The 144,179-nt window shown below is 36.3% G+C and overlaps 1 protein-coding gene across 3 annotated transcripts; it reads right to left on the reverse strand.

The window, feature by feature from the left end:
• Positions 1–13,335: 13,335 nt before the first annotated feature.
• ARHGEF26 (Rho guanine nucleotide exchange factor 26) lies at positions 13,336–57,440 on the reverse strand. 3 transcript variants are annotated; one of them, XM_039357955.1, is made up of 15 exons: positions 57,081–57,435; positions 53,425–54,526; positions 50,891–50,930; positions 47,872–48,017; positions 41,550–41,606; positions 36,035–36,195; positions 31,908–32,060; positions 31,113–31,242; positions 29,377–29,451; positions 24,290–24,379; positions 23,806–23,960; positions 20,222–20,431; positions 16,820–16,887; positions 15,639–15,743; positions 13,560–13,702 (listed from the first exon to the last, which is right to left on the reverse strand). In XM_039357955.1, exons 2-15 carry the CDS (start codon positions 54,475–54,477, stop codon positions 13,560–13,562), a joined length of 2,586 nt encoding a protein of 861 aa, XP_039213889.1. In that variant the 5' UTR covers positions 54,478–54,526; positions 57,081–57,435. The 3 variants fall into 3 exon arrangements, with proteins under 3 accessions (XP_039213890.1, XP_039213889.1, XP_039213891.1); XM_039357956.1 differs by lacking the exon at positions 57,081–57,435 and having other exon boundaries at positions 13,336–13,702; positions 53,425–54,477; XM_039357957.1 differs by lacking the exons at positions 13,560–13,702; positions 15,639–15,743; positions 16,820–16,887 and adding an exon at positions 19,860–20,028 and having other exon boundaries at positions 57,081–57,440.
• Positions 57,441–144,179: the final 86,739 nt, after the last annotated feature.

A 144,179-nucleotide genomic window follows, 5' to 3' on the forward strand; every position in this document is an offset into this window, starting at 1 on the left:
ATCGGTGCCTCCGTTGTTGGTGGTAGTGTCTTCCGTCCAGATCACCATCTGTGGTTCGGTAGGGGGTGTGGACTACTGGATCAGCAGATGTCCCCGGGGTTGCAGGTTCCACTTCCCCCTCGGTGTCTCTCCCTTTGTGGCTCCAGGAGCTGAGGCGGCCGTAGGGCTCAGGAATCTCCTCTCCTAGGGAGCTGAGAGTTCTCTTCATCAGGTCAATAGCTTTCTCTAGGATCCAGTCTGAGTACAGTGCCCAGCTTTCTCCCTCTTCACTTGCGTGCAGGGATTTCTCCATCTCCTGCTTTCATTCTGGTTGCTTGGCCCTCCATCTCAGGGTCACCTTTCTTGATTCCTTTCCCCACTCACTTTTCTTTCCAATGCCCATTGACCAGCGAGGCTTCTGGTCCCGTGTCTCCACCACTTCTTCTCCTGAGGAATCTGACCTCTTGGATCCCAACATCTGGCAAGGTTCCAGTTGGGGCAACTCTCTTTCCAGGGAGTTTTCCCCTTTTCTTGCTTCATTGTCTGACATGGTAAATTTTTGCAAAATGCCCCAGCAAGGGACTCCCTTCCAGGTGGATTAATTTTGTAAGTCCTGTCTAATATAAGGACCCACCCCACTTTGCATCTTAAGAAGACAGAACTCTTGGAATAATTTTTTCAACAGGCATCCTTTATAAAGAGAAAATGGTTGCAGGCGTTTTAGACAGGACTTGGGATCCAAGCTCTCCCATTCAAGGTTTTAAGGGGTTCCCCAGTAGCCCCGCCCAATCACCCCTTTCTTCCAGCGACAGTCTCAGGCATTAAACTCCCACCCCATTTTCCTTACTGCCGGCTGGATGGAGACTTCAAAGAAAACTACATGAAAGGTAATAGCCCCATTGTTATGGTTAGTTCTTTTGGCAATACACACATCCAGTTCCTTTGAAGTGTACCGAAGGAAGTGAGGGCCATAAAGCCTCTTTGTTCACCCCCTTCCCTTCATCGTATGACAGAATCCATAGAAGGCAGAAATGGGTTTTTTTTATAATTGATAACTAGAGATCAAATATAATTGGATTCTGACAATTGCTTTAATTCATTGAGGCTTGTGAGCATTTGTTTATGCACAGCTCTCTTGAGGTCCTGTCACAGCATTTCAATTGGGTTGAGGTCTGTACTTTGACTGGGCCATTGCAACACCTTAATTCTGTTGTAGATTTGCTGGTGTGCTTGGTATCACTGTCCTGTTGCATGACCTAATGTTGGCCAAGCTTTAGCCGTAACACAGATGGCCTCACATTTGACTCTAGAATACTTTGGTATGCAGAGTAGTTCATGGTTGATTCAATGACTGCAAGGTGCCCAGGTTCTGTGCTGCAAAACAAGCCCAAATCATGAACTGTCCACAACCGTGCTTGATGGTTGGTATGAGATGTTTGTGCTGATATGCTGTGTTTGATTTTCACCAAACGTGGCTCTGTGCATTGTGGTTAAATATCTCCATTTTGGTCTTGTTTGCCCAAAGGAGAGTGTTCAAGAAGTCTTGTGATTTGTTCAGATGCAACTTTGCAAACCTAAGCTATGCTACCATGTTCTTTTTAGAGACAAAAGGTTTTCTCCTAGAAACCCTTCCAAACAAACCATACTTGCTCAATCTCTTTTTCTAATTGTACTGTCATGAATTTTAACATGTAACATGCTAAAATTGAGGCCTGTAGAGTCTGAGATGTAACTCTTGGATTTTTTGCAATTTCTCTGAGCATTGCATGGTCTTTTTTTAACTTCAAAAGTTTTATTAGTTTATAATATACAATATAATGAAAATACAAAACTAAATAGCAGAAAAGGTAGGGAAGGGAAATGGAGTAGCGAAGTAAGCTAAGGGAGAAAAAAAGGCATTGACTTCTGACTTCCTTTGGTGCAGTAAAGTAGAATATCTACAGTCAGGTCCAGAAATATTGGGACATCGACACAATTCAAAAATCTTTGTCTCTATACACCACCACAATGGAGTTGGAATGAAACAAACACAATGTGCTTTAACTGCAGACTGTCAGCTTTAATTTGAGGATATGTACATCCAACTCAGGTGAACGTGGTAGGACTTACAGCAGTTTGCATATGTGCCTCCCACGTGTTAAGGGACCAAAGGTAATGGGACAGAATAATAATCATAAATCAAACTTTCCCTTCTTAATACTAGGTTGCAAATCCTTTGCAGTCAATCACAGCCTGAAGTCTGGAATGCATAGACATCACCAGACGCTGGGTTTCATCCCTGGTGATGCTCTGCCAGGCCTCTACTGCAACTGTCTTCAGTTCCTGCTTGTTCTTGGGGCATTTTCCCTTCAGTTTTGTCTTCAGCAAGTGAAATGCATGCTCAATGGGATTCAGGTCAGGTGATTGACTTGGCCATTGCATAACATTCCACTTCTGTCCCTTCACAAACTCTTTGGTTGCTTTTGCAGTATGTTTTGGGTCATTGTCCATCTGCACTGTGAAGCGCCGTCCAATGAGTTCTGCAGCATTTGGCTGAATGTGAGCAGATAATATTGCCCAAAACACTTCAGAATTCATCCTGCTGCTTTTGTCAGCAGTCACATCATCAATAAATACAAGAGAACCAGTTCCATTGGCAGCCATACATGCCCACGCCATGACACTACCACCACCATGCTTCACTGATGAGGTGGTATGCTTAGGATCATGAGCAGTTCCTTTCCTTCTCCATACTCTTCTCTTCCCATCACTCTGGTACAAGTTGATCTTGGTCTCATCTGTCCATAGGATCTTGTTCCAGAACTGTGAAGGCTTTGTTAGATGTTGTTTGGCAAACTCTAATCTGGCCTTCCTGTTTTTGAAGCTCACCAATGGTTTACATCTTGTGATGAACCCTCTGTATTCTCTCTGGTGAAGTCTTCTCTTGATTGTTGACTTTGACACACATACACCTATCTCCTGGAGAGTGTTTGTAAGGACCCACCCCACTTTGCATCTTAAGAAGACAGAACTCTTGGAATAATTCTTCCAACAGGAATCCTTTATTAAGAGAAGTGGTTGCAGGCATGCTAGACAGGACTTGGGGTTCAAGCTCTCCCATTCAAGGTTTTAAGGGGTTCCCCAGTAGTCCCACCCAATCAAACCCCCTTCCAGTGATAGTTTCAAGTATCACAATTCCACCCCTTTTCTTCTTTCTTCCGTCTGGATGGAGACTTCAGATAACTACATGAAAGGCAATTACCCTTCTTTGATATGCTAACGCTTAGAGGTCACAATAAACACACATTCATCATTCAGCCCTTTGAAGTGTACTGAAGGAAGTGAGGGCCATAAAGCCCCTTTGCTATCCCCCTTCTCTCCCTCTTATGGCAGAATCCAGAGAAGGCAGAATTGGGAGTTTCTATATTTGATAATTAAAGATGAAATATAATTGGATTCTGACATCCGGCCCCTCTTAAAAATAAGAGAGATCCACCTGAAAGAAAACACAAGTAAAAAATTTAGTCAGGCTTGTTAGGATACTCTGTGTGAAACTTCTTCAATAGCTTCGGGGCTCTGACATGACGTTTATGAACCCACTCATTTTGTGAGGCAGGGAGGTGTTTCCAGGCAACTAGGTACTGAGTTGTTCCATGATATCTCCTAGAGTCAAGGATCTCTTTTATTTCGAAGTGTTGTTCACCCTCCACCATGATTGGAGGTGGTGGGGGGGGATTTTTGGCCGTAGAGGTGACTGATGCTCTCTTTTCAGCAGGCTGCAATGAAAAATTGGGTGTATTTGCCTGAGATTTTTGGGTAATTCTAATTCTACTGTTACTGGATTTATGATTCTTTTAATTGGAAAAGGTCCTATATATTTTGGTCCAAGTTTTTTACAGGGCTGTAGGGATTTTAGGTATTTTGTAGATAAGTACACCATTTCTCCTATAATGAATGGTGTAGGCTCAACCCTTTTTTTATCGGCTTGTGCTTTGTATGCCTGCCTAGCTTCATCTAGTGATTTTCTGACTATTGGCCAGGTGTTTTGTAGGTTTTCCATCCATTCTTTCAGTGAAGGGATCGTTGGTTCGTTTTGGGGTTAACTCTGGCATAGGGTTGAAACTTTGACCGTTGGCTATTTGAAAAGGAGTGTAGCCTGTGCTGGAGTGGACTGCATTATTGTAGGCGACTTCTGCAAAAGGAAGTAAGTCCGTCCAATCACTCTGTTGGAAATTTAAAAAACATCTCAAATATTGCTCAAGTACCGAATGGCAGCGTTCTGTTTGTCCATCTGTCTGAGGGTGATGGCTAGATGTCAGTCCCTGAGGTCCCTAAGAGGGATAAAAATTCCTTCCAAAATGCAGACGTAAATTGCACTCCCCTATCAGAGATGATGCGTTGGGGTGCCCCGTGCAATCTGTAAATGTGCTGGATGAAAAGTTTTGCTAAGGCCTTTGCAGTGGGAATCTTTTGGCAAGGGATAAAGTGCACCTGTTTGGAAAATAGGTCCGTGACTGTCCAGATAACAGTATTCCCATTGCTTTCTGGCAATTCCACTATAAAATCCATGGCTATTTCCCTCCAGGGAGCTGAGGGACTTGCCACTGGTTGTAATAGCCCTGGCGACTTCCCTTGCAACCTCTTTGCCGATGCACAGGTTGGGCAGCTGGCAACATAACTTTCTATGTCCTTTTTTTATTGATGGCCACCAAAATTGCCGTTTAATTAAGTGTAAAGTTTTTACAAATCCAAAATGCCCTGCTGATTTTGTGTCATGGCAAAGGTGCATGAAAGTTACTCTTTGAGTTGTTGGTATATATAAATTTTCCCCTACCCAAGGCAACCGTCTCTCATGGTGCACACATGTTTGTTTTTCTGGAACCATTCATCTGTTTCCAAACTTTTTCTGAATTCAATCCCAGTTTGGCTGTCCAGTTGTGGTTTTATTTTGGCTTGGGTTCTTGTGGTTACTGGCGCTGCCAGTTGTGATTCTGCCATTATTGTTCTAGAGTCTGTGGTTCGTGCGCTGTTATATTGGGGCATGCGAGATAGTGCATCTGCCAGGAAGTTCTTTCTTCCTGGTAAATGTTTGAGCTTAAATTGGAATTGGTGAAAATGCTGGGACCAGCGGGCTTGTTTGGGATTGATTTTCCTGGAAGTTTTCAGGGCTTCTAAATTTTTGTGATCAGTCCATACCTGGAAGGGGATTTTGTTGCCTTCCAGGAACTGTCGCCACGTGAGTAATGCCCAACGTATCCCATAAGCCTCCTTCTCCCATACGGGCCCGCGCTGTTCTGTTTCCGTGAGTTTCTTAGATGTATATGCACAGGGTTGCAATACTGCATCATCATTTTCTTGTAATAGCACAGCCCCCACTGCCACATCACTTGCATCTGCCTGTATTATGAAGGGCTTGTCCATATCGGGGTGCCTTAGTACTGGTTCGGCAGAAAAAAGTCTCTTTAGTCTCTCAAACGCTGCTTGGCACTCCATTGTCCATGTTAGTGGCTGGCTAGGTTTTACTGAGGATGCTCCCTTCATTTTTAGTAAGTTAGTGAGGGGCAAGGCTATCTGGGCAAATGAGGGGATGAATTGGCGGTAAAACTTTGCAAAGCCCAGGAAACTTTGTAGTTGCTTTCTTGTGCGGGGTGGTGCCCATTCTAATACTGCTCTGACCTTCTCTGGGTCCATTTCAATGCCCTGTGGGGATATGCGATAGCCTAGGTAGTCTATCCTTTCCTGGTGGAATTCGCATTTTGAGAGTTTGGCATATAGGTGAGCTGCTCGCAGCTTCTTTAAAACCGCTCTGACAAGTTTGACGTGTTCTTCTTTTGTTTCGGTAAAGATAAGAATGTCGTCCAAGTAAACAAGGACCCCCTTAAACAGGTGCTCCCTTAGAACGTCATTGATTAATTGCATAAAGACTGCAGGGCCCCCTTGTAATCCAAATGGCAAGACTTTTAATTGATAGCACCCCATGGGGCAGTTAAATGCAGTCTTCCATTCGTCCCCTTCCTTGATTCTCACGCGATAGTAAGCTTCCTTAAGTCTAGTTTTAAGAAAAATTTTTTTTTTTTTTTTTTGTTTTTTTCCCTTTCGATAGTGTGACAGCATGTCTTTCATGAGGGGCAGCGGGTATAGGTTGCTTTCACTGATTGTGTTCAGGGCCCTATAATCCACGCATAAACGTAAAGAGCCATCCTTCGTCTCTCTAAAAAGGACCGGGGCAGCCACTTTAGGCTTAGCTGGTTCAATGAAACCTCTCTCCAGGTTTTTTTTAATAAATCTTTCCATTTCCTCCTTCTCCTTTGGGCTCATGGAGTATAATCTGGGTTTCGGGAGTTTTGCCCCAGGCTTGAATTCAATGGTACAGTCTGTGGGTCGGTGGGGGGGAAGTTCATTCGCCCTCTCCTCACTGAAGACTTCAGCAAGGTCCCTATATTCCTCTGGTATTTCGGTTAATCTTTTTTCCTCTCCTATGGATGCTTTTTCTATTCTTGATTCTGGTAGCCTCTCTTGGGGTTTTAAGTCCATAGGGTCCCCCTTCGGGAATTTGATTTCTGTCGTCCTCCACTTTACCCAGGGGTTCCATTTTTTCAACCAGTCCATCCCTAGAATCATTGGGCATTCCATACCTGGGGTCACCACAAACGTTAAGTCCTCTTCATGGTTGCCCAGGGAGAGGTGTATTGGCAGAGTGGCTAGGGTAGCTGGCACCCCCCCTGCTATGGATCCATCTATCTGGCCAAATGAGATTGGTTGTTCCAGTCTCCTGGATGGGATGCCCAGATTCCCCACTAGTGTTGGGCTAATGAGGCAGCGGGTGCAGCCAGAGTCTATTAAGGCTTTCACCTTCACAGCTTCGGGCATGGGGGGGGATTAATATAGTCACTGTTTTGAAGATGGGTGTGATGCGTCCACTTACCAGGGGTTCGCCTTCCGAGCTGTCATCTGAGGCATCCACCGTCCCTGTGGTGTAGGCTGGAGTTCTTTCCCCTTGGTGAGCAGAGGTGGGGTTTTCTGCAATTTCCATCATTTTCATGGCTGTTTCTTTTGGCTTCGCTGAATACCCTCTGGGTTTGTTGATTGGGGATCTGTCTGGGTTGTGCTGGGGGGCCTTTGAGCGGCATTCTACAGCTCGATGCCCTTCTCTTCCGCACTTGAAACACCCCATCTGCTTCTTGGCTGTATCCGATGATTTCACCGGTTGGTGTGTCAGCTCAGGCGGTGGGCGGCTCCATTGTTTTCCTCGGCGATGCCTCTTCAATATGTCGATCTCTGCTTCCTCTGCCAAGACGTACCATTCCTCAAGTCGATGTGGGTCTCCTCGGGGAAGGCAAGCATCATATAGATCATAGTTTAGTCCGTCTTTGAAACGGCCAAGGAGGATGTCTTCTGGCCAATTCAGTTTGCTGGCAATGGCTCGGAATTCTTGTGTATACTCAGCCACTGGGCGTTTGCCCTGCCTCATCATTGTTATTCTTTCACGGGCTTTGCGATCAGCCAGGGGGTCTTCAAATCGTCTTCTCAACGAGGACATGAAACGGTTGAAGTTACTGAGTTCTGGGGCATTGGAGTCATGCAGGTTCACCACCCAATCTGCAGCTGGTCCATCCAGGGCAGATTGCACGATCCGGATGCGGGCTTTGTCGCTGGGGATGTCCTGCCCATATTCCTCCATGTAGCTGAGGACTTGGGTTAGGAAAAACCCCAAGCGTGTTGGCTCCCCTTTGAATTTCACCTCCAACGGTGGACGTCTTGGAATGGATCGGTGCCTCCATTGTGGGTGGTAGTGTCTTCCGTCCAGATTTCCATCTTGGGTCCGGTAGGGGGTGGGAGCTCCTGGATCAGTAAATGTCCCTGGGGTTGCAGGTTCCACGTCCCCCTCGGTGTCTCTCCCTTTGTGGCTCCAGGAACTGGGGCGGGCGTAGGGCTCAGGAATCTCCTCTCCTAGGGAGCTGAGAGTTCTCGTTCATCAGGTCAATAGCTCTCTCTAGGATCCAGTCTGAGTACGGCATACAGCGTCCTCCCTCTTCACTTGCGTGCAGGGATTTCTCCATCTCCTGCTTCCATTCTGGTTGCTTGGTTCCCCGTCTCAGGGTCACTTTTCTTGATTCCTTTCCCACTCGCTTTTCTTTCCAACGCCCATCGACCAGCGAGGCTTGTGGTCCTGTGTCTCCACCACTTCTTCTTCTGAGAAATCTGGCCTCTCGGATCCCAACATCTGGCACGGTTCCAACTGGGTCAGCGGCTCTCCTTCCAGGGAGTTTTCTCCCTCTCTTGCTTCGTTGTCTGACATGGTAAATTTTTGCAAAATCCCCCGGCAAGGGTCTACCTTCCAGGTGGATTAATTTTGCAAGTCCTGTCTAATGTAAGGACCCACCCCACTTTGCATCTTAAGAAGACAGAACTCTTGGAATAGTTCTTCCAACAGGAATCCTTTATTAAGAGAAAATGGTTGCAGGCATGCTAGACAGGACTTGGGGTTCAAGCTCTCCCATTCAAGGTTTTAAGGGTTCCCCAGTAGTCCCACCCAATCAACCCCCCTTCCAGTGATAGTTTCAAGTATCACAATTCCATCCCCTTTCTTCTTCCGTCTGGATGGAGACTTCAGATAACTACATGAAAGGCAATTACTCTTCTTTGATATGTTAAAGCTTAGAGGCCACAATAAACACACATTCAGTCCTTTGAAGTGTGCTGAAGGAAGTGAGGGCCATAAAGCCCCTTTGCTCTCCCCCTTTTCTCCCTCTTATGGCAGAATCCAGAGAAGGCAGAATTGGGAGTTTCTATGTTTGATAATTAAAGATGAAATATAATTGGATTCTGACATCTTGTTCATGGAAATTCAATTAGTTATGGTACAGGTGCCATAATTCAGATGACCAGTAGATGGCAGTGAAGAGTTAAGCACATTCTCTTTCTTTCTCTACCCCATTTGCTACCATCTAATGCAGAGGTCCCCAACCTTTTGGGTACCAGGGACTGGTTCTGTGGAGAAAAGTTTTTCTGCGGACCAGAGAGTGTGTGGGTTTGTGTGCTGCCTGCATCCTGCAGATGGGGCTTTGCTTGTTTGTGCGGACCAGTTGCTGGTATGCTGCGGCCTGGTACAGGTCCACGGACCGGGGGCTGGGTACCCCTGATCTAATGGCCACCTGAACTTTTCTAGGTTGTACCCCAAATATTTAGTCATACTTATAGTTCACTGAAATTTAAGCCTTGCACTGTAGTATCTGTTTTTGGTATATGGACCAGCTTTTCCTTACATATTTATTGCATACTATTTAGTTCAAAACAGTATTAGATGTTATGCTGTTGGATCAAAACTTACCAAATAAATCTTTTTAATAACTGTTAAATTACCATTTTTTTAATTCAACATGGTCCATGCTTTGATTTTTTTTTTTCTTTCTGTTTTTATTTCCCTGGTAGTCTGCTTTCAAAACAGAGCAAGTGATGTAGATAGAGGAAAGCTACTAATAAATACTATTTAGAACTCAAGTATGAAAAACCGTTTAGTGCATCATACCATATGTTTTTTAATAATATATATAATTTTAATTAAGAATTTTAGCTATAATAGTAAAAATACAAATTAAGCTTAGAGAATGAGGATGGAAACAAAAAATAAAAAGTGCAGGGAAAAAAGAAGAAATATATATATACATATATATATACATATACATACATATATATATATAGGTCTTTGGTTGTTCGGGTTTTCTCCCGCGTAAAATTGGAAGTGTCTTGGCAACGTTTCGACGAAGTCACATTCGTCATCTTCAGGCTGGTGTTTTTAGCTTCTTGCTTTGAGCAGCAATGTGTGGTTTTAGCTGTTTCTTCCTTTTAACTGCCAGTGAGGGTATGAACTGATTGGATGGGAGCTTGGCTGTGTTCTGATTGGGTGGAGGTGTGTTCTGAATGGTTAGGGGCTTGGCTGTGCTCTGATTGGCTGGGGGAGTGTTCTGTTTGGTTGTGCTCAGGTTAGTCTGAGTTGCAGAGGGGTTTAAGATTTTGGGTTAGGGAGTCGTTTGTCAATAAGGGCAGGTTTCCAAATGGCTGGTAGGCGGGAGGTATCATCTCGCTTGTTCATGCTGTGTGGGCGTTTTTCTATCTCGATGGCTTCTCTGATTATTCTGTTATTAAAATGTTCACTTTTGGCAATGGTTCTGGTATTTTTAAAGTCAATTTCATGTCCTGTGGCTTTAAGGTGTTGGACCAGGGAAGATGTTGGTTCCTCTTTTTTGACTGAGTTCTTATGTTCTTCAATGCGTGCACTTATTCTTCTGTTGGTTTGTCCGATGTATGTGGTGGGACAAGTGGTGCATGGGATTTCGTATACTCCTTGATTTTCTAATTCAATTTTATCTTTGGGGTTTCTAAGGATGGTGGATATTTTTCTGTTTGTGCAGAATGCTGTTTTGATGTTGTGTTTATGGAGGATCTTACTGATTCTGTCTGTGGTGCCTTTTATGTATGGGAGGAGGGCTTTGCCGTTTTCTTGTTCTTTGTCTTGGATTTTGGTGGGGGTTTCTTTTTGGATTAGGTTTGTAATCTTATTTCTATGGAATCCATTGGATGTTAGTACATTGGTGAGAGTGTGTAGTTCGGGTTTTAGGTGTTGTTCGTCAGCTAAGCGTTTTGTTCTGGAGATGAGTGTCTTGGCTACAGAGTTGATCTGTGCTGGGTGGTGGTGTGAGAGAGCGTGCAGATAGCGGTTTGTGTGTGTTTTCTTCTGGTAGATGGTGTGTCCTAGGGAGCCATTGGATTTCTTGTAGACTAAGACATCCAGGAAGGGAAGTTGGTTGTTAGCTTCTGTTTCATGGTGAACTGTATTTTGGGGTGTAGGCTGTTGAGGTGTGTGAGGAAGTTGTCCAGTTTTTCTTTCCCATGTGGCCAGATTATGAAGGTGTCGTCTACGTATCTGAGCCAGAGTTTGGGTTTGTGATCCGATTTTTCTAGAGCTTGGGTTTCAAAGTGTTCCATGTAGAGGTTGGCAATGACAGGTGAGAGGGGTGATCCCATGGGTGCTCCTTCTGTTTGTTTGTATTTTTGTCCATTATAGATGAAGTATGTGTTGGATAGGCAGTGGTTGGTCAGATCTAAGATGTGTTTGGGGGGGTTATATTTGTTTTGAATAGCTGTCAAGGCTTCTTTGATAGGCACTTGGGTGAAGAGGGATATGACATCGAAGCTCACTAGTAGGTCGCTGGGCTGTAAGCTTTGTTTCTTTATGATCATAAGCGAGATGATACCTCCCGCCTACCAGCCATTTGGAAACCTGCCCTTATTGACAAACGACTCCCTAACCCCAAAATCTTAAACCCCTCTGCAACTCAGACTAACCTGAGCACAACCAAACAGAACACTCCCCCAGCCAATCAGAGCACAGCCAAGCCCCTAACCATTCAGAACACACCTCCACCCAATCAGAACACAGCCAAGCTCCCATCCAATCAGTTCATACCCCCACTGGCAGTTAAAAGGAAGAAACAGCTAAAACCACACATTGCTGCTCAAAGCAAGAAGCTAAAAACACCAGCCTGAAGATGACGAATGTGACTTCGTCGAAACGTTGCCAAGACACTTCCAATTTTACGCGGGAGAAAACCCGAACAACCAAAGACCTATATACAAATACCCGCGAAAACCTCAGAAAACATATATATATATACATATACATATATACATACATACATACATACATACATACATACATACATACATACATACATATATATATATATATATATATAGTTACTTCCAACCTTTATCACAAGAAAAAAACAAATGTAATATCATCTGTAAGATTAAGCAGATTATCTCTTCATTCCATTCCTTATTTCTAAGCAAATCCATAAAACGCCAACTTTTCAATCCTGGTGCTAGTAAAAAAAATCTACAGAGAATTGCCAGTTGATTGCATTTTTTAAAAAAAGTCTTATCTTAACCTTGATCAAGTAAACCTACTTCATATTCCTTTCTTTTAATTCTACCAGTCTTTATCTTTCATTCAATTAATTATGGTTGTAGGATTTGATTTCATTTCTTCTTTTTCTATGTCAGGATTTCTTCAAGCAATTAACAACCTTCTTTTATAGATCGAATTAGAAAACATTGTCCAGTCATTCCTTTGGTTTATCCTTTGTACTGCCTTTTTCATTTTTAAAACTTCAGCCAGTTTCATTTGTATTTCCAAATCATTCTCTTAACCTGTCCTCTATAGATCGACATATCTATCATTCTTTAATTAACTTCTTTTAGACATTGCCTATCTGTAGAAACAGACATCATTACTGACACTGTTGTTATTGTAGTTACTAACATCTGGCTACATTCTTCCAAGATCTTTAATATTTCCAATGTTGTGTTTTGCATTATTTTATAAGTCTCAGTACTAACATCAGGCTTGTATTTTTTTGTTTTTGCTTAAAATCTTTAGTTCCTTGTACTGTCCAATTTCTAAAATCATCACCTACTCTTTGTTATCACAAGAAATTTTCATGAAAGCCAAGTTTATTTCCCATAAGTTGTTTATTTTTTATAGTTAATTCCAAAGTAAAAATAAATATTCCAAAATGATCTGTCCTTAATCCATTTATAACTTTCTTAGACTAAAATCTTTAGTTTTTTGCCGTTTATTTCAAGTTTTTAAGTCTTTAAGCTTGTAATTAAGAACTGTAATTTAAGAATATAAATTCGCCCAATGAAGACTTTTCAATCTTGTTCCAAACATCTCTAATAGATTTAAGATGGCTAATAGGCAATCTGCAAATGTAATTAGAAAGTGAGGTTTTGAACTTAAGTGTCCTTTAAAAGGCTCCATCATAGTCCCGAGCAAGATGGATGATTACATTGTTTCCTGGCACTCAAACTCGCAAAGACTGCTGTCTTGAAGTCTCATAAGGAACACGTGTGGGCAATTTTCTATCTTCTCCTTATCTGGAGACTGGATAGTGGAACCAATCTACTTACTGTTCCTTGGTCTTTGCCATGGTTGTAGTCTCTGTGTCTTCATTCATCGTATTTCCCCAATTAATCCAGGTATCACAGTATATGCTATGAAATCAATTATGTTTCAGTTCAACTGAAATCATTTGGAAGAGTGATAGTCAATGTTCATGGGTCTCAACAGCCTTTCTACCTCAAAATATACAAATAGCTCAATCATGTGCACCACAGCAATTGCACACATAATAGAAGCCTGTTTCAATTCAAAATGTTGACTGTGGGAGTAAAGGAATGAAAATGGTTTATTAAATTAAAATAGAAGGTGAAATGAATGGACTACAGAACTAACTTTTGGAACAAAGGTATAGTAGATATAAGATACAGTAATATCTTGTAAATACTGTAAATAGGAATGCTATCAACATATGCTATCAATAAATCAACATTTATTTTTATAAGATTTTTAAAAACAAAGTTTATTGTGTAGAAATTGATTCAGAAGAACCCTTATTTGCCTTGAATTAGGTTAATTTCTTCCATTCTTAAAAATCTATCTTCATATAATCTGTTCTGCTACCAACATAAAATGGAGGGGACCAAAATGCCATTGACTTTAGTGCAAATTCTAGAATACATGTATACATTAGTTTTTATACATTAGTTTCCAGGCCTAGCAAACGTCCCATTCTTTCCATATTTTTGTCAATTGTGGCTTGACATGTGATCTCCTTGGCACATTCCATTGGAAACCAACCTCTTTCTCCATCACGCAATCGCTCTCCTTCATACCAACCTGCGATGAAATGCAAAAGGGATTAAACACATTAAAAGGCACCATAAGGATAAAGAAACCTGTCAGAGCCCATTTAATGGAGCTCTACTGAGTTTAACATTCCATTTAATATATGCAACTGGGTTCTCAAAGATTATTAATTTAATAAATCTTTGTATATTATTATATCCTCCTGTAATTAAGGATACTCACTGATGTACTAAAATAGGATAAGGAGCTTGCACTCCTTGAGCCCCAAAACTAGCTACTATGCATTTACAAGTTCTGCTGCATCAGCTCTACTTTACCTGCACTATATATATTTTTTCTTCAAGGGAAAGACAATAGAAAAATAAATGTAGCATAATCGCCAGGAGCTATAACAATGTCTTTACCTCTCACTATCTGTCTAGTTAATGTCTTCCTTTGGAGAAAAGAGACAGAACTTTTTTTTGTATCAGTGAATAAGAGAAGCAATGGCTTTGCATTCCCAAGCAGAGAGAAATTTAATGGACATGCTGATATCATTATGATAAACCTGATCGCCCTTGGACTCTTTTATCAAAGACTTAAAACTTCTTTGGCCTCTGGACTTAAATTAAAAAAGCTCCAAATACTATATTTTGTCTTACACTGGTTCATCAGCTTCTACAGAATGAAACCAGATAAGCACTGATAAATGCCATAGCAGTGACATAGCAATGCAATTCTTGAACAAGTGCAAAAGAATGAGGCATAAAAGAAGGCCCTAGACAACAGAGACTACTGTGTTAAGTGCAGCAGTGACAGCCAGGGCAGGGCATTGGAGCAACTGGCAGTCATGGATAGGCGGGTGACCAAAACGTAGTTGTAAATATTTTCAACGTTTTTAACATTTAATTATTCAATATGGTTGTTTTATGCTGTTGTAAGCCACCTAGAGTTACTTAACAGTGAAATGGACTGCATATAAATTTAATTAAAAAATAAATGTGAGTGAATCCAGGGGTGCTCATTTTGATCATGTGAGCACAGAAGTATTACAATGGCCAGAACTTTGAGGACCAATTGTCCTCTGTCATAACTTGTAATGATCACTGAACAGACATTAAAGCAAGATCCACCTGTATTATTTTAGCTACTATCTAAAGGATAACTATTAATTAACACAGTTGTGAAATACAGAAAGTGTTCTGTTATTAACTTTCTGAACAGCAATGCATACAGCCTTACCAAAAGCACACATTCCAAATACTATTGGTCCCAAAAGTATTGGGGGGAAAGAACATTTATTTTCTTTCATGTACTATCAATGAAAGTAAGCATTAATTTGAATTTGCAAAGGTTAACGTTCTTTAAGATTAATCATTAAACCTTCAGTATACTTTGCATTCCCTTTTTGTGGTTACTTAGAAACATCCAATATATTTCTGCGGCTTTCTGTCAGGTGACTTTTCTGGGCACCCCACCAAGCCTGGTTAGGTAAAATTACATGGTCAGGTAAAATTACATGGTCAGATACTTTCATGACATTTTTATAGAAAGTACTGCAGATTTTACTGAAAGCGTAAGTAAAAGATTAAGTGTGGTATTATGTTAATACTCATATTGCTTACAAAAATGATTTTCAGAAAGCCCTTCAGAAAGATGTTTTCAAATTAAATGTTTCTATTTGAGCAAATTTATATGTACTTTTATTCCATCTATGGCTTTCCCACATACTTGGAAAAAATGCCCAAAGAAGGTATTTATGCTGAGATAATCCACATTTTACTTATGCAGTAGAATGAAACAGGAATCTAAATAATCACAGATTAATATCTTAAACAAGTAAAACTCATTCTTACATATTAAATTTCAATAAAGATATCCTAACTCTATAAGAATAAATGACAGAGAGTAACATTATCATTTTCTATAGCATAAATGCTCAAGAGCTTTGCATTTAAAAGGGCTTTACAGCCACTAAGCAACTTACCATCTTGGACTTTTTGATCAACAAGAACTACATCAGCAGCCTGGAGGGATAATTCATCAGGCTGCTTGGCAGTGTAAGACCTGATAACTTCTACCTGAGTCAATGCTGATGGAGAAAGAACATTATTTATTGAGTCATAATGTATGGTAAATTTCAAAAGCTCAGGAATTCACTTTAAAGATGAAGCAATTATAAACATATTCAGTATAACTTAAATTCTTCTGCATGCAGTTTCCAAACTCTTCAAATGAGAAATTCTTGATCTTTTCTGCAAATACAGGAGAATCAGACAGCATACAGAAAGAAGCAAGATCAAAAATGTTCATGTAAATCAGTGGTTCTTAACCTTTTTGAACGAATCGCCCCCTTGAGCCAATGAGGAAGTTGTCATCGCCCCCCTCCCCCAACATAACCTCTCAATCACAACATAGGAAATAATTCTTCAATTTATGCAAACACTTTTTTTATTTTCTTTAAAATTGTCATCAGGACATATCGATGCAAATAATTTATTTCCAGTTTTTTTCCCATATCTCCCATATTCTGGCCAATAGCGCACCACTGTATGGGTAGAGGCTGCTGCGCAATGCGCATGAAGATGCGCATTCACATATGTACGGCATTCTGTACTGAAGCTAGCTGGAGGAACATTTGAAAACACAATTCAATCCACTAATAGCAAGTGATCTGATGTTTTTGTACGACAGATATACAGCCATTCACTGTACGAAAAAGTCTCAAAAGTGTCCCCAAAACTTCTCGCTCCATCGCCCCCATATCCCCCCTTTTGTTCTTTTGCCCCCGCATCGCCCCTTTTCGTTCCATCACCCCCCTGAAAAATGAAATCACCCCCTGGGGGGCAATATCGCCCAGGTTAAAAACCACTGATGTAAATCATTAACTATCAATTACATCCAAAGCTATAGACCAGTAGGGGGCATCCTTGAAATGTTCTTAAGTCTTATTCAATCTCTCATGAAAACTAAACAGAAAAAAAAAAAAAACTAAAAGGAAATCAAATACTTATAATAGAGTCTCTGCTGCCAACTTATTATTCAAAGTAGACAGATAAATATGGGCTGGGTGAAGAAAGCACCAGAAACCTAGTTAGGTTTAATTTTTATCAATGGTCACTGAAGTTCACATTGCAACTCTAAGTAATTTTCTCATTCCTTCCTTACTTGTCCTGTCCTTGGTTCTTCTATCATTGCTTTGTCCAAGTGCAGTAATCCAGCGGGCTCTCTCATTCCTAAAGAAGGGGGGAAACATCATCAATATTTAATTATCTCCCTCTTTTTCATTGCACGGATATATTTATATTACACATATTTTAAAAGATTGTCTAGTGTCCAGGCTTTCTTTTTAAAGTGACATGGGAGAAAACAGATTATTTAGACCTGTATTAACTAGAATTTAAAACATTGCACTGATAAGACTAGGACAGAAGAGGGTGGTCCTCCTAACCTTTATGGATCTCTCTTTGACTTTTAATACCATAAATATCTTTATGAACTGTCCAGGAGACTTGGGAATGGACAGCTCACATTGTCTACTTCTTCTGGTCCTTAAGTGGCTAGTATTAGTTGGCAGGGACAGGAGAAGTTAAACTCTCAGATGCTCTGGGAGGTAATTCATTAGTATGTAGTGAAGTTACTATCTCTGTGCTGATGTTACCTACATTCAACTTTAACCCAGGCCAAAGAAGTGACTCAGTAGAGGTGATTAAGATCTGCATTGGGAGAAGGTGTAGGTTGCTGTCTAGGGAGACAGAATGGCTGCAGATCTGAAAGCCTTTTAAATCTGGAGGTGACGATTAACTAAATTTGCATGCCACATGACACTTGATTCTGGGTGGCACAAAACAATCAACAAAGAAGTTTCAATGAAATCAATAAATGGTAAAGATTAAAAGATGTGAAGCTCAATGAAGTGGGAGTCTCTTCTTCCTCACCAAAGGCCTTGATAGAGGGCCAAGTGTTCATAGCTCTCCTAAATAACAGCACGGTAGGGGCCATCCATATCTCTGGGGTGGGAGGATCTCGTTTTAGAAGGTAGGTGCTGCTACAGAGAAGATGCCTTTCCAGAGCCCCAATACATGACTTGGCTTTAATTGAAGGAACCTGAGTACCCCACCTGTGGGATCAAATTAGGCAGGCAGATGTTATGGTAGATAGGCGGTTCTTTAAGTAACCTGCAGGTAACAACCAGCATCTTGTATCCCACCAGGAAGCAAACCAGTAATTAGTGTAGTAAGGTGAAGATGTTCTCATGGCGCTTCAGGAAGCATGTCTTTCCCTATTGCAATGTCTGATTTCTGGAATAACATCTCTTCAGAGACACAGATAGTTCCCACCCTGTTGATGTTCCAGGAGCTACTGAAGACCTAAGTTATTCTCCCTGGTTCTATGATGGAATAAATTGACCAATGTAATCTCCCTTAAATATCTTCACTACAACCTTTTTAAAATTATGCTTTGGTATTAAACAAAGCAACATTTTCTATGTAAAAAGACATTGTTATTTATTCACAACACACTGCTAATGCAGTAAGAAAATATATCCCAGGGAGTTATAGTTGCTCGCTAACCCCAAAAAAATGTGATTATGTTTTGTAGGTGGTTGGTTTGTAATACAGGCAGGACATTTCCTAAAACAAAAGGGGCCTCCATGGATCAGCTCAGAAAAATAAAATCACTTGAGTTTCAGTACATGAAGAAAAAACTATGATATATTAAACAGTGATTTTAATAAAGGAAATTGAATTAAGCCTGATTGAAAAAATATAATAAAAATATCTGTATGCATCACTATTTATTAAGTTTTAAGACACCAGAAAATAGGTAACTACACTTATGCTAATGATTTTTGTCATATCATTTGAAATACAGCACAGACTTCTAAGCAATATTAGAACAAAACCTCATTTCTTCCAATGAAGAAGTCATGATAATTAGATTTTAAAAGGCTGAACTGTGATAGAAAAGATTTAGTTATGCCAATTTTGAAATTAGCTGAATTCACATGGGCCATTCTGGCATGTTAATCTAATAACATTCCAATATTAATCAGCTAGATCTAAAGCCATCCTATAAGAATGTATGTCTCTCTGTGTGTGTATCTGTATCTCACAATGCAATGCTTCATGGTTCATTTTAATTTTTGAGATGGAAGAAATGTCCTAACACTACTGGGCAAAAATGTACTGACTTTTATGCACAAACACGCTCTTTTGCTTTATGGATTCCAGAAACAGATTTAGACTTTAGTTTTCAGAAACCTACTCTGATGCCAAGGGCATTCCACAAAATGGATTTTTTTTTTTTATGGAATCAGAACCGTTAAAAACAAAATGCTTCTTGTTGTTGCTGTCTCAGGATGAATAGTCTTTCAATGTAGTCTAGCCAAACAAGGCAGAGCAGCTTCTTTTATTATCTCCCATTTCCAGGCTATATAGAATTCAACAAGATAGTTTCCATAGCTTTACTGCAGTCTGGAGTTAATATCTGAATTATAATGCTTATTTCTTAGGAAATAAATATGTATGAAAAGAATGCAATGTTTAAGCTGAACCTTTTAGAGAAACAACAAAATCTGAAAATATAAAGAGATTTTATATGACTTTTTTAACAAATAATGATTATAATAAATATAATAAAGGAACAAATAGCACTGTGATCCCTTTACAATATATATACAGTATATACTTTTTTCTTAGGCAAAATTAGCAAAGACTCTTGGCATCTCAAAGTCTCAAATCAAAAATATGTTGCAATCATGACAATATAAAAAAGATGTGGAGACTCTAGAAAGAGTGCAGAGAAGAGCAAAAGAGACAATTATGGGCCTGGATACAATACATGTGTTTATATCAATCGCCATGATATAAAAAAGATGTGGAGTCTCTAGAAAATGCAGAGAAAAATAACAAAAAAGATCAGGGGGCTGCTGGAGACTAAAGCATATGAAGAATGGTTGCAGGAATTGGGAACACATGGTTTGATAAAAAGAAGGACTAGGGGTGATGTGATAGCAGTGTTCCAGTATCTACGGGGCTGCCACAAAAAAGAGGAGGTCAATCTATTCTTCAAAACATCTGAAGGCAAAACAAGAAGCAATGGATGGAAACTAGCAAGAAAAGAACCAATCTAGAACTAAGGAGAAATTTCCTGACAGTTAGAACGATTAATCAGTGGAACAACTTGCCTCCAGAGGTTTCTCCAACACTGGAAGCTTTTAAAAAGAGATTGGACAACCATTTGTCTGCAATGGTACAGGGTTTCCAGCCTGAGCAGAAGTTTGCATTAGAAGACCTCCATGGTTCCTTCCAACTCTGTTATTCTGTCCATTCTAATTAACTTGATAATATGTATTGCCTCAAAAATCTGTAATCCTATGATAGTTATTAACAAAAAAATAAGCAAATTGATAATTTAAGAGTATGTTATTATTATGTATTTGCACAATAAAGGTGAACAGAAGCAGAAAAATATATTTCTACACAATGGATGGAAAAGTCTTGTTCTAGAATCCCAGATTTGAAAAGCAAATAGAAGAAATTTACTTACTGAGTGACATTTACTTACTGAGTTTCAGTTCCCAAAAGCAGTTCAATCTTCTCTCCTGCATGGTTACTTAGGACAGTTAATCTGAAGAGGTGATTGGCAGCACTCTGCCGAGAGTAAAGCATTGGTGTGCTGCTTTTTACTGGAGAGGAATTCTGCTCATCGTGGTCACACTGCTCAACTAGTAACTGATCCCTTAAAGAGTAATCTGTAACATTGTAGCTCTCGTCACTGTCAATACAAGGAGCCAAAAGAGACAAGAGTCAAAGGGAGTTTAGATTCAGATCAATGCTAAACATGTCAGGTGTTCAACAAACGTCTACAGAACAGTCCATGGTGCCTAATTTTTCAGACATTTTCAGCTGCTCAGCAAATGAAGAAATACAAGAAAGAAAACATTCATGAAGGATCTAATCATCAAGATAACAAGATAATACTGAGTCCTCTAGAAAAAGTCTATTCCATATTTAAACTTATGCATTCTTGTATTTAATTTAAACATTCCTAATTTTGTGCTGTTTGGGGTCACCATGACTGTGATCTTGCCCTTCTGCCCTTTAGATCCCCCCCTTCCTTTCCCTTGGGGTGACGTGTGGATGGATTCTGGCAGTGGTGAATTCATCCTTGAAGGAGGGGTTTGTTCGTCCACATCTTAAAGAGGTATTGATCTGCCTACTCCTCAAGAAGCCAACTTTTTTTTGGCAGAACTCAGAAAGAGAACCTTTTCTATTGAGTAAATAAATAAATAGGCTTTTTACAGCAGAAAACATTATTAATGAAAAATTACCAATCACACGGGAATACAAATTTGATGAAGAATATGCATAACTTCCACAATGCCTGAATGAATGCCCGTAGGAAATAAACTAATTTAGTCATTCAGTTTGGATTCAATCTCAATCCTTACTGAAAAAAAGAAGTGTATAACAGAGTGTGTGTAATGTTTAGCTGATTTTGAAACATTAAACACATAATTCTCCCCAACTTTCAACATTAGTAAATATATTACATTAGTTCCATCACCGTCTACAGGATCCAACTGAAAATTCATACAGATAATTTTTTTATATAAACAATTGATATTCTGGAGTTTGTAAAGCAATTATTTTTGAATGCACTAGAATGAGAGAGCTTAATTTGTTTACAATGTATAATGAGTCTTTACGAGTAATGCCAATTCCTTCACATCTCAATAAACAATGTATTGCTGGAGAAGATGGTTAGCAGATGTATGAAAATGGAAATGCAATCAGGCTGGCTTTATACAGAAAAATGTAGAGATAGAAAAATTAGGGATCTGCTTGCTAGTAAACTATTGCTTTAGTTTCCACGTAAAATTTGCTAGCATGCCAAGAAATGCAGCCAATGTTATTTCCCATACAAATATATATATATTTCTTTTTTTCCTCCCTTTTCTGTTAGAAAGTTTTTTCTCAATTAAATGCAAACAATTGCAAAGGTTTTAATACATATTAGCATCACTATTTTTTGTTGATTTTAATACTCTGCAAAGGTCTGCAACTTTAAAGAAACTCAAGCAGTAATCTAATTACAAACAGGTGTTATTGTTTTGAATATTTTTCTGCTATGTGTAGCACAAGTTCCATTTTATCCAGAAACTGTGCACAGGTTAACATTCCAAAGAGCTTTTGACCTTTGGCTGGCTTCATATTTAAGAAGTCCAGCTGCATTCCACTCCAGCATTATCTCAAGAGCTGACAAACCATTGGATGGAGAAAGAATTTCAGTGATATCCTAAGGGGACTGTATATATCATGTAAGAATATATAATAACCACAGAATTAAAAAAAAAATAGGCAGGTCTTCTTAAAATGTGATAATACTACTCTGACAATTTTCTGTGTTTCTGTTAATGAAGCTTCAGAGTATTCTGATTTGTTGTAAAAATAATTCAACAAGTCAAAAAGAGAAACATTTAATTGTATATAAGAGAGGAAAATACATTGGAATTAATCAAATCACATATGCTATACTGTATTTTAAGGCAGTACAGCCTAACAACAATACAGTATTCACTGAAGAATAAGAAGAAGTTCTTCAAAGTTATTTCGTAAAGCACGGAAGGTTTTAATACAGAAGCAGAAAAAAAAAGCAACATATTCATCTAGTTTTAGAAGACAAGGATCCCACTTGGCCTCCATGTGCTTCAAATCTGGTGGAGGTGTACAAAACATGCTAATTTGATCAAAGAACATTCTGGAAAATTTCAGATCATACCTAATCTTTTTGGACCATGCTATTCTAGGATTGTTTCTGGAAGACATTTTTTCAGAACTGAAAACAGGTTAAGTGCCCACGATACAGAGTTCTGGACAACATAGACTTGTTTCAGGGCTGGACCATAATGAAATAATTCAAACCAGAGGATTTAAAACTGAAAATTGTCCCTGGAATGATATACTTCAGAAGGAACAGATTATTCCAGAAATCCCTGGAATAATCTGTTCTAGAAATCATGAATTTTGGACTATCCTAGAAGGAACATCAAGAGACAAATGCAATAACGATAGAAAAACCTCTCATTCACTGCTGCTCAAGGGCTCTCACAGGCTGAACAGCTCCCACAATATGCTGGGCAAATTCTGCAATGTGAGCTGAACTAGTCAGAATTAAGTACCTTTCACTGCTTCCAAAGTTTTCTAGAGAATCTGGGGGAAGTCATATTTAAGTGATTATTATCATGAAGTAGTGATTTTCAAGTATTTGTAAAATTATAAATTACTCAATCCTTTCGGAACTATTTCACAACTCTACTTCTCAACCCAACAGGATAAGTTGGTCACAACTTATTCTTAGGAAGCACTCAAATAAAGTGTAACAATCCATATGATTTTGTCTAATACGAAAAAAATAAGTATATAAAATTAGCTACTTATAGCTGTTTGGACTTGAAAAAGTCTCATTACTTGGATGCTTTCAGCATGCTTGATGATTAGAAAAGTTCCAGATAATTCATTTAATGACCTAGCTGGAATGTAAAGCATTCGGAAAGTCTTCTTATAATATACAAGCAATTTTAAGCCAATGTATAATGTCATTCTTAACTACAAGATCATTTTGTAACGTATTTTTCTTTTTCTCAATTCTGAATGTCATCATCAATCCATAAGATTCCAGGTTCAGTATCTCATATTGTTCCTTAACAGAATCTCAAATGAAGAGCTGAGCATAAACTCTGGGAAAAATGACCAGCCTAATAAACATGAATATCAGCATGTACAATAATCAGATGAAACTTCTTCTCCCTTTATAGTCTTCGTTTTCAAAAAACTAGTTACCATGATTTTTTAAAAAAAATGGCAGAAAAAACAATATTCCATAATCAGAACTGATTTTTCCATGTATGAATGAGAGTAATCTAAGCAGACCTTTTTTTAAAAAAACACCTGTTAACATGACAAATAAATATTTATTCATCATACTCTCACAAAAAGGCAATTGATTAAAAATCAACTGAATTGTCAAAAGTTTAAATAAGAGAAACAGAAAGTAATAATATGTTTCTTTTTAAAACAGAATAAAAAAAAACCAGGCATAATTCTACCATTTCACTCTAAAAAAAATGTGTCCAGTATGGTTCCTACCTTTTCTTTTTTGTGATAATAAGGACATCATTAAAGAGGAAGAAGTATACTTGTTGCTTGGAAGTCCTTTTAGAAAAAATCCCAGTATCTTCAACAAATGCTGCCAATTCACCCCGTTTCACTAACCATCGTGAAGAAGAAACTAGTGGAAAGGGCTACAACGTAAGAAAACTGCAATTTAATCTTTTCTCTAGATTTTCCGAACAGACATTTTAACAATAAATGGTGTTCTTTCTATAGTTCTGAATGCCAGGGGGAAAAAAAAGAACTGGCATTCACTAACCAAAAATATGAACTGTGCTTTAATCTTTACGCATTATTGCTTTCAGGAAATACTCTTGTTATTTTCCAAAACATCAACTGAATAATCCCTATTTCATCATAAGAAAAATAAACACAGCTTATTCTCACTCAGAAAATTCAGCATTAAAACTAAGCAAAAGTTAGAAGTCTGCATAAAAATGCATGGAAGGAAATTTCCTACCTTGATTTTAAATTCCAACTGGGAGTTGATGGTATACATCATTTCTGTCCTTTCCATTTTTCGAGCACCTTCATTGCACAGACGAACCAACTGGGAAAAAAAAATCTATTTCACCTAACACATTTGCACTCAGTATTAAAAGTTTACTTTTTTCTGTACAAAGTCCCATCTTTCTGAGGTACATAACAAGAAGGAATCAGAAAAAGATTTTTAATGTACAGCTACCTTTGAATGTACTAACCTTTTCTACAAACAATGTAAGAATGCTACATCCATTTTTTGTTTTAAAAAAAGGGCACTGTTTACATTTCCTTAGTATTCCAACTCATAAAGACATGATTTCTTGGTTTTGAGTTTTCTTGACAGCCCCCTTCTAATATACAGGCACATATCCAAGGACACAGTAGCTGACTGCTATACCTTCTTATAGCCACTCATGTCCTAGTTATTTCCCCCCTTGAACACCTGTGATGTATTCAGACATTTTAGAAGCTACAGCTGCAATTCCCTAGGCAGTTATGGATGTATTTGATTGACTTCTCTTCTTAGGGAACTGATTGATTACCTGTCAGTTTCCAGGTATGAATCAAGGACGCTACTGCTGGTTGTCAATCTCACAGCCCTATGTTGCCCTACATCTGCTCTCTCCCATATTCACCTATTCATTCAATCAAACTGAATAGGATCAACTCCCTCCAGATCCTGTCCCTTCATGATTGCCATCCAATCAATTCCGCTGTCACAGAGGTTTTTCTGGGCCTGACCTCCTGGGCCTTAGCTGTTAAGGACCATTTTTTCCATCTAGCATAAGAGGAGAGAGTGCTTTTAATGGTAGTGAGGTTATGAGCCACATGATGGTTACTTTGCTGATTTTATTTTTTTATTTTGATTGTTTCTTTGATGTATGGTTTGCATTGTACTTTTTTTTCTCTATTGTTAGACTGCTAATTTATGTTCAGTCCTCCCACAAATGATTATTTATTTACAAGGCATGTATGGTAGCCCATAGATTTCTGGGTGGTTCATAGAAACAACAAGAAAAACATAAGCAGACAACAACACCAGCCTTGAAAACAGCCAGGGCCCCAAATCAGACATCTCAGTATTTCTTCATACATTGATATTTAATATGACCAGGTTGCACCCTCATTCTTAAAGTCCTTCTGGAATTCTGATCTCCTCTTGACTAAGTGACTAAAAGCTGAGATACTCAAATCTATAGACTTTCAACTGTAAAATGGCAATAACATTTTTGTATTACTACTGACCTACTTTTAAAAATTAATGTAAGACTTGTTATTTTCCTTACTACCAATGCAGGATTTCAGTGCCAAAGAACTGAAAAGTTTTTAAAGCTTTCCCTTTGTTCTTTTTTCTTCCTATTGCAAACATCAACTTCAAGAATTATAATAACACAAAATGCTGATTCTATTTATTTCCAATCTGTATCATTAAATCCATTCCCCAAATATATCATTAATGAAAAGGAACACCAGAGGGTGCTTGAAAAAAAGTTTTTTCTAATTGCCACTAAGGTAAAACTACTGTACCAATAGCAGCCTTACCCAACTTTCTGGAGGATACTTTTGGGAAAGTCTCTTATATTTCCAAAAAACTTTGGACCTCCCTCCCAAAAAAAAAGAGAAACAGAAAAAAAAACCATATTCTTTCTGAGAAAAAATTCATCTGGAGTTCCTTAGATACAATGCAGCTACATTTCAATTTCTATTTCTAGCTATTCTATGTGTAGGAGGCATATTAAAGTATTTTCTTTTTTCAGTAGCAATGAATTTCAGTGCAAATAATGAGTAATTTGGAAAAAAATGAAGATAAAGGCATTTTTTAAATACCCATGAGGCATATTTTTTCTGGAAAGTATTTGTTAGCAAGCCATTAGAAGCACTTTTTATGAACCAAAGATAAAATCAGACTTATCAATTGATAATTTAGTGACTTCCATATAGAGTAACAGTACCAATCAAGAGAATGCTATTTTGACTTCTTTCGTGATGTGAACAGTATGTAAAATGCACCACTTTTTTTAGAACTGTTACAATGCTGATTACATTATATAACATGCAATATCAGCATGGAGAAATAAATCATCAATAATCATTCTTGAATGAACAGTTTTTATATTGTTCCCCTTTCTATTTCTATATATTTTATGAAAAATGTCAACACTGTTATTATCAGGAATAATTTGCAACAAAAATTACTGGGTCTTACGGAGAATATAATTTTTACTTCTAATAAACTGAGTTTTATTAAGAGTTCTTAATGCAACTCAGGTCCTGTGATGTGTATGGATGTTATTCTCTCTACTTAGCATGGGTGAAAGTTAGCACTGCATCCCTATATAGTTTTACACCGTATCTATAATATTTAGTGTTCATTGAAAGCAGTATCACTAAATGTCAATTTTCTTGCCAGTGATAAACATGTCTGGCAAATTGCCAGGTTTAGGAAGAAAAGCTTGTCTTATTTGCTTGGAGATTTGGAGGAGATTCATTCTCCATTTTTAGCCAGAAACCAATTTTATTTCCTTTTTTTTTTTTTCAAAGATTCTCAATGATTGCTGATTGCAATGGAGAGGAACTACTTGTGCTTAATTACAGAAATCCAAGCTAGGACATTTCAATTGCCTTTGACAAAAGAGGGGGAGTTCTTTCTTTTACACATTAGGCTGCAAAAATTAGCAACTGAAAATATAAAGCCCACCATCTCCAATGGCAATCAACCTATCAACAGTGCCATTTTTCTCTTCCTTCCTTCAACATTCTATGGACCTCTAGAGCAGGGCTTTTCAGCCTTTTCACCCATTGTACCACTTTTAGGATATGGCAACATACGAGCACCACCAGTCGCCTAGCATGGTGTCAAAAACTTGATGACCCCCCCCAAAAGGAAAAAAGTGATAAAGTACAGGTAGTCGTCGACTTACAACAGTTCGCTTAGTGACTGTTCGAAGTTACAATGGCACTGAAAAAAGTGCCCCCCAAGCCATAGCCGAGCAAGACACTGCCTGCCCACCTGATGGTGCTCTTCCTCCTGTCCAAGGTTTTCATTGTTCTGAGCATTTCTGTTGAGGATTGGCAGCGGGGGTGGGGTGGGGTTTTTTGGGTTTTTATTCCACCCATCTGCTGGGTGGTTGCAGCAGATTTTAGTCACTTCACATGACCCTGGGACACTGTGACCAACATAAATATGAATCAGTTGCCAAGCATCTGAATGTAAATCACAAGATCCTGGAAATGCTGCAACATTCCAGCTGATCGGCGCTTCTTCTGGGCTCAGCAGAAGCACTAGGATTAGTACTGCTTTCCAGCTGATTGGTGCTTCTTCAGGCTTAGCAGAAGCACCAGGATCAGCGCCAAGCTCCAGCTGGAGCCTGGCGCTGATCCTGGGCTTCCACTGAGCCCTGACAGCCCTGCAGCTCCAGCCATCTCTCACTCAGGCTTGTGTGATGCTGCCACCGGTTCAGCTCATTCCCCTCCCCCGCTACCACTTTTCTAGAATAGTCGCGTACCAGGTGCCAATGTACCACAGGTGGTACCCATACCATTGGTTGAAAAGCCCTGCTCTAGAAATACAGACAGCTCAGAGAGTGCTAAGCTAAATGAAGAATTGGCCCCATATTTAGCTTGCAACAAAATTCTGCTACAAATATGTGGTAGATGACAGATAGTTAATCCTAAATTCCAGCTCATATAATCAGTACATAATTTTAGGATGTTCCTTAAAGGAAATTGAGAATCAATACGTATAAGAGACTTCTTGTTAAATGTGTTCTAAGTGTGAACTTAGTTTAATAAATATTAATACATTCTGACACTATTTTATCTGCATCAGATTATTCTGATGATCAGCCAACATATATTTATAAAGATTTGACAAACATAAAACCGAGTGCTAAATAAATTATAGAAAATGGCATACTGTATTCAATAGTTTGCAGCTGACCAATCTTGGATGACTCATGGGCTATTGAGCCAAATTCAGACACTTAAGCTGCATATATTTTAGCTCACACCACAGAGAAAATTAAATTCAGAGTGCAGAACATTTTTAAAAAATGTTTAAAGCTGCTGTAATGGAGAAAACAACTGCAAAAGAGACAATATATTTGATGCTAGTATAAATGCACAGAAGCTACTATGCAACTGCATTAAGTAGAATCAGTATCTCTGATAATGAGGATCAATGTAGTTACAATAGGGGAAGTTGAATAAGGACAAGGAGATCCATGTTTAAATGATACTTCAGTAATAAAGGTCACCTTTTAACTTCTGCTGGTTTTTATGTCTCAGCCCAATTTATCACAGAAGGTCGTAAGATGTAATAGAACACTAGGATGGGAAACACCTATATCACTTATAACTTATGGAAATAAAGCTGACTATACTATAACTAAAACAACATAATTTATTTTGCTAAGCCAGTAGGTTAATTAATAGTCTGGGAAGTTCTTCCTTCTTCTTACTATCATCATTTTCCTAGAGACAATGAATAATTTTGCTGAATCAAACTTTTACCCCCCAAAAGGCAGATTTGCCCAGTGAATTTCTGATATAAGTAGTCCTTAACTTACAATCATTCATTTAGTGACTGTTAGAAATTACTATAGTACTAAAAAAAAGGACTTACGACTGGTTTCAACACTTACAAGCATTGCAACATCCCCACAATCACATGATCAAAATTTGGACACTTGGCAACTGGCATATATTTTGGACGGCTGCAGTGTCCCAGAGTCATCTGCAGTGTCCCGAAGTCATCTGATCACCTTTTGCGACCTTCTGACAAGCAAACTCAATGGCGAATCCGGATTCACTTAATAACCATTTTATTAACTTGACAACTGCAGTAATTTCCCTTAACAACTGTGGCAAGAAAGGTTGTAAAAATTGGGTGAAACTTACTTAGCATCTGTCTTGCCTAACAATGGACATCCGGGGCTCAACTATGGTTGTAACAATATTTAGTAGATTTTGAAGAAATTATATACGGAATTCTGACTTCTAAACATGCACAAAATAATTTCAGCAATAAACACATAGTATTCCGTACAGAGAATCTAAACATACCTTGCTTACTGCTTTTAAAGCCCTTTTGCAAACTTCGTATTTTGGCAAATCTTTCTGTGTTTTCTGGCAAATTGTCTGAAATAAAAAATTCGTCAATTTAGAGATGTGTATTTTTTTTTAATTAGTGAGAGGGGAATGTATAGGATACTTGTATCTGCAAATCTCTATCATGAATTTTATGCAAATGTTTACATTCTGATGAATCAAAATATTCTATCTTCTAGACCACCAAAACATCTTGCTCTGAAATGTTTTTTCTCCCAGGAAATATCTAAATTTCACTTTTAATATTTAATATAATGAGTAGGTAACCCCATCTTTCATTTTTTTTTAAGTACAAATGTCTCTGTCTGCCTACCTCTCCAGTTCAATTTTAACAAGGTATTAAAAAATCTGCACACTGAATATTCAGATAGTTAGATCCAGAACAAGATGTAAATTAACATTTTCTCTTTTTAAGGAACATAATAAAAATGGTCTGACCATTAAATCAACATTTTATCAACTTACTTTTAAGAGCAAGCTATGAAAACAAAAGAAAACAAAGCAAACATCTCACACTGATATATTTCTAATCTAATGACAAGGGAGTTAAGAGTTTTTTTGTGAGAAGCCAAAATGCTATAAAACTGTTCCTGGTAATATGTTGTTTTTAGAGCCTTAATAGGATAAAAAGAGGCATTACTGTTAAATTGCAGGCCAAAAGACAGCAATTATGTACTAATACATAATTTAGCATACCAAGTTATGGTAGCAGAAGATTCAAAACTCTTACTGACAAAGCTCATTGGGTGGTCCTGACCACTCATTCTCACCACTGAAATTCTATTGTGTTTTATTTATAAATATAGCTTTTTATTAATTGTTTTGTGATTGTTAAATTAAGCTATAATAAGTTATCTGTACAGTACAAAATCTGAACACAACTTTTATTTATTTAATTTGTATCCCACCTTTGTTTTGACAAATGGCTCAAGGTGGCAAACTTATCCAACACATTTTCTTCCTATTTTCCCCACAACAACTGGTTGGGCTGAAAGAGAATGACTCAGCTGGCTTTCATGACTAAGGCTGGATTAGAACTCATGGTCTCCCTGTTTATAGTTTGGTGCTTTAACTACTAGACCAAACTGGCTAATTTAGATAGCACTCCCCCTTGACTTTTTATTATTATAGTTTTTAACTGTTTCAATTGGTTTTAATGATTGAATTTTATTATTGTCAGATTTAATTGTACATGCCACTCTGAGTCATATGCAAGTGAGAAGGTCAGGCATATAAACCAAATAAATATTAAAAGGTACTGTGGCATTGTGACAATTGGTTTAAGTATGATCACCTTATGTTTTAGCCCATAAAGCTTTAAAAAATAGTTTTCCACATTCTTAAGCCTAAAATTCTTCTTTTATAAGAATTGTTGCAGCACTGCAAAATATAATCTTCTGAAATTAAAACAGCAGTGTCCAGCATGAAAGGACAAGGGGTGAAATGGTACTTTATATAGAGTCTTATAATCCCACAGGAGCCACTCTAGCAGAATGTTTACTTGTCCGCAAAAACATTTCCCAATTCTAAATTACTGGATCAATTCTAAATTGCTGAAATTATGACAATTCAGCAGTTTATATGATGGATAAGCAACTAAATGGTTACATAATTATAAATTATGACAGCAGAATTACATATATAAACACAATCATAAACAGAACAGATAATTAAAAATCAGCTCCTCTTACATCCATCAGCAGTGGAAGCCGGGTAACCCTTTGCATTGGGAGAATGAGGAAGGATATCATTGGTAAATTCCTACACTCTTCTTGAGATTCAATCCGCAATAATACTTCCTTGAAGGATGGATTGGTAGCTCTGTCCAAAATAGCAACAATTTTATAAATAACATTGTTTTTGTCTGAAAAAAATTGTTTGCCAATAGCTTTCTTGAAAACATAAAAACTAATACCAACAATCACACCTCATAAATTCATAAGACTGTCCCACAAATCTTCTATTAAGATGTGGTAGTATCCAGGCTAGTTATAAAACTGTTGCCTATGGTTTTTCAACTCAAAGAAACTGCTGATTAGTTATCACAGAGGCTCTTTCACCTGTAAAAACACAATTATTATGAAGCTACAACTATATGTTATCTATACAAGGTTATCTCACAAGAAATCTAATTTTTTTCTAGAATAGGTCCAGTGCTAATGAGAAAATCTTTTCAGTAAGATTTTTAATAGAAAATTAACCAAATCATTTTAGTAACAATTGTGATTGAAACAATGTTTTTAGTTTTACCTATAATTATATTCATACTTCAGCCATTATGCCTGTAGATAAAGGACAATTTAGAAATATGTTGAAATAAATTAACCTTGGGGGAATCGCTTAACCAAAATCAAAATCTCACTTTACTGTATTCCACAATTACGTAGTATAGCTGAAATATTTATTTTTCAAAAAACAAAATTATACATAATTCACAACATCATTTTCTCCAAACAATTCTAGTAATAGTAGTTCTTATTACTTACAACAGTTTCTGAAGTGTCCGCTGTTGATAGACTTCATTAGTGCAATATTTTATATAAGGGTCAAAAGTTGATGTAGTATGCTTTTCTACAATATCACTAATATCATCAATGAAGATGTTGCTCTGATGCCTTTCTTCAAGCTCTGTGAAGAACCTGAAATGAACAGAATATTTTTGAAGAACACATTAATCATAATTTGTTATCTAAGGGCAAAAGATCCTTAACTGGCTTTCTACCCAAACAATTGCAAGTATGCCTGTCCTTACATACTTTGTGCAACTATTCACAAGAGTAGAACCTTGATCTAACTTTCTGAAAAACATTTAACACTCTTTTTTTCCTTACTAGCAGGAAAAAATAACTTTGAGATTTGTCTCTCTGGATGGAAAGGAATAATAAATTGACTACAGCGAAGACTGCATTCAAAAGATAAGTGAATATATTTTACAGGCTACTCAACAAACAACTGGAAAAAACTGAATGGAAACATATTTGTTTTAGAAAAATGAATGTTTGAATTAAATTAGGTTCTTTTATTCCTCATTTAAAACACATGAGGCTGAAATGGTGACCAGCTACATAAAGTAGTAGCTCCTAAATGTTTTATTCTCTACAATGCCATATGGATGGTGATTACTTTCGCTCGCCAACAAGACAAATGCTTTATCTTTGTACCTACAGTGGATATTAAAAGTCTACACACTACATGCTAGGTTTTAGCGATGTAAAAACATCAGACCCGGTTAAATCACTTCAAAAATTTTTCCTCTTTTATTTCATTTATTACATTTATTTGCTCCCCATCTCATTTCTAAGCAGCTTTAATGTAACATATAAGCTGTACAATTTACTAATCAACTGAAACTTTTATTAGTCCTCAATAACTAAAATATTATTTCACCTTGGTTGCCAGATAAAGCTAGACACATACTTATTCTTGAACATATCCACATTCAATGAACTATGTCTACATTGTGTTATTATATTAACAAGTAAATTTCTAAACAGGCTTTTTCAAAAACTTGATTTTTATTTCTAGTATGAGCCAGACAGACAGCAATATAAAGATGGATAAAATATGAGAAGAAACTGTTGTTTTGGATTAAATATGTTTCATTCTAATTCAGAAGTAAACTTTTGACCGATAACCAAACATATTTAGTAGAAATGAATGTATAGTCTATCTCTAATTTACTAAAGATTCCCACAACTTTTAACTGGATGAAACAGTGCATTGAACCAAAACACCTCAAATGGACTAACTTACAGAATGCATCCAAACTCCAAAACTCATGATTCCCATAAAACTGAAAGTTGACAAATTTTATAAAACATCTTTATCTTAATGTCATAAAAATTTCTTGTTGTCAACTATTAATCTTTGACTGCTATACAGATTACATGGGTAACATTCAAGACAGATACAATTCTAAGTACCTCCCTGAATTTTTAAGAACTTTTCCAGTGAAGGCAATATATTAGAAGCTCTGTCATTGTTAAAGACATGAGGAATCTGGTAAGGAAATATCTCTGAAACAATGCCCCAACTGACACAATTACATTAACTTAATAAACCTATTTCTACGGTAGTTAAGAGTTGCTTCGTGAAAGCAAGGAAGGTGCTGCATACATAAATATAATAGTTGTCGTAAATTTACACTTATTCTTAACCTGAAGACCTATGCAAGCATAGTAAGGGAATATCTTCAAGCAGATCTGTACAGCTCTCTGCTAGAGACAATCTGGCTTTGGTTTCTCATACTGCTTGATGTATTTGGAATTGGGAAAACAAGTTATGAATGAAAAGAAACTGAATGCATTGCAGAAACAAGAGTGCCAGTCTCAAAATACAAACATGTTAACCCCTTAATATTATGCTAAGAAAATCTGTTTCACAGAAAGACTACCACATAATCAAAGTACTAAATAGCTATAAATACATTAATAAAAAGGTCTTCCTGTGTGTGGGAAAAGATGTCCATGGACACACCACTGCATATTTCCATTCAGTGGCTTAAATGTTTTATAATTACATCCCTATGTGACATATCTTATGCAGAAATAAACTGCAATATCTCAAAGGGGCTTTTTTCAAAAGGCAAATGGACTGTTTTTTTTCCTTTGAGGAAGAAGACATTTCACTTCTCATCTAAGAAGCTTCACTGGTTTTTGCAGGATGGTAGGGGAGATGGAAGGGAGAATGATATCCTACAGACACCCCACCAGATATATGAAAAAGTTTGTATGTGCTGGCTGAAACACCTATTGATTTATTTATTAACAAATCAGTTACTTATGAAAGTTTTATGGATGTTAAAGATTTGAACATGTCCCTGTTACAGCAAAAAAGAAAGTAACTTCTGTACTTAGATAGTTTAATAGAAAACAACAGGTTGATAAAGCACAATGATGTAACTGTTCTAGATGACAAAAACATCAAATGTATGAGTTTTCAGCCAAGAGGAAGCAAACAGTGGTATAAGTGACTCAGAGTTCTTGGATTAGGCAATGCCCAAGGTTATACTGTTGCTCTATGATAATTTTCTTATGTAAGAGGATTTCTTTCTTAAGTTCTGATTTCCTTACCTTGACTCTGGCATAGTATAGCTAATCTAATAGTAACAGATAAATAGTAACTTTGACTCTATTTCAGAAGATTATGATCTATTCTTCTAAGAAAACAAGAGAAAAATATTTTTCCTCTGTGTATGTGTGTATACATCATCTGCATACTAGGTTTGGTAATGAAATGTCTGCAAGAAAGCTACCAAGCCCAGGGAGCACCAAAGACCCTACAGTTCAACCCTGAGCTGCAAATATTCTCTTCTATAGATATTCAAATATCAAAATGTCATCCAGTAGAAAACAACACCAACCAAACAGAAATGCCCAAAGTACTGAATTAGAATTTGGTATAAATTTGAAGTGGAGAAGGCCAAACGAAGAATGGAAGAGTAAAAACAGGGATAACTTGAATTCCTTGCCATGATAACTAGATTTCTGAGAAATGTACTCCCACAAAACTTAGAAGGTTGTTATAAAAATAAACATATAAATGCAACTCTATTCATAAAATATTTCTGCAAATAGTAGAAGTCATTTTTCTTAACAGTAGGATTACCCCTGTAATTATCCATGAAAATATCCAGTGCATTACTATATTCAATTTTTCTGGAAAAAAATTACTCCTAGAAATAAAAGCTACTGGATATATTTAAATGCATGATTATTCAGAAATAAATATAATTGTACTCAATAAGACTTATTCTTTAATAAGAAAATTTAGTTTTTCAGCTTAAACAGACTATCTGCCATATTGTCTACAAAGAAAGGGATAATTATATAAACTAGTCCAAACATGACTAGAAATCTGTTTGAATTTACAAACATAATTTAGATCACAAATTAAAGAATCATCAAAATATCCTGCAACATTAAAATCAATAGGTTTTTTTTTATCAAATTCACAACCTTACAATAGTATCCACTAATGAGTTAATCTTTTATGCATATGATTCCCACACATCTCTTAAGGGTTTGGCAAAAGCTGTTTGGTTTAAGACCAGAAAAGATATGATTCTAAACCAGAACTGCATTAATTGAAGAAATCTGTCAAAGCTTTCAACAGTATTTGTACTATGCACTATACTGTCTGCCAAATGATTAAAACAGCACATATATAAATCTATTATAGTGGATCTGTGTAACAAATATTCAGCATATTCCATGAATGTCATAGTATATCTTATAGCAAAGATAGGCAACATAATATGATTACAAGCAGTAAAAAAAATTAAGATTTTTTTTTAATCATTCCCATGTACATTCTTTAGTCTAGCTGGCAAGCTTGGTTAAGCTCTATTGATTTTATTATGTCTTAAAAACAGATGTAAAATAGCTAAAAGCTCCTTTGATTTAGTTCTTGACTTCTTTACAATTTAACACTACAAATTTGACCCACTTGATCACACTTTTATAAATTTGTCTTCAACTGAATTGTCTAAAGAAATGTAGCAACAATGTACTTGCCAACAATATGAACATGAAAGCATTTAAAAATTCCTGGAAGCAAGCAACAATCAGAGGCAAATCACTAATTCTGGTGATAAAGACTGTTTAAAACTTACTTCTTGCTTGCTTCACAGACATCTGCAATATTGGAGAAAAGATGATGGCTTTCTGTTTTTGTCATTGTAGAACTCAGTTCTTTGGAATTCTTAAACATTTGAATCAGAATTTCTAGACTGAGCAGATATGAATGTTCTGAAGAGATTACTTCAAATATAGCCTGCATGATCGGGGGGGGGGGAAGGGAGGAGTAAAAGAGAAAGAGTTATTTCTTTTGATTTTATACAACAAACCATTTCATAGTAATACATTTTCACAGGAGTATTTTTGAATATTCTGGACAATTATCTTGAAAGAATTATTCTGAACTATAAATTAAAATTTAATACTTGAGTACATGTTTCAACAGTAAGCAAAAATACAAAGGTTAGGACCATTTTATACCTGTTTTAGCATGTACTTTGATTAAAACAAAAAAAAACTATAAATAAAACCTGCAAACTAAGTAAAAAGGGGTGAATAAAAATACCTTTCCCCCTTCTTTGGCCAATAAAAAGACACAGTAAATACGTATATTAAACATATAACATAAAAATAAATTATGTAAATGTTTAGTGTAGATTGTGTATCAAAATGTGACATATTTCAGCCATTGTTCAGATTTTGGAAATATTTTAAAGGGGAAATGTCAGCAATTTGACTCTTAGGCTCTGGATCTCAATCTCATCCTTTAAAAGAAGAAAAAACTCAAAAGCAAAATCAATCAATCAATCCACACCATTCTAGTGGCAACACCTTAGCATTCCTAATGAGAGCCAGAAGGCTGGATGGCTGAGCTGTTGCCTTCGGATCTTAAAACATTAGTTCCAATCCCTACTTTAGATAAATATGTGAATTATATCACATTTTCAGACCAGTGTTCTTTATTTTCAGATTGTCTTCCTTCATATATTCTAATATATCAATTTCATAACTGATTTGTACCCATGAAGTAGCAGAGATATATATTTTTTTAGAAATAAAAACAAAGAGGAAAAGAAAGGAAAGGGAAAAAAACCTTGTTAAAAAAATTAATATGTCAAATTACTTTTAAAATCCTAAGACTTAAAAAAAATCAAGCATTGACAATCCACTGCTGGCTGTATCTTTAGACAGTTAAAAAGAAGTCATAAATTCTTGATACTATATATTACAATAATCCAGGATACATTTTTAATAAATCTATGTTATTGTAATGCAATGTTAAAAATCATGTTAATTCAGCTCAAATGTAACTAAAATAGGAAAATATTTGAATATCGAATATTGAATTGTCTAACATACATAAAACAAAAATAAGCTTTATTAATTTATTACAAAAATAAAATGATTCATAGTAAAATCAGCAGCAAAGTCGCACAGAATAGTGCTGTTTTTTTTATTGACAGTTGGCTGAATATGAAAAGGACAGGGATCCAGAATATATATGTTGTCTCTCAAATTTTTCCAACTTATTATTCACATGATTGTGAATAAGGAAAATGATAAAGAAAAAATGGCAGAGACAGAAGGAGACTTATTTAATTATTCTTAAATTTGGTTACAACAGTGTGCCCAAATTTCAGTGGAGGTGCAAAGGACTTACAAGAATTGGTCTGGTTTAGTGGTTAAGTCACTAGGCTAAAAAGCAGAGCACCCCAAGTTCTAATTCTACGTTAGGCATGAAGCAACTGGGTGATGCATTCTCTTTCAGCCATAGGAAGCAGTCAATGGCAAACCATTTCCAAAAATCTTTCCAAGGAACTGCATGGACTAGTCCAGGCAGTCGCCAGAAATCAACACTGACTTAAAAATGTGTGCACACACAAACAAAAAAGCAGACCTACATGCAAGTCCAGGATAATTAATCAAAATTTCCCATTTATGAATGAATATGAATGTTAGCAAACAGTCATTCTCTCTACCCAGAGTGGTTTTACTACCTCAGTGGGATTTAGTCACTTTTTACACTTTCAGTATGATTATCTGCTTTCCCCCAAAATATATCTTTTGATGTAGTTTTTATGCAGCCCATTCTTTCATTGTTGTTTTTACAATGAATATTTAGCATACTGTTTGAGATCCTAGTGTTCTCTACTGTCACTGTTTTTCCACTGAGAATTGAAAGTCTACAGTGAGCTGCACTGTAGCTATAAAGTCTGTAAGCATTTCAAGCATGTATGTATGTATTTCCGTTCTTCTCAATCTGTGCATTCTTCAGCTGGGTGGGCTCTGACTGCCAAAGTTCTTGAAATGATAATTCTGGCTTGGAAACCCTGAGAATTAAAGTCCAAATATCTGGAAAATGTCCAGCCTTCTGGGGCAGGCTGGTTAATTGTTTTCAAGTTCTTAATCAACAACCAAGTGAACATAAAGAAGATCTGTATAATATGACTAGAGGCAACAGAAGCACTATGACTTATATTCCTGCCATCATCTTGCCCTGAAAACTATGTTTCTACTTCATTTTGCTGCCTTAACTGCAGTCATAAAGAAAGGATTTGCCTAAAGAGAGCAGCAGTGTTCCATGACTAATTTGTTCTGATCTGATTTTTTTTTAAAAAAAAAAAAAAAAAAAGAAAGGACATCAGAGAACTCATCTTCAAGACTGTTTAAAGATTCTTTGTTCTCAGTCCTGATGACAGCCCTAATTGATTCCTTCAAAGCTGAGAAATCCAAGCCTAGGCATCCCAGTTTTGAAAGCGAAAATGAGATAGGGGTTAGCCAGTTATAGCTGCTTGTGAGCCAAGCAGATAATGAAAACAGCTTTTCAAAGGATTTCAGAAAACTTCCAAACAATTAAGTTTCAAAAAAACAGAACAGGGAGTGTTTGAGTTCATGTATAACCTAGTGATGCTAATTGGAGGTGAAGAATGATAATGTATTTTCTGATTCTTATTTCTTACTGAAGACAAATGACAGTCCTCATGAATGACACTCAGAAATGTAGTTTCAGTTCATCTGCATAACAGCAATGCACACAGATGTTTAAAGTCTGATAGCTGATGAACAGTTGTCAGAACTCTTTAGAGTTGAAATGTGCACTGAAGCTTTGGATATGGCAATGAGGAAGTACTTTAATTTAAAATTAAAAGGCCTTTAAAACAGAAGGCATGTTTTTAAAAGCTGGTGCTTAGATCCACTGTAGTAATTACATTTAAGATTAGAAGGGCTTGTAGATAGCAGATACATTTTTAAGACCTATCTTAGGCCAGATTATTTTTCCTTGGCTTGCATTATCACACAGATTGAATACATTGCAACAATAGCATCCAGGATAAATCATTATGTACTTTCTAGAACCTCACTCAATCTCTTTTACTTTTTATCCTTTTCAATACATAAAGTACATTTAAAAATAAAATGTACAAACCTTAAACTAATCAGTAAGGCAAGGGAAACGGCACCAAAATGTATACTGTATTTACTTGTATATATAACACTTGTATTTATTAAAGCAGTCTAGGTTAGGTACAGTTTATATTAGAGTGATAGACTCCTCAGCACTCTGTTGTGCATTTCTTTCTTTGATTCATTTAAAGATAACACCTGTATTTCTTACCATCATGTATGTCTGCTTTACCATGTAGTATTAAGCCTAAGGTCTATTTTAATAAGCATTAAAAAACCCAAGTGATCTAACACCTAAGCCAAAAGCTCATAAACTATGATGGGGTTCACACCTAAGCTAAGTCATAAAATGTGTTGTAACCATCATCACTCAGTAAAAAGCTTTTCAAGATTATTTCCCTAATCGCTTTAATCCTACTTTATAGTTTATAACAAACATGTCAAACTTGCAACGTCACACGACGTATCATGGCTTTTTCCCCATTGCAAGCAATGGGGTAGGCGCAGTTTTGGAGTGATACATCCAGCCTGCGGGCCGGCAGTTTGACATGCCTGATCTATAAAGTTGTAGCCAATCCAATCCAACAGCCTTTTTTCCTTTTTTCTTCTTTAGTTTGAGTCATTATCCAGCCTTGAGCTCCTCTGATTTGGACCGCAGCTGAAGAGAACTGCACCCGCCTTCAACTTTTCCCCTAATAGCTGGCAAGTTCCTATCATTTCAAAAATAAGTTGCTTCTTTCCCAGTTCATTCACAGCAAAGTTCAATTTAGCATGTTGATATTCCCTCCTTTGGATGTTCCCTATCCTGACTTTATGCAGCTTAAAAATCTGACTTGACTTACACACAGAATGCTCTTTAGGTCCTTCCTTATGATCCCTCATTGAATTGTCAGGACTATTCTGAGGAACAGTTCTCTTGAGTGCAGTCCAAACCAAAAGGAGCTGGAGGAAAGTTTTCCAAACTCATCAAGAGGGCAGCAGAAGCCTCTAGAGGGCTGAGGAGGAGAAAACAACAAATTTTAGGATCACTCCTCATACTAATGTGATAGAAAGATTAGAGACCCAATGCAAGTTCAGGAGTAGAAGTCACAAAAAGGGGAGGAAGTTATTTCCACATTTCCATGTACCTCTAGTCCAACTGGCTACATGTCAATCTAACAAATGCCACATATCACAGAGCTCTTTCTCTAGCCAACCTTGACATACTACCTTCTGCTATAATTAACAACAGATATTTTAAAAATCTTTTATTATTATATAAATATTACTAAGATGTTCAATATACATAGATGTGGTAAACGAATAGAACCAGAATCAGAGCTATCTTAACAGATTTTTGCTTTTGGAATCTCATGCACTATAGGATATGGACCACGCTTAATTATAATGCTATTTTTATATAAATGTATCTGATCATGTCTCTCATGAAACATTTACCAGGTAGAAAAGATTAATGCTTCTGTCAGACCTATGTTACTGTACACCCAGGTTTTGCACTGTAGCAACAAGAGTAAGTAACTTCAAGCAGAATATTCACCAAATATTTAATGCTATGCAGGTTACTAACTCTATTGCTGTTGGAGGTCTAACTTAATAATAATAACTGACTGGATTTGAGGTTTAAAGGCAAAAAGTTGTACAGCCTAAATTAATCAATTTACATCATATAAGCAAAATAATTTTTCTCTTCCCTTTTAATGATTTGGCAATTTTAAATTTTGATTTTGTTCTCAAGTTTAATTTTTCTACTTCCAAGTCAATGACTTAAATAAACTTTACTATTAACCCCTTTTATCTCTGCAATCCCAAATCTATACAGTGTGAAAGATTATCAGAAATATGTCAAAACTGCAGAAACAGAATTGGTTATGAGAAAAGACACAAATATTACCCTGGCTATTTCTACATACTTTAATACTTTACATGGGCTAAGAATCTTCTTTCCATCATTAAATATACCACCAAAACCACATATTATTTTTGAATTTATATTTTATACAACCCTTTTCTACCAGCAAGTATTCCCCTTCCCTCTAGGGGCAATACAATTCCAGAAAGCATGCATAAAAGGAATGGTAATGTAATTTAATTCAAAGAAAAAAGGTTGAAAAGAGAACCAGAATTTATTGAGGCTATCTTTCTAAAACAAAGTACTAGAAAGGCATATATGAATAACTGAATTAATGGTTATAACACTTCAGATACCTCTTGCCTTTTTCTTTCTTCTTGGCTGATGGTCTGAGATAAGCCATTCCTCTTCACCTGAAATGAATGCTTAATTAATATATTTTTATAACTCATACTTTTTAATATATATATATAGTCCATTTTTTACCCTAACTCATAGTTTCTATAATAGCAATTGACAATTTATGATACCTAAATGATTTGTCAATATCTCAACCATAGGTAACTTCTGTGCTGTCAGTTCCCTTTACAGATGTTACAGAATACTGAAGCTCTGGCTAACCAAAGGCACTCTAGAAAGATTTTGTTATGGCTCCCAGATGTAAAAAATTGCCCTGGGTAGGGTATTACTGTTAAAAGTATGTTCTCAATTCCCTGGTACACTAAAGTATTGAATTAATTCTAGTGAAGCAAGAGTTCTCAAATTATATGACACTTCAGAAATTTCAAGGGTGGACCAAGGATGTGAAATTTGAAGGGTTGTGCTTAAAAAGGGTATTTCTTATGCTAAAATTCTAACAGCCTGGGATTACTGAGTGATGTATGTAGGCTGATGAATCAGTCTGTGAAGATGGGCAGATTAGTAGTGGGCATGTGATAGGAACGGAGACAAAAACCCTGCAAATATTCATGAATGTGTAGTTGTAAGATTAGGGCCTGGGCAGGCTGTGAACAGATGCTACACATTTTTAAATTTTTGAATAAAAATAAGCACACATGATTTTTCATGTAACAAAAAGGTAATGAAAATAATATAAAGCAGAGATATCAAACTTGCAACGTCACGTGATATGTTGCGACGTATTGTGACTTTTTTGCCATTGCCGGCAATGGGGTGGGTGTGACACCCCTGATACAACCTATGTTTGTCTTCTATTCCTTCTTTTTGCATTTTATTTAATTAGTTCCAATTTATGTAATTGAATTGTTTGTAAGGCCAGAAGTCAAATTCAAATAAAATGTAAGTATGTATGTGTATCATATGTGTCTCTCTATATTTCTTTAACATAAAAAAGTTAAAAATAAAAATTAAAGAAAAAATACAGTTTCAAATCACAAGGAAAGGTGGCCAAGACACTCATCTCCAGAACAAAACGCTTAGCTGACGAACAACACCTAAAACCCGAACTACACACCCTCACCAATGTACTAACATCCAATGGATTCCATAGAAATAAGATTACAAACCTAATCCAAAAAGAAACCCCCACTAAAATCCAAGACAAAGAACAAGAAAACGGCAAAGCCCTCCTCCCATACATAAAAGGCACACAGACAGAATCAGTAAGATCCTCCATAAACACAACATCAAAACAGCATTCTGCACAAACAGAAAAATATCCACCATCCTTAGAAACCCCAAAGATAAAATTGAATTAGAAAATCAAGGAGTATACGAAATCCCATGCACCACTTGTCCCACCACATACATCGGACAAACCAACAGAAGAATAAGTGCACGCATTGAAGAACATAAGAACTCAGTCAAAAAAGAGGAACCAACATCTTCCCTGGTCCAACACCTTAAAGCCACAGGACATGAAATTGACTTTAAAAATACCAGAACCATTGCCAAAAGTGAACATTTTAATAACAGAATAATCAGAGAAGCCATCGAGATAGAAAAACGCCCACACAGCATGAACAAGCGAGATGATACCTCCCGCCTACCAGCCATTTGGAAACCTGCCCTTATTGACAAACGACTCCCTAACCCCAAAATCTTAAACCCCTCTGCAACTCAGACTAACCTGAGCACAACCAAACAGAACACTCCCCCAGCCAATCAGAGCACAGCCAAGCCCCTAACCATTCAGAACACACCTCCACCCAATCAGAACACAGCCAAGCTCCCACCCAATCAGTTCATACCCTCACTGGCAGTTAAAAGGAAGAAACAGCTAAAACCACACATTGCTGCTCAAAGCAAGAAGCTAAAAACACCAGCCTGAAGATGACGAATGTGACTTCGTCGAAACGTTGCCAAGACACTTCCAATTTTACGTGGGAGAAAACCCGAACAACCAAAGACCTACATACAAATACCCGCGAAAACCTCAGAAAACAATATATATATATATATATATATATATATATATATATATATATATATATATATATATATATATATATATATATATATATATATATATATATATATATGCAATCTAGAAAGATATATTTGCATTCTGGCTGGACAAAAGAAGTAGCATACTCTTTACCAATGAATTTCATCAGGAGATCAAGTAGACAAGTCAACTGGAATTCTGCAGAAGGAGACCAGAAAAGAAGCATATGGCTCAGGGACATATATACTGATGGTGTAAATGTGTCTTTTTATAGCACCTGAGCAAAATGGCAGAGAACAATGGATCCAACCTGGTCAAATAAAGGCCTGTTGAAATTTCAGAACAATGATGGAGGAAAGGTAAAAAGCTAGTGGGAAATGGACAAATCTAAATTACATTTACTAATCCTTTGTTTCATATACACTTAGGAAGCCTATTTTATTTTAAACCTATTTTATTTATATGGTCTAATGCTTAACATGGAAAAAGGCATTACTTTATTGTGAGGTTAGAAAGATTAATTAAAGCATGCCTCTACTAATTTTAATACAAACAAAACTCTCTATTACTGCAATAAAAGATTAGAATTAAAATTAATCATTTTTGTCCTTGTTAGACAGATTCAATCATGCTGGTCAAGTTCCTCACATTCCTATAGCCCAAGAATGTCAAATTTGCCTGTAGAAAAAGCAATTCAGGTTCCCATCCCCACATATTCTGTTTTCTTTTTAAGAGCAAAATTTTCAAAATCCAGCAAATAGGTCATTTATAGATACCTAGGTAATGAGAAAGGCCATTCTTCTGGTGATTTATGAGAGGAAAGTTTAATTATTCCCTTAGAATAACACTTCTGTACCTATGATTGTCACTGTTCATGAAGGCCAAGGAGCAATCACTGAGAAAGGAATATTGGTATGGTATCTCTAAACACCTTTCTTGGTCTCTCTATGCTTCTACATTCAGCTGCCTAAGTCTCAATTAATCAAAATTACCTGAAAGGCAATAATTCACTGAATCTACCACACATTTTAACTAGCTTCACAGGGTATACTTGATATTTCCTGTTAGCATTCGACTTTATAACTACTTTACTGTATTTTATGTAACTTGGCAAAAGATGCAGCTTTTACGATGTTGCAGATAACTTAAAAAACTTGATTATATAACTTAAGATATACTATTGCCAAATGTATTTTCACTTTATTTCCTGATATGCTCACAATTCAAGCTACTTTCACATGCATATTATTGCCCTGGTATTGCATATTGTGAATGAGACTCTGCAGCTTTTACTTCTTTAAACAAAGACAGCTTTAAAAAGAGCTGAATAATATCTTATTTCTAATAGCTTCGGAACTATTTTCAAAAGACTTTGTGTTCTATCCAGCTTCTTTCAGTCAATTAAGAAGAGATAAGCAAACTAAAAAAAAAAAGACCTTACATAAAACCAGAGCATTGGAAAGAACAACAACAAAAAATAACCCACACACATAGGACCAAAATCACCCACATATTTCCTATACATATTACACATACACATATAAGTGGGTATGTAACATGCTTGCTTGCTTGCTTAAATGAAATAATTTCTGTTCCATAAAAAAGAGATTTCCAGATGCAACTCCTATTCAACATCTTAATCCTCTTCCCCCAATAGTTAATCAGAAATTGTTTTAATTCCGGTATAATGGCTCGATTTATACATTACTTTTAGTCATAAAGCATGATTTACAACCTCTAATGGCTATTAAACCCAAACCAAACAAACTGCATTATGTTTTAGTTGTGATATATATACCAACGCTTATTGGCTACAACTAGTGGAATAAAACCTGCAGGGACTCCTTTACATTTACCCACACAATGTTTTCATGAGAATTATAGCAAATTACAGCAAAAGATTGATTATAAATCAATTTTGTCATAGAATGCCCAGAATGGAGTTCTGGCACCTTTTTTGGATGGAACCTTGCAGGGTAGGCAAGGCGGATTGTATGACATGTGTGAGTTCGGTACCTTTTGTTTCTATAAAAAAAGCACTGCGTAGTAGAATCCCATTTTCAGTTCTTTGGATCCAAATCATAAGGTCTATATGGAACTATATGGATATCAAAATTATTTCTTTATCTGTGAAACTGCAGGAAGGTAATTAGATCACAGAACTGATTTTCATTATCTGCTTATGCATTATCCATTCATATTGCTCTGATAATCCTGAGGCTATTGATATCAAGTGGGCAAGGGACTAGTGGCATGATTATTTTTTGCAACAGCTCTACATGACCGCTGTGGAATGGGAAGCAATTACATTAAAGCAATAATCAGACTGCTAAGATAATGGCCAAATTTGGATGTTCGCACTATAATTTAAGCTCCCTGCAATGAGCCATTTCAGCTGGATCAGTCCATCTTCTCTTCTAATCCAGCAGAGACCACAGTAGGAAATTAACAGCACAATTCAGTTGGTTGTTCTGACTGCAATAGGTCAAACTTTGAGTAGTTAACGAAAACAACCTTTTAGAGCAGTTGATAAAATAAAGGGTTTTTGCTTGCCCTTAAACTATGCTGTTAAATTATATTGTGTACCTGATGTAGCTGAAATCCAATTCAATCATATTGCTTCAGAAAGATTTAAGAAATATTCATTCATAGTGAATCTTTTGACTAAGTTCATATTTGAACTCTTTGAAAATTTTTAATAGTTTAGAATTTGGAGGAATAGATCAAGGTCCCTTCCAACTTTATTATTGTTATTATTATTAATAAATGTCCCTAAAAAAGGTGTCAGCTGAATGTATGGAAGGCTGGACATATAGAAATCAGTCACTAAGCAAAGCAGATATTAAGCACATATAGAAATCAGTCACTAAGCAAAGCAGATATTAAGCAAGATGACATACAACCTCTTTGTTCAATGATTGCAACTGGCTCTGCTAGTTGCTGTTGCTAAGCCATTGTGTAGGCCATTAAGTGGAAAGAGTCCCCGGTAAAAAGGCATCGTGGGAGGCACTGAAGGCTGGGCACAGACTATGTTAGTTGGCAGGGTGCTGAAGTACAACACAAAGCTGCCACTTCCTGGGAGGTCCAGGCCTGCTTCCCCCACCTATTCAAACAATCATGAGAATAATGCCTGCTCTCACAGTGCTTTAGAAGGGCTACATGGGACGAGGCTTTTGAAATTCTGCAAGAGTGGGCATCATTCTCACAATTATTCAGAAGGTTAGAAAGCTTCTGAATGATTAAGAGAGTGGGGTCCACTTGCAGTTGCAGAAAAAGAGTGAAATGGGGTGCTTTGCATGCACTGGTGGGCCCTCCAATTGACCAAGGCCTCTTGGGCATCATGGGCCAGGGAGTAGGGCGTCTTTTGGGCTGTGGCAGCATTGCACATGTTGCTGGGCTGACTGGGTGATTGAGATTTGGGGGAGATTGGTAGGTCGGAGAAGCTGAACAGACTGCCAAGTATCCAAATTTTCATAACCTGGCCACAGGGGTGCTACAATAGCTTCAACTTCTGGCAACTGTTATTAAGTCCATATTCTGGATCGAATCATTGGTTTGAAAGAGGAGTTAAAAAGGCCATCTATGTTAGAACTGAAGAGGCCTCCCTCAACCGAGGGAGAGGAATACGACACCACCTACTTCCTGGCTACAATGCAGTCCACAACCATTTGCATTCTGATTCAGGTGATCCTGAAGGCACAGATGAATCCCCAAGTGCTATATTAACCCCAAGTGCTAAATTAACAACCAGATGACCCCCACCATTCAGTCAGAACTGATGAGGCTTCTTGGATGAGAAGTGAAACCTCTTCTTCCTCAAAGAAAAAACATAGCCAGTTGCCCTTTGAAAAAAGCACCCGTGGGTTATTAAGTCCATTTATCCAGCACCGTTAAAATTTCAAATTTCAACATTTCAAATTAAATTGTAACCACCTGTACATCTCTCCATTTTACTGGTTTCCTAAGTGGTAAGAAGGAAGGAATCATCCTGACCTATTATTTCCATAAAATAATAGTTGGTTTATAATGTTTCCTGAAGTCTTCATCCAGTTAGTCTGTTGCTATAAAAAACACGAATCAAAGGAAAAATGCAGATGTAACAGCCACCTCTCTTTGCCAATTACAACTACTGAATAGTATCTGCATGTTCATAAACATTTTGCTTTGGGAAGTAGTTGAGAGTAAAATAAGGCTGTAAAAAAACTTTGCTTATAAACATCACCAGTTTCCAATTTGAACTTTGAGGTACTTAGTAATATTATGACACTTACTGCAGACAGTTGACTCCATGTCGATCTTAGAGGTTTGTATTGAATGACTATTTTTTCATCTAACTTGTGTTCTTTTGATTCTACTTCTTCATCAGAATCTATATCCAAAGCTTTTTCTTTATAATTCTGATATAACACTGCATTTTCTGTTAATAACAAAAAACAAAATTGATTTGAGATGCTTCTAGACTATATAATTATAATAATTTTTTCTTAGACAGCTAGTTTTGTTCAGAACAGATACTGGGAAAGCATATTATAAATTACAGGAACATCAGGTCAGTCAAATTCATGAAGGAAAAACAAAAAACCTATTTTATTCTCCCCCTTCTGTAGATGATTGAATACGAAGGGTTCCTCTGTGAAGGTTGGCTGATTTATCTTGTAAGGGAGGTGTAAAATCATTTGAAACTTTAAACAGAATCAATTAGTTTCTTGTAATTATGACTACAAATGCAGAGCTAAAGAGTATATAGCAACATCTTAGATTTAGTACTAAATACTGGGCTTTTTTCTCAGGCCTATTAAAATGTCAATCAAATCATTCTATACTTTATCATGTTGCATAAATTATATAATCTGATGTTTTGATTTCCTTTACTTTTTAAACACTGAATACATATTACCCTAATAAGATTCAAGAAATTGATAATATACGAACATGTTGTAAAGCTACAGTACCACACATCGTTATTATAAATAAAACAGGCTTGATCTAAGTATCTGAAGTTTCAATCAGAAATCCCAGATAGCCCTATTTCAGTTAAATGTAAGTTATTTACATTCCACATGAATAACAAATTAATGCAATACAAAAATACACAATCAGTTAAGAGACATAAGTTAACAATAAAATGACTTTCTGAAAGTAGGCTGAACTATGTTTCAATTCTTCTTATATGTGAATCTTATATTTATTGAATTATATAGAAGTTATACACACATATACACACATACGGGATCAATCCTATCAAGTCTGCTTTCCTATTATTAATACTCTTTGAGTAGAGGGAGAATAACTGGACTTGACCCTGCTTTCAATTTATCATGTTACTTTTCAACTGTTGTTCAATTTACAGCTTGGGTTGAAAGCCTAAGATTTCTAAAATATGGGATATATAAGTTGCACTGGTAATAACAAAGGATGAGAATACCACTAAAAATGTGAAAAAATATTAAAAATTGCAATATTTATTTTATTATTTATTTATTTTATTAATAAAATTTATATGCCGCCCAATCCCTAGGGACTCAGGGCGGCGTACAAAATTAAAACAATAAATATAACAATAAAACAATAAAATAAGTGCATTCATACAGCGTGTCCAGTCGTATCCCGGCCCCCCCGGGGACATCAAACCCAGGCCTGCCGGAACAGGAGAGTTTTAATGGCTTTCTTAAAGGCCGGCAAGGTGGGAGTAGTTAGAATCTCGGGGGGAAGTTGATTCCACCAGGTCGGAACCACCACAGAAAAGGCCCTTCCCCGAGGGCCCGCCAGCCGACGGGACCTGAAGGAGGCCCAATCTGTGGGACCTCACCGGTCTCTGGGAACTATGTGGCAGTATGCGGTCCTGTAAGTAACCTGGTCCTAAGCCATGAAGGGCTTTAAAGGTGATAACCAACACCTTGAATTGTGTCCGGAGACCCACAGGAAGCCAGTGCAGCTAATGGAGGATAGGTGACATGTGGATGTACCTTGGTGCACCCACAATTGCTCTCATGGCTGCATTCTGAACCAACTGCAGCCTCCGAACACTCTTCAAGGATAGCCCCATGTAGAGCGCATTACAGTAATCCAGTCTTGAGGTGACAAGGGCATGAGTGACCGTGAGTAGAGCCTCCCGGTCTAAATAAGGCTGCAACTGGTGCACCAGGCAAACCTGGGCAAAGGTCCCCCTGGCCACAGCCAATAGATGTTCCAAATTTAGCTGTGAGTCCAGGAGGACACCCAAGTTGCATGCCTGCACTGAGGGAGGTAAATTTACTCCCCCCAGGGCTAATGATGGACCATCAGGATGACCCTTGGGGGGCAAGACCCAGAGCCACTCGGTCTTGTCAGGGTTGAGTCTAAGTCTGTTCACCCCCATCCAGACCCTCACATCTTCCAGGCACCGGCACATCACATCGACTGCTTCACTGAAAGGACACGGGGTGGAGATATACAATTGGGTATCATCCGCATACTGATGATACCTCACCCCGTGTCGCCGAATGATCTCGCCCAGCGGTTTCATGTAGATGTTAAAAAGGAGGGGGGACAGGACCGAGCCCTGAGGCATGTTAAACCAGCAGCATATGTAGATCAAATCAAGTCTTTCTTATGATCATAGACATAGACCATTATAAATCAGTATATGTATATTGTGGCTAAAAAATGAAGCAGTCTCAAATTAAGAAATATGAGGCATTGAATGAACAAAGCCAAAGACATTAAAGGAAACTGCTTGATGAAACAACTTGGACAATATAGAAAAAAGAAAATTATGAATTAAAAAAATCCACAGACATCTGAAATGCAAATGACCAACAAACCAAAGTGTTGCCTACAAGTGATAACAATATGCAAATTAGGACAAGAAGTAACAATAACCAAAGAAATTCATAATACCAATGAGACAGATGGGAGCCCATGCAAATAGGGCATAACCAATGTTTATATAACCATTATAACAAGATTGCATTTTCTTACTCTCTCCCCCATTAACTATACGACAGAATTCTTTGCAATAGGAAATCCCCTTATCCTATTTTACTCTACTTGAAGACATCATAAAGCTGGTTAAGAGTGCTTTCCCACCCATGCTACTAGCGGAAGAACACTATGGATATTACAACCAAAATGCTTGTTGATATTTGGTGTAACAACTTTGGTTTTGTTTTCCCTCATCCTGTTAATATAAACAGAAGAATCTACATCTTTGACCCAAACTTTGCTTTGCAGAGTAAAACTTAACCTTGTTCCACTTCTTTATACAATATATCATTAAAAATTAGTACAGAATACCCAAGCAGCTCTTACCTTGTCCATCAAATGTCCCTTGTCCTTTTAGCATTTTCTTCTATATTTCAAAAAGAAAATAGAGAAGGGGAAGGGGAAACTAGTGAAATTAGGAATGCTCATAAGAATAAATGAATTTTAAATGTTTTCCATAACATTTAATCATTAGTAAGTTAGGATAGTAGCCAAAATCTTTCAGGAGGTCTACAACTTTGGTAATGTTATGATTCGGAATCAAAATTTTCCAAACCCATTGAAAATAACACTTTTAACATGTATATCAGTAATATTTTTGTTGAAGAAATTTTTAAAATTCTTTATTAAAGTAGGAAATGGTTCACTATATAATGAAGTATAAAGAAAGTGTAAGTATAATGAAATGCATACCGTAAATGATTTTATTAGTCTTTAAATTCAATAGTATTTCCTGTATAAAGGAAAAGGCAGCCTTTTTTCCTAATTACGCCCCCTCAAAAAAAACCCTCCAGTTCTATAGAAAACATGTTTCAATATATGTTACTAAAAATTAATTCTACACCATTCTTTTAGACTTTGTATATATTCCATCACAGATAATGTCTTCGTGGCTCAAATCTTGTATTACTTGGTAATAAGTCTGGGGAGTTGGATTGAAATTTGGATACACATAACAGGACTGACATAAACAGACTTTCCTATTCCATCTCCACCTAGCAGATTCTCCATGCTCTCAGAGTTATATAAACGATCAGAAGTAACAGGTCAAAGGTCAAATGAAGGCTGGATTAACAGAAACACCTCTTAATCACAATTTACCTTATTCAGCTTCAACATGGTAGAAGAGTTGAAATGAAAAGAACAGGATATAATAGCAATGATTTGTTTGTTAAATCACAAGTAACTAGATTTATGCATCATGCTAAGACATAATAATTAACTTCCAAAACACAATGACTGGGCTGCACAACACATTAAGCTAAAACTAAACAACCACACAGTGTTCAGGGATACTAAAAAAAAATCCTAACATTCCTCAGATGATCTCTACATTCCAAAATGGAATTTAAAAAAAGAAATCTTCAAATTCTGTTTTTAAAATAGTTTAATGCATACATTTCTGTGTAAAAATCTCTGAAGTCCAAGGTGGGGGTTAGATTATGAATTTTTTTAAAAAATATTGGTTGAACAGCTATACCTTGGTGCCTAGAAAAGACAGGACTGTAAATAAAAAAAGCATGTTGCTTTTAGTAAAGACATGATTAGCAAAATTATATACAAAAAATCCAGTAATACATCTCTGCCAAATATGCATTGTATATGTGTTGAACTCTGTAACTGAGTTTTACAAATGTTGCCTTTGCACAAATTGTCTTACTCTGAAATTCTGGGAAATTTAACTTTACTTTATGAAAAAGTTTCTACCTGAACAGATAGCAAGAAACCCTGTCAGTGTAGTGAGATTCAGCAATAGATCATGAATGACTTGACTGATCTGAATTAAGATGCCAGAAAAAAATGATTAGAAGGATATCTATCCCCTTAATACAATTATCTGGGGGGGAAAAACCCAAATCCAAATGCTTCCAAATACTGTACACACACATTGTTGCTTAAACAATATTTCCATCCAGAGTTATACATATATTTACAACCAGGAAATATGATAAATCAAAATATATAATCTTCAGTCAGGATATATTGACATAATCTGGAATAATCATTTTTACCATGTCAACCAATATCATAAACTTGAGCATCTGAATGCAAATTTATGGAACGGTAATATTCTCGTATATATAGCTATAAACATTTTAAGTTGCAAGTCTGGAGAAAGATCAAGCAAATCAATACATGACCCTGCCTTTTTCTGGGATAAGATTAAGGCACAATCTTCTGGTCCTAACAAGAGCCCGGAGTACCTAAAAACACAGAAAGTCACCGTTCTCAATAGTCAGTTTGTTTCTGTACTGGATAGTACTCCACACTAACCAAGTTCAAAACACAAAGTAGAAAACTGAGTTTGTATCCAGAGCTTGTGCTAGAGTTGAGAAACATTTCAGACACAAAACCTCATCCCACATGAATGTCACAGGGATAAATTTTTGGATAGCTATTAAGAGCACTTGCTGAAATAAAGAACTCACTATGATGTTTCAAGCCATGCAGTTTGAATTAATTTCCCACTTAAAAGAGTAAATAAAGGATTATCACAGATAATGAAAAGTGGATGTATTGTGTAAAGATTTAAAATATGTACCTTTTAAGAAAAGTAACACATTGCACTATTAAGGGTGTTTTTCTAAATGGATAAGATTACATATAACAGCAAAGGGTCTGTTCAGGAAAATTTCAAAGACTCATTTAGTGATAGGGCTGTTATCACTCATTTGTGGTAAAGAATATTTCCTTTGTCATTCTTAAACCTATAAGATTTCTCACATTTTTCCCTATTAATCTATGGTTTAAAATACTATTCTGATCTTGCAGCATAAAAACTAAAACACCAAATGTTCAAAATAAGCCCATCTGAACTACCAATGACTGTAAACTATTAATAATTTCATTTATTTACTTACCTTTATTCTTCCTAAACTAGAGAATTTCTCTTTATCTTCTATGACTGCCTTCAGCACTGGCTGAGACATTTTGCTTTTCATTTTAATATTGGCAATACCATCAAAGTCAATACCACTCACAACAGCTCGTCGGTATGAAGTAGACCTCAAGCTACGCTTTAGCATCCCTGGGCTTTCCACATCCCCTTCTGCTTCATCATCTTCACTGGCTGCCAAAGGTGCATCAAGAGTCTCCACCATGCTGCGTACCTTAAGTACCCTGCTGTTTGGCTCTGAATTCTGACAATTAGCTTTACCAATTACTCTTGTTTCAGAAGCTAAACTCTTAGGGATGATCTGCTGTTTTCCCACTTTTAATGCAGCAAGACTATTTGTGCTTAGAATCACAGATGACATATCTGATTGGTCATTCCGATTTGATGGTATTCTTTGCAGAGGCAAATGTGCAATGTCTGAGGAAGCACGCAGGCAAACAGCTTCATTTTCTAAGTTTTTAGGAAGTTGACTCGGTTTTAATGCTAAGTCAATGGTTGTGTTATTATTTGGCGAATGCACAATTTCTGTTGGTGACACTCCAAGGCTTGATTTGAAAACAGTATGTTCCATCTCAGAATTAAGTGATGCTTGATTAGAAGCCTTCCTTGTGCGAGTTGATTTACTGTTTGCTGAATCTAAATAACCACTCGATGTAAAATTTATAGAATTATTTGAAATCATTTTCAAGATTTGTGGGGACTGGTCAGAAAGTGTAGAAGATAAGGTTCTATGTTCTGGAAACTGAACCTTTCCATTTGGTACACTTTTACAGGTCAAAAGCAAGGGAGTTCTCTGAATAGAGTTGTCCGGAGAACTAATTGTTTTATCAGGTTGCATTAAAGTGAGTGTATCTTTGTCTTCCACAGGAAAATCTGTGAAGAGGACCCCAGTGGAACTCTGATAGGACTTTGGTCTAGGTTTATTCTTTGTATGCAAATGCCCACGATGAACTGATCTTCTCTTCCACAATGGTGTAACGTTGTTATTGGAAAAGTCTACTTCATTTTGTCCATCCATAACCCAGAACTGAGGTCAATTCAACATCAACACAGGAATGCAATATCTCCTATTGCACAACAAAAAAAGGAAAAACAAAAACTTAAATCATTCAGTAGCCACAATCTAATAAATCACCCTTGATGGGAAAAAGGTAGAAGAGAAAGTGTCCATCATCTCAGTATTATTTTTTAATAAAAAGGAACTGTCTATCATTTTCAAAACATGTCTAGTACTGTTGGGAGAGGATTTGAGCAGTAGCAGCTTGAAGCTGAGACAGGTAATGGATACCATTCAAACACCTCACAGAAGTACAGAGGAATGGATTAAATCACGGGTGTCAAACTCATCACATCACGTGACGTGTTGCGATGTATCGCAACTTTTTCCATTGTCGGTAATGGGGTTGGCATGGCTTCGGTATATGATGAAGCCGGCCTAGAGGCCGGCAGTTTGACACCCCTGGATTAAGTTCTAGATTCTTCTTTTAAATAGTAATTGCACAGGCCCCATTTATGAAGGATTATTATCAGATGTATTGATATTTCTCATTCAAATTGAAATATCAAAAAATGTTTGTGTTTTCCATCTTCCACAGACTCCCATCACTGTGGTTAAATAATAAAGGAGAAAAATTGTATTCCATAAAATAAAATAAAAAAGAGTGCTTGATGAACACTCAAAGACTTTGGCTTAGAGCTGGTAAGTACACTAATAGTGGATCTATGGAAGCAGAGTTTAACATTTAAATAAGTAGGCAGTCTCAAATGTATTCTTACAGTTATTCCCATCAAGATGATATGAAAAGGTTCACTGGTCATATTGTGCCAGAAAAAAAATTAAAACTTTTAATTGAAGTTTTTCTGAGACATTTAAAGGAAGCAGTTTTTTATTCTACATGCAGTTAAACAGTGAGGCTGCTTTTTAAATAAAAGATCTACTTTATTACAGCACAAGAATACTAGCCAAGAATAATTTAACACAAGCCATGGTGGTTCCAGAAGGCAAAGCAAAAAGAAAGGTAATCATTTGTATTGGATGGACTTCTGTTGATCTACAAGTTAAGTCACATTCTGCTCTCCAGCAGACAGGCAAATTAAGAACACTTTATATTTCCTATCACAAATAAATTCTCTAGAAAAATATTTTTTTAAAGTTTGAAACCATGTAGGGTATGCAATAGTTATGCAGTCTGGTGCCATTTCTTTCATCAAACCTAATTTCACTCAATAGCACCATTAATCCATATTTCAGATACAATCATGCAAATATTTCAGGGTTATTAAGAAAATAGGTACAATTTGTACAAAGCCTAACAGTGCTTTTTAGAAAGGGTGGAAATACCTTAAAACATACCCCAAAATGTACAGAAGGGATCCTGAGGGAGTAGCAAGTGTATGACAAACCTGTTTCCAAACTGTTTCAACAAAGAATAATGGCATTACATGCTGCAAATTTCACTTCCCTTCCCAGAAACAAATCCTTCATAAATTTACATTGAAGCAAGCACCAATGAACTCCAGGGTATTCACTTCTGAACTAATATATATAAGATTGCACTTCAGCAGCAAAGTTTATTAAATTGTGCCTCCCATCAGCAGAATCTCAATCTGATAAGCAGAACTGTACAAAGTCTAGGAACATTTTACAAACTAGTATACTGTATTACACAACATTTAGCTTTTAAAGCAAAAAATAGCAGCAAACCAAGATTGTGCTTTTAGACATTTCTTCCACAATACTTAAACAGGGTTTTAGAACCTCATTTTGCTCTAACAATTCCATGCTCAAGTATGCCTGTTTACTCACTGCTTAGCCTGAGGCTGAGAAAGCCCAGACATGTTTTGAGGATAAGCCCCCTTCAGCGCCATGGGACTTGTGTAAAACATGCATAGCATTATACAGTTAGTACTAAGGACAATAAACAAGAATTCCAGCATCTACATTAATTATAACTGTAGGCCATAATACAGTTGCAATCGTTCCAGTTTTCCAGCACTCTTTGATAGTTTGGATGAGTTTATGCCACATAATGAAGCACAAGAGGTGGACAGCGAGAAGCCTTCTTTGCACGATCCACGAATTGAATAAGTATCTGAAACGAAGGATTGTTTTTTTTTTCCTTTTGTCCTTCCAGGACGGTGGCGTAATCTTTCTGAAGCCTTTGAACTAAGCAGACTGTACCTTTAAGAAGAAAAATCTGAAGTCGCACTCCTCATATGAGCACTGGAGTAATTCCTATACTATACATTCCTCTGTAACTGCTCGCATACTACTGTTCCCGTTAGCAGCCTTATACCGGTAGTATTGACATTATTCTCTATAGTAATCCTCTGGCGGGTTATTTTGGGAGAGGAGGTGTAGGAGCAATCCCCCCATCAACATGAGGAACTTTTGCGGCTCAGCGGTGAAAGAAGCACCGTGTTTACAACCACCAACTCAGCCCTCCCTTCAAGGTCCCTTTAACGGCAGCTACTGCTGGGAAAACTTTCTGTGGGGAAGGGGAGGGGAATCTTTCAGCTTGTCTCCCAACTAGAGAAACCCAAGCTTCCCGCCAAAATATCACAATACAGAAGCCCCGGGTCAAGTCTAATCCTTCCCCGAATTATACCCAGCCAACTCACCTCTTCAAAACCGCTCCAAAATAAAGGCGAAGGCTTAAAAGAACTTGCAAAGCTTCCGAGCCTCGGCTCAGCCAAAACTTCCGACCGGTTGCTCCCGCGCGCTCCAGGCGCTCGCTCCACCCTCGACCTGCTCCTTGCCCTCCTGTCCGGTCCCTGTACCGTGCTCGGCCTTCAGTCGGAGCCCCGCCCTCGCCAAGGCAAACCCCACCTTCTCAACTCGACAGGAGGGCGTAATGAAAGCCTGTCGCTGCTACTGCCGCCGCCTCGCGGGAGCTCGGACGGCTTAGGTCCGCGAGCCCCGGAGGTTTTTCCGCCCGTCCCCAAAGGAGCTGGTCTGCTTTGCATGCAAAGACGCAAGCCTCCCGTCTGCTGCGCAGTTGACGAAGCCGGGAAGGGCTTTTAAGGGCGCGTGAAATTATCCCAGCGTTTGGGAATCAGACATCCCGGTTCTACAGACAGAAGGGGATGATTTCCAAAAGGGGCGGAGGAGGAATTAGGGAGCTGGGAGTCCTTTGAGTTATTTCAGTGAGTGGGACAAACAGAAATGCAAAGACAGCAATAAACAAAATATATGACATACTATCTGACCAAATAATGGGAGGACTCCGCAAGCTACTTAAAAGGTAGCACCTGGATGAGCGTAAACCAAATTACGTAGTTGGGATTGTTATATAACAGTGGTTCTCAACCTTTTTAATGCTGCGACCCCCAACTGGTCGTAAATTGAGGACTACTCAACCGGTCGTAAGTTGAGGACGACTCAATTGGTGCAGCACCGTTTGCAGAATGGGACTTTTGGCGGGCTCAGCAGGGCAGAGACAGCTGGACAATTCCTATTGGCTTTCTATAGACTCTATAGTCTATTCCTATAGACTCAAGAGAGTCTATTCTATTGGCTTTCAAAAGCCAACAGAATAAAAGGGAGTAGCACAGCTAAGGAAAAGGGGGGGAAAATGGCAGACTGCATTGTTTGGTGACCCCCGTGAAATGGTCGTTCGACCCACAGATTGAGAACCACTGTTATATAATTAAATGAAATACTGCTTGCCATCAGGAGCGTATTTAGAGGGGGAGAAGCAATCCAGAACTTTGCTTCCTCCTTTTTTTTTATCAACTTACTGATAATTCTAATGAACATGACTTGCACGTTGTCCTGGTTCATGCATAAATTAAACAGGGTTTTTTTTAAAAACAAAAGTATGAGCTTTTAACTGGCCATAGTTTGGGCTGCCAAGTCTAAGTGGCAGATATCCAGATGGCAGAAAACGCTGAAAACTTCTGTCATTTTTGCTGCTATCTGGTTGAAGTTTGGATGTTCGCCATGTGGATATGTTAGCTTATTGTTAGTAATTAGTCAAATGACCATACCAATTAAATTGAAAAAAGCCACATGAATATTATAACCCAACCATAATAGACTGGTTCATATAATTCTAACATGTAATGAATAAGTTTTCACAGCATTAAATCAGAAGCAAATAAGCCATATTGTGTCATAATTAAGCTCTGCTGACAAGGTAAAGCAGGGGTGTCAAAACTGCCGGCCCACGAGTCCAATGCATCATGCCAAAACCACACCCACCCCATTGCCAGCAATGGAAAAAAAAGTCGTGATACATTGCAACACGTCATGTGACATTGCGAGTGACACCCCTGAAGTAAAGGTAAAGAACCTAAATGGAGGCCTTGGCTGTTATAACTTATTAAGGACTTGAGCTACACTATCTCACTCAAATATGGGGCTCTATTCTGTAGCCTTGTTTCTGCTTAGTAAAATATAATCTCAAGCCTGCATAAATTTGGAGCTTTATACATCTACCCTAATTTTCTAGTCTGATCTAAAGTACTAGACTGGACTCCACGCATAAAATAGGCCTATTCAAAATTTGGTCCAACAATTTCAGTGATTCAAGTACCAAAACAGTAAAGAAAAAATCCTAGGAGCTGAGAAATGTGAGGTTCTTCCTGCATTGCCATTATTGGGCAATGGTTTCAGTGGACAAATATGAAATAATTTAAAATATTTTGTCAAGTGAGAGAAGACTTTCTGGGTTAAAAAGATCTTGCATGCTTGTTGTGAAGTTAGTAAAATAATTGTCAAATAATTGTCCATTATTACTCTAACCTTTCTAATCTTGTGCAGCTGTTTCAATATTTAATCCTTAATTCTTATGGAAGAGTTGTGAATCTGAAGGACTGAAAAGCAAAGTGTCCCTACAATTCATTGCGGAATTGCCATTATCCTTTTTTCTGTTAAAAATGTCTGGTACAATGAAGTACAATGTACAATGAGACTTTCCTGTTCTTCTATAGCCCCAGCTGCAGTGATTTTTCTGGTCTGTTATCCTTCCACCATTGCTACTTTCTGCTATCATCTAACAGCATTCCAAGTGAAGTTTTATGATGAGATCTAGAGAAAGGTCATGATTTTGGACTGTAAATAAGCAGAAGTAATGTTGGCCATCTTTGTAAATTACTAAGCACCAAAGCCTGCAGCTTCAAAGATGTTGCAACTTTTTGAAGGCTTTGGTACATACTGAAATTTTAAGGATCATAAAAACATTTAAAGTAGTAAACATCATTTCTGTGTCAAATTTGCCAAGAGGTTTTGAGAAAGCTTCAAGAATTTCAAAGCTTGCTGTATGTAAAATTCATTCATTGGAATTCCTGTAGATCAGTCCTTTTCAAACTTGTAGATAAAAATGTAGATTTGCCAACTTCTTTTTCAGAGAAGCCTTCTACCTCTATTCGTATGCCATCTAGAAATAAAATAAGTGAGCTTTTCTTTATTATTGCATTTCCATGATGGAAAAAAGAATCACAACTTTTCAGAGTTGACAAAGATTACAACTACTATGTGGTTTGAGTTGATAGGCTTTTCTCTTATGTCTCTGCTGGCAATTTCATATGCTTATATCAAACTTCTGATAGGATCAGGGATCAAGCGAGAAAGCAACTCTATGAGTATAAAGTATAAAAATATATATTTCTTAAGGCTCCACAAAACTGGAAAAGTATAGTTTGATTCTTCTCTAAGAGAAACATTTTCAAATCAATTTCTTGAATTAATGTAGCCTCTAAGATAAAGTAATATGTTCTTACACAACCAGTAGCAGCAAAAGACTTCTATACATCAGCTGTACATATGTGCAAAAATATCTCCCAGCTACTAAAGGAAGCATGCACAATGACACGAAACTCCTAGTCAAGAATGACATTTTCTCTTTTTTAATGCAAAATGCTTCCCTCACCCAAAGAGAACTAAGGTGACTATTTACTATTTTCTAGATAATAGATTATCAGAACATGTCTGAGCATTTATATACAGCACTGTGTTCGCACATCACACCACATCACCATGCAATCAGTTTTGGTGATTTCTAAAATGCATTGAAAGAATGTGAGAACTCAGCCAGTAGTACCTTGTTCAATAAATCTTTGCTAACAAAATTGTGGTTTACTGCAATGTAGGAGTCAGGGTAATTTCACTGGCTTTTTTTCATCATGGTAACTCAGCAATTATGCAATCCATAAAATTTCAAACCAAAATAATTATTCAGGCTAAAACATAATGCAAACAGACCCATGTTTAAATTGATACTCTCAGTAGTACATGCACACATTAAACCTCAGAATCTTCCTTTATTAGTTATTTACAGCATCAGGGGAACAGCCTAGCAACCACAGTTTTGTCCCTATCCCTATGAGGGTGACCTTTGTCAGACTATGATTTACACAACTTCATCCCACTGTTTTCTAAATCACAAAACCCCAGCAAGCCCAACAAACACAAAGGAGGATAGAGATTGTCAAGACAATGCATTATTATGCCAGCAACATTTTCTACTGTCACCATAAAAACTGAACCCTGCTAAGGACTGCTAATGAGGACAGACTTTAAGGGGTGATTCTTTCTATTTGTAGAAGGCTATTTCCCTGTAACCACTTTTTTTAATTTAATGTGTTTATACGCATGCTACCCTTAATTAATGCCTCTGGGGCAATTTACAACATAGTAATTAAAATACATTAATAATCTGAACAATCACCTTTAAAAAGAAGGGCAAAAAGCAGTTGTTAAACCATAATATTCAGCAGGAAATAAAGCCCAAATGTCATCTCCCATTGCTGCTAAATAAGAAGGAGTATCAAAGGCAATATAATTATGCCATCTATTTCTAAGTACAGGAAAAAGGAAATGCTTCTACTAGTAATTTAGATTTAAAATCTGACTTTTCCTAAAGATGAATAGGAATGGCATTTCCTTTCTTATTTCCTGTTTCTCTTTCACTGGTCAAGAAAGGCAACTAAAGCTAGGAAATAGATTCATAGGTCACCAGAAAGGTTCTGAAGATTTTATTTCTTCTGTGCTCTATCTATTCTATTCCTGTGAGATCAGATTGAATTCTTGGGTTGGGTAAAGTGAATTGGCAAAAACTCATCTGGTTATTACTCATTTGTTGCTTTCAAATGGGATGATGGAAAAAATCAAGCGTACAGTAAAGTTCAACATGTTTTCGGGATGCTTCTAGATGTAATGTGAAGTTTCTATCAATTTTTGTTTCTTGGGGCTAAGTTATTTATTTATTTTTGCTAATTTATTACACAGATTTATACAGCCACCCAACTCCCACATAGGTGACTCTTATAATAAAATTGGCCAGGAGTTGCCAACTTCAGAGAAAAAAGCCTAGTTTGAATGTGTCCATATATTTTATTTGGATCACTGTAACATGCTCAACACTATTTGTAGCCACCACTATATGAAAACATTCTATCCATTATTTTTGCTTGGATATCCTTCATGACAAATATTACAACTTCATTGGCTTTCAATTATTTTTAAGGCATAACTAAACATGCCTTAAGCCATAAACTTGGAGCATGCAACTTTGTCAGCTTGTGGGCCATATCGGACTTTGTATAGTATGTCGAGGAACACATTTCAAATGTGGGTAGTCTTCAAGAACTATTTTTTAAAATGTGGATATTTAAAGCACTGAATTGTATCTCAATTATTATTGCCTTAAGGCAATAATAATAATAGTAGTAGTAGTAGTAGTAGTAGTAGTAGTAGTAGTAGTAGTAGTAGTAGTAGTGACGATATCTGTAATACCATCAAATATCCACATCTGTCTATCCCAGGTCCTTGGTAAGGACTCGATAGGTAGACAAAAATGCCAAATCCAGTCTGAACATCTGGCTGACTATGCGATGATCAATAATAACAATAATAATAATAAAAAGTTGGAAGGGACCTTGGAGGTTATCTAGTCCAACCCCCTGCTGAAGCAGGAAACCCTATACCATTTCAGACAAATGGCTGTCCAATCTCTTCTTAAAGACTTCCAATGTTGGAGCATTCACAGCTTCTGGAGGCAGGTTGTTCCACTGATTAATTGTTCTAATTGTCAGGATGTTTACACACACACACTCCCTTTTTATGGCCCTGGAAATCTTCATTTGGGGTAGAGTTAGGGCAACTGAATTGAGCTGAGTGTTTACTACCCTTCCTCATGCTACACAGAGTTTGCAGCAGATATTTTTTCATTGTACCCTAGGAGAGAAACATCTGCCACTCCCTAGGATTGAACTCTCAACTTTCTGAGTGGGAGGCTAGTATCTTCTCTACTAGGCCACCATGCTGTTCTGACTGGATTTTGCACAATCTGTCTTCACTGTCAACAAGAGGTTTCTGTAGTCATATGTAGAAACCATAGTGCAGAACTTCCTAAAATAATCCTTCTCTTGAGAGCGTTCTAAAATAAACCATAATCATTGAATCAATAAATACAAGTGGGAAGGGAAAGTGGACTTTACCAACTACTTAGTATTAGTGAAAGCTCTTTTGGAAGTAATATGAGGAAGCTTTGTCAGACTAAAATTTCTCTCACAAATTTTGCAGCTAATTTGGATTCAAGTACAGATAGTCTTCAACTTACAACCACAATTGAGCCCAAAATTTATGTTGTTAAGTGAGAAATTTGTTAAATGAGATTTGTCCCATTTTATGACTTTTCTTACCACATTTATTAAGTGAATCACTGCAGTTATTAAATTAGTAACATGGTTGTTAAGTGAATCTGGTTTCCCCATTGACTTTGCTTGTCAGAAGGTTGCAAAGGGGGATCACATGACCCTGAGATACTGCGACCATCATAAATATGAATCAGTTGCCAAGCATCCGAATATAATCACGTGACCTGGGGATGCTACAACAGTCATAAGTGTAAAAAATGGTCATAAGTCACTTTTTTCAGTGCTGTTGTAACTTTGAATGGTCACTAAGTGAACTGTTGTAAGTCAAGGACTACCTGTCAAATGTTCAGAACCTAGTGATTAAGCAGTTGCCATGTATTTATAAAAAAAAGAAAAAAGGATCATAAATTATCAAATATACTCTGTAAAAAGAGGATGCTATATTTTAATCTTTTTATGTCATGGGCATAAATTCAGTATGACAATCAGTTGTACAATATCAAACATTCCTTTCATACCTATAGAAGCAACATAGTGCTAATTTTAACAAAAAGAATTTTTTTAAATCAATTTTCCCTGATTTGACTACCTTCAGTGAATTAGTCCACAATCCAATTCACCAGGGGCCTTTATCTTTATCCCACCATATTTAGCTGAAGGCTGCCAACTTAATATAATATATTTTAATATAAAATAACTGTAAACACTCCCTCAAGCACAATATTACTGAGTACATGGACAACAAATAAATTGCATGGTTGACAAACAAAATGATTATGTGGACACAAGTTGTGTAGTTTGGCAACAATAGGTAAGTGGTTTTGCCATTATTTTCAGCAGGATTTGTTTGTTTTAGCCTATAGCCCAGGGATTTCCTGATATTCTCTCATTCATACCAATGTATCTGGCCCTGCTCAGATTTTTTTTTTATTAAAGTGGTTTCAAGAATGCATTTTAGGTAAGCTGATAAATGATGTCACTGAAGACATATTTGGCATAAATCTGTTGTTTTAATTCCCCTGTAAAACAGAATGAACATTGCCAAATAGAGTCAGATTTTTGTTATTATAAATTCCAAACATGTAGAAAGAAAAACATTCCATTGTAATTAGGAATAAAACCCCGGTGTCATTGAATTAGAATAGTTATACATTATTTTTCAAACTCAGGACTTGTTAGATTACTGAATATTTTTCTAGAATATATGTTGTCCTTCATTTAGATCTTGGTTTAAGTCATCAGTTTTCAAGCAGACAAATTCTTTTGGAAAGTCTTGTGCATATCTTTTATAAATGCTGTTAGTTTTGGCTTGCACCTTCAGGTTTCCTTCCACTTAAATTCATGTTGAAATATTTTGGTCATTTTTTTCTGAAATTGAGCTTAAAAGGAAACAGGTAGAGGAGTGGAAGCTAGCTAGTCATTTGGAAAACTTATTGCCAATTTCCTTGTACTTGACAAAGGCATTCTGCTTTCATTATGCCTGGGAAAAAAATAAGGTTTCCTTCCCTTAGTGAATTTGAACCTGAATACTCACTTACACACATACTTTTAGAACAAAAACTTGGGCCTACATCCAACTTACCCTGCAGAGAACAGCAGTGATTCTGTTTCAAACATTATCTGGAAAAGGAAAATATGAGATGTAAAAAGTAGTTAGAATAACTATGTAGTAAATTGCAACAGGATTTAACATAAAGACTACATACGGTATTATCCCTGATACAAGGAATTTCTGATTGGATATATAGATTATATCTAGGTGGGAAAAAAGCTAGAAAATTGGATTTGAGGTTAGAGTTACAGAGGAACTCAGAAATATAGGATATTTTTTGTGAATTTAATGCCATATATTTTCTTAAACATTACTCAGTTTTCATAATTTCATATTTAATTTTAATTTTGTTCCCAAAAGGCAGTCAAGCTTAAGAATATTGTGGAACTGACACAGGCAAAAGCACATGAATTGTTCCTGTGCTTTGGTTATTATTCATGTGCTTCTGCTACCAATTGGGTTAAGATGAAATGCATGCATGCATGCAACTTGAAGGAAAATTCACAGAAGATTGTCAATTCACTTTGCAAATAAAACCAATAAGGAAACCAACTCTTTCACAGATCAAGAGTTTCAGTATACAACCTGAATAAATTAACTGCGTATAGCAACTTTGTTCATGGTAGTCTGTCTTTGTTTAACAGTTTTAAAGGCAATGAAGCGAAATCAAGCATCTGTTTCTTTTCATTGCTTGAAAAGAAACACACTGCTTTCTTTGTTTCAGCCCATCTTATGCACAGTCCCATGATCACCAAGTCCCTTGCTGCTTTGTCTAAAACCTGTAATTGTCTTTAAGATTGAGCTTCAGTTGTCTTTTCTTGTTCATTGCTTGTTATGGTTTTTTTATATATATATAATTCTTGCCTAATGATTTGGTTCAAGAAATTGACCTGGATTTTTTTTTAAAAAAATTTTTTTACCCTTTCTTTTTAATTCTTATCTAAAAACTTTCTATCTTTAAAAAAAGCTATGTGTTGCGAGGAGTGAAAAATGATTTGATGGCACATAATCAGTTAAACCAGTGGTTCTCAACCTGTGGGTCGGGACCCCATTTGGGGTCAAACGACCATTTCACGGGGGTCGCCAACCCACGCTGTCCACCATTTTTTTCCCTTTTCCCTAGCTGTCCTACTCCCTCTTATTGGTGGCCACACCCACTTGGGGGTCACCACAACATGGGGAACTGTATTATGGGGTCACAGCATTAGAAAGGTTGAAAACCACTGAGTTAAACAAACTCTATCTCTACCACAGTCAGGGCCTTACCTTGTCTTGCCTCCCCTCCCCTCCCCTTATCTCTCTCCTCTTTTGATTCCTAGTGACTGTCTGGACAGGTCCCTGCAATTTTCCTGACAAAATTTCAAAAGTGGTTTGCCATTGTTTTCTTTTTAAGGCTGAGAGGGATTGACTGGCCCAAGGTTACTTATCTGGCTTTGTGCCCAAGGCAGGACTAGAAATCATGGTCTCCTGGTTTCTAGCCTGGTGCATTAGCCACTACATTGGATTGGTTCAAGAGTCATGTATCAGACTTTAACCTCCAAGGGAGAGTTGTTTGTTTCTCTCTTTGACCCAGTTTGTTGCCTCACTATCCCAAGGAAGAAATATATGTCTTACTAGCACATTCCATACAATTCATCCATTGAATTCAATGTGTACTTCTTTATTGATGAAGCTTTAGCTGCCTATTTTCTGCCTGAGAGAAAAATCAGGCCTCTGTTTGAGCTTCTGACCCTAAAGTAAATGATAGTTTTGTTTAAACGAGAAACTTGCCATTTGAAAGACCATCATCAAAGTTGTCATGTGGATGGCGACTATTGCCCCTTTTAAAGTTGTTTTTTTACAACCAATATATTCAGGATTTAAAATTTAAGACTTTCATCCCTGTCTCTGGGGGCATCATTGTCAGAAATGGCTTGGAGTGGGTGGTGGTGGTGGAGTAGACAGTTGTGAACTTCTTTATTTTCAGGATAGTGTCCCAAAGCTTGACATATTTGAGCCTATTTTTATTTGGATCCAAATATAAATTTCTCTAGGATTCAACTTTTATGCAACATACATTTATTATCTAGATATGAATAGTTAAAATCTAATGCTTTTGTGTTTCTCTTACCTGAAACAGAAACTGCTTCTTTGTCACTTTTTCGGTTTTTCTTTCTTCTGATAACTATTTTAGTCTCCCACCACCAGCTTCTTTTTTAAATTAGCAATTGAACTTCCTTTTGCTTTGTTGCTGTCCAACCCTGCTATTTCCCTGGCACCGTCTGTTGCTCTGAATTTAGATAATGCTGGTTCTTCAGGTTGCCATTTCTCTTTTTAAGTTGGGGGTGATTGGGAGGAATATGTTCCTTGTGAATACTAACTAAAATCTTTGTTCTCCTTTTTTAAAAAAAATATTTATTTTTGTTTTATCAACAAACTAAAACTAAAACAGAAAAACAAAAATAAACCATACATCCAGCACTAACAAAAAAAAAAGAAAAAAGAAAAAAAGATTGATGTAGAAAAAAAGGAAAACAAATGATCCAAGTATCAAATGTAACATTAAATATATAGAATCTACCCTGGGTAGATGCTGGGAAAAAAAAGATGAATTATCCTCCATTTACATATTGGAGCTACAAATAGTTATAAGCTTTCCTATCCCTATTTAACAATCTTTTTCTCTCCTATAATATGAACGTTCCTCCACAACTTTCTGTTTGCATAGTATGTAAAAGAAAGCTGTGAACCTTTTAGAAATGAAATGTTTGTCGGTGCTAAACATTTCCCACTGTTTGCAGTTGAAAGTGCTTGTTCAGCTGCAATGACTTATTTGTCTAATGACTCCATGTTGGTTGTAAATCACAGTAAGAATCTGAGCAAACTGTTCTCAGTTTAGACAGAATATAATGGAATATCGCTACATATGCTGTGTGGTCTTTCCATATGGAAAGATCTAATTTTACACAAAGACCCATGCAAGTTAATAAAAATTTGGGATGTACAGCAGCAGAAGTTAGCAAATATTTTTTTCAGAAAGAAAGTTTCTTATTTATTGTAAATATCATAATGGAGGTCTTAGAAATAGGAATGTGTGGGTGTTAGTAAATTCAGACTACATAGTTACATTTCTATGCTATTGCCTTATTTGTATTCATTTATGATATATTCTGTTACATTACATTTTTTCTAAATTAAAAAATAGAAGAATTATTACAAGCAATTTGCTGTAATACACACAATTCTGGGTGTATCTTCTGCTAGTAGGGGAACTTAGTTCAACGTTATCTAATGAATATATAAATTGACCATGACTTGTTTCAGTGAAGCATTTTGTCATACAGTACAGAGGCAAAATGCCATATTATAGCAGGGAACTTTTCTCTATCTTCCTAAAATATAGGCCTGATCTTTTGACTTTCTTTTTGAAAGGAAAGAGGTCCACCACACTTAAAGAGGCTCTCTAAGTTCAACCAAGATGTTAGTTTTGAACCAAGATGTGGGCAAAACACTAACCGTAGATGACATTTCTATTTCCAATGGAGTTTTCCCATACAATGTGCCTAGGATTTGAAGAGGGACAGATTAGAAAGCAAACAGGTCCATTAGTCATAAAGGAGCTCTCTAAACTGGACTATGGTGTTGGTTTTGGGCCAACTTCATGGGGAGGGGGGTCTGATCATAATCTTAACTCTAGATGACTCTTCCATTTCCAAATTCTATTTTCTTTGAAACACCATGTTTTTTTGGAACTTGGAGTAGTTCATTTCTCCATTTATAGTAACTCTGGCTCCATTTTACTTCCAACTCCTGGGCTTTTGCATCATAGAATCAGGAGGAAATGTTGTATTTGCAGCTCGTCTTCATAGGAATTGCTTAGGTGATTTGAACAGTAAGTGAATGATATTCTTTGCTTTATGTTCTTAGCATTTAGAAGGCAGTAAATAAAAAAAAAATTATGAGGAAGAGCACTGGCACTGTAAAATTACTTAACATTATGTAATCCCCTGGTGTCATACCTCTTTCAGCTGTCTGGCACTCTGTACAAATGTTGCTATCCAGTACTTTTCTCGTACAGATAGTTCTTCTCTTTCAAATGCTCACCAGGTTATGTATTTCTTCTAGCCCACGCCAGCCTATGAACTTCTTCGAGTCCTTTTTTTTATTATCACCAGCTTTTCTATCAAGATATTATATTACAGGGAGTATTTTTGAATCAAATTAGTTAATATATTATGCTTAATTTAAAATTAATGAGCATGAGTATTGTTTCTGGAATATTCACATAACAGGGAGTGCTTAGCCATTTCCTTGTTCCTAACCCAAGGCTTTTAAAAGCTTTTTCAAGCAAGAAACATTTTTGCTTTTATAATGTGCCCTGCTATCTAAGCTTTAAAATAATATATTTTAACTTCAAAGCAGTATTCCTGTAATTGCTACATTATCTCCAAAAACCACATACAAATGAATATTCAATTAATTCTAGAGTTAAATTTGAAGTTGGTGATTGATTGTTGTCCTTAATATATCTTACATAGATAAATATGACTACATATGCATTACCACAGAATAGGACTATACAACAGTTCAAATTTGATTTCAAAAGCGCACAACTTAGTACCTGACTGCAACTCATTAAATCAGCCACATCTTTTTTCATAAAGAAACACAGTTACAAACTGACTTCCAGTCTGGGGAATAGTGCAGCAAGGGATTTTGGGGCTCTGTGCCCTTTGGCTGAATTTCTTCATGTTAGGGGTCCCTAAATGGGCCAGAAGCCACCCCGAAGAGGTGGCAAAGAAGGAAGGAAGTCCTGCAGACTATGGAGAGACAGTGGTCGACCTGATCGGTGCAGGAGAAGCCTTCCAGAAACCAACAGGAGAAAGGCTAGCCTAATTTCAGAGTCTAGCCCAAGCTACAAGCAACCGAAGTAAAAAAGCACTATTTTAAGCTGATTGTAAACAGCGCATTTGAATTGGGTAAGATCATAGATTTCCTCTATCCTACTATTAACTTTCTTATCTTATTTCTTGAAATGAGTAATATAAAAGAGTTAGAATGGCTTATATATAAGGACATAATTTAGATATTTAAATGTGATTGATTTTAAAAAAATTAAAATGGATTGAAAAAAAATGTTTTGAATAAGAGTTGAAAGACCAGATGACTAGATTTATTAAATGGAATATTTAAAGATTAAATATATTCTTAATTACGCTAAAAAGAATGGAAAAATTTTGGAAATAAATATGTATTAGCTTAGGGGAAACCTGACTTTCAGTAGTATACTATCTTTTTATCCCTCTTTACTCTTGTTCTTTTTTTCTCTTTTTTAAGTCTTATTTATTCCTTAAGTAAGTAAAAGTTATGGGATGATTTACATGAGAAAAAGTAGAATCAAATATCTAAATGTAATTAACTTTGAGAAAATCTTAACCAGTAAGAATCTCTTGAATATTGTGGGGAAAACAAATGTAAACAAGAACTGTAAACGGGATCTATGATGAGGCAACCAGAATGACTAGATAGAAAATATATTATAAAAAAAATAAAAAGTTACCAACAGATGCTATATTTGTGACCCTTTACACTCTTAGCACCTTTTGGGAATCAAATCTGAAGCTCCATATCATCCTACCAAAAGGAAGAAAAGAAGACAAAAATGACACGTTTGTGTACTTTAATTAATTTATAACTAGAAGTGCAAACTTTAACAAATGCTGCACTTCACAGAGAAATACAGGCGGTCCTCGACTTATGACCACAATTGAGCCCAAAATTTCTCTTGTTAACTGATTTGGATTAAGGATGAAGATTTGCATTTGGGACTGAGGTAGAATATTTATAAGTACTGTAAAATAAATCAGTGAAATAAATAAAAGTTAGCGGTCTTTACAATAAACTGAAAAATATTATCTGAAGTTTCCAGAGAGACCCACAGAATTCATTCCATAACAAGAACATGGCCACATATGGCAGAAAATCCATATGTAATATTTGTTACTTTCTTGGTGCTGTCACAGAGGTGGCTGTGAATCAGGAAAAAAAGCACTTGGGATGTTCCAAACAGATATCTTAGACCAGGGATGTCAAACTCATAACGTCACATGATGTGTTGCAACGTATTGCAACTTTTTTTCCATTGCTGGCAATGGAATGGATGCAGTTTTGCTATGATGTATCCAGCCCTTGGGATGGCAGTTTGACACCCCTGCCTTAGACAATCGGGTTTTATTTTGGCTTAGATGTCTTAAAACTGGAAGCAACGTGTCTACTTGCATGATATCTTCAACCATGTCCTCTTTAGTGGACTCTCAGCTTCTCCCTGATTATCTACCTAGTCTTCCATAAGAGTAAAGGAGGGTCTGATGGACAATTGTCAAACTTAGGGCTCCAGCAAAGGCAGAACTTAATATAAATATAATATTGGAAGGCTGAATAAAATGTGATGTTGATATAAGACATGATAATATTGCCAAGAGATAAAGCCCTAGGGATTCAGCAGCAGCATCTGTTTTCCATGTATATGTACATGTATGTTATCCCACTAAGCCTGGCTACAAATACAAATGAGACAGCCAGAAATGCATTTAGCTTAAACAAAAGAGCTTAAAAAGCAAAAAGATGCCAATCAGTCCCCTAATTTTTCAAAATAGACATGGCCTTTTGTGGGAAAGGGGCCCAGACAAATGTTCCTTTGGCACTGTTTCTGAGTAAATATGCATATCCTCAGGCAGTAACTTTTATACAGAGACCCTGATGTTTTTGAATATCTGATCTGAGAATACTCAGATGTAAGTGCCACCAATATTTTCACATCTCATGAACTGTACCCAGTTTTGCCACTTGTCATGGTCTAGTGTTAAATTTTAAAAACTTTCCACAGAACAAACACAGTGAAAAAAGGAAAGGCATGTGTAATACTCTCACACGGAGTTTGTGGTTGCTATTGGAAACTGAAACCAGCTTTGAGGAGGAATAAAACAGTATGTGAACTTCAGAATTCTCCCAGTTAATAGAACTCTACTTCTCCAGCACCAGTCCCACTATTGACTCTGTATATGCACACAACACACTAAGGATGTGCAAGTAACCATAGCTGATGGGAAGAGGAAGGAGTATACGTTAATTTTATTTATTTATCTAATCTATTTAGAAGCTGCCTAAATTGCCATGACAACTCTAAGCATTAAACAGTTCCATTACATTTGTAAGTTGAGGACTATGTGTACTACTAATAATAATCTATTAAACTCGTATGCCGCCTGACTGTTAACAACTCTGGGCAGTTAGTTTTGATAGTCAAACAAAGAAATTACAATAAAAACAATTAAAAATAAAAGATAAAGGGAAAAAGACGGCAAGTGTGATGAAGTGAGAGATCTCACCCTCCTTCAACAAAGGCCTTGCTGAAGAGCAACAACAATTTTAACAACAATATTAACAATTCATGTCATGGCAGATAATAATTATAGCTGCAAATGCAAACTTTAGTGTTTGTTTTTTAAAAATATTACACATCACCCTGCCCCAGGTCTTGCTGAAAAGGCAAGTCTTCAGAGCTTTCCCAAAAATCTGCTGCACTATCACATAAAAACTAAAATAAATCCTGTTGCTAAAAGTTTAGTTCCAAATAACAGCATATTGTTATAACTGACAATACAAGTATCAAGTATCAAAATCAAGAATACAGGTATCTTATTACGATGGGGGGGGGTTCAGCAAAGATGAATAGTTTGACTAAACCTGAATACCAGTTATGTTCAAAATAATCTCTTTTTAAATACAATGCTTATGCAGGTGCCCTGCACACCTGTATCCTGGGATCCCAGTTTCAATCACATTCTGGAGAGTGATGAGGGGAAGGTGGAGAAAGGATGGCTGGGACAGCTGGAGCAGAAATGGAGAGCTCCAAATACATTCCCTTACAATCTGCTCCTGATAAGGATGAACCCTGGCAGGTTTGTGAGTGATGCGATAAAATGAAAAAATGAAATGTGTAGTTCCCATTTGACAGTTCCACAAGTAAAGTAAAACAGAATTGGACAGAATAATGTCAAAGAGGATTTGTGTCTTGATGCGGCCTACCTTTCTGACAAAAACAGTTCCAATTTTGGTTTAAAGAAAAAGAGAACATGATATCGTTCAAAAGGTATCGAAATTTAACTTTTTGTGGATATATAGGTAGCAAACCAATAGAAAGGAAGAAGTGTAATTTTTAAGACAATTTTGGTTCCTGAGGTGTGAAGAAAATGTAAATCCTTTTCCTTGCTTAGGGTTTATGTGATCCTATGTGCACATAAGTGTGTTAATTAAAATAGAGTGTGATAATTCATTTTACTGTACCCCTTAGATTAACAATCCAACTGATTTAAAAAGGAGTGATCTCAAGAAAGTAAAGTTGGATGTTCAGAGATGCACAACATTCACAGCCTCTTATATCTGCTTAATAGCAGCTGTGAAATTTGAGGGATTGTATGTATACTTCTGTTTTTCCTAAAATATTATAATGAACCACACAGTCCAACATTTATTCACTGCATGTTTGTGTAACTGTCAGTTGGGCCTTGCTGTAGAGGAAAGAAGATATTTTAACAGTTGAGCTAAAAATATTGTGAAATTTCAGAGACTCTCTAAAAGTAACATGCTTTGCCACTTGGATAAAGTTCTGTAGTCACCAACCCTAGTCTGTGGACCTATACCGGTCTGCAGCCTGGGCTATGCAAGCAGTAGGCGAGTGCGCAAAGCTCCATTTGCCCATGCATGTGATTAAGTTGTGTGTGCAAAATCACCCCGTCCCCCTCGCTGTGCAGAGCTGGAAAGGTTGGGGACTGCTGCTACAATCCGATCCACTCTTCAAGTATAAATGAAAGGTTTTGTAGACAACTATGAAGCACCACCATTCTGTGGTAGGATTAGGCAAATATCATATTAAGTTTATAAAGAAAAAATACATTATTCATCAGAGGCAGAGTGATAACAATCTAATCATAGAACGATGAGAAATAATGTGACTCAGAATAGTCCAGATGAAGTTGCAGATTATTTTATTAAAATTATGCTTTATCTTTAATTAAAAACAGAATTATTGGGTATGGTTGCAGCCTTAAAGATTGTTTCAAGAAATAGAGAAAACGACTATACTTGGTTTCATACATTTAAAGCCAGTTCAGAAATGTTTTTCATAATTACATGGACCATTCCCAGTGCCATGCACCCATTTTTTCCACAAAGGGCACACACAGCCACACACAAATTGGAAATTTGGCATTAATGAATTCTATAATTCATTAATTCTGTAGATCTTCCTTGATCATGTCTGATATAAGTGATTCTATTAACTTGTGAAAATGACAGCTATGCCAATGTTTCATTTTCAATGGTGGTCACCCGGACATGGTTAGCTGTAACATAAGAATAAAACTGCAATCATTGGTTCTATAAATCCCTCTGGTATTTATATCAGTTGAACAAAAGACAATCACTGCAGATTTATTTTCTGTAGCATACTTCTAATTGCTTTAATAGCCAACAAAAAACTTATTTAAAAATTGCATAGAATCAATCATTTAGTGTAACTCAGCTCTTAGTATTCTAATTCTTGATAGTATTTTTCCTTGATGTGGAAAAAGTAAACTTGAAAAAAAATTATATTTGAAGAATAATAATAAACTAACTGGTAGATCAACTGAACATGTATAATAATCTACCTTCAATCAAAAGAAAACTCAGTATGTTTTTTTTAGTGCTTTTATTTTTCAAGAATAATATTGCAGAAAGACCAAGTTTAGTGTGAAAACTAAATATGGTTTGTGCATATGGAGTAGAAGAAAGAGAATGAAAAAGGCATCTGATTATAATGGAATATTGTATTAAAAGATGACAGTTCTCAGATAGTGGATTTGCAATAACCAAAAAGTTTTTCTGGCCAGGGTTCAAATCCTCTTTAGATTCAATCAGGTTATCAGACAAACTTCCAAACTTTTTTTTTTCTTCCTTTGAATGGCAAATGTTTCTCTTCAGGGCTATATGAAAAACATTAGAAAAAGAGACACTTCGAATAACAGGATACTTCATGTAAAGTAAATCTAAAGTCCTTTCGTCACTTTCAAGCTTTCTCTGAATATTCAAGGCATACATATTGTGGAAGGAAATCCTTGAAGTGATTTGCATGAATTCTTCCTTTCCTTTGTTTTCTCCCCTGGAAGTTTAAAACAGTATCAAGAGCCCTGGTTTCCACACTTGGTTTCCAATTACAAAAGGAAAACACTGTTAACACAAGAGCATGGGTATGTAGGTGTGTTTTGGAGAAAGTTTTGTGTTGTGTGGGAGCACAGAGAGGGAGAATTTGCAGCTGAGGGAATGGAGCAGCTGTCAACTCAGCAGGCAATTGATGGTGGAGCCGGCTTGGACTACTGCAAACTTACAGCAGACAAGCTGAAAAGGAATCAGACCCAGCAGTTTCACTACTCCAACTGAGATGCTGAGAACCTAGAAACCAACTAATTTGAAGGTGACTAAATGGTGGCTAAAACCCACTTTATAAGTTCAGACAATTGAGGAGAGCAGAATTGTTCTTAGAACTATTCAGATATCAGACAAAAACCTAGGCATAAAGATATACATATATTAATGCAAGAATAAGGTTGATTATGTGCTATTGACATTATTTTTGACTCCTATTGTCCACATAGATAGATTTTCTCCATGATGATCTATCCTTAACTTGAACAAGTCTTCCAAATCCCTACTATAACCGAGTTTGTCCACCTTGCTGTTTGTCATCCTCTTCTTCTCTTTCATTCTACCTTTCCCAGCATTAGAGCTTTTTCCAGAGAGCTATGTCTTCACATAAGTGTCCAAAGTGAAATCATTTGAGCCTGGTCATTTGTGGCTTGAATGAGAATGCTGGGTTGATTTGTTCGATCATACATAAGTTTGTTTTCTTGGCTGTCTAGAGTATTTTCAGGAGTCTTTCCCAGCATCGAAGTTTAAATGAATCCATATGCTTCCTTTGCTGTTTCTTTAAAGTCCAACTTTTGCTTTCATACATTGTCATCGGGAATAAGCCGAGTGAAAAAGTAAGGCATTATAGACAGGAAACGTACCGTACTTCGTGCTCTTGTGAAACTGTGGCTACAAATACAGATTCATAAATTTAATTTGAATTTTTAAAAAGTTTATAAAAATACAAACTGGTCAAAATATTTAAGTATATAATGTATATTAAATATAGCTGGAATCACTACTGGTTTATGCCATCCAAGAAATTGCTTGGATCTTGGGTTGAAATAAGTTCACTATTGCTGCAGTAGATACTGTCATATGCCTGAAATGCCCACACAAATCACTTGAAATTCAGTGCTGAGACTAAAGAATAATTATCTCTTCAAGGTTTCTTCTTGACATGATGTCTTCCTGAACATTTATTATAAGAATCAATAATTTGCATAATAAATCTGCATATGATATATTTGCATCTTTATTCTAGGAAGAACCAGAACAGATATTTAAAGAAAACATTCTTGGCTAATTGACGCTCTCAGTTATACAGAGACAACAGCAATGAAAATAGCCAAGAGTCAAGCAATGAAAGTTCTTTACTGAACAAAGTAATATATCATTTCTAGGAAAGAATTATTATTAAATTTAAATTGGGGGAGGGTTGGGGTTCCTCAAGTAAGGAGCATGAATACAAAGAATGAGGATCAAATATGTTGTTTAATTTAATTGATTTTATTTTAAGCTTTGTATTTTTGTTTTAACCATAGTAAACCACCTTGAATATATATATAAACAGACATGAAGAACATAAATGCAATCAATAAATTCATAAATTTTATATTACATTAAAATACACAAAATTCATACTATATAATAATTTTATTGGAACCAACCAAAGTAAATAAATAAGGTATGCAAGGTTTTAAATTCACTAGAATTGTTCTTCAGATGCAATACTACTAAAATTAAAAATTGCATTACTTTAATATTGCATTCACTTACTAGCAAAATTATTGCTTCGTTTGCCTTGAAAATCAATTAACTTATGTGTTCTGTTTCTTACTATGCATGATATGCACAGATATTGTATCATGGTTTATATATAATTTTTATATCAGCAAGGCCAAAAAGTAATGGGGGGGGGAGTGGATTCCCTATCCCATTTCTTCCTAACAAATATATTCAAATTATAAACTTCACCTGAAACTGACTTTGATATTCAGATCATGTAGCTGTAAGGTGCTTTGAATGCATGATAAGAGTTGTCTAATCTCTCTTCCATATATACTATGTAAACTGTATCAATTATAGATTCACGGTAAACTTTAACTGTAACTTAGAAGCAATGTCTTTTTCTCACCAAAAATAGTTACTTAGAGCTGCAATGTTTTAAATTATTACTATTAGCATTATTTCATCTCCTTTCTTTAGGATACAGATATGTTTTAATATTTATATAAATATAATACAGTCATTTGCTGAGGTACCTGGGTTGCATATTAGTAATTGTCCTAAATCAGTGTTTCCCAAACTTGACAATTTTAAGGCATGTGACTTCAACTCCCAGAATTCCACAGCCAGCAATGCTGGCTGTGGAATTCTGAAAGTTGAAGTCCACATGCCTTAAAATTGTCAAGTTTGGGAAACACTGTCCTAAATCATCAAATCCGGGTTTGAGGATAGACTCAAGCTCTCCTTCATCCTATCTAGTCAGGATTCAGTTTTCGTGGTGGCCAGCACCATGCCTATGAAAAGCTCACAAAGAGGACTTATATGTCACAGCAATCTTGGTTTACTTTTCCCAGCAGCTAATGGTGAAACTGTTTTACTGTAGATACTTACCATAGTTAACTATTCATAATCTCACCATCCATAAATCTGCCCAATCCCTTTTTTAAATTGTCTATATTGATGTCTATGTCTTTCCATTCTTTGAACATAGCTATAAAATAAAATTGATGTGTCAGGAAAATCAAAATCCTGCACTCTCTCTCTCCCTCTCTCTCTTTCCTTCCTTAATATGTTTGTTTTATATTTAACTTTCCTTGGAGCAGCAAAATAGAAATGCTAATCTCATTCATCACAGAACATTCAAAGCAAGTAGAAGTTTTCCTATTCTCAAATAATGTACACTTCCAGCCAATACCAATAACTTTGCCAGAAGCAATGCTTTTTCATCTCTCACTGGTTTGTCAAGGGCTACAGGTCCATAAAACACAGGGTCAATATACAGTGCCTTAGAACAAGGGTCCCCACCCCCTGGTACATGGACTGGTACTGGGCCGCGGCATGCCAGCAACTGGTCCACACAAACGAGCAAAGGTCCATCTGTGGGATGCAGGCAGCACACAAAACCATGCAATCTCTGGTTCGTGGAAAAACCTTTTCCCACAGAACCAGTCCCTGGTGTCCAAAAGGTTGGGGACCTCTGCCTTAGAAGACTTGTAAGCATATCTTTTTACAAATGTAAGCATATCTTCTTACAAATTATTGTAAGTGTAAGCATATCTTTTTACAAATTATTCTGCTTGCAGTCAAATTAAAAGAAAAACAAAGTCTATTGTTAAGCAGGAATAGACTGACACTGTTGGAAAAAGAAGGCAATAGTCCATTTTTGGCATATGTGTAGTTATTACTCAAGTAATGTGAATATTCTAATCTAGGACAACCCATAGATTCTGTACTGAGTAATTCTTGCCATTTTCAACTGTACAGTACAATATACAATTGTACAATGCAGTTTAATCAATATGTATATTATACAAGTGCATATGTTTGATTAGAGCTGGCATGTCAAACTGCCGGCCCATGGGCCAGATGCATCACACCGAAACTGCGCCCACCCCATTGCTGGCAATGTGGAAAAAGTCCCGATACATTGTGCGACGTCACGTGATGTTACGAGTTTACCATGCCTGGATTAGAGAATATAAAACATCATTATTAGGATTGTCTGCTTTTTAGCTAATATTCTTAACATATTCATTCCTAGCATACATACTTATAAATATCTCCCCACCCCAATTTGAGCATGTTGCAACCACACTACATGCTGTTCCCAATAAAATCCTTTATCTGCAACAGGGATGGGAGATGGGGAGGATGGGAGGGATTGCATTGCAGGGAAAAAGAAAAAAGGAAAAAAAAATATTGACATAAACTGGAATGTAAAAAACTCAATAGATGACTCTAAAATCAGTAGATGACTACCAGTTTTCAATTGATTTAGCCCTCCTTAATTTTTGCTCTTTATTTTTTAGATATGATTGTTGTTAAGAATGATTAAGTTATATCTATGTACTATCCATCCATTTATGCATGGCAAAATCTGTCTGCTGAAACAAAAAAGGGACTTTGGAGCTGCATCAATAACATTGCTGCAATTATTCTTCAGTATTTAAATAATTAGAAAAACACATGGTCATAAAATGCATGGTTTTATTTTTGCAGGTTATCTAATATCAATTGTCCAGTCCCCCCTCTTTTTTTTTAAATAACACTTTCCTCCAACTTATATCTGAAATTATTTCCCCAAGAGATGCTCTGTAGAAAAACAAAGGGGAAAAATTGGTAATGATTAGGAGGTTGATGGATGAAGACTAAGCTGGGATCCAAAACATACTTCTTTGAAAAGAGGTTCCAGTGAAATCAGTGAGACCACTTCCACGTCATGTCTGAAGAATCAGAATGTGTGGAAGAAAGAAATCCTTATTGAGAACAGAGACTGGAAAACGTTAAAGGCTAGATATTGACCAGCAGCCAAAAAACATACCAAGTGGAAAAACAGACATGAGGATTTGCAAGGAGTTGGCAGGCACTTGCACAAGGAGATGCCAACACAGAACACACAAAGCGACTAAAATGAGTTAGGGTTTACAAAAGAGAAGAAAGAAAAGCCAGAGCAAGGACAGAGAGAGAAAAATAATTAGGAAAGCTCCAAGATTCAAGCTTTCTAAATCATGTGAAATAAAAATAAATGGAAAACCACCAAAGACAAAATAAAACGAAACAGTATGCATCTATAATCAATGTGTAGAGATACTGTACCGGTTTGTAGTGTACAGGAAAAAATATAACTAAGAATTATGATATAGTTTCTCTCTTTCATTCCTCAAGACTCTGAAGTTAAGCTTGTTGGAAATAATTAATTTTTTGTGCTAGGAAATGTGTGTATCAATAAACATGTTGGATTCAAAGAACAAATTTAAGATTCCTAGAAAGCTGTATTGAGTAACATTGTTTTCCATCTGTGAGCTGAAGTTTTACTGTTTTGTCTCCACCTACTGGCAATACATTTAATGTGCAGTTTGTTCAAAGCTTCAATTTGAGTTGGTTCTTGATGCCCATATAGGTTCTTCGTGGATTGTGAGTGAGGTAATTGGGAAAACGTGCATATGGAAATACTTGTAATTGTTTTCTTTTGGTCTCTTTTCCCCTGAATCTTCAGATCTCGCCTACACTTTGCTAAACTCTCATAGAGGTTCAAAGCTAATTAGATTTTGGAAGATGGGGTTTTGTTTTTTTTAAGTCAGTCAAAGTCAGCTAGATATTGATGCCTGAACTGAGTTGTCTGCTAAAAAAAGCTTATCAGTGATGCTGTCTGAGCAGCTTGCCATTATGCAGTAAGATGGGACAGCTTGGCTTTTATTTATACAATTACTAGGAACGGACTACAATTTGACAGAATGTAACAACAGCAATTTTGGGGAGGAAGATAGGTATGAAGATAGGTAAGTTTTATGGCTGAAAATCTCATAAAAACATTGGGATCATTTGGGGAGATGTAAGATGGTTTCATTTTTTTACAACCATACAATACTACTAGCATGGACTCACTACCTTGAGTATCATTGAAACAGGGCATCATGAGATTCAGCTATAAAAGGCTGGATGGAAGATTATGAAAATTCATACAACATGCGTAGTCCTCAATGATCTGATTATTTGTGAAGTTATTTTTATTTTTTAGAAAGAGTGGGTTTATTGCAAAACTCATGTTTCTTTTGGGCACGCTGATACCTCTCTCTTCTGCTTTTTGAATATATACAGATCCAAAAGAATGAGTTTAATATTCACACTTAGGAGTAATGGGCAAGCTTTTTTTCCTTGCAAAAATCATTACTTTGGGAGGAATCTTTTGGGGTCTGCACATGATGGAAAGAACTAACATAAGACAGGATAGAATATGGTCTATGTGGATTATATCCATATGCATACAACCAAAAACATATATAGGTATTGGCTGCTTCACTCTTCTCCAAGTAGTAGATAGTCAAACAAGAAAGCAGCAGGCTTCTACCAGGAGGGAGGGGAGGAGGAGAGGGTGGAGAGGAGCGGAGGGAGAGAAGATAGAGAAGAGCAGAGGGAGGAGAGGATAGAAAGTGAAGGGAGGGGATGTAAGGGGAGGAGATAGGTGAAGAGGGGAAAAGAGGACTTTATTACTATTACAGACCAAAAATGAAAATAAATAGTAAAACATTATCTCAATGTTAACGGTAACAACTCATAGGAAAATGTACACACTGTGAACTCAATATAACGACACAGAATGGTATGTATTGTCTAATGAGTAATTCAAGTAAAATAAGTAAGCATAACCTGGGATTTAGAGAGAAGTGAGAGATTAACTGCAAACCAGTGTCCTTGTAGAACAAGTTGATTTCCTGAACTATTTTGTTTTGTAATTAAATCATTAATAAATATCCACACCAGTATTGGGGGGCTCTAGTAAAAGAAAACACATCAAATATTAGGAGAATTATTTTGCATTTATTTGTCACCAACAAGAAATCTAAAAAGGAAAAATTAGGACATTCCTTAGGAAATGATGCTGTATCTTATTACAAACATTTACTAATGGTAAGCCATAGTAAGCAAATACTCTGTGAAATAAGTGATGATGATTTTGACTGCATTTCATTTATTTTTCTCACTCATAGTCCATCAGCTCTATCAGCAGTCAAAGAAGTATTATAAGTCTGGTGCTGATTGATTTTTAAAAGTTTTTTTTTTTAAGTGCAGGTCTCTTAATCATGTGGAAACTTACTGTCTCATTTTCTTGCACAGGCCATCAAATGATATGAGTTGAAGAGGAACTATAAAATCAAACATGGCAGATGATTCTTCATACTGAATGCTCCAGTGGTTGGAGACAAAAACAAAATAAAACAATTACAGAAAGAGGAACCCTGTCAAATTTCCTAGTTTGTAAGAAGCAAAAGTTCATAGGAATGTAAGAGACTGCCTTACACAGTACTTCCCTCCCCCCATATTTCAGTAACTTTCCAGTTTTACAGTCCTTCTCACTGTCCTAATTGGATATGCCAGTGATTATTTAGTTTTTAATTTTTTGAAAAACCACCCAATAGCCAAAGCATTTTGGGCAGTTTACAATAAAACACACTGAAAAATACAGGCTGAATAAGAACATAAGCAATAAAATGTGAAACAAAAACACTATGTAGTTCAGTTCTCAGCTTTTTGGAAGGCCTCTGACAGTGAAATGCAGGCCAGGGGGCGCCATAGAAGAAATGGGCTGGCGAGGCAAGGCAGGTGTTGATTCATGGGAGGCCTGGCTGCAATGGTAAGTGGGTTCAGGGCACGTGGGGCAGCTCCATCCCCCCAACCCCGCCCTCACTTGATTTTTAGGCGTGCGCCTCACCCCAAAATGGGCTGATTTTGGGGGTAGGGCTTATATTAGGCCCACCCTCAAAATCAAGCTAGTGCTTATTTTGGGGCTAGGTCTTTTCTTTCTGAGAAACATGGTAGCTGCAAGTTGATCATTTAAAACAAATTCAAATGACTTAAATGCAATAAAAAAGATTGTTTGGAATTTTCATTACAAGAAATTTTTCAAGAAATTGAAGCCAGCCTGAAAATCAGATTCAACACACACACAATGCGAATCTTCTAGTTGCACCAGTCATTTTCCTTCAAAGAGGAAAGAAAAGGTGCACTTGAATTCTGTAAGTGTGATATCCCGAAAGGAAAAAGGCAAGTGTCATCAGAGTGGAGCCACTTGGCTCCAGACTGCTAAGTGCAAGAGTCTTCTTATATCAGAGGAAAAAGGACAGTAAGTTCTGCTCGGTTTTTCCTTTCCTTGGACATCTATCTTGGCTCTTTCCTAGATAAAGAATAAATATGGAGAAATGTAGCTTTCCAAGGGGCAAGGAAAGACATGATGGGAAAGGGGAGAACTAATCTGGCACACTGAATTAGGTCCTCAGCTTATAGATTTCCAATCCCTGTTGTACACAAAGTTTACATGAAGTAGCCTTATCAAACAAAATAGTAAGACAACCTCATTTTCTCCTCCCAGCTGTCATGCTAAAGACATCTAATTTGCTATAGTCAATGTAGAACAGGAGCAGCATTAGAAGAAAGTAAAATGTATATAATGCCAGGAAGTTCTACAGGCAGAACAGAGACAGCTGAGAGACTTCTATAGCTTGCATTACTGTCCAGCATGACATAATACAAGGATTGGCAACCTTCTTCTCATAGAAACTAGAGACTACATCACCACTGAAACAATTTTCAGTGGACAGCAAGTGAAGCCATCTCCCATATGTCCATTTGAGGAGTCAGTGAGCACCTTCTTCTACTCTTGTACAGGCCAGGTAAATATATTTCTTTTGGATGAATTTAGGTGGCAGGCCACATTTGGGACATAGGCAGTAGGTTGCCTGTCCCTGACAATGGTGATTGTGGTGATAATGACAACAAGGGAGAAAAGGAATGATGAGGAGGAGTAGGAGCAGGAGGTAAGCAGAATCTCAGACTTCCTGAGATGTTCAAATATTATATAATTCTGGTGCATCAGGGATTAGTGAATTGTTACACAAAACACATGGTGTGCTTTCTAGTTGTACAAAGTTTTGAATCACCAGAAATGAACCTTGAAAATTCATAGAAGATGCATATTGGTTGTTTCTACACTGCATCTGTCTTTGGAAATGGACTAGGTTTATTGCCTGGGTATTATACAATACATACCTTCTAAAGAACCAAAATTATGCAGCCATAAACCTTTAAACTATGTAGAGTTCACTTGCCTTCTGTCTTCCTATCAATAGCTTTGTGAACAGATGGTTGACAAAAAAAAAAAAAAACCCTCTCAGGATCAAATATCACTCGCATCCTAAAGCTGTTTCTTTGAAACATGTTGGCATGTAACTGAAAAGACAGGCTAAAAAGATGAATGGACTAAGCAGCTCCCAATAGATGTAATAGATGCCTGAATATATCTGAAAAATAGTTTCATCCTTAAAAGAAGCAAAATGTGAGCAGATATTTATACAAACCAAGAAATGTTGCTGTTTCATAACTGCGCTCTTCCAGCTTTTTAAAAGTAATCTCTAAAAAGTACATGAACATCTGCGCTCTTCCAGCTTTTTTAAAGTAACCTCTAAAAAGTACATGAGCATGTTTTTAGGCTCTAGGAGTAATTTCCTCTTTGAACTTTACACAGCAGATATAGTAAGTTGTTCTATGAAGTCACTGGAGTTGGTCTAGCTCCTCAACATCTTCACCTTCAAACAAATAAACAAAAAATAGTCTTTCAAAGATTTCTGAATTCAGAATTTCCAACCAAGAGATTGATATGCTAAAGAGCGCCAATGGACAGTAATTCATTCAAAGGAGATCAAAGTGGAAGAAATATATTTAAAACCCTATACTGTAGTTTTTATACAGTATAGTATACAATAGAAATGTCAGTAGCCAAAGTGCCTTAGAACATTCCATATTTACTAACTTGAGTTAGATAGTTAGACGTTACCAAATAGGAAAGCAACAGCATACTCCCTGAAATATGGCAAGTAAAAAAAGAAGAATCAATAATGGTTCTAACCAAGATATACCAGTCAATCTGGAGAATGATATAGTGACCATGAGATTGGAAGAGGTTTATCTACATTCCACTAAGACACCCCTCCCAAAACACAAACATCAGAGTGTACAAAATATTGTACAATATCGTTAATCATATAGCAAAATAATGCTTAGAATCACTCAACGAAGGTCAGAGCCATTCAAAGAAAAAGAAATGCAGGATGTTCATTCTGGCTTTAGAAAAAGGCCAAAGCATATCATGAGAATTTATATATTTATATTTTGTTGATCTCCTGCCACTCCCAAAGTTTTGTTCTCAAAGATCAGGAGTGTCAAACTGGTAACCTGCGGGCCGGGTGCATCCACCCCAGCTCCGCAAAGACAAAAAATGTCACGATACATCATGATACGTCACGTGACGTGCCGTGCCAAAGATTATACATTTCTCCTTTTGTAAATTATAATAAAAGCATTTCCCCATTCTGTCTGTATTTTGAACCCTGTTGCTGCTATGGTTATCTTCATTGTTTACCATATTTTTGCAATCAACTTCCAGGTTTTAACCAACAACCTGGCAATTGTATTACAGGTAGTCCTCAACTTACACCCATAACTGAGCCCCAAAATTTCTGTTGCTAAGTGAGAAAGTTGTTAAGTGAATTTTGCCCCATTTCATGACCTTTCTTGCCACAGTTGTTAAGTGAATCATTGCAGTGGTTAAGTTAATAATATGGTTGTTAAGTGAATCCGGCTTCCCCACTGATTTTGCTTGTCAGAAATTCACAAAAAATGACACATGCGTCTGGATCACTGCAACCATCATAAACATGAGTCAGTTGCCAAGGATCTGAATTTTAATCCCATTACCATGGGGATGCTATAATGTTTGTAAGTTACTATTTTCAGTGCCATTGTAACTTTGAATGGTCATTAAACAAACTGTTGTAAGTCAAGGACCACCAATATTGATAATAAACTTTCCTTGCAACTGCCACAATCTGGGATTTGAAAGAGATTTCCTATTAAAAATCTGATTTCTTTACCAGTTGACTTCTTACCATTTTTTTAAATTTCAGAAATTACATGAATAACTGTCTGGAGGTTGTCTAGGAAAAAAAACCACTATAACCATAGAAGTATAAAAGCCTTTGTCTAAAATTATGTATGTCATAATTTCACCACTATGTGGCACTAAAGCAATTTTTTTCACATGTATAATTTTAAAGAGAATATCGCATAAGTCTTTGTGGCAGCAAGCTATTGACTTCTTTGCAAAATCTGAGTCGTTAATATTAATTACTAAATCTGAGTTGTTAATATTAATTACTAATTGACTTAATAACCTTAATGAGGGATCAGTGACCCTCCATACTTTCTGTGCAGTAGACCAATGTCCTGACCCTTGTATTTAGTGTTTTATAACATGCAGTTTGGTCACAAGGGTTGAACAGTGGAAAAAACTCCTGAAAGCTAAATCAACAACCATTTAATAAAGCAAGCAAGCAGGTAAAAAAGTGAGGTTTTAAAATGATTTTCCTAGAACAGCTGTATTAGAATATTTTCAGAGAAGTACAGATGGCATCTAGCAATATTTTTATTATATCCAATCCAGAGTGGCACTTAAATGTCTTTGTTTGCACAAGTCTGTGTGCCAAATTAATTTTTATACAGAAGATACAAAACTATACCTTTTTACATATTTAATGGTGCGGTCTTTTATATATCTACCTAAAGCTATCTTCGTTGTTTTCAAATGAATGCTGAAGCACAGCATAAAATAGTTGCAGCCACAATATTTAATCAATGCCATTGAAAAATTTCTCATTCAAAACCAACTGGAATTAATTATCATGAGGATTAGACAAAGTTCCATTTATTCAATCTGAGATCATTTTTTTCAGTAGAGTGATAATTCTGAATCCAATTTCTTTTCCATGACATATTTAATATCATTCATTGTAACTTCAGCAAAGAAACTTGCACAAGTTCCTACATACACATAGAATTTTTTATTACTTTCACATGTGGGTGAGCAGCATACACACAGAGAGATATGATCACACCAAAACATTGATATCATATACATATCAGCATAATGGTAAAATTTATTAATTCTACCAAGGTGGCACAAGCAGATTCACATTAATATCTGTACAATTAATTATACCTTTAGATTAGAATCATAGAGTTAACAGGGGCCTTAGAGTGTATTTAGGAAGGGTGAGTCCCATTAAATGAGAGACAGTATGCTAGAAGAATGTTAAAATGCTAAGATTTTTTTTGTCATTGCTCCTATTTTTTGGGGGGGAAAGGTGGGCTATAAAATCTCAGAAAAATATTACTTCATGGTCTTGAATTGTGAAAACCAAATTGATAACAATACATTAATTATTGGAAGTTTTACTTGCTGTTTTTAAACTCTCCCGTGCCAATGTTGTAATTTAGAGATTTAGAAAACAGGCTAGTTACAGACTGGCTTTTCATAATTCCCCAGCCAGCATTGGGATTGAAATCCACACATTTTAAAGCTGCTGGGATTGAGAAATGTTGCTATGGAAGACTCTTAACTGAGTTCAGAATCCAATCAAAATCTCACTTTAAATCAGTGTTTCTTAACCTCAGCAACTCTAAGATGTGTGGACTTCAACTCCCAAAGTTCCCCAACCAGCCTACTTTTAGAGTTGCCAAGATTGAGAAACACTGTTTTAGATATTCAGTTGTTTCAGTCTCCCTACTGGCTATTGCTGAAAATTAACAAGGGCCTATTTTTGACAGAAGTATTGTAAGATTTGTAGCTACAGTAGGTGTCTTTAAGAGCATGAACTATGCCAAATTTCCAGAAGTTTAAAGTTAGATCAGGGAATTGACAAGGTTTATTTACCTTCCCTGTTAATATAACTGCAAAAATATTTACCTTTTCTGCAGAGCAGAATTTTGACAGTTTTCAGAAAGATAGGTGGACGGTTTTTATGTAGGAGTAAACTTTGCCATTTGGGGTTATTTTCCAAAATGAATTTATTTCTATCACCATACAAATAAATTCATTTGTTTTTGAGAAGGTGCTTGCATGAAAATAGTACACTTTATATAGGTAGGTACAGGGGGAAAAACCTTGCTAAATTTAATAGGAATTTGTTTGGGGGAGAGGGATTATTCTAAGTACTTTTAAAGTAGATTGTGGTGTGAGAAATTAAAAAAGATTTTGAGGATATAAAAACCACAGAATGCTCATAAGTAAAGAACGTACAAAGTATCAGCCATATGATGTGGGAGTGATGAATGAAAAGCAATTTAAGGAATTTGGGCTTGTAGCTGACAAGAACAAAGTTCACAGAAGTTTGCTTTATTTTTAAGGGATTAAGTTGATTATCATTGAGAAATTACACAGAGAAGGAATGTGTTCAGGATGTTGTTTCCCCTACTTCCTCCAGCTTTAATACTTTCTGTTTCCTTGTGAACACTAAGTATAGACAGAATTCTACTTCTCTCATTTAAATGGAACCTAATTGTAAACAGGGTTTCAGATTCTGTTTTAAGTGAAATGTGGCTGGTGTTCATGTTGCTCAATTCCAGTTACATACTCAGGGTTCTGGGCCACACTTGACATGGGGCAAGGTAAGGTCATCACATCAGACAGCTCTTGTTTTGGATAAATGCAAATACAACATATTGAGGGATGAAGTCCAGATGTTATTATAACATGGTTACTATCAGGGATTGGGAATGGCAAGATTTTCTGCCTGATCTTGCAAAATAATTAGTTTGGATTTGAACAACTTGCTCATGATTAGGTTGAGTGCAGATATTATACTTAAAAAGGTGATGGGTAATAGCATTCAAAGCAAAAACCAATGATATCAAAATAATTTGCATGAATTATTGTTCTCCCCCCCCACCATCAACCAGGCCATTTTACCACTGCCTCCCCCTTCCCTATGAATTCCAGTAGTGATGGACTCTCCTTATCTGGGTATGTTCAATATGAGATGAACAGTGATCTGTCAGGCATGCTTTAATTTGGATTCTTGCTCTAAGTAGAGCATTAGATTCCATGGCTTAAATGTCCCCTTATGATTCCACCAACTTTGGCCCCAAGAAGGAAGAATTTGCATCAGTGGCAGCAGTTGTCTGTACGCAAAAGTAAAATAGAAAGAGGAGCATAAGCAATCTGGAATGTGCTTCTGATCTATTAACTACAGTAAAGAAACTGGGAAAATATGACTCAGCCAATGGTGAATATTTTAGAAGTGCAAAGGTATGAGATTTTTCTGCTGGAGATAAACTTTGTTTATGCTCCATATCCTGAGATGATGAATAATTCACAAAGGTCAAGTGGAATTATAAAGAAAACACACTTCTGAGAAATTGTTTGGTGATATTTTTTTCCCTCTTGCATTATATCAGATAACTCACAAAGTTTCACTGAATAGTGACAGGATGTTATTCTTCAAGGGAAGATGTTGATTTTTTTGAGGAATACTTTGATTAAAGAGTCTTACAAGATGTCTAGCTAGCTCTTCTATTGCCTTAGAATGACACACAATATATCCTTGTCCCAAAGTTAAAAAAAAATACTAATACATTTAAGTTCTCAATTTCATTTCAGTGTGTCCAATATTATGAAGCTCACCTTGCTTTCTAGGTTTTTAAAATTTATTCCTTGGGATAAATATAAAATGTTAGATATATTTTATTATAAGGCTGTTGTTTCTTTCAGCTTTTCATATTGCAATGCTAAGTATTCATTGATTAATCTAGGTTTTTCATCTGGCTTATATGTATTTTAAGTTACACGTATCTACCTGATTAACAGCTAGACAATAAAGAATAAACGACCTGTTTCTGGTCAAAATCATGTTTCTCTGAGTTAGCCTGTGGTTAGGGAACTCTGGGCAAAGAGGCATTGTCTGAACTAGAAATAGGTGAGGCTCCAATTTCCTATATTTTCTTCTCTTTTTTATTTTTTTCCATTTTATTTTCCCTTTTCTAACACCAATCCTTGTCTCTACTCCTTATCTCTGCACAATTGGCTACCAGGAAAGATAGTGGACTATTCCAAGAAATTTGAACTGATGACTTCCAGAAGCTTTTGAAATTAGGCTAAGGGCTACATGAAATTTGGCCAAGAATGACAAATTGTCCTGGACTGCATGTTACCCTGCCTTTTTTAAAGCCTTGTTCAATAGCAATAGCAATAGCAGTTAGAATCATATACCACTCAAAAGTGCTTTATAGTACTCTCTGGCCAATTTACAACATCAGCATATTGTCCCCAACAATCTAGGTCCTCATTTTACCAATCTCGAAAGGATGGAAGTCTGAGTCAACCTTGAGCCCATCAGGATCAAACTCCTGGCTGTGGGCAGAGTTAATGTGCAATACTGAATTCTAACCACTGTGCTATCATGGTTGGCATTATAAACTGATAAAAGAGAAATTATCATAACTATCTAATTACTTTACAGAATTTTTTTTATCACAATGAGAATCAGTGAGTGGGATGTATATTAAAATCTGAGAACATTCGGGATAAATTTTTCCTCCCAATGTATAACGTTGTTGAATTCTGATAGACTAATCCCTGTCTCTCATCCCAACTTACCTTATAGAGTGGCAAATTTTATATACTGCTTTGAAGAATACAATACAAGCAGTCCTTGAGCTATGATTGTAATTGAAGTTGGAATTACATTGTAAATTGTTACTGGTATAAGTCAAGGCATTATGTGACTGGACTCAAATTACAAATGTTTTTATGACAGTGGTTAAGTGAACGTGGTGGACTTTAAGTGATTCCATTTTTCCCAGTTGGATTTTTTCCCCAGAAACCAGAAAATGTTGGAAACTGACAAAAACACCATATGCTGCAAAAGGTGATCTGGTTGCCAAATGTCCAAAATGGAGTCAAGTGACCACAGGGATGCATGCACTATCATAACTTTGAAAATGGACTTCCGGTGGATTTTGCGTGCGTGATGGCGGCTACTTTGTAGCCGTCCTCCTGGGTAAGTGTAAGAACCGCTATGAACAGCAGATATCAGCTGTTCAGCGGTTCAAAATCCCCCTCCCGGGCAAAGGGGGGGGTAGAGAGTGTCTGAATAGTGGTAGAGCCTCTTTCGCACCCCCCAAGTTTTTTTTTTGGGGGGGTGAAAGGAGTGCTCCCACGGAGTTCAGACTTGTCTCCGCTTCCCAGCTGTTTTTGTCCTCAGGGACAAAACGAGCCGCCGCAAACACCTCCGTGCTTAAAGAGAACTGGTGAGTTTTTTTTTTTAAATGGACAGAGCTGAGTAGAGGATTTAGTTTTTGCTTTCTTTGACTTATTTGGATTTTAAGTTTTAAGATTTGTTTCTATTTTTATTCTCTCTTTTTATTTTTTTTCTTTGTTGAAAGGGAAAGTAAAATGGCGATCGGCAAACTCCTCGGTGTTTTTTTTTCTGGAAGTTAGAATGCTGACCGGCAGGCTTTTTGGTGTTTTTCTTTCTTTCCTTTCCCTTTCTCTTTTTATTTCCTTATGATTGGAATGGTTGTTTTTGGTATCTCTAAGTATTTTTTTTGGAACGGACTTTTTCTATTTAATTATTTTTTTTTTCTTCTCCCTTTTTTTTTTCCTTTGAACTCCCTTTTTTTTTATTGTAATGACCCTTTTTTGAAGGACTTTTTTTCTGTTTAATTTTTTGTAATTTTTAAGAAGGAGTAAAACTTTTTTTTAATTCTTTTTCTCTTCCTTTTTTTCCCTTTTTTCTTTTTATTATAATGACCTTCTTTGGAGGGAGTTATGATTTTTGAAGGAATTTTTATAATTTCTTAAGAAGGACTAAAGGTTTTTCTTTAAGATGGCTCCAAAGCGTCCAGGGATTTCTACAGTTTCTAAATCAACAGTTTCACCCTCTTCTGGGGGTCAGCTAATAACTATGAAGGACTTGCAAGACATGATGGGAGATGTTATAATTCAAATTAGGGCAGAAATGAAAAAGATTTTAGAGGAAAACAATAAGATCTTGAGACAAGATTTTGTTTTGGCTTTAGAAGGTGTTGCTTCTGTTCTTGAAAAGGTGAACTCCCATGTGGAAGAGGTAGCTGAAAAAGTGGACATAATGGAGGGGAAAATTGAAAGTATGGAAAAAGAAATGGAAAATGAGATTCTTATGCTTCAATATGGACAAATGGAATATGCCTTAAGAATTAGAGGCCTGGGAGAGTCTTTGCAAGGAGATCTGAAGGAGATGGTTGCAAAGGACTTTGCATTGATTTTGAATAAAGAAAAAGAGGGAATACTTAGTGAAATTGAAAAATTATTTAGGGTTAACTCTGTGGTGGCAGCACAGAAGAATCTGCCAAGAGATGTGGTAATTTACTTTGGTAAAAGATCTTTACGCAATGAAATTGTGCAAGCCTATTATAAGAAGAGATTTCAAATTGCTTCACAAGATGTTATAATTTTTAAAGAGATCCCATCTAAAATTTTAAGAAGAAGAAAGGAGTTTGCTTTTTTAGCAAATGAACTTAAAAAGAGAAAAATTTCATTCAGATGGGATGTTCCGATTGGAATGGTGGTGAATTACCTGGGGACATGTTATAGACTTAATACTGTTTCTCAAGCAAAAGATTTTTATACTTCGGTCCTGGGGGTATGTGCATCGCCATCAATTAAGTTTAAAGCTTTGGAAGAAAAGAATGTAGAATCACAGTTTGAAGAGCCTATATTTATGAAAACTGGAGAATCTTTGTGTGAGAGGCCTCAACAAGTCCAGGTTGAGGAGCAGAAGACAACTTGTGCAGTATATAATCCCAAAGAAAAGCAGCAACAGAAGAAGGTTAAGGAAGTTTCATATTTAGTGGTTTCTGAATCTCTGGGAGATGTTAGACCTACAAAGTCTTTGGAGCAATCTTTAAGGGTGGAATTGTTGCCTGAAATGGAAACTGGGAAATCTCAGTCTGAGGGGCATCAACAAGAGAGGAACGGGCAGAGGATAACTTGTACAACTTACAATTGTAAAGATCAATACAAGGAGGAATTTAAGGAACCCTTATTGGCTTCGGAGTCGATGGGAGATTCAGGAATTTTGGAGCAGTCTCCTAAGGCAGAACTTGCAGCATTTCTTACGAGTTTGATACAAGAATGGAGAAGGGAAATGGAAGAATGGAAGAATGGAGAATGGAAAAAACTGGAATGTGAATAATTAATAATACTAATATAATTGAGATTGATAAGGATGTAGTTTTTTACGGATGGAATTAGTTATTGGTGAAGATTGAAATGTTTAATGTGTTTATTAACTTTGTTGTTTTAAGTTTTGAACCTTTAATGATAATATTGTTTAAATTTGTGTTTTGAAGGGATTATAATTTGCTTATTTTAGTGAGTGGATTCTAATGTTTTAAATTTTAAAAATTTGTGGTTTTGGAGGGAGTTTATATAGAGTGATGATTGTATTTAGATTTGTTTAGGATTTAAAAGTGTTTTTAGTTTTTAAATATTATTATTAATATTTTTAAGACAAAATAATTTGTTTAATTAAATGTGCTTAGATTTGTTTAGGACTTATAGGTTTTTTAAGTTTTTGTTTTTTTTTTTTTTCTTTTTGGATAGGAGAGAAGATTATGAAGATTGAAGGAAATATGTACTTACTTTAAGTTCTTTAAGAGTATTTAGCTTTAATGGTATAACAAAGATTTGTATGTTTATTTTTTCGTTTTAGGATAAAGAAAGAGGGAGAAATTAGATTTTATACTATAGATATAGATATTCAAAGAAAGTAATGTTTAAATTTGTGTTTTTGGAGGGAGCTTATATAGAATGATGATTGTATTTAAATTTGTTTAGGTTTTAAAAGTGTCTTAAGTTTTTTTTTTTTTTTTTAATTAAGCCTGTACTCAGCTCTGGGAAGTCCAGGGGAGGGTTTGGGAGGTTGGGAAGGGGGGGGGTGAGGTAGGGGGGGGTATGGGAAGGGGATTTGTTTTTGTAAAATGTAAAAATTTTCAATAAAAAAAAAAAAACTTTGAAAATGGTCAGTGGCTTTGGGGAACTCAGTCATAACTTTTAACATTCATTAATACCTTTAGTCTTTAATTTTTTTAAAAAAATGGTCAAGCAAGGAACATAGTTTAGGTGGCTTTAAAAATAGTAGTTACACAGATTCGGGGGGATAAATCTCTCAATGAATGTGTTAATGCAATAGCTGAGTCCATAAACAACCAGGTCTGGCATGATTCTTAAATTTTTAATATGCTGTTTGTCCAGGAAAAGGTCAGTGATTCAGTTAAAACAATCATTGATTGAGAAGTAAATATTAATATTATTTCCACCGTTTCATTAAGGTCAAAATATCAATAAAGTAGTTTCCATAATAAGCAAATAATAGTTTCCACAATTATTTTTTTCCTCCTGTGTCTAAATTAAATTTTTATAGTGATAACGTTGATAATAAAAATGACAATTTCCCTAGAAAATCATTGGCAGAACCTTGATTCAGCTCAGACATTCACTCAGTATCTTTCATTATCATATAGCCCCCAAAACAGCCTTTGTTATAATACTGATTAGATCAGGATCATTATAAGTTCAGGGTTTCCCACATTAGATAGCTTTGCAATAACACACTCTGGACAGTTCTCTGCATTTAAGAGACTGAAGATAATGTTTCTGAAACATGCACTTAACATAATGATTGTTTGGTCTAGTGGTCAGTCAGTGAAACCGTGAGTGAGATCAGTGGAATGCAAAGTTGTCCTTGTAATGAACCCACCTCCTTGCTTGCATTTTTGCCTTAAGAGCAGACTATGGAAACCAGGGTGATCTGTTAGTCACCCATTCAAATAACTCTTTAGAGATGCTTCCAAATTTCAGGTTATGACTGTGTAGCTTGCCAAATCTATAGATAGTGGCTGTGGTATTTTAAACGTGTTCATTGTCTTGGAAAACTCTGAAAAATCTGCTTCAATACAAAAGGACAAGATGTTCTGTTCCATCCCATTTCCTGCATGCTGGTTCACCAAATTTATAAGAAAAAAGTGCTGAATTGTAATAAATCACTGGATTTATTTTTGGACAATTGGCCTTTACTCTCCTCACTCTCCTTTTTGATTGCTGATAGTTATAGATAACATCCCCTCAAGCAATTCAGCTGCCATGGAATATTGTCAATTATTGTTCTAAGTAGCCTGCAGCCACTGTCTTCTTTTTTTAAAAAAAACCCATCCCAATCAGTTGTGTTTCATTTTCTGAAGTGAATAGTCTGGTGACATAAAGTAAGCATTTGAATGCTGGACTTCTTGCTTCTTGAGCATTTATTCCAATTCTAGCAAATCATCTTATTGTAACACATAATCAGTAGAGAAGTCATAGTCTGAGTTTAATCATTTGGAGTGAAGCTAGGATGATGATTGCCTCACAATGTTACCTAGAATTAATTTCAGTTTGTGGAAAACAAGGAAATAGATATGATTCTTTGCAATAGGCACATCATCATCTTTGATTTGGACTCAGGACTGATTTCTTTTAGTAGCTGAATTTGAGATGCTTCTTTAAGAGAGACAGGAATGCCATCAACCTGGAAAGAGATCAGTGGATTGATTGTTCAGTGGACTGAACAATTAATCAGTGGAATGACTTGCTTCCAGAAGGTGTGGATGCTCCAACACTGGAAGTTTTCAAGAAGAAATTGGATAACCAATTGTCTGAAATGGTATAGGGTTTCTTGCCTGAGCAGGGGTTTGGACTAGAAGATCTCCAAGCCCCCCCGAACTCTGTTATTCTGTTATTCTGAGATAATAGTGTGCATTCCCTTAAAGATGCCATATCTTATCCAGCTTTACTTGAGAATTAGTGTCCTGTCTCTAACCCAAAAATGCTTTTCAAAAGTCAACTGAATAATTTGTTGAGTGAATAATTTGCTGAATAATTTGCTTCTTGAAAACTTAAGCAGCTTCTTGGATGAGAAGCAAAACATTTTCAAGGAAAAACTAAGAAAGTCCAGTTGCTTTTTGAAAAGCACCTGTGGGACAACCATGACCTGGATGACTGAGATTCTCCATAGACATATGTCCTGTCTCTAACATAAATCTTTTGGTTATAAGTCATCACTTGATAGATTATTCAGGTACTTTTCAGTTGGAATTCTTGAGCATGAGAAAAAAAAAAGCACTGTTGCTTTCTGGAAGACAATCTATATTGGGAATTGAATGATGGGACTGAGGTCTTCTTGGTTCTATTAGACTTCTCAGGGGCCTTCATTACCAACAACATTGGTATTTTATGGGCTGCTTATAGGAAATTGGAATGGGAAGCATTGTTTGTTTGTTTTGATGATTCTTTTTGTACTAGGTGAAAAAGAATCATAAAAACCAAACAAACACCCCAACCCGAATGTTTCTTGTTATAGTAGAGAAAAGAGACAGTTGAGATGGGGAGTGGATTTCTCTGATACGGCATACAACAGTTCTTTCTATACCATCTGTTGGCCGGTTGCTCAATGTTTTGTGATATCACTTACTAAAATGCTAAAATGCTTCTGAATATCTCTGCTCTAATCCCTTGCCTTGATGAATTGGATCTGTGATATATCAGCTTTTCTACCCTTTAAGATTTTAGAGGTAGGAACTCCTATTCTGCAGGATGAGCTGGCACCAGAAATAAGTATCCTTGTTATTAATATTTATTAGCATATAGAAGAAAACTTTTAAAAACCTAATTGATTCAGTGGGCATTTGGGGATTGGGGAGTCAATGATCTATACACTTGGGATGCTACTTTATGCTTTATTGTTATTTTTTATTGTTATTGAATTGAAATGCACACACATCCTCTATATCACTGATGTACTCTTATACATACATGTATTACATATATATGGAGTTGGGTGTTTGCATGAATTATGTGTACATTATTGTTATATAGCTGTTATAAGCCACTTATTCACTTGGTTGAAGTGGCACAAAAGTCCTTGCAGTAAATGAAAATAAATCAATAAACAATCTGGTGTCTGTAAGAACTTGATCTGTAAACAGCTTTGCAATTAGTTCCTTGTGCTTTTGGCTGGCTTAAGCCATAAAACAGATCAGCCTGTCAGGATTTACCAGTACAGGGGATGAATCTAGCAGACAGTACTTAAATCCATCAAACCTGGAGCCAGAATTGACCTTTAGAATCCCTGATTATCTGGCAAACATTAAAGGAAGAAGTTTTGCACAATTTAATTGGCCAGCCATTGAGGCTTATTATTGAGAAACTATTCCATCACAGAACAACTGTAAAAGAAAGAGTATTAATATTATATTAAAAACATCACCTATGTCATCATTTTGCTTGTCTTCAAAATGAAAAGGAGATAATAGCAGCAGGCCGGGTATGGTTTTGCACACTTTACTCCTTGCTTTTGGTGAACTTTGCTGTTATTTTTATACTTTAGTAATTTTAGATACATTATGAATGCCTGTGTGACATGTAATTGTGGCCTTGCTGTGATAATTATTCATGACAGAGTAGTAATTACTATAGCAGATTCCAAGTATAGCATTTTTGCATGCCTGCTAGAACTTGCCCTTTTTATTATAAAATAAAAATGCCTGGATCCTCACATTTGTCCACTGAAGCAAAACTGCCTTCCATTTCAGTCAAACTTGTTATGTCTCCACTAAGATATAAAGCAGAGAGATAGTAGTGAATTAGTGAATTACAGTTGTTATCCTTTCTCAAAAAGATGCATTCCTGTGTAAATACAGACACATTGTCAGCGCAAAAGATCAGATCCACATAGGAAGGTTCAATTAAACTGAGTTATTGCTAAAAGCCTATGCAAAGTAACCTTCTCAACTAACTGGATGGCACCTGCTTAGAATTATATAAGGGTCAATGGCACTCAAGAGGAATTGGTTCTTTTGTGGCTACATAGGGATTCTAGGTTGGTCCCCCTTTTCATCCCACACTAAGGTTCTACCATCCCTTCTCCTACATAAATGTAGGAGGTGGGGAGGTGCTTTGCATTGAAATTAGGATTTGATATAAATCTTCCTTGAGGTTTATAGCTAAATTTAGAATTAGGAATAGAATTTGAAGTACTTTTCATAGTTAATTGTAGTCCTTAGGTTATGTTACAATTGGGATTTTGTGCCAGGCTGAGAATTAAGGTAAATGTTTATACTGGCATTATGGTAAAGATAGGGTTTATGTTAAATGAAATTTACATTTTGTGTGAGGGTAAGTTTCTGTTGTGAGTGATAGTCTTAGTTTTATATTATACTGAGACTGAGTGCTCAGTTAAGAAACAATATTTGCACTGGAGTTAGTGAAATGAGCATTATGGTTAGACTTCCTTGAAGTCTATAGTTAGAGGATTAACATAAAGATGAAGTTTGGTAATTAGGATTAGTTTTAGTTTATCTTCAAATTGAAGGGTAGAGCAATATTTAGAGTAAATATTTATATTAGTGTTAGGGTAAACTAGGGGTATGGTGAGATTTCCTTGAGGTCTATTGTAAAATGTAGTGTTAAGTTTGCATTAAATGTAAACATTAGAGTGAGTTTTAATTATTAGTGATAGACTTTATGCTGCGGTCTGAAATTAAGGTTAGGATTTATTTACTTATGTGAATTTCTTTATAATTTAAATTTATAAGGCCACCCAACTCAAAATCAGTTAATATAAACAATTTGATGGTATCCCATAAAAGCAATTCTTTACACTTTTTTATATAAATGCTGCCTTCCACAGTGGTGAAATACTCCATCCTTGCTACAGTTTAAAAGTCATCATGTCATATATCATTCTCCCAGTCTTTAGATGTACCTATTGAAAATGTCCAAATTTGTAAACATTTTAAAATGTGCGCACACACATGCTTTTAATACCAGAACTTATTAGAATTACTTTGCAATAGTTAGGCCAGGGGTTGATAAGTTGAGTATATTTACTTTGTTTCAAATATTTCTTATTACTTAAATTAGACAGATTGTCACCAGGCGGTAATAGTTAATCTGTGCAGTGGTTCTTAAGGCTAAAGTTAATTACCTAAGAAAGATCTGACCATATCTAATTCTGTCCTTAGCATAGACAAGAAATTTCACTTTCTTGGGCTGCATTTCTATTTTTTATTTGTCTAGGAGGCCATTGTCAGTAATAATACTACAAAGATCACGACCATTCTTTTACCTATTTTTCCCTCAACAAGGATGTTAATCCCTATGGATATATATTACCAAGTAAACATTAAATAAGATTCGACCAGATTAATATCTGATGGAAGCCTGTTAGTTTTCCATCTGTTTGGCAACAAAAATGGATATACCACAGTCTAGCACCCAGAGAAAGGGAAGGCTTGAGGGGTGGGAATCTCCACCCAGGTTGGTTTCAGAAGACAAGATGTTAGCTCAATGGGAAAAATAAGAAACTATAGGCAGGTGTAAGGAAGAGCACTGAAAATCTTGCTACTATTAGATGCTTTTGTCAAATATGTTTCCATTATTTAAAGTTCATGCCCTGCTAGAAAGTTTGTACTCAGTGTTGTAATGGTCATAAAGTTAGATATTCCAATTAATATGAATTAAACTGATACCCTTGATGTTTCTGTGTTTGCTCCTAATCCTCCCATCTTACCCCAAGCTTTAAAATATTACATCCAGTGATTAATGCTTTTTTATTAAACTGCTTTTGAACAGCAATGAAAGCATCTACTTTTATTTTCTGATATTCAGTTCAACAGAGCTTTTCAATAGCAGTTGAAGTAATTGGAAATCTGATGTGTAACATCACGATTTATATTGCTTTTCTTCATCAACTTCTGAGGCTTGTTTTAAATACAAAGATAAAATCTTGCTATCACTGGAAATTTTAAACATGATTCCTTATTAACAAGTCAAACAGAAAGAACATACTGACTCTTTCTTTAAAGGTATGTTCAAATGATCTCTGTGTTGCTTGTGATGATTCACCAAATTATAGACAATTTACATTTGGAGATGAAGCAAAAGCTCACCAATATATTTCCAATCACTATTTATCCTTTCTTATTACAAGACAAAAATTATTTCTAAAGTCTTCTGAACCAAAATGAGGAATATACTACCAACTTTATAAAGTCATTCAAATAAAGGAGAAAAAAAATCTCATTCCATGAAATACAAGCCTTCCTTCTTTTATTTCTGCCTCTATAGGGAAGCTATAATTTCCAGCTTTAAAAAAGGAAACTACTTTATTTCACTAGAGATTCAGAACCCTGTCTTCAACCCATTAAGATTCCACAGAAATACCATTTAGACATTATTTTGGGAAAAATATCTGAACAGGGTTTAAATTTAGCTCTGACTCTAGTTCATGTCTTGTTCACAAAGAATTCAAGGTTGAAGTGGAAAGAAAGGATTATTATTTTGATTCTACATATGTTAAATGTGAACCAGGAATCTGGAACCATTATATTTGTTTCAGTTACACTCTGTAGAATCAGAAGTAAACTGCAATGATCAGGGAAAGAAGGGAGGGAGGGAGGGAGGGAGGGAGGGAGGGAGGAAGGAAGGAAGGAAGGAAGGAAGGAAGGAAGGAAGGAAGGAAGGAAGGAAGGAAGGAAGGAAGGAAGGAAGGTAGGTAAGTTGTGATTTGGGATCATCACAACTATTGTAGCCCCAATGTATGACTGAAGAATTGGAAGTAAAAAATGTAAGCCAGAGAAGCTAAAAGCACAAAGAAAGGAAATGCAGCTAGATCTAATTTAAAGCTCCTCACTATGGCTCTGCATACTTTAAATCTTTGAAACCATCTCTGATGACATCTGTTCCAGATACTGTTACATATATCATCTTTTTTTTTTGTAATTTTCACATCACTTTTAGAATATCTCATCAACTCCATCCAAGTAAGACTTTCTTGATCTTCCCTTTTCTCTTAGCCCATCCACTATTCTTTCAAAGTATTTAATTTTTCGTTCAGTGTCTGTATATGGCCAAATCACTTTAAAATACATCTCTTGTACCAGTCTCTTACTTTGTATTCAATCTACATTCATCCACCGTCCAGTGACTGTTGACCTTTATCTCTTCTTGTTTTACTATATTCACTTCCTGAGTATACCATTTCCAGGCAAGTTTCACCCAGAACAATATTTGAACTAGAAAGACTGCAAACAAGGACATAGATCTTTATAAAGTAGTTTTATTGCAGATACTAGAATAAGCCATTAATAATGGAGAAAAGTAATTGCTTCAAACTGTAAGATTCAGTCTCTAATATCTTTGTTGTAGTGCTGTTTAAAGGTTAAATTGAAAAATCCTCTTAACTGTTTTAATTTCTATATTTTTCACCAAGTGTAACTTCTGGATGGTATTCAAGTAGAACCCTAGGTAGTACAAATGGCAATAATCAAAACAAGATCTGATCCAGGTACTATTCAAGACCTCTTGATCCAGAAATAATCATTGTATCATTGTATAACCAGTATATAAGGATTTTACATCTCAACCCTGGTTTTTCCAAGGTTCTGACTTGATGTCTGAAAACTGTAGAGATCTAGAAATAGGAAAATAGGCTCATAATTAACTCTCATAAGAACAAGTAGCTGTGGATTGTTGAGACACTGGATCCAGAGATTTCACTTTCTTTATTCTAAATCAAAGAACTCACTGTGCAGTGTGGGGCTCTTACTAGGCTCATAGAGTTTGCTCAAACAACAAATAGCATCCATAGATTATAAGGCCTTTGTACAGTTGTTATGTGCTAACTTCTCGATCAGAAGGCCATGCTCATAGTCACTCATGCTTTCATCATCTCACAATTGGATTATTGCAATGTAGTTTACATGGGACTGTCTTTGGTTACCACTCAGAAGCTTAAACTAGTCTAGAAAGCAGAGTATGGGTGCGTATGGGCATCTCGGTATGTTCATATAGCATCTCTCTCTTTATTTTTTTGCAAGGTGCATTGGTTATCAGTATCCTTTTGGAGGCAATTCAAATCATGACAAAAATCTTGGAGTCCCAGTGGACAATTAGCCAGCAGTATGCTGCAGCTGCCCAAAAAGCCAACAGTTTTTCACCATGATATAAAAAAGATGTTGAAAGATGATTAGGGAACTGGAGGCTTAAACATATGAAGAACGGTTACAGGAATTTGGTATGTCTAGTTTAATGAAAAGAAGGATTAGGAGTGATGTGATAGCAGTGTTCCAATATCTAAGGGGTTGCCACAAAGAATAGGGGGGTCAACCTATTCTCCAAAGCATCTGAAGGTAGAACAAGAAGCAGTGGATATAAAACAATTAAGGAGAAGTAAAACAACCTAGAAGTAAAGATAATTTTTCTGATAGTTAGAACAATTAATCAGTGGAATGACTTGCCTTCAGAAGTTGTGGGTGCTCCAACATTGGAGGTTTTAAAGAAGAGGTTGGACAACCATTTGTCTGAAAAGTTGTAGGGTTTCCTGCTTGAGCAGGGGGTTGGACTAAAAGACCTCCGAGGTCCCTTCCAACTCTGTTATTCTGTTATAGCACAGGCCCAAGTTACTTAATGAGACCATCCATCAATATTTTGCTTATCCTCAAGACACTCTGGGTCCTACTTCTTCTGCAATATTTCCTACCTTTTAGGATATCATCTCTTTTGAGCCTCTGAAAGTCATTAAAGATCCATTTTCCTCTTGGAACTGGCAGCAGTAAGACCAGTTGGATGAATTTTCCTGGAATTTTATGCATTTATGTGCTTTATGTTTGTTTTTTTTACAATTTATTGTGTTGTTTTTAATTGTGTTATTTCTACATTGTCTTTAGTCATGGGCCATGTAGGTGGCTATATAAAGTAATTAAGTAAAATAAATAAAAGTAAGATAGACTCTTCTATCCACAGTGGTCCTGGTCTTTGAGCTGGATTTGAGAATTCAAGAAGACCTCCAATAATGAACTTGTTAACTCTGGGACATCATAACCCCAACTAAAACTAAAGTTAAAATATTACATTTCTTAGCTGGCTTTTATTTAGTTTCCAATCTATTCCACCTTGACCAGTTTTAGCCTGAGTTTTTTCCCCCATTTAGATCCTCATAGCCCCCAGGTGTAGGATTGATATTTACAACTGAGCATCATCAGGATTCTGATAATACCTGACATTGTGATGCAGGTGAGTTGTTTGAGTAGTTTCATGTCCTGTTAAATAGAAGGGGGTAGCAGCACCCAAATTTCTACTACAGGTGTCAAACTGGCAGCCCACAGGCCAGATGTGTCATGTGCAGGCCACACCCACCCTGGCTCCACAAAGGCAAAAAAAAAAATGAGTTTGACATCCGTGTTTTATTATATTAACAATAAGTAACTCTGGAGGAAAGAAGAAAACCTCTGCAATAGAGCCCACCACATTTAGAAGACCAAGAGGTGGTCCAAAAGTTTGCCAAGACTAAAAGTATTAAGAGCAGCTGAGAGATCAAATAAGAACAGATGTTTAGCGGCTTAATTTTCAGCTGTTGCTCATGAATTCCAGATCTGAGGGAAGATGAGAAGAGATTCAAATTTTAAAATGAAGAAGCTGAAATTTCTTTACAAGTTTGTAGTAGCCAACCATCTTACAGATGTGGTATTAAATAATATGTTGGTCTTTGTTGAACGTAATTGGCCCAGCATTATGGCTGCAATTAAAATGTGTCTCCTGAATATGAGTACAATTTTCAGTATGCTGCTTCAGTTATGGTAGAGGTACTTTTGGCATGCTGAATAATAAGCCATATACAGAATCACTTCCCATCTGGCTTTAGCTAAGAAATAAACATCTGTTCAACATCTGTTAAAAGTAAAAACACTTTGGAGATCTGGAAAATCTGTAAATTAAGGAAATTGCTAGTATGTGATAATCAAAAATCATCTAGTGAATCAGTATAATGTAAGTTTTTGTAGCTTTGTATTTGTTGATCGATTTAAAGAAAAAGATGAAAATGTTAGGCTGGAGTTTACTATGTAAACATAAGTACAGCTGTTCCGTATAATCTGAGTTTTAGATACAATATCAGCCATGCCATCTGCCAACTTACAGTGCCACACTTCTGAAGTTGTGTTATGAAGTTTACCTTCTACCATAGCATGCACACTTACCAATGCATGCCCACCACCAGAAATCTATTATTTCTCCCATATTTTTTACCACAAGCTGAAAAATTGGATTTAATTCTTGCCACTTGGCTATGTGATACTAAACATTCCTTTTTAATATTTTTCTCTTATCAGAATTATAATTGTACTAAATTTAACTTTCTGGTTAGTGTGCAAGTTTACATCTCAACTCCATTATTTTATACACATGACTGAATGAGAACTTAATATAATCTCATGGTGGGAACTTTAGCACTAAGGACCAACAGTGCCACATTTGATCCCAGACTTGGCACCAGTGCTAATATAGATTTTCATTGTGTCCAAAGGAGATTAGAACTAGTAGAAATGGAGCTGCTGAAGTGTAGCTTCTTTTGAAGGTAGTGGTCCTGAAATTTATGAGAGGAGTGATGTGGGAGGTTACTCCCATATTTTGATAAACTTTATGGGTGGGTATGAACCTCATCTAGCACCACTGAGGTTTATAGTGAAAAAAAATAACTGGTTCTTGTAAACCAGACCAGACCAGATAACACTCCTGCTTTACAATTTTCTTTTCATTTTCTGATTTTCTCCTTTTGTAAATCTACTTTCAAAGACTATGCAAAGTTTCAAAAAAGTCTTTTCTTTCAATGAACCTTCAAACGAATAACTCCTCAAAGCAGATTCTCAGTTTGGAATGACAACTAGTTTTGATGCAGCTCATAAGATCAGGTGGTCTAGAAGTGCTTTACATGCCTCAAAAGTGCTTTACAGGTTCAATACATTTCCTGTTTCTTCTGTAGCCATTACAAGCAATATTCAATGTTGCAATCACACTTCCATATAAGGAGAATGCTGAAGGAATTGTTGAATGTTATGTTGGTCCTTCTGACATTGATATAAGTAGTTGGCCAATTATCACCTCATCAAACATTCCAAATGTGGCTGTTGGTAGAGAAATAAGTTCACTAAAGGTAAAGCCAGACATGGATTAATATCTTGAATTTATGACTGAAGATGTTTTTCTTTCCACAGATTCTCTAAGTCCTTTAATGCCTGCTGACAATTTTACATTCATTTAGAAACATAAGAATGAAGAGAAAATGCTTTAGTATAGGTTCTCCTCAGTGCTGAGGAAATTACACCATAAGCAAACCAAACTGCACTACCATAAATCAGAAAAAGGTAGATGTTAATAACCAGTTTATCTGCCCCACATATATTGTCATAGGCAACTACAATTCTGTTTTAAACCAAAAATTACTTTGAGCAGTTACCTCTTTTAAAAAGATATTACAGAATATTTATCACTCATCTAATTTAATATTCTTTATAGTGGTGGAAGGAAAATTCATAAATATTAAATTGATAATAATTTGGGCACCATTAAAATATTGGCACATAGTCTGCTTTATTGTAACCTGTATAAGAATACTACTAATAGTATAATATTGCTTCTGATTAGGAATATTTCTGGCACCCTGATAAACTTTATGCTACATACCTTCTGGATGATCAAGACCCAAAGTTTTCCTCTTCCATTTATAATTCAGGATACAAATATACATTTAAGTATATCATGATTGTGTTTATGCCAGGTAACTTGCTCATAGTGTCTTTTCTTGTAAATTATGAGTTCAGTTGTTCTCCTATTTTGGTATGTGACTGTTATAAACTTCCTCTCTTTTTCTCTTTCTCTCCCCCTCCCTCCCCTCCTTTTATCCTTCTATCTGTCCATCCACCCTGCTTTTCAATTAAATTCTCTGCTTCTACAGGTCTTTTGGAACAGCAAAATTTCATTCACTGTATCAACTCTCACTTTTTTTTTTTTAATGTGGATAGGTATCAGCCCTAACATTGCTCTCTTCTAAACTAAAGGAATGCTACCCTAACAGTGCAGATGGAAGTTCAACTTAATTGTTAGCCATCAGAAAATGGGCTCCAGGTTGATCAAGTCAATGTACCTTTGGGTGAAAACTCCTTTTAATAGGAGCTATTCATATTAATTATTAAATTTTCATCAATAAATGAATATCAGGTTAATACTTTCGGATACATCAACTTTTTGCTCTTTTAAAGAATTGAGGTAGTGTCAGTCTCTTTGTAACACTGCATCTTCTACAGAAGATTAGTTTCTATCACATTACTTACATAGGTGCATACCCACTCCATCAAGATCTCTACAAATACTCCTATATCTCAATTCACCAAATAGAAAAGGGAGACAATGGCAAGGAACATCATTCTATTTATGTTTAATTCCATGTTAAATGGAAAATATTAAAGAAATATAAAGCAAATCTTTGAAGAAGGGTGAATCAAAATAACCACAAGAAAGCAAAACTGTAAAAGAGAATTCATATATTAAATGAATTTTGCCTGTGTTTTATAACTGACAGGTTATCTAGCTATGCTTCTTAAATTCTGTAGAGATTTTCCTTTGGAATGCACATGATACCCTGCCACAATTTTAATCCCAGTTCTGATGAGATTTTTAGTCAACTAATATTGTGTTAGGTTGAAAATAATTTAAAGTTTGAGCTTTCAAAATGAAGTTTGAAAATTTTAGTTTATTTCTTTCTGGTGAATTAGATATACTCCCAACTCAATAGTTGCTATTCTTCATCCATCTCCAGTATCAGACAATGACAACATCAAATTAAGAGGCAATTGGTTATACCATGAATATGTGTGGCAATAGGACAACAAGACCTATATGTTCATTGTGTTTTAGGATTGCTAGCAAACAGTATTTGCTGAGAAAGAGATCAATTTACAAAATAGTGAGTCCTCCAGAAATCTCGATTACTATCCCATAATTCCAATTGAGCATGCTAATTAGATGATCCATACTGTATATATTGGACTCTATATCGTACTTAAAATGGACAGGATGTTGGATGTCTTGTAGTTTTCAAACAATTTAACTGGGAGGTCTGGGAACTGTAGTCTCATATGATAAGCAATAGTTTCAGGAAATAAATTTTGTTTTAAATGCAGCATTAGAGCTGAATCAAAAAAGGAATCAAAATTTATATCATTTGGCATTTTGGAAGCTTTGTGCTTTTAAAAATAAGTTCCTTGGAAATATTCACTCCCATATAAACAATAGCATAGTAATAAGCATAAGGGGCAAAAGTTGCTTAAGAAATTTCTGAAATCAAGGAACCTGACTGTTATTAACTCTATTATGAGACTCTATTCTGCATTTCTAAAGTATATGTCAGAACTAATCTTGTAACTTTTTCAACAGCAATCTGGCTGGGGAATTCTGTGAGTTGAAGTCCACACATCTTAAATTTGCTATAGTTGAGAAATACAACTATAGAGGCTAAAGAGAGGAATTTCCTGACTCCAATTGATCTCCACCTTGGAATTTTGCCTATTTGGAGAACTCCCTTCTCCAAAGCAATACACAGAAATAAACACCAGATGTCTTGGATGGAAAATTTCTTTCTAATACCATCTAAAGGTCTTTTCTCTTAGCCATTGGTTGTGGCTCAGTGGGAACAAACCATTGTGACTTGCAATGTGTGGGAACGAAAGAGTGTGTGGGAACGAAAGAAAGGAAGGAAAGGAAAAATGGCACCAAGTTTTTTGCATCTTTGCTGCTTCATATTTTTGATGAATACTTCAGACTTTTTACGTTCTTAATATGAACCACTATCCTTTAGAAAATAAAGCAGGTAGGTAATTTTAAACTTTTGATTTAAAGATCTTAAGAAATGGCAGAGGGTGGATAGAAAAGACCTATAAATGGTACTGCTGTGAAGCTTATTTCGCTTGCGTCCATACAAAGGCATACTTATTCCATGGGGGGTGTACACACTTTGCTAAACTAAGTTCTAGATTTCCACTGCAAAATTATCAGGCATAATTTATCTTTGATGTGTCTAGCACAGAGACATAGAAAGTTGATTCAGAGAAAACTCAAAATTAAAGGGAAACTATATCTTTGTTTGGACCAGTGTATTGCATCAGTTACATATAGAGCATTACCTCAATTTACATATTTAATGGAGTTGGATACAGAGCAGATGGATAGAGCTGTAAGAGAAAAGCTTCCATCCTGTCAGACAGTAGCAATAAAATAATCATAATCCTTTCCTTCATCCTACATAAATACGCACAACTGCAAATTACGTCCAAATTCACAATGCAGCCTGGATGAACCCAATCCTAACAATATCTCTGGAAGAAAAAATGAAGATGGGCAGACCATGTCTAGCTATGATAATCTGATAAATAAGATCAATTTCTCCTTTAATGTTGCAAGATGAAGAATGTAAAATGAGGTCATTGGTAAAAAAAGTCTCCTTTTCAAAGAGGACTCGGAAGGCCTGCTATTTTACTATGGAAATTGTCCTTTTTTTATATCCAAGTTTTTTATTAATTTTCCAATATTGCATTTACATATTTGAAAAGTAGCGTAGCGGTTGAGCATCGTAATTCCATTATATTTAAATATCATCAGTACAAATCTCAAAGTATTGCAATAACCAATTCCCTCTCTTTCCCCCATAAGATCTACTATTATATTCAGATCAATACAGTTCTTATTCTATCAATCAAACAAAAATACCTTTCTAATATTCATTAATAATCTTCAGTCTATACATATCTTAATTAATTTGACATTCCATCTTTTAGACAATAATCTAATAAGTTTTTCTTAACTTTAATTTTGCATTAATATTTAAATTTAACATTTAATCTTTATCATTTACAGATTTTAAATGATCCCAGTTTCTCAGTCTCCTATCTCATATTTAGGGCTAATAATTTTTCTTTTCTTTTCCTTTTTTCTACTTCTTTCCTTTCTTCCTTTCCAGAAAAAGATAAAAATATATAAATAAATAAACCATCAGCATTTATACCACAAGCTAATATACAAATTTAATTATTAGTATTTATACTTCTAGGTTTTATTTAACCTGTGTCTCAACTCATGACAATATCTTAAATTCAAGTCTTAGTTATCTATAAACATTCAAACTTTTAGCAAATCAGTAACCTGGTAATTAATTTCCCCTTAATATTTTAATTTAACATTTATCTTTTTTTCCAAATTTTAATTAAACATGATTCCTTTATCACAATTCCTCATATGATCTAATATTTAAAATACAGACATTATATGTAAAATCTATCATATATCTTAACAAACTAATAAGACAATATAATATTCTTATTTCAATATTTATATTTGTAGATTTTATAAAACCAATTTTTTATCTCAAATCATTACAATATCTTATATTTAAAATACATATTCTATCCATTTAAATATATTCTATTTTAGATCTCATGGATAGATCAAAACCCCAATCCCTTTCAGTCTAATTCTAGCTTTTTTCCTCTGCCAAATCATCTTTCGTATCTTCACTTTTAAACCATCAAAAAGATCTCCTTGTATTGTTGTAACTATTGCTTGATATTGATAAAGGTGTTCAGTTGCTGTTTTCTTAAGAGGGCTAGCTGGTTTGACAGGTCGTCTCTTTATTTTTCCAGTTTGATGCAGTTGTCCCAAAGTATTTATCTTGTCTTTCATCTGTTTTTCTTTTTTATCTTTACTTCAACAATCTCTACTTGTCCAATTCTAGACTGAGCATGGAAATAATGTATAGTCTAAAACCACCAATAATTTCAATATTAAAACATGATTACACTCAGCAAAATTCAACAAAATTAATTTTAAAAAATCCAGTGGGGCCTCTGAATAAGTAGCTTGCTGAAAAAAAACCATGTCCCCATTGTTTTTATGAAAATGACAAGTGTGGGTGCTATCTAAAACTCAAGAGAAAAGTTTGTTCCAAAGGATCAGAGTAACACTCAGGACCATTTTAAGACTTTTGCCTGATCACATTAAAAAAAAAAAAAAAGAGTATCTGCAAGACTGCCTCCTGGGCTGAGTGAACACAGCATGCAAATTCTATGTGGAGAAGACAATCCCAAAGGTATAGAACCCTGGACCTGAGCCCTATATGGGTTTATAGGTTAATACCAGCATCTTGAACTGTAACCAGGACTTAAAAGCAGCCAATGAAGCATATGCAACAAAACTGACAAATTGGTGATTTGAATCTCATATCAGTATGAGAGCTATTACATTCTGGACCAACTTCAGTTTCTAGTAGTCTTCAGAAACAACCCCTAGTAGAGAGCATTACAGTAGCACAATCAAGAGACAATGAGTTAATATAGACTTGTCTAGAAAATTTGATAGAACAAACTGAAGGGAGATTGATTAACCCTTTCTGTCCCAACAGGATGCAACCACTTTATCCAGTGCTGTCAAATGACAATCTTTTGAAGAATTAAGGGTAGAGATATACTGATATTTTGCTACTCTTAGCAGTGAGCCTACAGCAATTATGAGCTTATACCTGTGTCCAACTACATTCATACTTTGTTTTCCACCATTGTTACTGCAGATAATATTTTTGACCCTTTATTTCCTATAGTTTCTTTGTAAATTAAGGAGAACCTTGGAGAGAGAGCATTAGAGCAATCTTGTCCAACGCCCTCAGCTTCCAAGGCTCAACAGATTCTGGAGAGTTGCCTATTTATTGCTGGAACAAAAAAACCTCCAGATGCTTGCTGGAATCTAAGAAGACCCAGGATTACATTTCTTTATTAAATCAATATAACTCACAAAATAGATAACCTCTAAGGTCCTTTCCAACTGTGTAATTTTATGAACAAACATTTAGTGGGATTTTTTACCAGGAAAAAAAATAACCTAATTAATACCTTTCAAGTCATAGTAGAGGTTAATTTACTGAAATTCCATTCCATAGAAATCTGTGATAGATTTTATTTACATCCTAAGAAATGTTGAAGCAATCCAGTGGAAGACAAAAATTAAATAAATCACATAGATTAAAGTCTGCTTTAAAATTAACATAAGTAATAATTAGTTGTGCACTTGAACCAAAAGAAGTGAAATACACTTAAAACCCTGAAATACTTTTTGCTGATTTAGAATGGATCTGGATGACCTGCACCTTTGCAGTCTATAGGAAATAGGCAAATATTTCAAGGCATGAAGTAATTCATTACTTTGAAGAGTTTTAAAGAACAATTTCTGTAAAGTTCACAGCTTTATGTTAGGAAGCTTGGTGATGCTTTAAGTTATTTGTCTCTCTGATAAGAACCCATAATGCTACTAAGTATTTTGCTACTTTCAAGAATAATGAGATTGTCTGCATTGTTTTGGATAAATCCCATGGTAGAAGGCCTCTGAATGTGCTCAGTTAGCAGTACATGGTTATCTATCTCAAATTTCAGTATACTTTAAAGTTATTGCTTGAATATAGCTTCTTAAGAACATAATGTTCCCAAGGGAACTTTCAATGTGCCTGATATTGCCCATGAAAGCAACTCTTAGCTAAAAAAAATGTGTTTCTGTTTTTAACAGCAGTAGGCCTTTGCTTATTTAGGATGTACAAAGTCTTAAGGAACATGTGGTATTCCGACTATTCTGATCAGTGATGTGAGAAATACACAATTTTAATCGATTATATTTGAATTTTACCTTGTTTGGTTAGTTCAAATTTGGAAACATGCTAAAAGAGCAACAAGGGACGGGGAGGGGAAATTCTGAGTATTGAAAAATATATCAGAAATACCATTCTTATAGAGTGAACTTAGAAGAATGGCTGTAGTAAAATATTTAAACAGCACATCTGTTTTCATATCATTATTATTTAGTAGAATTATTCAGACAATTGAGGCAAACCTACTATAGCTGCATAAAGGTCTAGTTCAGGGATTCATCTGGAAATTGATCTGACTGAATCAACTTAACAAAACAGAAAACAAACTTAACTGTTGATTCAGATACCTCCAAATCAATTCAAATCAACAATACACATTTAAGCTGATTTGCACAGCCCTAATATCTAATTATTCTCCTGAGCATGGGCTGGTAGAAATCTCTGACATAAAATATTTTGCTTTCCAGAATAATAATTGCTTCTATCTATTAAGTTGTAAAAAAAACAATAGGATTTATGTCTTGGTATTCATGGCACTGTAGTTCAAATCATCATATAAGCTGAAATGTATGGTATTGACCTTTAAATTAACACCTTTATGTTTTAACTCTTGTTTAAGATTTGAGTTCATCGACACATCTTAGAATGCAAAATAAGTGAAATAGTAATAGACAGTTGTGCACAATATCTGTTGTACAATCATTTTATTTCCTTTCCTCGTTTCTCACTTTTAATTCTTTCCTTCCACTATCTAATATTTGATGTCAATCATTCTCTCTTCTGTTACTATTTTTAGAGAAAAGCTCAGATATTATAAATTCATTTTAATTGTTTTCTGTTTTATTCAAGAACTAAAGAAAAATTGAGATTTCATAATTCAAGGTTTCTTGAGTATTGATTACATGTGCAAAATGTTCAAGAGCTATGTCAAGCGCAGTTTATTTAAATGTAACAAGTTTTCTGTAACTTTGCAAGAGTCCTTGATCATTTAAACAGAATGCTTATTAACAAATCATGTGTTTTCCTTTCACTGGTATCTGCAATGAGAGACTGTGGGAAATAACAAAATGGGCATTGTGAAGCTTCAGTACAAATGCCCTCCCTCCCTCCCTTAAATTTTTACACTGCAAGCCACATTGCAATTTAAGCATGAAAGAGCAAAGTTTGCACTGTGAGAGGACAGAAACAGTTCAATCCTGAACCACAAATATTCTACAAGTATTCTTTTGTCTGAAATCTTTTGTTTGTTTGGAATAATTGTGGTGAAGAAAGGATATCCACATCTCCTGTAAAAAATAAAATCTACTTATATATAAATCTCTACAGGCGATTCAGCACAGCTTGGAGAAAAGCTTGTAATTTTCACTATCAATACAATGCAAAAAACAAAATAGTATTTTAATAAATGGGGGAAATTAACACATTAACATGACTCCAGGTTGCTGCAACCATCATAAATGCATGACAGTTGTCAAGGGTCTGAATTTTGATTACATGACATGAGGATGCTGAGATGATTGTAAGTGCAAGGAATGGCTGTAAGTCACTTTTTTGTCAGCATCCTCGTAATTTCAAATGGTTGCTAAACTAATGGTTGTAAGTCGAGGACTACATGTATATGCAAAACAACACATTAAAGGAGGACTGCTGTATTTATACATTACATTACATTATATTACATTAACCAAACTATGATTTCTTGAATAAGAAACAGCACTGATTATTACAGTTAAGTCAAACACAAACTAATTAGATTAAGTTATTATGTAAAGTTGCTACCCAAGGAAAATTGTTCATATTGTCAATTTCAGGAGTATGCAATTGAAATATTTCTTTTGGGGAAATTCTTTAAGAAATTTAACTTCTGGATTGCAGACGTCTCCCTTTACTCTAGGTAGTGAGGGCAATCTTTCTCTTGTCATCTCATGTCTCACTGCATTCTCTAGCAAAAGTCCATTTTATTGGCTTCTTGCCACATTAAACCTTCAAGGACTGTCTGTCAAGAGAAAGACACACACAGAGAAAGACCCATGTTCCAGTGCCCCTTTCCTGCCATCAGTTCCTGCAAACAGCATTGTTATCTTCGCCTCTCTCTCTCGAGTTCTAGCAGCAAAAGAAAAAAGAAAACTAGACTGAGGCGGGGGGGGGGGCAGGACAATAATAACCAGAGCGACTCAAAGGAACTTTTGGATTTGCAAAATCCAAAATCTTCTGATTCTTAAAAATACCCTCAACACATTTCTCAGAATTAATCCATTGCACAGTGCTATAGGAAAACTTATCAAGAGATTTAATGAATCTCAACTCCAATAGAATAGAATAGAATAGAATAGAATAGAATAGAATAGAATAGAATAGAATAGAATAGAATAGAATAGAATAGTGCTGGAAGAGACCTTGTAGGTCTTCAGCCCTCTGCTCAAGCGAGAGAGTCTATACCATCTCTGGTAAATGACTGTCTAGTCTCCTCTTAAAAATCTCTAGTGATGGAGGGTCAACAAATTCTGGGAGCAAGCTGTTCCACTGGTTAATTGTCCTCACTGTTTCTCCTTAATTCCAGGTTGCTTCTCTGGAATTAAGGAGAAACAGTGAGGACAATTACTGAGTTTCCAACCATTGTTTCTTGTCCTGCCCTCTGGTCTCTGGAGAATAACATGACCCCCTCTTCTTTGTGGCAACCCTCAAATACTAGAACACTGCTATCATGTCTCCCCTATTTCTTCTTTTCTTTAGACTAGCTGAACTCAAGTCCTGCAGCTATTCTTCATATGTTTTAGTCTCCAGGCCTTTGATCATCTTAGTTGCTCTTCTCTGAATTTTTTCCAAACTCTCAACATCTTTTTTGTGATATGGTGACAAAAATTGGCTGCAGTATTCCAGGTGTGGTCTTACTAGAGCTTTATAAAGCAGTACTAATACTTTGCTTGATCTTGATTCTATGCCTCTGTTTATACAACCCAGGATTATATTAGCTTTTTTGGCTGCTGCTGCATACTGCTGGCTCACAGTCAAGTGATCATGCACTAGGACTCCAAAGTTCCTCTCACAGTTACTGTTTTTAAGCTAAGTCTTGCCCAATCTGTACTTGTACCTTTGAGTTTTCCTGCCTAAATGTAAAACTTTGCTTTTCTCCACATTGAAACTCATTTTGTTGGACAGGGCCCATTGTTCAAGTTTGTCTAGATCGTTTTGGATCTTGAGTTTGTCTTCTGGGGTGTTACTCCTGTCAGTTTGGTGTCATCTGTAAATCTGATGAGTTCCCCTTCAATTCCTCATCTAAGTCATTGATGAAGATATTGAAGAGTATTGGACCTAAGACAGAACCCTGTGGTACCCCACTGCTTACTTCTCTCCATGTGGATGTAGGGCCATTGAAGACTACTAGTTGAGTACTGTTTGCCAGCCAGCTACAGATCCATCTGGTGGTGATGTTGTCTATTCCACCTTTTTCTAGCTTACCAAGGAGTAGGTTGTGGTCTACTTTATCAAATGCCTTACTGAAATCTAAGTATACATCAGGGATCCCCAACCCCCGGTCTGTGGCATGCCAGCAACCAGTCCACACAAACAAGCAAAGCCCCATCAGTGGGATGCAGGCAGCACACAATACCACGCCCCCTTCGGTCCATGGAAAAACCTTTCTCCATGGAACCGGTCCCTGGTGCCAGACCTCTGCACTACAACCACAGCATTTTTCTGGTCTACTAGTTTAGTCACTTTATCAAAGAATGAGATTAGATTGGTTTGGCAAGGTTCAAGATTAGCATGTTCAAAAAAGGGGAATACGATGGCCACATTCCCTGTTAATTGTGATCTTTCATTTGGAAAGCTGTGTTATTTTGACAAAGCATACACTCTTGTTACTTAAGTGGCTCCTTATGTTTTCTACAGTTTCTTAAGGGATTTTACTTATATAATTTTTCATATTCACCATTCACTTCTTCCCAATGGAAAAAGTTAAAATTTAATAATGCAACTCAGTCATTACTTAATTGTTTGATAAAATCAGAAGTCTTCCTCAATCTCAGGCCCTCTTCCAGAGGCCTGGGAGTTTGAGGGTTCTGCGCAGTATTTCAGCTGTTCCTAGGACTGTAATAATCTTTTGGACAAAGAATTCTGGTGTCGTTGCTGGGAATCTGTTAGAGCCACTCTCCCAGCTTAGGAGTCACAGCTCCAAGTGCTCCTACCACTACTGCAGTGTTTCACAAACTTGACAATTTTAAGGCATGAGGATTTCAACTCCCAGAATTCCACAGCCAGCAACGCTGGCTGTGGAATTCTGGGAGTTGAAGTCCACATGCCTTAAAATTGTCAAGTTTGGGAAACACTGCACTACTGGAATCATTTTTTTCTTTACTTTTCACATTTTGTCCAGATCTTCCTCCAGTTTCTCATCCTCTTTCTTCTTGATATTGCTATCACTGCAACATTTATCACTGCCACTATCTTCTGGTCTTTATTTACTACCATGATCTCTGGTTGATTGACCCAGTACCTGTCTGGATCTGGAAATCCCACAGAATCTTAGCCCTTTTACTTTTCACAACCCCTAGATCTCCCATTTAGACTTCAGAGAATGTAATCCACATTCTGTATAGCTGTTTCTGTACACAATGCCAGCTACTTGGCTGTGCCATTAAGTGTATGCTGTTCCCGCCTGCATCTTAAACCCCTCCACTATTTGTTGGACTGTCTCTGAGGCCTCTCTGCATAATCTGCACCTTGGGTCCTACTAGTGGTAGACCCCTACTTTTGTGGATCTGGTGCTAAGTGTCTGACCTTCTGCTGCTATGATTACTGTCCCAATGTTGTTTCCAAGTCCATCTCATTCCAGCTGCAAAGTTACTCAGAAAACCCAACATAGTTGGTATCTATTTTTTTAAAAAGTAAACCCTTTTAACATAGTGGGGCATCAGATAAGGATTGATTCCTTTCTCCCCACAGCAGAGATAACACAAACTCTGAGTAACAGATGTATTAATTCAGGTTCTCTTCTCCTTCCCTTCTCCTCTAGAGTATTATAACCCAGTAGCCAAGAATAAAACAGACCTCTCCAACTTTCCAAAGTTTCAGCTCAAGATTACCCCTGGTGCAGGGAGATAAGCCCCTCCATATCCCCCACAGCTACACTACTCTGTCTTCCCAGTAAGGTCTGCTTTCTGCCAGCAGGAATCCTGGTCTTTATGCATTGGCTAAATGATATTGTATCCAAGGTAGAGAGCTCCCAACTATAGCTGTGCTGCCATGGGAACTCAAATATCTCATGAAAACCAAGAAATTTTCAAAAGAGAGTTTCTTCCCAAAATATGGGAAGGAGTAAACTTTATATGGGAGAAGAACAGAATCTGCCATAGTTATTGCTTCATTCATACTTCTGCTTTAACAAGTTGTGGTTATTTTATGTCCTTGGCTCTCTCCTTAAAGATCTGATGTAGAAACAGTGAAATCTAGGTATATATTTTATTTAGTTGTAAATAAAAACAATGTCACAAAGTGACAATCAAGCTTCAGTGACCTTCTTACAAAGGAATTTCAACATGGCTGCTAAGTGTGCTGAGACTGTAGAATTTTTCTTATTAAGGAGATTGTGCTATATTTAACAATAGAAGATGATAATCCCCTTAACGATTTAATGTAATAAATCTTCTTGAATTTTTAGTACCAGATAAAACATAACACAGCAAAGCCAACATTTTAAGTACAACCATTCTTATGTTAAAGAAAAACTGTTAATGTGACATTAATCAGTGTTGCACAGATAATGAAGCTTTGTGTTATAACTTATATTACCCATGTTCTGAAGTGGATTTTAACATATAATTTGAGATATAGGGGAATCCATTCTAATATCATGTCTTTATATACAATATTTAGAATAGATTTTTCACATGAGTGACAACTAATTTAGAATGATAAGAGAAATATGTGCACACTGATAATTAAATGTGAATCCATGAATCCTAAAGCTTTGGATTCCACAGAGTCTGTCATGCTATTGCTGCATTAGCCTTATGTGAACTCCTACAAGCATTTTTTAAAATTATAGAAATGTACAGTCTTGTCCATTTTAAGGAAATATGGTGGACTACTTACTACCACAATAGAATCACACAGCAATATCTGGCACTACAATGAAACATAAAGAATAAATTTTAAAGTGTTTTGACAGCATTGTGAGCATTCCTTCTTGAGCCAAACTGGATCCCAGTGCTTACCAATTTGATAATGAAAATAATGTCTTCTTCTAATTCAGGGACTAAGGATACCAAGAACACAATTATATAGACTAAGATCAAATTCCAAAATCTCCATTGTAAGTCACAGAAAAATTCCAGAGGGCAACAAGTTCTGACTTTAGGCAGGGGAGAGAGAATACAACATGGAATCTGGCAGTCAGGGTTCAAGGAAATGAGTAACCATTCAAGAAAAATAACCATTGCATCCAGCTTTGAATTACTCCCAAACAGAAAGGTTTATTGGTGGTCATTAGACCTGATTCAGCCACAAAGCTATTGAGATATACTGGGCTAACTTAAGTAGATCTTTCTTTCCTGAGAACTCTTTCCAGTAAGGAAGTAATACTTTGTCTCCCTATCTTCAAATATTCAGTCTTATTCTGGGGCCATCCATGTAGTTTGGTGGTTACCAATCAGACAGACACACATTCCTTATTTTGTTCATTAACTAACAAAGTTTACATAAGCCATCCTATTAAGCCACCAATAGTGATCTTAGATTCTATACAGAAGGTCTTCAGCTAATGATAGCTGATCTAACTTGAATTCTTCTAGGTCTCAGTTGAATTGGTGCAGAACAAGGAATTCTGTGATATCTCTTGTTGGAGTCATTCTCAGGTAACTCAGCCAATACTCAGGTGAAAGTATGCTGTGGGTTTCTGCATATGTTTAGGCCTTTCTAGAAATGTATAAATATCTTAGAACATAGAGCAAAATTAAGACACAGATACAAGTAATCCCGGAGTTAGGGCCTGCTTTTCTAGCCCCTAGTTCTCCTGTGATAATTTGGTAACTGAAAAAGAAAGCACACAGCCTGGTTATAAGTAGTCCTCAACTTAGAACCTCAACTTACAACTGAGCCTGGAATTATGGCTGTAAATTGTGCCAGTCATTAAGCAGATCATCACATGACTAATCTGAATTTCTGATATTTTTCTGATGCTGTCATTAAGAGAATCACCATGGTTATTAAGCAAATCACTATGGTCATTGAGTGAACCCATTTTCTGCAATGGGCATTTTTTTTCCTGGAAATTAAAAGTAAGGTTTTCAGCAAAAAAATCTTGGTCACATGACAGTGGGATGCTGCAAATAGCGGTAAATGCAGCCAGCTGCTGACCATCCATGGGTTGGGTATGTGGAACAATCGGAACTTTGAATCCAGGTCATAAGTACCATTTTTGGGTTCATCCTAATTTCAAAAGGTCACTAAGTAAGTGGTCATAAGTTGAGGACTACCTGTATATTTTTTTTCTTTTTCTGGCTACCACCAGATCTGGCTGCAAAATTATTATTATTGAATGCCAGCATGCATATACACTGAAACAACACATGCATTTGCACATTTACGCATAGAATAGCTCCATTTCTTTGATCCACAGTGATCATCTGGAGATTTGCTGGTTCCATTTCAGTTCTTTAAAAGTATCAGCTAATTAGAAAAATATCTATACCATACAATATGCAGCATGATTTTTTTCTCCTCCTAGAAATACACGTAGCTGAGCTCTTATGAAGTATAATGAAATACAGACACTAAAATCATGCTAAAGTTTTGTGAATTCTAGTCTACAATTTTTTTTTATTATTTTTTTTTATAAATAACTTAAGGTAAAGAACATATTAGTCCTTCCATCTGCAGCATTTTCTTCACAAGAACTCTGTGAGCTGAGAGAGAGTAACTGGCCACAGCTATCTTTCATGCCTAAAGTGGGACTAGAACTCAAAATGTAAACAAAATAGAATTTTATTTAAATTATAACTAGGAATATTTTTTAAAAATGCAAATAGCAATACACAACTTAGGTAATATTGTTCTGATTAGATGAATGTTTACCTAAGTTATGTTCAGCCTGCATCTTACAAGGACATTGTTTCCTTCACAAAACAGATAAAATAAGACTTTAATTAGTAATTCGCTATGTAAATTTTAATTCTAACAGCAAGGCCAGCTTGAGTATTAATTGCAATGTACACATGTGCATTTCCTTGGGCAGTGGAGCAGGGGAAAGAATAGTGTGTAAGAAGCAATTATTTTGAATGCAAAATACTATTCAAAATAATTTATTTCCAAGGCTCTTTGAAGAAAGAAAAGGGCTTTATTACATGCAATTTGTAGATAATTGATCCTCACATTTTTAGAATTTTTATGACTAGCATTTGAATCAACAAACATATTGTAATTCAGAAAAGCAGAGCTACCAGATCTGGGCTGGTATGGATGGCACTAAAAGCTAAAGAAAACTCTAGACCATTGTTGCCATCTTGGGATTGTCTCGATATTTGCAGCACAAATCTAACAACTCTACATCAAAGAAATTGTTAATATATTCTATTTCCCACTTGCTTTTGCACAGGAGTATTCAATAATGTTCATATATATACTGTTTTTAGCAGTGTGATGTCTACCTGCTGGTTCTTTCAAAGGAAGACAGTGTGAATAACCAAGTTCCAAGCTGTGGATTGTCATTATTATGGTGAGTAGTTACTATGTGCAAAACTTATAATCTTTCTTCCATCTGCCTCCATATACTAACAATCATTTTATTGTCTTCAGCCCATTAGCTGGGCACAAATATTATTCTGTATCTTATCTTGGGGTTAGGAAGTATCATTTTTTTCCCACAAAAGAGCTTGTGAATAAGTCTTCTGTAAATGACGAGCACCAAATGAAATTAGCAAAGCAATATTTCGCTTGAACCTTTGACTAACTACATTAGCAATTCTGAGGCCATTTCCCCAATGAAATGGCTGAAATTTAGGACAAGACAAGCTGTTGCATCTAATCAGCCTTTGAGCACTGTTTATCATTCAGCTTTTCTTTCAAGCATTAAGCTCTCATTTGTTTGGCACACTAAGTTGGCAGCCTTTCACCTTATGGGACTTGTAAATGACCCACAAGATGGTTCAGTCACAGCTTATATATTTCATCCAAAGACAAGCAAACTAATCCATTATCTTCAAATCTTCTATTTCCTGTTTCTATCAGAAACAAGAGTTGTAGAGACAACATTTAAAAATATTATAGTTAGTAAAGGAAATCACAACCTATTTTATCTTCTCATTTATATGATTTCTGGCTTCTCAAGATATTATTCATTATGCAAAAACAAAGAGTAGATCTCAAGATACATTGCACCCTTCCTTTTACCAGGGAGAACTGTCAGATCTAATAGAAAATTTGACTTGCATCAGCTGATTTTGTAATTGGATGCATTGTATCTTATTGTTTTCTTCCATAAACCTCATAGACTGCCACTCTGATAGCTCAGAAATGTGCAGATTGCAGTCTTTGCCCATTAGCTTCATAATGTCTAAATGCTTATAATGAGATTGCTTGGACAAGCTATCGACACCTCCTCACTAGAACATGATGTTCTTGCCAGGTACTCCAAAGGATATAGCAAATTTAGTCGAGTTGACAACTGCCAAATATCATCAAATTTAGTGACTGCCTTTACATAAGCAACAAAAAAATTACTTGGGAGTTTATTTGCAAGGCTAGGGTAAAATTACTTAATGTGGAGGAATATATTTTTTTCTGGTTGCTTTGTAAGAACACTACTAATTACTGAAAGAACTCCATATCTGCAGTTCATAAGCTGACAATGTGAATTGCCCCTAAAAAAATGGTGTTCACATTGGATTTGGAAAAGTCCAGCTTCAGTCAGTTCAGTCCATCAATATAAGTCAGATTCTGTCTGATTCTATCCTATTATTGTTGCAGATTGTGAGAAAGAAGTTTTTCAAAATCAACTTAAAGAATAAATAAATAAATAATAGGTATGTATGTATATTATGTAATTTATAGCTCACGTCTCTAATGCATTTTCCCAGTCAAGGTGGATAACAAGAATTAAAAACAGTGTGACAAAACTATATAATAGAGAATGCAAAACATGTGTTTAGCAATTGCATTTCTGTCCAAGCACTCACAAACATGATGTTTAAGAATTTGCTCCTTTTCATAATACAGACAAGGTGATTATTTCTTTCACGACTTTGAAATTACTTATCAAGGGTATAAATTGGTGGAAGATCATTTTATGCTATTTTGATGCCACAATTATATATTTTTATCAAATTTACATAGCTGCCCATCCCACAAAATAAGTGACTCTGGGCAGGATACAAGCTAAAAAATAGTAACTTACTATTGAATGGTAAATTTAACTGGTTCCTTGATGTCTATGGTCTATGAAATATCTTGTGGTGATATAGTAACAACCATATATATTTAGCAGTATTTCCAAGAGGATAGGAAACAAGTGTAGAGCATTTTACGGACCTTGGCTGTCATAGAAACTTTATTCCGAAGAGTGATAGTAGACATCTGCGGACCTATTCAAGCCAAAGACTTATTGGAGGAATATTCTCTAATAGTCTCTATACTGTATATTCTTATGGCCCACTCAGCTGACCCAGATTGTCCCAAAGGTGCTTTATTTTCAAAAGGCAACTGGATTTTGTTTTTTCTTGAAGACATTTCACTTCTCATCCAAGAAACTTTTTCAGTTCTGAAGAAGTTTCTTGGATAAGAAGCAAAACGTCTTTAGGGAAAAAGAAAGTCCAGTTGCTTTTTGAAAATAAAGCACCTTTGGGACAACCATGACTTGGAGAACTGAGAATCTCCATAGACTTGACCCAGATGAATGCTATGACTATATATAAAAAGCCTCTTTAATTGACTTTTTCCAGAGTGAGTTGATGGATGAAGATCTTGACAGATGCAGTAATTATTTTCTTAATATATTTGATGCAGAAATTATGGATCACTCATGATATGGAACATCAGTCTTTTACTGACAGGCAAAAGGAACCAGAAACAACACAATAGGCTGTTCAGAGAGGTTTGTTTATTATTGCTCACTTATAGATAGGAATCTTGCCAGACTAAAGGACACACTGCATAATTACTAGAAAAATACTGCCAAGTTTTAGGGAGGATCTTCTTTCAACCTCTTCCTCTCCAAAAGGACTCAAGGCTACTGAACCATTTCATTCATTCTACAAACAGGCTCATACCGAGATTGCTGGTGGTGAACACTTTCATATCTAATTACTCCAGGAAAAGTATTGTTATTTGAGTGCAGTTTTTCATTGAGTAAAAAACCTAGGTCAGTTGTACAAATGAATCTGGGAATAATTCTACTCCATACAGGAAAAAAAAACCTGATTTTACAAGCACTTTGCAAACATTCCACTTTACAATTATTAAAGAATAATTCAGTTTACAATTATTATAGGATAAATCAGTCTGTACTTCCTATACACTTCAAATTATTACCAAGTATAGAAAGGTTTTGGTTTAAATCGTATTTTAAATCACACAGTTTAATAAGCATAAAAGCAAAATAGCTTCTAATTTTGCAGTCAGCTGGGGTTTGCATTTCTTACTTTATTATCCAAGGATATGATAACATTCATAATCATTATTGTTATGGCACTGGATTAAAAAACAGCATTTAAAAAAATGAATTAAATTCCATCAGTGGCTCAGATTGTAAGAATATGGGGGGAATACAATACTCACAGACTTTTATGACAAACAATTAATGTGATCTATTGAGATAAATAGTCCTTTCATCTAGGGCATTACTGTATTTGTTTTTTTTACTCCAAAATTGATGAAGCCAAATGTTTTTAAATTTTTAAATATTTAGGGAACTAAGGGGAAATTAGGTCCCTTCTTATTATTTATTATATATTTATATTACATATTTTATATAAAACTCTTAATTCCCTCTAACATGTCCTAGATTCATTCATTTTTGGAGTGTAACTCATAATAAGGTGGGGAAAGTCTGGTGAAGCCTTTTAGTGAAGCCTTTTCAGCAATGCATTAACAATCCGTTTGGCTCCCAAAAAATTGTGAAAGGACACAATGATGATACAATAAAATATTCACTTAGAATCTCATCTAGAAGCTTTGAATATTTTCATAGAAAAATGTAAAAATACAGTTTAGGTTGCAAATATATAAAGCACATTTTCCCTAACATACTTTTCTCAGTGTAAACTGCATAGTCACTATGAAAAGTTGTTCCAATAGAACTTAAAAAAAAAATGATTTGTATTTTTGGGACAATATTAGTTCTCAAACATGTGAGGTATTTTGCATTAACCCAGTATGAGTCTTTCAAAACTGTGATAAAATATATATCATAATTAATTCATAATAAGCCCCTTTAAAGCAATTAAAGGGATCCTATTTTTAGTTTATGAAGAGCAAGGGGGAGGGAGAAAAAAATAATTATACATCTGACTATGACCCCAGATAACTTCAGAATCAGTTTTTATTTTTGCCTAGCAACAAGATTATATTAATCTAATGGAATGTTACTATGAGAATTATAGCAATCTGTGAGGTGTTCTGCTTTTCCCTTTCTCTTTTTTTCCATTTTTAATCTTCTTGAGCTTCAGGCTTCTAATTCAAATTTCTATTTCACCTGAATTAATTGTACTGTGGATGGAGAGGGAAACCAGGAGAAACTATTAAAGGAAATACATGCAGAGCTCTATCCTGCTAGTGGTAATACGGACTGCAAGATCCATAGAAGGAATGTTGTTCAGAACCAGATGTGAAGATGATTCATTCAGCAAGGGTAGAATCAGTAAATGCCACCCAGGAACAATCAGAAATTTAGTAGACTGAGAAGAGAAATTGGAGGTTATAAATATTTTAACATTGGGGGGGCAGGAAATACTTGAAAGACTATTTTAAATGAAAGATCGTTTTCCGTGGAATGCTAAGAAAGAAATGGATTTTTTGATAGAGCTAATGCATGGCTCCCTATTGATCGAGCAATTAAGCTAATTTTTATGACTGAATGTCATAAGGTCTCATTATTGATATTTCCATATGATTTTTGCTCCCCCTAGATCAGGGGTGTCAAACTGCCGGCTTGCGGGCCGGTTTCATCATACCGGAGCCACCCCCACCCCATTGCCAGCAATGGCAAAAAAGCTCCAATAAGTCGCGTGACGTCACGTGACGTCGCGAGTTTGACATGCCTGCGCTAGATTAAAAAAGACATTTTTTTTAATCTGTTGTTTGTCCACCGAAAATCGATGGACGAACAACAGATTAAAAAAGAGAAACCCTTCCCTTCACCATTTGAATTATCATCTCAGTCTGCTTATCCCAACTCAGCTTTCCAAAACCTCTCTATTTTAACAGAAACATTAATCCTGGCTGTGTTCAAAAGTAAGTTCAGTTATAGAGATACCTAGAGCATCTCTGGAGGAAAACTAAGACTGTGGCCAACCAAGCACAGATAAGAACCTTTTTTTAGGATTTACCTTGTAGTTATAAAGATGGTGAAGCATAATTACTTTTCTGCCTTTATTTCATTGCAGGTAGCTGAGCAGTGATCCTGTTTCCAATAACTAGGTCCCTTCTGGGTAAGAAAGAACTAGGGAAGCCCTTGCAGAGTAACTGAGAGGAATATTCCTAGCATCTGTCAGACGAAATTGCTTGACTTTGTTTGGAATTGGACTCTGGCTTGGGCAGACCTTTGGAAGGGACAGAGAACCTTGTTTTTTGGAATAAGTTTGACCCAATTGCTCTAAAAAATGTGAACAGTTTCCTTGGGGTAATGATGGACCACCTGTTTCTGGACTATGCCCCTCCTGCTCCTCTTAGGAGGTGGCATGTGATTGGTTCCAAGCCATGATTAATGTGTTTTTTCAGGAGCTGATGATACCACCTGCTTTCAAGGAGGCAGCAATGCACCCCTTTCTCAAGAGGCCATTTGTAGACATTCTTGAGTATTAGAAAGTTTTCATTCAGTTTTCAATCTTCCTTTTTTAAGGGAAGGTTGTTTAGTGGATGGTTGGGACACAGATGCAAAAGTCCGTGGATGAAGTGGATTATCTGGACCCTTTTCATTCTAGATTCAGACTGGTTAGCCACACTCATTGATGACCTTTGGAACATTTGTGATAGGAGTGCTGCAACCATTCTGGTCCTCCTGCACCTCTCAATGGTTTTGGTATCATCAATCATAGAATCCTTCTGGACTGGCTTTCAGGGTTGGGAATGGGAGACACTGTGTCACAGTGGTTCTCCTCCTTCCTCCATGGCAAGTTTCAACTGAAGTTAGTGGGAGGAGAGAGATCATGTGGGTGTCTCAGGGCTTAAGCTTCCTTTTTAACATCTACATGAAATCCTGGGAGACAATATGGGATCTGGTATGATCTATATGCTGATGATCCCCAATTGTATATCTCCACCCTTAGCCGGAGAAGTGATTCTGATTTACATTGAAATGTAAATTAAATTCGATCATGTTTAATTTCTTGCCCTGTCAAACCTGTAATGTTTTGGAGTGTGGATCTCTCAAAAAGTTAAATGCATCTCTTGGTCCCACCAGATTTAATGACTCTATAAGCCTAGACCCATCCCCAAAACTCATGGCTGTTTTATAAAAAAGAAAAAAAGAAATAGGGAGTGCTGTCAGAAAAAAATATAAAAAGATGAAATGATACCTCAAGAAGTCCAAGAATCTTTATGACATATTAAAGAGTAATCATATTTTATGGTATAAACTTTCATGAATTACAGTCCACTTCATCATATGCATGGAATATTATCCTGAGATAACAGAGTATATACCCATGAGGGAAACATTGCATAAACTGGCATAGAAGCCATTTTAATTTTGTATTAAATTCCTGCATCTCCAGGGCTCTGCTCACTGAATCCTAAAATCTGCATAAATTATTTCCATGCCTATGATGAACACGTTTGGTGACAAATGAAATTAAATCAAGTTGGATTTGTTCATTCACTCTGTTTATATCTTTATATAGCTACAGTATTAAAAATTAAGTTCTAAGTAACCACTGCAAGATAGTTTTAATCTCAAATACTATTTTTCATTTGGATATAAAATAATTTTGCTAAGTGTCAATAATGATCTAAATAACATTTGTTAGCTCCCAGAATAAAATCTGATTTGTGTTAAAAAAAAACTACACACAATCCTATTGTCATACAGGCAGTCCATGAATTGTTGTAAAGAAGCAGCAGCTTCTCTGTAAAGGATATGTGATGTTTTTATTATGAAAAAAGAAATTAAGAGATAACAATAGCAACAGCACTTAGACTTATACCACTCCAAAGTGCTAAACAGCACTCTCTGAGGAGTGTATAGTGTTGGCATATTATTCCCCAACAATCTGGGTCCTCATTTTACCGACCTTGGAAAGATGGAAGGCTGAGTCAATCTTGAGCCAGTCAGGATTGAACTCCAGTCTGTGGGCAGTTACTGCATTCTAACCACTGTGCGACCACAGCTCCAGATCAGTTAGTAAAGTATGTAACTGCACACTATCCTACTGCAACAAACCAGATAGAAAAAACTTGCTCTAGAAGAAACATGCACATCTAAATTAGTCAGAAAGGCTTCCTATGGGATGTGACAGTGGTGCCAATTGCGGTTCAGTACATCCTGTACACATGAAAGGGTTTCCTGTTACTACAACAAGAGATCTTTCAAATATTTAATATTCATCAATATTAGCCACAGTTGAACATGGACTTCAAAATATGTATTGTCATTTAAATCCTTGGATTTAAAGTTTTTTTAACTTTAAAGTGCCCAAGGTTGTTTTTGAAAAAAAAAAAAAATGAAAGGAGAAAAGCCCAGTATGAAGTTCTCATCTTCTTCTCATTTATCCCAGTGATTCCATTCTCATTTTGGAAAACAAGATTGAAAGTACTGTGTTACACTTCTACAAATTTGTTACAAATTTCCATAATTTGTTACAAAATATGCGAACAAGCATTTTATAAATATAGGAGGGAAGCATTTCCTGAATTTTCCTTCTGAAAAGCCAATCATTTGGAAAACAGTTTGAAGGATTTGCATTGTTTTAGGCAGGAAACAGGAAATCCCTAATATTGAATTCCAGCCTTGTAAATGGCCACATCAAATGTGGCTTAGTGGTTACTTGTTAATTGATGGGATAAATACCTTTTTTTCAGTTACACTGCTTATTATGCCATACCAAAAGAAGGTTCTGCATTTTCCCCTAGCATTTCCCATTCACATCAGTATCAGATATTTTGCTTTCAAAATGTCTCTCAAAAAAGGGCAGAATTTCAATAAAATTATCTTGGTTGAGTTTGTATGAGTGGATTACTTATGATATTACTACAATATATTCATTGAATGTTTGTAAATGTCCTGGCTTTCAATGTGCAGTCATTTTTCCACTGGTAGAGAAGGAAGTATGGAAAGTGCAGCTGCCAAACGTATGGCTGGCTTTGAAGATTGAAGAAGAAAAGGCAGAACATTTACAAACATTCCACAAATATATTGTAGTAATATCATTGATTAATCTTTTTTTTTTTGTTGGACCTTGCTAATCCTGCTACCATGTTTCCCTGAAAATAAGACTGGATCTTTTTTTTTTTTTTGCCTCCCAAAGAAGCATCAGGTTTTATTTTCAGGGAATGTCTTACTCACCTACGGCACCAACAGCCCTGCCCAGCAGGTGCATTTCTTTTGGGGCTGAAGGATCAGCTTCATTCTGCAGCTGCATTCTGGCCTGCATTTTGCAATCAGGCCTTTCTGAAAGGCCTATGCAGCTGAGTACCGAGCTATGAATTCAATCCATAGCTCGGTCCTTGGCTGTAGAGGTCTTGCAGAACTGAGCTATGGATTAAATCCATAGTTTGGTTCTCAGCTGCAGAGGCCTTCTGGAAAGGCCTGTGACTGAGCAATGCAGTCCTGACTGCAGAAGACGCCTCAGAAGAAGAAACGGGCCAGTGACGAGAGGCCTGACTGCAAGGTAAGTGGGTGCAGGGTGCATGGGGCAGATCCACACACCCCACCCCTGCCCTAGCTTGATTTTTAAGTGTGTGTCTTGCCCCAAACTAGGGCTTATTTTCAGGGTAGGCCTTACTTTTGGGGAAACACGGTAGTAACTCCAAAAGAAGGCTTCTCTTTGTGCATTGGTAATGGTGTGGAAAAAAGCCCACACATCTCAAGGTAGTATTCACAACCATATTATTAAACCCTGTCTGCCCTGTGTATGTGACATATGTAAAAAGGCAGGGCTTCAATCATGTGGTTTCAACTATGCTTTTGGTTGGAGATGTTTCTGGCTTCTTCCTGTTTTTTTCTCTTCCCAATACAGCTACTTCTTTTTTGTTTATCCTCATGAAGAGCCTCAAAAAAATCTTCATCTGATTTTCCTTTTCTTATAAATTTTAACTAATTCTGCTGGAAAAAAAAGGAAGGAAACATGTGTAATGTGTCCTTGTGTGTTGGGCAAACGAGCATTTCTGTGTGAAAAAAGACATAGGGTACCTGCAGACAGGGCAATCAATGCATTTTATAAATATTTTATCTTTTAGGTAGTAATTAATCAAAATGCAGTAATGGCAACAATATCTATTTATTTGTTCTGGCACATTCATATATAGATATCCATGTTTATCACATGTATGCATTTATTGGAGAAAATTCCTAGATCACCTTCAATGGGAGTCAATGGCAAAACTAAGATACAAGATAAAAACCCGGGCACCACATTTATTTATTTTATTTATGTCTACATTTTTTTTCCTTTTTGCTTTTTCTGTTTATACTTCCTTTCTCAGCCTTCTTAAAATCAACATTAACATTATTTTTTCAAATATTTATGTTACATTAAAAGAATAAGTATGTAGCAGTTGGAGGGAATTTTAACAAAACCACAACCTTGGGGAGATTGTCAAATTTTGGACTGGGATTACAATTAGGAAGCCAGGGAGGCAAAATTGAGTTAAATACCCCATTCAGTATAAGTCACTCTATTTTCCTAACTTTATGAGTCCTGAGGCAAAATGTTATTTTCCTAATATAGTCTTTCCCATTGGCCATACTGACTCTGATGGGAGTTGAAGTCCATTCTGTTGGGTCAGTGAGATACTGTAGAGTCTGATCTAAACATTAAAGTCATGATGAGGCTAGAGTCTTGTCCAGTTGATGTCCCTCAGAAGCATTTTGTCACACCAGTCAAATTTACAGGCAATATTTTCAGGGCATATAATGCCAATGCTAACTCAAGCTCTTGGAGCTATTGTACAATATCTTTGGAAGCACAAACTGGAACAAGTTGCTACTATTCTTCTTATTGAGAATAATACTGTTCAGTTTTAAATTTCCTGCAGACTTAAGAGAGAATAAGACAAAAGAACAAAAGCCAAACATGTATCAATGAAGAATGTTGTGTTAGAATGTGAACTTTCTTTGATTTTTCTCTTGAACAACTAATTTATAAAGTTAATAAAACTTTAACAGTACTATTCAAACTTCTTAATTTAACTTCATAAAAATGCAGACCATGATCCTTGTTTCCTCTGCACATTACCTGTCTTTGCTTTTAATTACTTTACCATAATCAAGAAAATTATCTTAAAGGATAATAATTGGGTAGCATAAGAATTACTTCTGTTTTGAGATGAGATGCCGCATTAGCTGATATGTTTGCAGATCACATTAACATGATGTGAACAATCTTTTTTTGGCCTGAAGGCCATAAAAGTGATGTCATAACTAAAATGGATGGTGCTGAAATTTGTAATAAAATTATTTGCATTTGGAAAATCTCAGTTAGGTTAAGAGGAAAATGAATATCTTAAGCACTGTAACCATTAACTCAAAAATGAAAAAAGAGATCTGATTTTTTTAATGCATATTTAGGATGAATTGCATCCTAGAGTATTAAAGGTATTATCTGATACTATGTCCAAACATTAGGCATTAGCACTGAGAAGAAATGAAAAAAAATCATAAAGTGCCAGGTTAGTAGAAGACAGCAAATATCTCTAACTTGAAAAAAGGGGAAATATGGTCCAGATAGCCTAGTGGTGGGATTCAAATATGTGAACAACTGGTTCTCTGTGTGGATGCTGCTTCTGGAAGTCCATTTTGGGCCTGGGCATTAAAAAATTAGCTACCAATTCTGCCGAAGTGGTGTGAACCAGCTGAATTCCACCATTGAGGTAGTCCCTTCCATCTGTATGACTCTATAATACCAAGCTTCAACAAGATTTGTGGACACATTTCCCCATTAAAATTTCACCAGCACCCCCAAATTTATTTATTCTATTTATATATTACCAAAACACTAAAGATTCACTGGTGTGCGTTGTTGCAGCCTTTTCATTTCAGGATGGATTCTGGAGTTTGCACATGGCTTTCATTGTTTGCTTAACCATAGTTTACTAAATAAACCACAGTTAGCAAGGTAAATACTCTGACATACAACAAAAGCATGTATTTGTGTGTGGATGTATGTGTGTATGTACACGTACACACACACACACACACACACACAAACAGATCAAAAAAATTCCTTCAGTTTCAGTGAAGGTTACTATAATAGAGCTCTAATTAGATATGTACATTAGACAGATTATCCGCAAATTTAGGAATTCTACTTTACCGTGGTTTACAGATTGTCAAATCAGAATGTAACTTCATTTAGCCAGATATTCAAACAGCCTATTACAGAGGCCTTCATGTAGGGAGAAGCAAAGGCTAATATCTAAAAATAAGCAATAAAAAAGACAAATACTGCCTATGGCTAGCTAATGCTGTCATGTAAATATTCAAGCAGTAATCGCCACACAATGGAGAACCAAATAGAAATACAAAGTAGTTTTTTTAAGATTCAAGATAATAGTTAATTATTCCATTGTTTTTATTTTGTTTAAGAGACCAATAATTTTGATGGTGATAGACATCAAAACTCATTACACAAAAGCATTAGGAGCAGAGGCAAATAATGATTAATCTCCTTGATTTTATGTTTTGAAGTTTCTATTTTTACAAAATGCATTTAAAATAATCTTCAGAATCATGATGAGAAAAAATGATTTCTTTTGTTGCATGCATGAGTAACTGAATTCACAAGCATCTATAGGAACTTAAAACTTCAATTGCACAAGGGAAAATATGTCAGTGCATGTATGTCTCATATTATTTTAAAGTGAACATCAGAGTTTGGTGACAGTGACGCTTCATTCATGAAATAATCTGCAAATGATTTTCTGCTTGTCAAAAAATACAGGAGTGCATTCACAAAAACAGTTATAGAAAGATATAGACGCCATTAGGTGGCAGCACTTTGCTGGCCTAGTCTGGGATTGGAAACTAACTGGAATTAGACCAGATTAATACTTACTTTGATGGGATTCCTCCATGGAGTACCATGACAGGTCACTAGATTGGGAAATAAATAATAAAATCTTGAAAGAAAGCCACCACAAACTAGTTCTGTACTGTTGCAAGGAAAATTGCATGGTTCGTTCCACAAAATTCTCAAAATTTAACTCAGCTCATAGGACACTTTCATTTTTTCATTTTATGAATGTATTGCTAGAAAAGAAAAGATAGATTAAAAATGCATCCCCAGAAAAGGACCAGAGTTGCATTAAATTTGTGAATGCTAATTTATAAGAGTACATGCAAATGTGGAGATATATGAAAATGTTCTTGGCAGCATTTCATTAGAAATGACCATTAGAAATGACAGAAAATATTTGTAGCTTGAGTGGTAGATGTTGGTGGTGGTTTGTTCACTGAATTTGCTATTTAGCTTCTGAATGTTTCGTCAACAAATGTGTTATTTTGTTTGAGCAACTATCAAATGCTTTGTGGACTATTGGGCCATTGCTCTGTGGACTAACCTTGGTCTGTTCATGGCTGGACTTGATTGGGACAGTTCTGGGTTTTTCATGAAGGGAATTGCTGGGGAGTATTATTAAACTCACTAAACCACATTTATGTATGTGTGTGACTGAGCGAGGCAGCACACTAGATGACATTCTCAGGGGGACTTCAGTTTAAGCATTTTGTTTGGTGAAGACACTTGAAATGAAGTCCGGCTGAGGATGTCACCTAGCCTGGTGAAGAAATGTTTGGAAGATAACAGCAAGCTTGGAGAACAAACCACCAACAACAAATTTTGCCATTGCCTCTTTCCAAGGACTGTGATTGTGTGACTGGCCTAAGGCTACTCAGCAGGTTTCATGCCTAAGATAAGACTAGAACTCACAGTCTCTAGCCCAGCGGTTCTCAACCTATGGGTCGCGACCCCATTTGGGGTCGATCGCCCATTTTTCGGGGGTCGCCAAAGGCGGCGATCCGCCATTTTTTGCGGTGCCGTGCATGTGCGCCGTGCATGGGGCGGCGCCGTGCTTGCGTGCCGCACATGGGGGCGCCGCCGTGCATGCGCGCCGCGCATGGGGGCGCCGCCGCACATGAGCGCCATGCGTGGGGGCGCCGCCGCGCATGCATGCCGCACAGGGGGGCGCACCACGCATGCGTGCCGCGCATGGGGTGCCACGCATGCGCGCCGTGCATGGGGGCGCCGCCGCACATGCGTGCTGCGCGTGGGGGCCCCACCCCCATGCACGCGGCCCGGCGCATGCGCAGAACGTTTGTGTGACGGGGGTCGCCGTCACACAAATGTTGAGAAGCACTGCTCTAGCCTGAAGTCTTAACCCCCACACCAAACTGGATCTTGCTGCTTGGAAGTTACATTATATTGTAGTGAAGATGTTACTGAGAAGAGAACTGTGTGTTGTGTCAAGATGATAAGTTGCTCCCCTTTCTTAGGGTTTATTATATTTCCACTGACAAGACCTTCATATAATAAAGATGGGATATATATATGAGCATTGCTCCTCGAAGCACGAAGCTGAAAACACCAGCCTGAAGATGACGAATGGGACGTCGTCGAAACGTCGCCAAGACACTTCCAATTTTACGTGGGAGAAAACCCGAACAACCAAAGACCTACATATATATATGTTAAAATAAAATGAGCACCAAGGTAATTAAAACTATAAAAGTTTAATTTAAAAACGCCAAGCTTTCGCTGTCACCTGCCGGCATCATCAGGGCTTAAAACACCAGAGAGTGGGAGAGTCTCTTATAAGCGAAAGCTTGGCGTTTTTAAATTAAACTTTTATATTTTTAATTACCTTGGTGCTCATTTTATTTTAATATGAATATACCCAGGGTTCATATTTTTAATATTATTACTCATATATATATATATATATACCGTATATGCCAGTGTACAAGGCGACCCGGCGTATAAGACGACCCCCGTCTTTGTCGCCGAGTCATCTTCCTAGAAAGTCGTCTTATACACCAGAAACTACCAGTATTTCCGGCGTATAAGATGACTCAGCATATAAGACGACCCCCATCTTTGGCACCGATTTTAGCGCTTCTGGAAGTCGCCTTATACGCCGGCATATATGGTATATATATATATATATATATATATATATATATATATATATATTCCACTTTGAGTTATTTGTGAAAACAATAAATTATTTTTACAAATAACTCAAAGTGGCAAACATATCCAACACATCTTCTTACTGCCCTACAATAACAACCTTATGAGATGAATTGAGCTGGGAGATAGTGACTGGTCCAAGGTCACTCAGTTGGCTTTTATGGCTAGGGCAGGACTTGAACTCATGGTACCTTGTTTTCTAGCCTGCTGCCCTAACCATTAGACCAAACTGGCTCTCTCTTTGGAACAAAATTAAAATACTGCTTTCTTTCATGATTTTCACTGTGGTTTTTTTTCCTCGTTTAATCAGTAATGCTAGCATATTCAGGCGATTCCTGATTTTTTGCACCCTTATGCTTCCTGAAATGAGGAAAATCAGCAAAAGAAAGTTTTGTCCTGCTTTTCCTAGGAGGGCTCATAATGCAAAACAGGTGCTTGTGGACCTATTTCTGTACCAGAAAGAATAGATGAAGTTTCCTTTTTAATCTTGAATCAGTTTGGATGGGGAGGAAAGATCACTTACAAACTTAGCCAGAAGGTTTGGGTAGGAGACAAGCCATACAAATGACATAAAAAAGAAGTATGGAAATTCTCCCAATATTTTTCTTTTTTCTTTTTTTTAGTTTACATTTTGATTCAGAAACACAATTCCAGCATCAGCCAGAAATGCAAGCTGTATTTACTAGAATAATAGTATGTTTCTTATGATCAAAACTGCAATGACATACTTTACTAAAGGAAACATAAAAATATTTACATAGCAGCTTAACTTTAGGAAGATGCTGGCAAAGGAAAATGCAGATATAGCAAATGCATTCAGTTTGTTTAGGAAGTCTGTGTCATCCTTGCATCTCGATGGAGCCACTTTATAATCTGTAATGGCCTGGATCCCTTGCCATATTTGCCTCGTGTTTGTTTGGTCCTGAAAAAAGACCCATGACTGTTGTGTTAGGTTTGCCACCAACCATATTGTGAAGTTTGCAGATGATACAACAGTAGTGGGCCTTATTCAGGATGACAACATGGAAGCTTACTGCAAGGAGGTTGTTTGATGAACTGGTTTTAAATACCAGAAAAAACCAAAGAGATCATTGTCGATTTCAGAAATGGCAGGCACAGCTACACTTCTCTGTGCATAAATGATTGTGGAGATGGTTACCAGCATCAAATTCCTGGATGTGCAGCTAACGAGTAGGCTGGCTTGGTCGCTCAACAGTGAGAAACTGGTGAAGCGGGCACAGCAGCACTTGCATTTTCTGCATTGCACGAGAAAAGCACATCTTCCTTCCCCTGTCCTGACCACTTTCTACAGGGGGACGATCAAGAGCATCGCCATGCAGCATCACAGTCTGGTTTGGAAGCATCACTGCTTCAGACAGGAAGGCAGTGCAGAGAGTGGTGAGAATGGCCGAAAAGATGATTGGCTGTTCCCTCCCTCCCATCCAGGGCATAGCACAGAAGAGTTGCTTGAGCAGGGTCTGTAAGATTATCAGGGACACTACACATCCTCTTCACGACCTGTTTTTCTTGTTACCTTCTGGGAGGAGGCTTCGTGGTATCCATAGCAGAACATCCAGATTCAGCCATAGTTTCATTCAATAAAGCATTAACCTTGTGAACTCTCAAGCTTCCTCCTTCCATTATATACTCAAGATGGACAGTATTTAATATTTATTTGCTATGTATATGTAGGGGGAGGGTCTATATATATGTTGTACATAATATGTTTTAGGTATGTGTCATGTATGTGTTTCACTTTGAGAGCGGGCAATTAAATTTAATTTTTGATGTGTGCCATTGTGCCCACAGTAAAAAAGATGACAGTAAAGATTATCTTATCTTCAGAGGTTTCTTCATGGTGTAAGAAATAAGAAGAAATGAGCCGCATTTTGAAGCAAGACAATGGCTTTGCAAGGAGACAGATTAAAGAAACAATTGTAACAGTTAATAATTAACTCACTTTCAAAAATCCCAGATGAATTAATCCTGTATTAAAATGTAGGTTGTAAATTATATCAATCAGAAAAGGCAATGCTACATCTGGTCTTGTTACTATTTGTAGTAGACTTGTAATTACTTGCTTTGATATAATTTTAATTAATTTAAAGTTAAAATTGGTTTTTTATTTAAAAAACTTTTTTGTCTTGATGCTCCACTTTTCACAAGTATATTCAAAGATCAAATGTGGCCCTTGATTTTTTTAAAAAATATTGCTTTATTATGCTTGCTTTAAGGTGATTTAAGGTGACAATGTCGGCTGGCGGGCCCTCGGGGAAGGGCCTTTTCTGTGGTGGCTCCCACCTGGTGGAATCAACTTCCCTCCGAGGTTCGAACTACTCCCACCCTGCCGGCCTTTAAGAAAGCTGTTAAAACTCTCCTGTTCTGGCAGGCCTGGGGCTGATGTACCCGGGGGGGGGGCGAGATATGATCGGACACGCTGTATGATTGTATTATTTTATTGTTTTATTGTTAGATTATTGTTTTAATTTTGTACGCCGCCCTGAGTCCCTTGGGATTGGGCGGCATATAAATAAAATTAAATAAATAAATAAATAAATAAATAAATTCCTAATTTTTGCACCTTATGTAAAAACGTTGAGTCAGAATACTCATTGTTGAAAATTATCCTTCCCTTGAAGGTGTCTTCTGTTCACCACCTTCATCTTTATTTGTGTCCTGGTCTTGACCAAGGTGAAACTGAAATCAGTTCAGGAGGGAGGAAAGGGTAAAGCAGAAATTGAAACTCAAATTAAAAATAAAACTAAATAAGGTTCAAATCACAGCCAATGTTTTATCATTGCTGTATGCTGTAGCTCAGTGTTTTTCAAACTTTAAAATATATGGATTTCAAAGATGTGTGGACTTTAAATCTCAGAATTCCTCAGCCAGCATGTTTTTTTATCCATAAATGATCAATTCTTTGATCCATATATGTTTGATTTTCTTGTTTATCTCTGTGAATACCATGCTAATTGTTTTGTTATTATACGGTAAAGCAAAACGTGGCTTACCACCGGGGTCTTCAAGTGTGCCAAAGTTGAAAAACGTTGATATAGCTATAAGATACTATCGACATCACACATTTTTTCTCAAATAGAGAGCATTTCAAAGCAATGTTTAGAGCAATTTTTTTTCATGGCAACAATAATTTCATTTTGCCTTTTTCTATCCTGCAATTAGGACATTCCTTACACTTCTGCCTTTTCTTATATAGAGACAATGATGTGTGTATTGCCATACAAAGTTTCTTTGATGAGCAGTAGCTGAAAAGATCTTCCAGATGAAATACCAACAGAACTGTGCAGTTTCCACTCTATTTAAGGCAGTGTTTCCCAAACTTGACAATTTTAAGGCATGTGGACTTCAACTCCCAGAATTCCACAGCCAGCGTTGCTGGCTGTGGAATTCTGGGAGTCGAAGTCCTCATGCCTTAAAATTGTCAAGTTTGGAAAACACTGATTTAAGGGATCTGTATGTATAACTGGGTAGGGGATGAGCTTATTTTTAGACAGTTTTGAGGAACTTTAAGTGTGTGTAAAGTTTAGGAATAAATTATACTCCTTAATCATTCCCCAAACCGCCAAAAGGCACAAAACAAATCCAAATTTTGCCCCAAAGATGCTTTTCAAAAGGCAACCGGACTTTCATGGGTTTTTCTTGAAAATGTTTCACTTCTCATCCAAGAAGCTTCTTCAGTTCTGACTCCAAGAAGTCTCTTGGATGGGAAGCGAAACGTTTTCAAAGAAAAAACAAGGAAGTCCACTTGCCTTTTGAAAAGCACCTTTGGGACAACCATAACCTGGATGATTGAGCATCTCCATAGCCAAATTTTGACCACACATAAAACAAATACTGATAGATGATATATGGCTACATTTTCTGGATCTCTGTTTATCTAATGTCAAGAAGATCCAGGCTTTCAGACAAAGCACGAGGGATTGCATCAGAAGCCTTTGAAAACATTAGAATAAAATGTTAAAACCTGATGCCTTGTTTATTAAGCATGGGATTGTAGTAATTTTTTGTTTGGGCATCTGATAATAGTGGCTTGTGAGACAATGGAATGCAAGAACATACTGGTGGCATTTGCAATATGCCACAATTGTGCATGTGTCATCATATTAGTGACATCAAAGTTTGTTCCTGATACAAACTGTACAAAAATCCTTTCTGGATTAATTATTTTTTATTTCAAATGTTTGATTTTTTTTAATTTTCATTTTTCATTCTCTTCTACTGTCACTGAACTTGGGAGTATTTCCTGGGATGCCTGCTTAGGTTACATTACCTATTAATTTTTAGCCTACATTCTGCCATGGTTATATAATTCCGTTCTTACACAATAATGCTTTAAAATAGGGGTGTCAAACTGCTGGCCCGCGGGCCAGATGCGTCATCCCAAAACCATGCCCACCCCATTGCTGGCAATGGAGAAAAAGCTCCGATATGTCACGTGACGTCGCAAGTTTGACGTGCCTGCTTTAAAAGATTTCTGCACTTCTAAAATCACAGAGTTTGGTAACAAAAAAAAAATTGCAAAAATTCTTCTGGTAGCTGTTTTCTGTAGAATAACACCTTTAGTTAGACAAATTGCAACTTTACTTTGTTTCCTTAGAAAAATGAATTGGTAGCTATTCCTTGTCTAAAAATGATAGGATTCATTAGATTAAAAACTAACCACATTTGAAGGAATGTGAAATCTTACTGGCTCATGAAATTTCATTAGAATAGAGGTGCAAAATAACAAGATGGGTTATTCTGCCTTAGATTGACCTAACATTTCACAATCTGGACCACCATTAGAAGTGTAGGAAATTGTAACTCTCAGAATGTCTAGAGTTGTAGTATCGCTATCTGGAAGGAGTAGGTATAGGAAAGAAAGCCAATTTGGTATAGTGATTAAGATTAGAAACAGGCTAGAATCAGTTTGCTGTAGTAGTTAAAATATCAGCTTTAGCTGGATAGAAAACCAGCTGGATGACCTTAGGCCTGTCATTCTCTGTCAGCCCTAGGATGGAGGCAATGGTACACCACTTCTGAAGTCTTGCCAAGAAAACTGCAGGGATTTGTGCAGATAGGCTAACAGTGACTCAAAGGAGCTTGTGTGTGTATGCGTGCACAGAAACATACATGTGTGTCTAGGAAAGTTTAAGTTATACCCATACTCAGAGCTGAATGAGTATCAAGTTAAGAGGTCAACATTATTAGCTATCTCCCCAATATTTACATCAGAATCTGAGGTATAAGGTAATAACCCACCCCCAACCATCTCCATTTGATTGGCAATAGAATCAGCCATGTTGGAAGTATCAGTATAACAGCATCTCCCCTCTTGTGCAAAGATAGCAATAGCACTTAGACTTGTATACTGCTTCATAGTGCTTTACAACCCTCTCTAAGTGGTTTACAGAGTCAGAAAATTACCACCAACAATCTGGGGCCTCACTTTACTAATGTCGGAAGGCTGGAAGCCTGAATCAACCTTGAGCTGCTAAGGTTGGAACTTCTGACAGTTATTGCAGAAGTAGCCTGCAATGCGGCTCAAAGATGGATTAATTTAAGAAGTACGATAGCTCTGTTCTTCAAGAAAAATAGATACTCAGACCTGGCAGTACAATCCACCCCCTGCAGGAGCATGTTTGCAGGGGCATTTATATTAGGTAGGTGTGTGTGTTGGTAAGAAAATCAGTATGGTGATCAGGACACAAACCTTGATCCTTGTTGCAATATATGTTAAAATAGGTAGCACTTCAGTCACATGATGGCAGCTGCTCTTGATTTTTCTGACTCTCATCACACCACCATAGATGTCCTGATCTACATCATCTTCTACCAAATGCTATACTCTGCTAAATGCTAAGTCAGCCCTGATCTTTTGATATCTCTACCCTCAAATCTGAGTTTGAGTAAGAACAGTTTTACCAGATTCAGAAATCTCTGTCATTTCTCAGTCTGATAAAGCTGCTGTCATTCAGATCTCAAGGAACAGGGCTGCTTTCATGCATTGTTTGGACTGAGGGAACAAGTACTGAATACACAATCCCATCTTTGCATACAAGTTGAAATATTCTGTTGTAGATGAATGTTGTGTGGCTCAAGTATTGCTTGTGGTTTACTGATGACTATTCTTAAAAGTCTGATTCTTTTGAACTGAAGGTTCCAGAAATTCCTGGGCTTGTTCTGCATGTAAAAGTGTGGCTCAGGGCTTAACTATGACTCTAAAAACATATGCACAGGTACCACTTATTTTTATCACACAAGTTAAGAGATGTTTCATCCTCAGTATATATGGGAAAGCAAATTTTCAAGGTGATGGACATGAACTAAATATTCCTAAACTATTTCTGCAATGCGTAGCAGTCATTTCTCACACACTTGACAACTTGCTTTAGCAGCTCTCTTGCTTTCATTAATTCAATAAGGCACCTTGGATTATGTTCTGAAAATAGATTCAGCTGCTGTCACTATGGTGTACCAAAACCAAACCCCAAACCACAGGCAACATCTGAACCACACCAAAGATATCTATTTCCATGCCTATAATAAAGACTATAGAGAGTGAGATGAATCTTGTGGTGTGCTTATTTTTAAAATTCACCTATAGCACTCCTACTAAATAATGATAAGAACTTTACTTACATAACATGTCACAAATCTTGTGAAACTAATTTATGCTTGCATGCTCCAAAATCATTTAAATTAGTAAACTTACTAAATGCATGAGCACTGAAAGAAAGAATAGTAATAGGAGAGAAATTCATTTTATGAAATATATAGGTAAGCAGGTCCTAATTTTAGATATTAGGTCAAGGATGGGTATCTGTTTTTTGGCCAAGGCCCAACTTCGCATGTTACTGTGTATTATGACTATCCTAAGTCTGACATTCGTATCATTTTGTTTTCCTAATGGAATTGCATACTCATGCATAATCTCATTAGATACTATTCTATAAAATTCCTAGCAATTTAAAGATTTTTACCTCTGAAATATGCATGTATGTACAAATGCAGGTTACTTTATGCAGACCATTTCACACAGTTCAATCATCATGAAGCTTCTTTCTTTGCTGGTTTTGAGTTTATACAAATTGTGATATCTTGATGATGTCACAATATGTTTGAATCCTGTGCCTTACAACCTGGATTTGGCCTTCAGTTTCCTCTCATTCTAGCATATGTCTTTTCTTTCCCTTATTCTCTACCCTAGTCACCAAAACAAGTTGTCTTGATAGCACCCTGTTTCTCCCCAGGCAAAACCACAGCCTTTCTTACTTATCATTAAGAGGTGGCAGCTCATTCTTCAGCCCACCACGTAGGATACACTGCAGTTGCCTAAGGCAAAAGAGTGTATTGTGATTCTGCCCACACAATCCCATTTTCTTCTTGGGCATTGCTACTCCTATGAAATCTTTGACATCTATCAGCTCTTGGACTTCTGTCAGAGCAAGAAGAGTGATGTTGTCTCTTGGAACATTGAGTTAATTGATGATACTTGCTTTGCCCTGGCAAGTTAAAAAGGTGATAACAAACCTTCCCAATGTTGTAACTGTTTGGCACAGATTACCAGGAGAGGAAATTAGAGATACTTTCCTTTCTGCTTTAAATTATTCATTTCAAGTGGTTTAAAAGGTAAACTACTTGAGATGAATAATCATATCAATATTTGCAATATTGTTTGGATTTGCAAAGGATAAGTAAAAATGTTTTTCTTGATTAAGGTCATGGCTCAATGAATCTATGCAACATATATTTGATTTGCTTATCTTAATAACTAAGCATCATGCCATGTTCTACTGATTTTGGTGTGTGCTTATTGAAGTCCTGCACTTTAACATTTATTACTCCATGACTTAAGGAAGTCTTCATTTATTCATTATTTTTTGCTTTTAAAATGATTGAAATTACAGAACTGAGAGAGCATGCCTGCAAGGCATCTCTCATTATACCTATCCCACTGATACCTGTCTTCACACTGGCAATTAGCAGTTTTCCTGTGCTGTCATTGTGTTCGATTGCATTATGTGTTTCCTGGTGAACAACAACAATTGAAAATTGACTTTTTATGACATGAAATTGGATTCATATACTGGGGGATATATGTGAAATCAATAAGCATACTCACAGAGCATGCTCACAGATCAACTATGTTTTATTTTTGCTGGTATTCCTATCTGTGTAATTTTGAAGATAACTGAAATTACTTTAATCCACTCTAAACCTACTGAGGCACTTCATTGGAATTTAAGTTCCTGGAAGCATTAAAAACCAATCCAGAGTCTGAAATGATCTGAATACAGAATAACAGAGTTGGAAGGGATCTTGTAGGTCATCTAGTCCAAACCCCTGCTCAAGCAGGGGACCCTATATCATTTCTGACAAGTGGCTGTCCAGTCTCTTTTTGAAAGTCTCCAGTGATGAAGCACCCACAACTTCTGAAGGCAAACTGTTCCATTAGTTTATGATTTATCCCTCTAGACAATGGGTTTTGTTTTTAACTCTTCATAGATTAGCCTTGAATTTATTTGCCCATGTCTGTATATGCCTGGAATAGCTGTACTTACTGACTGTGGTTAGTGAATAACAGTAAAAGAAACTTGCTCAAATTTTCAAATTTCTTTCTAAATAAAATTGGAAGAACCTGGGACTTTTGTTTTCAAATGGGAAAGTGAAGTTGATTTGTTTTTCTTCTAAATATTCATTGGTATCCTTATTCTCAAGAAAGCTAAGTATATGATTCTATGATATGGAAGCAGCTGCAGCTCAGCAGTCATATACATTAGAAAGCTTTTGTGCAAAGTATTAGAAGGAGCTTCTTTCCAGTGCAGATTGCCTCTCTTTAAAACCATTCAAGCAGCTGCTCTTTTGCCAGACTCATGCAGCTGTTGCTGGCGGTCTCCAAACAGCTGTATGTGTATGTTCATGCAGAGACTGCCACAACAGCATTTGATGAGTTTTGCAAAAAACACTCCTGCTTTAATAATTTGAAGTGTGGTGCTTTGTTCACATTGCTGCATGATGCAAACTACTTTATACAAATGGTTTGCATAGCTCTGGTACATATATTTTGCATATAGAAGGCCCCAGATTTTATCTGATCTTTGAAAAGATAAAGTAAAAACTGATAGGATGTATTTCAATAAAAATCTTGCAGAATTGCTGTCAAGTAAAAAAATTGAGTAAGATAGACTTCTGGTTAGACGTCACAGTCTAACGGACGTGAAAAGATGGGACTCTGTATTCCACTTTCAATTTCGCCCCGCTGGGGACCCTAAAAGGAGTCGAAAGTCACTCTGGAGAGGCAACGAAGAAGGAGGGGATCTTTGTTGGTTGCAGAGGGGTGGCAGTCCTTCTGCTGGATCCGAGGAAGTCCTCCAAACCAGCAGGGGAAAGACTGGCTACATCCGTGTGACCAGGGCTTTTTTTTGTCATAGAACACCCAGAATGGAGTTCTGGCACCTTTTTTGGATGGAACCTTGTAGAGTAGGCAAGACAGGTTGTATGACATGTGTGAGTTCTGGCACCTTTTTTTTTTTTTTTTTTTTTTTACAAAAAAAGCACTTCATGTGACCAGTCAGAAGCTGCTGACAACCGAAGATAAGCACTAACTAGCAATTTTTGAGCAACGTGGATGGAACTGGATGAGACTTTATCCTCTTTTATGACCTTAATACTACTTTCATGGAAAAAAGAATGCCTAAAGCAAAGAATCCTCTCCAATGAGAGAGGGAAGGGAAGTTTTTGCCTCGCTCCCTCAGGAAAAGAAAAGCAGCAAATTAATTGCTTGGGGGAGAAAACTACAAGATCAATTTGGAATTAATACAGATATATAGCTTTGAAATTTGGGACTAAAAGTACCTTTGAGACTTTTTTTTAGAAAAGATATTTGAAAGTCTGTAAATAGGCTTGGATTTGTAAAACTGGAAGACGGTGTCAACGACATCTACTGGAAGAAATGGATCCAAAGATGGAGGACCTAAAGGAAGGAATTAACAGACAGATACAGACAAATGAAAAATTAGAATATGTAGTGATAACACCAGAAATGGAAAAGATATCTTACTTGTCAAGATTTCAGAATGCATTTGAGGATAAGGAAGAAGAGCTGATTGGATGATAAAGGAGAAATGCTGAATATTGACAAACAAGAAATGAAAAGAAAAACTGAAGGAGAAGGATGGAGGCTGTTTAATGAATATAAATGGGTTGAATGTTCTTCCAAAAATACTTCAATCAAATTCTCTTCCTCATTCCAAACAATATATACAAAAACAGAGGAAGAATTACTTCTGATTCAAATGCACTGACTTGGAAAGTTATTTGACAAAGGAAGAAAGCTAGAGTAAGACTGAAGAAAATAGAGATTTTGACCTATTAGATGGGATATTATACTATTAAATAGATGTTTGAATATGGTTAAGAAAATAGATAATGATTAGAAATAATTATTATAATTAGAAGGATAGGATTTGTAACTAGAATATTATGTTTTGTTATGAGATGAAAAATATGAAAATTCTAAAAAGGTTTGAATAAAGGAAGCTTTTGGTTACCCAAATATAATTTATTATGAGAAAATTATAAGCAATAGAAAAATTTTGAACATTGATGGGAAACTAAATTTTTAAAAAAGCGGGAAAAACAGGATATTGATTGAATAAATGGATTT

Source organism: Crotalus tigris, unplaced genomic scaffold (genome assembly GCF_016545835.1).
Source record: "Crotalus tigris isolate CLP2741 ecotype Arizona unplaced genomic scaffold, ASM1654583v1 scf7180000018970.2248101, whole genome shotgun sequence".
Taxonomy (NCBI): domain Eukaryota; kingdom Metazoa; phylum Chordata; class Lepidosauria; order Squamata; family Viperidae; genus Crotalus; species Crotalus tigris.

Coding starts and splice junctions, on each gene's coding strand:
- ARHGEF26 (XM_039357956.1), bottom strand. CDS start 54,477: ATGGATGGACAAAATGAAGTAGACTTTTCCAATAACAACGTTACACCA. Junction 41,607..47,871: donor CATGGAGTCAACTGTCTGCA/GTAAGTGTCATA, acceptor CATTCATTTCAG/GTGAAGAGGAATGGCTTATC. Junction 15,744..16,819: donor AAGAACCAAGGACAGGACAA/GTAAGGAAGGAA, acceptor TTTCTCCATCAG/CATTGACTCAGGTAGAAGTT.